This window comes from Delphinapterus leucas, chromosome 12 (assembly GCF_059928025.1).
Source record: "Delphinapterus leucas isolate spDelLeu-1000000601 "Yukka" chromosome 12, BTC_Dleu_Yukka2, whole genome shotgun sequence".
Taxonomy (NCBI): domain Eukaryota; kingdom Metazoa; phylum Chordata; class Mammalia; order Artiodactyla; family Monodontidae; genus Delphinapterus; species Delphinapterus leucas.
Window position 1 is genome coordinate 61,236,806 of NC_143140.1, and position 144,179 is coordinate 61,380,984.

Below are 144,179 nucleotides of genomic sequence, written 5' to 3' on the forward strand. Positions count from 1 at the left end.
GTATAGAGGGAACATATCTCAACATAATAAGGGCTATTTATGACAAACCTACAGCCAACATCACAATCAATGGTGAAAATCTGAAAACCTTTCCTCTAAGATCAGGAACAAGACAAGGATTCCCACTCTCACCACTTTTATTTAACATAGTATTGGAAGTCATAGCCACAGTGATCAAATAAGAAAAAGAAATAAAAGGCATCCAAATTGGAAAGGAAGAAGTAAAACTGTCACTGTTTGCAGATATGTCACACATGTACTTGTACATAACTATACAAAGCAGCCATGATATAGAATCATAAATATTCATACACCAACTGATGAATTGATTAGTAAAATGCAGTATATCATACCATTGGAAAATACCTGTCTTACAGTGGAATATTTTCAGCAAAGTATATTTTGCTCGAAAAGGCATAACTATGGAAACAGTAAAAGGATCAGTGGTTGTCAGGGGTTTGGAAGAGAGAGGGAGGGAGGTGTGAATGAGTGTAACACAGAATTTTTAGGGCAATGAAACCATTCTATATGGGACTGTAACGGTGCATATACATCATACATTTGTCAAAACCTGTAGAGTGTGTGAGACAAAGAGTAAACCCTAATGTAAATTATAAACTTTTGTTAAAAATGTATCAATATTGACTCATCAATTTTAACAAAAGTACCTCACTAATGCAAGATATTAATAATAGAGAAAACTGTGTATGAGGAATGAGAGAGGCAGTATATGGGAACTCTGTGCACTTTCCACTTAATTTTTCAATAAAACTAAAATTGCTTTAACAATACAAAGTCTATTGTAAGAAAAGGAATGAAGTACTGATACATGCCATAGCATGAATGGAGCCTTGAAAATTTTATGCTTAATGAAAAGAGCCAGTCATACAGGTCACTACACATTGTGTGAATTTCATTTGTATGAAATGTCTAGAATACGCATCATTCTATAGAGGGACAGACACTAGATTGGTGGTTGCCAAGGCTGGGAATAGGGGAGGGTTGTTGGAAGGAAATAGGAAATGACTGCCAATGTGCATGAGGTTTCTTTCTGGGGTGATGAAAATCTTCTAAAACTGATTATGGTGATAATTTAAGTGGGTGAATTTTATGATATATCAATTATATCTCAATAAATCCATTCCAAAACAGTAGCAGCAATTAAGTAGCTAACTGCCTGCGGTAATTCTTTTGTCCATATTGCATATAGCAAAGCTAATGACTTCTGCCAGGCACTAGTCCTTTCCATTGTCTGTGAAAATCCAGAATAAATTCCAGCAAAGCCTAAGTATGCATCACCCTTTCCCCCTCTTTACTTTCTTTTTAAACCAATCCAGTTAATTACCAGAGTGAAAAATCCCACTAAGTGACTTGAAAGTATTTAGAATATAAAGATTATCAAATGATGTGCCAGGAAGTTTCTGAACCATAAGAGAGTGAATATGATGGTTTAAGTCACTAGTTGACCATTCTTTAAAAGAAATGGGCCACCTTCACAGTAAAAATAGACTGGGAGACTTGAAGAGGAACATCTTTTGGGATTATCTACATGAATCAGCTGCAAGTTTATCCTGCTGAATTCTTGAGACTGGAATCCTGAAAGGAAAACAACCATCTGTGCACTAGTGCTGTTGTTTTTGTTTGTTGATTTGTTTGTTTGTTTTGGGTAACAGCTTTATTGTTTAATTTTTAGTATTAATTTAATAAAAGGAGAAAGGGAGAGAGAGAAAGAGAAACTGAATATGAGTGAGGGAGAGAGAGAAAGGGAAACCAGCCAGAATTCATAAGTTCAAAATGGATAGAATGAGGGGAAAATTTCTAGTATGAAGCCAAAGTGATGAATATTGGAGAGATCATGAGAGTAAAATGTTATGAGAGAGGGTGGATGGCAGGTGGAGTTTGAAGTACCTAATCTGAGTCAACAAGAGTCAAGAAGGTTGCTACATGGAATTTTTGTAGGATGCTTATGGCCCTGGGCTTAAGGGGAGTAATTATATTGGAGTTCTGAATTGGAATAGATTCTGAGCAAATCTGGTACAAAAAGCTTCTCTTTGTGTTTTATTTAATATTCTTATTCAGATAAACTATGAAAGGAGAAATAACTGATCTAGCCGTAGAAGAATTTAACAAATTTAAATAATAAACTGAAATTATACATCTGAGAGAATTAGTATTCACAGTCATTGATTGAAACTTGTGTTCTGCAATCCTCTTTTAAAAAAAATACAACTATAACATGGGTGGTTTATATCTCCCAAATATGTCTCTTCTTATTGATTCTCATGGTTAAGCCCAAAGTCTACCAAAAGTATTGACTAAACTTAGGCTTTTGGAGACAAAATAAAGTTTCTAATATTTAAGTTTAATGTTTCCAGATAGCCTTTTTAATGTTCTCTTTTGAATTTCTCATTGACAATCTAATTAAGGTTACAGTTTTTTTTTTGTTTTTGTTGCTGCTGTTGTTTGTTTCTCTCTCAATACTCCTTACTTGACCAGTATATAAACATTGGATTATAAACATTGGATATAGACAAGACTGAGATCAATCACTGACAATAAGATTTAGATTAGAAGTAAGTGTAATCTATGAGAACAGAACTCACGAGAATCTTCTAGTCAACAAAAGATAACTTTTAAACTGAAAGCCCTTCGCTCCCTCTCAGTCTTCTCAACTCTGTATCCCACCAGCCCAACTCTGGATATATATAGGCCCAGGGGAAATTATATCAGTGGTTAAGGAAACTTGGAATTGTTGTTTTTGATATGGGCTACTGAATCCATCTCATGAACGTTCATAAATGGTGTCTACTAGACTAAAAATAGAAGCAAAATTGTCCTTATATTTACATGCTAAAACCTACAAATGTTGAAATGTATTTTAAAATTAGTATTTCCAGGAATTTTTCACATATCCCTAGAAAAATAACCAATGATGAAATAATTTTTCAATTCCAAATAAACTCCAGTAAGTTAATGGCAGCTCCACCACCATTTATAGCTCTAAAAATATGATGTCAGCTCTCCAGTTAATACACTACCCGGAGATCTAAAGACTCAAATTAAAACCTAACAACATGTGCCTTGGAAAAGGATTGTAAATATAAAGGCAGATATGTCCTTTTTATAAGGGAGCTGAATCAGAATGAGAAGGAACATATTGTTAGTATAGCAAACGCTAAGCATGACAATCCTCTGATACTGAGATTAAAATGGCCAATGCACTTTTATCTCTGCCAAACATTTCCTTTTCCTTTTCCAGTTAGAAAGCATAAAGTTTTGAAGTCTACGGAAAGAATAAAATTCTTTGGCAGACAAAATGCAATTTTGTGTTATTCACTCAATTCAATTTTATTGAGTGCTTACTGTGTTATAGGCACAGCTGTAAGAACAGGAATGAGTATAAAAAACAAGGCTCTTGCCCTTATAGAGTTTACATTCTAGTAAGGGGAGACACATGATATATAAATGAATAAAATAAGAAAAATGTCCGATAGAGTATTAGTTTCCTATTGCCACTATAACAACTTATCGCAAACCTAGTGACTTAAAACAACTCAAATTTATTGTCTTGTAGTTATGGAGGTCACAGTCTTATATGGATTTCACTGAGCCAAAATCAAGGTGTCAGCTGAGCTATGCATTCTCTGGGAAATCTGAACAAAGCCTCATAAGGATACACAAAATGCACACATGTGGACACTTCAGACATCTAACAACTAACTCAGTTTACTCTGTGTATTATGAGCCACATCCATCTAAACCTACATTAAAACTCACAGTCCAATTCCAGATAAACTTTATTCCAGTAGCTCATAATAACTCACAACGTTTAGCCTTTCAGATATCCACTTGCACAAGAAAACTTCAAGTCTTTTTTCAAAGTAAAGTACTGTATTTATTGTAATACTATATACTTTTTAGCCATTTAACAAATGCTACCATTTAAAAATTAGGTTTCTATATTCTTTTTAAAGACCTTATTTTTTAGAGCAATTTTATGTAGAATAAAACTGAGAGGATGGTCCAGAGATTTCCCATATACCCCCTGTTCCCACACATGAAGAACCTCCTGCATTATCGACATCACTCACCAGAATAGGACATTTTTTTCCAAGGATGAACCTACATTGACGCATCATCATCACCCAAAGTCCATCATTTACCTAAGGGTTCACTCTTGGTGTTGTACATTCAGTGAGTTTGGACAAATGTATAATGATGTATATCTTTTATTATAATACGGTACTATTTTCAATGTCCTAAAAACCCTCTATGTTCTGCCTGTTCATCTCTCCCTCCTGTCTTGCCCTGCCCCCACAAACACTGATCTTTTTATCGTATCCATAGTTTTGCCTTTTCCAGAATGTCGTATAGGTGGAATCATACAAGATGTAGCCTTCTCAGATTGGCTTCTTTCACTTAGTAACATGCATTTAAGTTTCCTCCATGTCTTTTCATGGCTAGATAGCTCTTATCTTTTTAGTGCTGAGTAATATTTTATTGTCTGATGTACCACAGTTTATTTATTCTCTCATCTCCTGAAGGGCATTTTGGTTGCTTCCAAGTTTTGGCAATTATGAATAAAGCTGCTCTAAACATCCATGTTCAGGTTTTTGTGTGGACATAATTTTTCAAAATTTTGTGTAAATATCAAGAAGTGCAATTACTGGATTGTATGACAAGTATGTTTAATTTTGCAAAAATCACCAAACTGTCTTCCAACGTGGCTGTACCATTTTGCATTCCCACTAGCAATGAATGAGAGTTCCATTTGCTTCATATCCTCAACAACATTTGGTGTTGTTAGTATTCTGGATTTTGGTTATGCTAATAAGTTTTTATTTTTTAAATTTGAATTTCCCTAATGACATATGATGTGGAACATCTTTTCATATATTTATTTGTCATTTATATATCTTCCTTGGTGAAGTGTCTGTTAAAGTCTTTGGCCCATTTTTTAATTGGGTTGTTTATTTTCTTATTGTTGAGTTTTAAGAGTTCTTTGAATATTTTGGATGATGGCCCTTTGTTAGACATGTCTTTTGTCAATATGTTCCCCCAGTGTGTGGCTTGTCTTTTCATTCTCTTGTTATTGTCTTTCACATAATAGAAATTTTTAATTATTAGGAAGTACAGCTTATCAATTAGTTCTTCCATGGATTGTCTTCGATTTTGTATCTAAAAAGGCATCAATATATCCAAGGCCATCTAGGTTTTCTCCTATAGTATCTTCTAGGAATTTTATAGTTTTGCATTTTACATTTAAATCTATGATTCATTTGATTTAGTTTTGTGAAGGGTTTGAAGTTCTGTCTAGATTCATTTTTTTGCTTGTGGGATGTCCAATTGTTCTCACACCGTTTGTTAAGGTCTTGGCTCCACTGCATTGCCTTTGCTTCTTTGTCAAAAATCAGTTGACCATATTTATGCGGGTCTATTTCTGGGCTCTCTATTCTGTCCCATTGATCTATTTGTATATTCTTTCACCAATGCCACACTATCTTGATTACTGTAGCTTTATAGTAAGTTTTGAAGCTGGGTAGCATCAGCCCTTTAACTTTGTTCTTCTTCACTGTTGTGTTGGCTCTTATGCCTCTACATATAAATTTGAGAATCAGGTTTTTGACTTTTTTCCCACAAAAAGTTTACTGGGATTTTGACTGGGATTGCATAAAGTCCATATGAATGGTTTCTATCTCTTTAAAATGTGTAACTAGGAAAGTTTTTTGTTGTTTTATTTTGTTTTTGCCTTTTCAGTTCTAACTTTATTTTTTTATGAAGTATAATTGATTCACATTGTGTTAGATTCTGATGTACAGCAAAGTGATTCAGTTATACATATATATATATTCTTTTTCATTATAGGTTACTACAAGATATTGAATATAATTCCCTGTGCTATACAGTAGGACCTTGTTGTTTATCTATTTTATATATAGTAGTTTGTATCTGCTAATCCCAAACTCCTAATTTACCCCTCCCCTCCTTTCCCCTTTGGTAACCATAAGTTTGTCTTCTATGCTAACAAAGTTTTTTGAGTAATGTGCCACCCATTTTCCTCATAAGTCCTGTGTTTTTGTTGAACAATTTTGCCTAATGAAGATTTTTAGGAATACATATGTATGTTGTAGCAGAACTCACTGTACACTAATGGATGGAGTTTGTTGAAATCTACAAGATTGTTTTTATGAAACTATCTTTACTTTTTCACTATTGAGTGTCAAAAATAAAACTGTGCTTTTTAATTTATATTCTCCTATGATTTTATGGGGAGGAAGAGCATAGATCTTTTAAAACCAAACCATACTGGTATTATCTTACCTTTGTCCTATCAAAGTTACCAAATGCTCTGAACTAGCAAAATAAGTGTCTCACCCCAAGAGAAAAACTTACTTTTTGGCAACATTAAGATTTTTTAGGAAAATCATATTTTTCCTAAGCTATAAAACTTGGCATTATTTCTATGTTATTTGCCACAATGCCCTGATTATCAGAGTTACACTCACTTTCCCACATACCTGCATAATGACACATATGTTGTTTTGACCTTTATTTCTTTATTTTTAATAAATTTATTTATTTTATTTATTTATTTTTGGCTGCGTTGGGTCTTTGTTGCTGCAAGTGGGCTTTCTCTAGTTGCGGCGAGCATGGGGCTACTCTTCATGTGGTGTGTGAGCTTCTCACTGCAGTGGCTTCTCTTGTTGTGGAGCATGGGCTCTAGGCACACAGGCATCAGTAGTTGTGGCTCATAGGCTCTAGAGTGCAGGCTCAGTAGTTGTGACACATGGGCTTAGTTGCTCTGAGGCATGTGGGATCTTCCCGGACCGGGACATGAACACGTGTTCCCTGCATTGGCAGGAGGATTCTTAACCACTGTGCCACCAGGGAAGTCCTGACCTTTATTTCTTAGTCACGTGCTAAACCCACTGCAAGAGATCATACTTCCTCTGTAATCAATAAACTACAGGGCTTGTTAAATGTTGAGGAAAAATGCAGAGAGTTTGACTATATTTAAAAGTACATTAAAAGAATAATGTTATAGAATTGAACATTTCCCCCTACTTGGTTGAACATCTGTTTTATGCCATGGTATAGACGAGCAACTTCAAAGAATTAATGTGTTTCCTTAGGTCCTTAACAAAATGATCAACTGGAGGGCAATTTTGGAGAAAATAGAACTCCCCGGAAGTTGCCTATTCATTTCTGGGGGTGGGGCAGATTCTGGGGGTGGCCACACAATCACATGGGAGCACTCAGCCTTGCTACACGGAGTGACTAGGAAAATGAGAGAGGTCAATAACTTCACACTATAAGTGAGTTTTACTCATGCAGAGAGTCTAAAGGCCTCTTCCTCTTCCAAATGTTTCCTTTCACTGGTAGAAGGAAGACTGTGCTCACGACAATTAAGTGCCCTGCTCTTGTCCTAATATAAGAATCAATAACTGTGCCTCTGTTTTTTGTAAAGTTGGATACATAATATTTCTTGCTATAAAATCACTGTATACTCATTTTATAAATTTTAGAAAATATGGATGAGCAGAAAAAGAAAACCAAAACTATCGTTATATCTACCACTGATATAATTTATGCCACTATTTTTGTGTGTATTCTCAGCTCTCTGTCTCTATATACACATAGACATGATTTTATTCAGTTAACATAAAGGGTAAACATAAATCCATCTCATTAACTATCCTCTAGAATGTTTAATGACTGCACAATATTTTATTATAGGTTTGTACACTAATTTTTTAACCTGTTTCTTATTGTTGGACATTTAGTTTTTTTCCAAGTTTTTTTTTTTTAACTATATAATGTCCCCATGATTCTCTTTGTTATTATATCTTCTTGAAGGTTATTGATTATTTCCTTAGGACATAGCCAAAGAAATATACAAAAATGTCCATTTTCTACCCACTCTTGCCAAATCAGAGTATTATTATCTTTTATTTTCTAATTCAGTAAGTGAAAAATAAATATTTTAATTTGTGTTTCTTTGCTATCCAGTTAGGTTGAATTTTTAAAATATATTTATTAGTGATTTGTATTTCTTCCTTTGCAGGTTAAATATGTGTCAAACAATTCCTACAGGGATCTAAGCATTCCCCAGAGTAAACAGAGAAAAAACAATCCTGAAAATGCCCCTCTACTCATCCCCCAAATTTGTTTCCTCTCTTGCCAAAGAGAAAAAGAAGTATTTAAATTTTGGTACATTTTCTTCATGCCTCCATACCTTTGACCATGCTTGTTCTGCCTGCAATATCCTTCCTCACTTAGGGAAGACTTGTACTCAAATTCCAAGAACAGCTCATGTATCTGTTCTCCTACAGTATTCTGTGGCCCCTGTTATCTCACTTATCATGGAATGCTGGCTTTAGTGTTAGTGGCCTGTGTCTGTATCTGGAATAGATTGTGAGCTGTTTCATGCAGGGACCACATCTTATTTCTCTCCTGCTCCCTCCCACCCTTGATTTATTAGCACAGTGTCTTGAACATATCAGATGTGCAGTAAATATTAAATTTTAACTTACAAATAAGTCATTAAGGGAAATATAAGTAAAACTCAATTTGGCATTTTATAACTCTCTTAAGTCAGATGAGCCAGTGCTCAATATAGAAAAAAATTATTTTCCTAGAATATATTTAAACTTTAATTCAGTATTATAAGATTGCTTATATATGAATATATATATATATATATATATATACATATATATTCAAATAAAACGTAAAAGACATGTCAATGTAATTTACATATTTACACTATTCATTTCCGGTATCTTTGCTAGGCATTGAACACATGACTTGCACTGACTAAGATTTCCTTACTGTGGGTCTTGGTGAGGACCAAATCTTCCCACTGATTTGGAAAAGATTTGAACTCTCTTCAGAGCAATGGGTGCTGGAAGAGGCCAAATGTTGACATCTGTATAGTTGATGTCTTCAGTTCTTCTAGTGAATGTTTTGCAAAATAAGACCACATTTTCACTTTATCTTCCTCTCCACTATTCTACACACATGCACACAGACCTGGTCAACCAGCTGAAATCATTGCCTCTGGGAAAAGAGAGTTTTTCCTCCTATTTTATCCTAAGTATCTTAAGGGCAGCCAAGGAGGTTGTTAAAAGTATAATATTTGGATTTTATGAGATAAACACCTGTTGATTTAAAATACATAATCTTCTAACCCATTGGATGATTAGAAGGAGGACCTTCCTCTGGGGCCTGAGTTTGGCATATTAAACACTGACTTTCTCTTTTACCTCCCAAGTGTTCTGACCCCAGTGTTTTTTTCTGAATCTGCTAATGTTGGATCATATTTTTAAAAAATGTGCAGTTGAGCCAGTGAAATAAAACAGAACAATGGCTGAGATTCCCTCGTCCTTCAAGGATTTTTCCTGGCTAAACAAAATGTATGAGATTTGGGGATTGTTTCTCCAAACACACACTGGGCCTGATTATACTGGTGAAAAGAATACAAATGCCTCTCCTTGGTTAAGAATGTTAACGCTTTCACGTAAATTGTCTTTTGAACAGCCCAGTTATCTGAAAGGTATTGTAGATACCATGGTATAAGCACACTTTTTCTTTTCTTTTTTTTTTTAACCTACCTGAACTTTCTCCTACTTCTACTCACCAGTTTCCCAATCCTCACTTTTCCCCTGATATTTGAAAACTTGTTTAATGATTGTTTCTTAACTATGTTAACTATGTAAGAAAATCGTCAGCCCATACATTGTTAAGTTAAACTTTACTCTCCCAGGGAAAATGTACAGAGAAAGATCTGAGGACAAAAGATGGAACTTTGGAGTATATGGTCACTTAAGGCTGAAGAAAGAGAAATTGAGAAGTCCAAGATGGAAGGGCCAGAAAGTTAAGATAAAAATCAGGTTTATAGAAACCAAGGAAAGAATTTTAATAAGGAAGTAGTGGTTAATGCTAAGAACATTTGATATTTTAGTCAATTTTCTGATTTAACCCCCTGTTTCAAAATGAAGCTAGTGAGTTTATCAAGTAATAAATTTTTATGAGCTTCTAACAAACTGCTTGCTCTAGTTGGAAATGGCAAAGAATCAGATTTTTCCTGAGTTCTTGTAACCTAAACTACTTCTAAGCCCTAGCTGATATGTATGATAAATATACAGCCCATGTTGTTCCAGGCCAGAGCAACCTGGAGGAGGTGTATGGAGATGGATTATTAGAAATGAACAGTATTTCCTTGGCTCTCATTTTCATCTGCTGTTTTGAGACTTGACTGTATTCAAAGTTTTTCTTGCTGAGAATTATGCTGGCTAACATACATATGCTCTTTAACAAGTTCTCAGCCTACACAGGTACTCATGGTCTACACTCTCCATCCCCAATATCATTGCTTTTGGGAACTGCCACTGCAGGCATGTTAGCTGTGTGCTGCATCCCGTTCCCCACAGAGCTAGGGTATAGCTGATATCCTGTACCTCACAATGCTGCAAGGCCATTGAGGAGTATATCTTTCTGTGTCTTAGTACTATTTTTTTCACAATGGGTATATACTCGAGGATTGGCTTGAATGTCAACATCTTACAAAGTTGTTTTTCTTTTTTTAACAGCTCATTTTTTCCAGTTTGTAGTCTCTATCTCCCTAAAACTCATGTATCACGATGAGTCAGAAGGCAAATCTGATTAGTAGTGGACTCTTTATTGTACTCACTATGACAGTTAGTATCAGCTTCATTGACCAACTCAGTTGTTTTTATTGTCCAAGTCTATGAACTTGGCTCTCTCATCCATTAAAATGGACTCTGTCCAAGGAGGTCCTTTGCCTCTCACTCAAATAAACATTTTTCTGGCTTACCCAAAGGCTGCCAGACTTGGACACATCTATCTGAATCTGAGCTGTGCACACGTCCTAGGCTCTACCTGGGACCTTTTGCATGTTGACAGTCTCTCTCTCCATCCATTACATAGCCATTGCCATAAACGTGGTTCAAATCGATCTAAAATAACAGTTTGCTCTATTACTTCAGATCATGGGGCATTTTACCAGGTGGTCATTTTGTGAGTAAAACACATTAAAAAAAAAAAAAAACACAAAACTTTGGGGGTAGAAGTGGTAAGAGAAAACAGTGACTTTGTACCTACTCTACTGGATTCATGTAAATTTGCCTAGCTTGCTCATCAGAGGCCTGTCAGTCCTGATTCTTTCCTTTGAGGCTCATCTCTATCAATGTCAATTCTATGTACTGGTCTGTTATCTTCAAAAATTCACTTATGTTTTTTAGATTATGCATGACAAATTTCATTTAGGAAAATATATGCTTCTATTTTTAAATAATTTTTATTCTGAGGAGAGGTATCATATCTACTATATTTAGCAGTTCCTCAGATTCTAGAAAAGTTATTTCCATATTTAACTCCCTCTGTCTTTCCCTGTTTTTACTATGTATTAGGTGCTGTACCAGGATTTGTCTTAATTAAAGAAGCCAAGGATTACCTGAGAGGCTCCGAGTGTAAAATACTCAGCATCCATCAGAGACTCATTGTTACCTGTGGAAAGCAGATTAAGCATTTCTCAAGTTAACTTGACTTTCTCAGACTATTGGTTTGACACATTAAAATGTTCCTGGGTTGTCCCCTTGACTTTGTGGTGCTTGAAATCTAAAGAGTAGAGAACATGTTCAGGTAAGAAACAAGAGAATTTCTTTAGAAATAAGAGGTGGCAGGTGGTGGGAAATGAATAAGTAAAAAGTTTTTTAAATGTTTGGACACAAATGTTTTAGTCAGGTAGTTTAAGAAAATGCAACGTAAAACAGCCTTTAGCAAAAACCTCTAATTGGACAAAAGGAGAAAATAGCAAATTTGAGTCTTAAATACTTTCTCTTTGGCTGAGTTTAAGGAAATTTGCATAGAGGTGATTGTGATGTGATGATTATGATCAATGTCACTCCACTCTTTTGCTATATCAGAAGTATGCCTTCGTATATACGTAATAAACATTTTATATTCATCCAGCTTTATATGAGAGTCAGGATATAAAACTCTGAAGCTGACTAGCTAGCGAAGTGGCCATTTTAGTTGCAGTATTTTCTCTCTGAATCCATTGGAAAAGATTTTAATAGATTTTCTTCCAAGATAGGCAAGCACTTGTAGAGGCAAAGCAAAGTGCTGGTATGCAGTTTCAGAAATCTGTTGACTACATGTTCCCATATGTGTTCCAGGAAATTCACATTTGGATTTCAGTACAACTCAGAGTTACGGTAGTGCTATCCAACACTTTTTTGGAAGAGAGTTTGCTTGATACCAACATAAGGCTTGCCAAAACTCAGCAGGCCAAATTCTAGTTCTGGAATCTGTGGGAACCAGGAGATCAGCAGTTAGATGATGAGGGCTGTATCACTTTCAGCTCTCCAAGGAAACAAATTTTACCTAATGGTCTAGAAGGCCATTTTGAACATAACCAATAATATTTTAAAAATGAAATGTCTCTTTTGTGGCATTTTATAGAGTATGTAACATTTAATAATGGACACGTACTATTACACTTCTTTCTCTGAATACTGGCTAAAATGTTTCAGCTTTTCAAACTTCATTATATCTGGCCAGACATGTGCAGTTATGCTTACCTTTAGAAATGAAAACCCACTAGTATTTATTGTGTGTATTAAACTAAGTTAGAAATTCAATCATTTTATACCTAATCTGTGTCAAAACTGCCCTGCTTAAAGTGATCAGTTGGCATTAAGCTCATTATTGAGTACAGAGCTTCTCATCTTCCTCTAAAATATTGCTATTAACTTGGCAGAAAATGGTGTGTTAGAAGTACAATAAGTGTAATAAAATAAGAAATTGTAAATCACAGTCAATCTAAGAATGTCCGTTTCTTTTCCTAAGAATAAGCTATAAATTGCAAGTACCGGAAGTGATGATTTCAAATGTCAATGGCCAAGTACCCAAGTTTTAACAAAGGTAAGGCCAAACCATTCAAGATGAATTGTTACCTTTTGTTTTCTTAAAGATCCTGGTTACATGCCTTGTCTTAGTCTGTTTCAATGCTTATCCACGTAATGAAACTTTATACTATTATCCCAATTGTGGCCTATTGTGCTAAATTTTACAAGTATTTCTGCCAGTGTTTTAAAATACTTGTATCTTACAGTGTAGACGGATCAGTTATATGCTCTTCAGAATGACCTTTTACATTAAGAGAGTAGGTTAAAGCATACTCTTCTTCATCTTAAACCATCCCACCTTTAACTATGTGTAATAAGGATTGCTTTCTGTCTTTTCAATAGTTTTCTCTTGGCCTTTGGAAATTTTGTTTTCAATACCTCTTTCAGAAGGGGGAAACCTAAAATTTGATAAAGCTTTTTAAATGAAAGTGTAAAAAAAATGACAAGTACACTATCTTTCTTATCTTTATGAAAGTCTATATAGTTATTTTCATATTAAGCTTGCTTTTTATACCAATAGAGTGTTTAACCTCTCAGCATTATGATTACAATATTTTTGTTTCTCTGACTCTCTGATGTTCTGTTAGACTCCATTTATCTTACATCTGTTTATTTGGAGGGAGAAATTCTAGATGCTTTGGTAAAATTTTGTGACTTCTCAGAATACCATATCTATTGTGGAAATTAGGCAGTTAATTGAAGACCATATCCTGCTATTGAGTAAAAAGGTGGATTTAACATCTTTATGAATTCTGTAGTTTGTATTACTTATGTAATTAATTTTCTCAGATAACCGTTATTATTCCGTTTTCACTGTTTAAAAATAGTAAGTGAGAGGCCAAGTCACTTGCCTAAAGTGTTATGACTTATTAGTCAGAGTCATCTGGAAATCTTTGGATCACTGCTCTTCCCACAAGGCCACGTTGCTAATTATTTCACTTTATTTATGTAGATTAATATCTATACTCTAACTGTTTCATTTTTCTGTTCTTAAAAAAATATACTAACAAATTCTGTGGAAATTTTGGGGAAATAAATAATACTTTTTTTCCTGACATAAAAATAATGTTTCAATGCTTTTGTGTTAGCATTAAAAACTTGGCCTATAAATGACTCAGTACAATCAATTGAAACGATTCATCCTAGGACGAACCCTATTGTGCAGAGTTTAGTGTTCTGGAGTTAGTGTGGATAAGAAGGCTCATAATGATGCATGCAAAGTATTTCCTAACAATGAAATTTTGGGGGCTAGAAATGATCATAACTCATTCGATGTATTTTCTCTATTTTTTTTCCCCACAAACTACATTCAATAGATAATCTACGTGTAATCCTGCCTGGAATCAGGTAGGCATACTAATCACCTTAGAAAGACTTTTTTTTTTGCTCTATGGTTCTATAAAACTGAGCAATCAAGGAAATGGTAATTTTTAATACGATGCTTTCAATCCGCCAAAATTATTATTTACTTTTAGATTGTTAGTGCTCCATAAAGATAGTGAACAATCGTGATCCTGTGAGTTGAAACATAATTTCTATGACGTCTATATTAATAATTAGTGTCTTTTAAGGGCTCCATCATTAGGGAGGACTGTGAACCCAAGCTTTCCTTACTAGCCTCCACCAGATATGCTATTTCTTCCTAAACTTTAGACATAGAATTGGCATCGTAAGGAAATCTAATACTGCAAATACGTCCATATTCTTGGGATGCAGGTTGAGGTTCAAGCTCCTGAAATGTGAAGCATAATACCAAGGATGGCCATTTTTGGAAATATTTTAAAAGATCTGTAACCTCATAAAGATTTTACTTTACTTTAAAATATTTAAAACCCTGCTCATATTTTGTAGTATCTAATCATAACTCCCCCCCTTTTTTTCACCATATGCCATTAGGCTACATGAAAAAAAAAAACACCAAAAAAACAACTTAGATATTCCCACTAATTTTTTATTCCTGTTAAATATATCAGTTTACTAATAGGAAAATAGAACTTTTAGATATACCATCTCATTTCTTTTAGGCACATGGCCTGCTATCTCTCTAGTCCCCGATCAATGGATTAATTCACGTGATTGTTATTTGTTAAGCTATAAGAAGTGGTAGTTTACAGTTGGAAATTTAGTGTTCTAATGTTAACCTGATGCAAAAGTCTATAATGGATGTTAAACCTTTTTCGTTCATAGTGTTTGGCTCGTTAATTAGTAAAACACATGCAGTTAACCTGTATATGAGTAAGTCTGCAGATAATGACTTGATTTTAATGCCAAAAGTTTTCCCTGAGTGACTGAATGGCTCATTTCCTTTAAGCAAAGTTTCATGAACAAATATGTTGAAAATTGCCTGGCATGGCAAAATCAAGTTAAATTTGTTAGAAAATTCAAAAATAATGTGAATCCAGTTTACCTTTAAATATCTCTCAAAATAAAATCTTTCCATGCCATAAATTCTTACATAAAACAATCAGAAGTATCAGTATTATGCTCAAATTTTGAGTCTGACCCAGTTGAAATTGGTTTCCCACCAACTCTGCTGAAGGCCAACACAATGGCTCCCATTACTTGAGCCAAATCAGACAATGAACAGCCTTTTTGGCTCCTTGGTTGGTGGGAAGATTTGCAATGTTATAACTTCAGTTTGAGCAGACATACAGTGTGAAATTATGGTGTCTCCTGGATTTCTTCACCCAGTTTTGTCTACAAATGGAAAGAAATTTATGTATCTACTGAGTAGCTGAGACATACTTTAATAAAGTATTTTTCAATGTTTCCAAGAATCAAAAAAAATTGTAGCAGTTATCATAACAATTTTAAGCTCATTGACTTTTTACAATTGTCAGTTTACAATAGGAGGTTAGCCTTAGAAAACATTGTGGTAACTGCCTCTATTTAAACAGCTATATTGCTCTGAAGTATAGACTCAATAAATAAATTTTGAGTTAAACTATAAAAACATTTTTATAAACTGATCATGTATTGATCCATTGGCAAGCCTTGTGAGATTGACTATTTTTTTGTTTTGTTTTGTTTTTTTCTTCCAGCAGAGAGACTTAAAAAGTCTCTATAATTAATTTAGGGTTTGTTTTGCTCTTCTATTATTAATAACCACTGTGGAAGAAAACGTGATGTTAACATCTAGCAAAACATAGTCTTTATTTTTTTTCTCTCCAGACATTCACATTGTGCTTAGTTTCAACATTTTATTTTATAAATTGCAAATAAAATATCTTTCTTAAAAGGTTCTTTTCCTATGGAAACCTAGATTAGATTGTTCTGAACAAAATAAGAAATATAAATGAAGTTATTTCATTTGGACATAAGATTTATATAGAGTGTAGGTGAATGATAAGTGACTGATAGAAAACTAAATAAAGTAAGGGCTCCAAATGACCAAGGTAAAGTATAGGAAGAGTCTTATCTGATCTCAACATGACACAGAAAGAAATCTATTTGCTGATAGAAAAAATGATCACACATTAACATCTGGACTTCATGTGGATATTTCCTCAGTAATTAGCAGCAGCCCTTGTTCAGCTACATTCCTACATCTGGGAACAAAACATCATAGGGACTAAAAATAAAGACAAGGAGAAAAGTAAAAAAGAATGCCTGCTGTAAAATACCATGGTTGCTCTACATTGTAAATTAAAGGGATCTTCTCACCCTCTTTGGGTGCCCAAATATACTTTCTTCAGTATACTACATAGGCATACCTTGTAAACTGTCATTTTTTTATATTTAGAGGAAAATATTATGATTTAAAACCATGCTTGTGATTTAGGACTTAAAGAATAATTGAAAATATTATTAAAGGCATTTGCATACTGATAGGCTTTTAAATAAGCAGAATATTTCAACATTTGTTGATAGAATCACTATCTCATAGGTTTCTTCAGAGCAAAATAGACAAAAACTGTTTAAACTGTATTTCATGCTATGAAGAAGGTGGCTTACATAGGTACAAAAGGGTGTACATTGTGTATTATATTATGGCTAGCAAAAGAATATATTTCTCTAGTCTTCAAAGGAGAAAAAAATGCAGTATCCAACTATACTGGATGGTCTGCAGTTTTTCTCCTGTTAAGAATGGCGAAATAAATATATCTACTTGTGCCTAAGAACAGTCTGATGCTGGCAGGTTTCGTGCAACTATACCTTAGATTTTTATTCTCTGTTAAATTGTAGATTCTATGGAAGATGTATTGCATAATTTCTCTAAATTATTGTGGAATATGTACCATATGTTTTCTGAGGCTGCTTATCTTTTCATTAACTGAAGACTAAACCCATATGGTAAACACAAACAGAGCCTGTAGTTCATCATAAGGATGGAAATATTCTCCAAAGATTTGAACTTTGCTTTCCAGACCCCTCTGGGACAATTTGAAAGAGATTGGTCATTGTCTCTGACATTGGCCCAATAATCTTAGAGCATGAAGGAAGCCTGAAAACTGCCAATCTTTTTCTGGCCTATTGAACATGGTTACCTTCTATGAGGGTGGCTTTGGGAGTTCTTAGGGGCAAAGACCACACTTTATAATTCTGCAGTTTTCTTCCCTCACTTGATTTTAATGTTTCTTTCTTTATTATGTTGGTCAGTTTCAGTCCATCAACTAATTGCCACTATTCTGAACAGCTGTCTACTAACATTTGTACATGAATATTTGTACAAAATTGGTTATTTGGCCACTTAAAAATAGCCTATAGTTATCAAAACTGGAAAACTTTGAAACATACCTGTTTTAGGGCAACGGAGCCAAATATTTTCTAACCACTTCTTATACTCCAGGACACTTCAGAATTTTATAACCAAGATCATGTTGTTCTCCTGGCATCATTAAACCATTTGCTCTTGATTATCTTCTGTATCCTATTCAAACCATTCATCCTTGCCTTCAAGCAGTTCCTTCACTTCTACCATCATCTCTTTCCACATTTTTCTATCCTTCAATTCATGGTCCTCAATAGATTTTATTTATCTATTTGTTTCCTTTTCCGTTTTGATTGCAAACAGAAATATGAAATGTCCAAGTCAGGTCACATCTGGTAGGCAAACTTAGATGAGTTGATGCATTTATTAACTCACTTTTCCTAGAAGACAAAAGTTCTTCACTCTTCATTGAGATGACTTATATTTAAATGATTTTATTTGTATATAAGGCTGTTGGAAAAAAGGAAGGAAGCCTTCAATAAAGGGATTCTGTCCACAGATGAGAACATGAATAAGTATGTTTTGTATAATTTCTTAAGCTCCAAAAGTAGCCATAAACAATGAACACTGGGCTGAGAAGAGAAGGGACAGTGGACCTTTCATTTAATTAATTAATTAATTTTTGGCTGCGTTGGGTCTTCGCTACTGTGTGCAGGCCTTCTCTAGTTGCGGCGAGTGGGGGCTACTCTTGGTTGTGATGAGTGGGCTTCTCATTGCGGTGGCTTCTCTTGTTGTGGAGCAAGAGCTCCAGGTGCATGGGCTTCAGTAGTTGTGGCTCACGGGCTCTAGAGCGCAGACTCAGTAGTTGTGGCACACAGGCTTAGCTGCTCCGTGGCATGTGGGACCTTCCCGGACCAGGGCTCGAACCTGTGTCCCCTGCGTTGGCAGGCAGATTCTTAACCACTGTGCCACCAGGGAAGTCCCAGACCTTTCATTTTAAAGAATATGAATTTTGGAACTTGGCCCTGTTTTATAGCAAAATTGTCATTTGGGGGTTGTTACTTTTGAAAAAGTAATTTGGTGATACATATGCTGTTTTATACTTTTTAAAAGTAGCATTTAACATACCCTAAATACTTTTAAAAAGATAATTATCTATCTTAATGACCTTAAAAATAATCTAAAACCAAACTATATATCTAATTAAAGAAATATATGCTACTATATATGCACTATGTTATAGATGGCTACATAAGAAAAATACCAAACAAGTCAAACATGTGTTTGCAAAGTCAATTTATTTTCAGAATTGTCAGAATACAGTGGGATATTTTAGCAGACGTATGCCTTCTTAAAAAGTCATCCTTCTTCTCTATTTGGCATTAGTTAGACACATTAGAATATAGGGACAAGCTTAATAACATTTAAAGAGAGGATTTAGAAAGACTGAAGAAGCCTAGTAAAGATACAGATATTCAGAAAGAATGGTCCCTTTAAGGAAGTTTAGAGGAGTCAGCAGAGCTTGAATTAAAGAAGCAACACACAGACTGAATTTAAGTATTTTAGAAAACAATGGAAGACACTTATTTTAGTTCACCTACTAAGCTTTTTTTTTTTTTTTTTTTTTTTTTTGCGGTACGCGGGCCTCTCACCGTTGTGGCCTCTCCCGTTGCGTAGCACAGGCTCCAGACGCGCAGGCTCAGTAGCCATGGCTCACGGGCCCAGCCGCTCCGCGGCATGTGGAATCTTCCCGGACCGGGGCACGAACCTGTGTCCCTTGTATCGGCAGGCGGACTCTCAACCACTGCACCACCAGGGAAGCCCTAGTTCACCTAGTAAGCTTTTGACTCCCTTTTAGCGTAACTTTTGTACAGCAGAATCTAGAAGGCTAAAGCTGTATTTCTCAAAATCTTTTGCAGCAAGTGTTCTACTTGTGACCTAGGTAGATACACTCAACTGAGACAGAAGTGAGCAGTAATGCTTTTGTTGAAGAGATCAGATCAGTTGCCAATCCTGATAATGGAGGCATTTGGCTCTTAAGACACACTGAAGTCTAAGTTTCTGGAGTTTCTTGCAACAGGTCCATGGTGTCTTAGGTGTTAAGCAACAAGGTGATATCTGGCTAGCTGTCATGGGTACACTAGAATAGCTCATGGAGGTTTGGACCTTTTTCTTTGATGCTCTCTGTTCCTGGCTCTGCAGTATTGAAACTCAGTTTTTGATTCTCCCAGAGATTCTGTAAACTGCCTAACTTAACCCCCTTCTTCTAAAACTAGTATAGTGAATTACTTTTTCTGTGAGTTAGGATCCTGCAGGATACAGCTATTAATACAATTTTTATGGTTTTTTTTTTTTTTTTTTGGCCGTGCTGCACAGCTTGCGGGATCTTAGTTCCCAGACCAGGGATTGAATCCAGCCCTAGCAGTGAAAGAGCCAAGTCCTAACCACTGGACCGCCAGGGAATTCCCCACATGCCAGCATTTTAAATACTATCTGATTTAAACTATACATCTACTCCTTGAAGCCCTTTCTCAAATCCAGCTAGTGGTCACTGACAAAAAGTAGTCAATTCCAGGTCTGTCTTGATATGACCATTTTTAAGAAAGCCAAATAAAGGAAGTGGATTCAAATGTAAGCCAAAGAGGGCTCATTTTAGACACACACAACAAATAGTTTAATAGAAGACTAATTATTTCTATGGAATAGATTAATTAGTGAAGTTAAAAGCTTCATCATTGAACATCCTTAAAGTGACATGTTTGGGGCTAGGCAATCATTTATTAGATCAGATCTCATCTGACAAACTTTACATTTCAGTTTTTTATTTTAACCACAGGACTTCTAAGTTTCGATTTGATCAGTGTAATATGTTAATGGCTCCATGGTGCTGTACTGTAATTTTATGTTAGCATGTTGGTAGGTTAAATAATATGACTATGTGATAGATAAGGAAGAAATTTTTATAGTCAGTTGTTTATTATTTTCTAAGAAACAGAACTGCAACATATTTAAAATTCCCCATTAATTTTTAAATATCATTATGTATCCAAAGAGTGTTCATATTTCCTCAGTTGCTTTGTAATTTTTCTTTAAGATTGTTCAAATCAGGATTCAACAGAGTTTCTACATAGCAATTGTTTGACATGTATCTTAAGTCCCTTTTGATCTATAAACCCACTTTAATTTGTCTTGGAGAATTTTCCACAGTCTGGGTTTTTCTCAGTGTACCCTTGTGGGGTTATTTAACATGTTTTTTTTTTCTTCTTCTTCTTTATTTTCTATCAACTAATGGGATTTAAGACTTTCAAATTCAGGTTTGATTTTTTCTTTTTTTTTTGGATAACCAAAATATGTCATTGATTGTCATGTGTACTTTTATCAGGAGGCGCATGTTGTCTGGCTGTTCTTCTCTTTATGGTTTTAACTGCCATTAATATTTACTGTCTACATGCATTATTTCATGAAGGTTTAATGATATTCTAACTCTGTGATACCTTCATTTATAGCAGCTATTTAAGGTAATTAGCAAGTTTATTTTATTTTCAATATTCTTTCTTCCTTCTCCCTGCATTTAATAATTGTGCTGTGTGTACATCATGAGAACATATAGCCATTATGTACTACAATGATTTCCTTGTATCCATCATTTAATTTCAGTTTTACAGGTAAATATGTATTGAATTCTCACCAACCAGTCCTTATGCCATGGACTCTCTAGTCATTTTAGTTGTCTGAAGTTTGTTCTCCAGTAGATTACTCAGGAAGGGCTCCATGCAGCAGTATTTCCTAAATTCCTGTATGTTCATAGAAAGTTCAGCATTTTTATTTGAAGGTCACTTTGCATATAAAAGACTTAACTCACATTCTTTCCTTGAGTATCTCAAATATGTTAAGATGTTTCATTGTCTTCTGTCATAAAGTGTTCCTGTGAAAAAGCATGACAACAATCAGGTTTTCTTTTCCTTATAAGTGACTTTGTCTTTTTGTTTAGTTAGGCAAAGGGCTTTTTTTTTTTTTTTTTTTTGCGGTACGAGGGCCTCTCACTGTTGTGGCCTCTCCCATTGCGGAGCACAGGCTCCGGACGTGCAGGCTCAGCAGCCATGGCTCACGGGCCCAGCTGCTCCGCGGCATGTGGGATCTTCCCGGACCGGGGCACGAACCCGTGTCCCCTGCATCAGCAGGAGGACTCTCAACCACTGCGCCACCAGGGAAGCCCAAAGGGCTTTTTTTAAAGTTAGTTTTACTAAAATAATATGTGGTCTCTTTCGGTTAAACTTTTCTAGGTATGTGCTTGGCCTTTTTCAATATGTTTATAGATTAAAGATTTTGTTTTATTTCAGAAAAGTTTTCCTGAATTATACATTTCAGTATTGAGTCTATTCTCTTGCTTTATATGTCTTCTTTGGGGACTTCTACTACATAAAGGGTGGATTTTATTTGCCTTTTTCCCTCTATCACTTTCTTTTAATTTGTTTTGTTTTGTTTTCACTTTTATATCTTCTTTTACTCTCCTCTTTTCCTATATTCTGTTTTTCAAATGTATCCAAAGGCATTACCCATTATCCAAATCCATTTATTTGTTCCTATGTTCCTTCTAGTTTAGTCATCATTTCTGAAATGATTTTTACTTTTAGTCTTTCTTGAGTTCTTTCCTCTTTCTTTTCAAATATTCTTTTTCTCTCCATCAGCTAATTTCTGAGTGTTTCTAATTCTTCTGGCATTCTTTCACAGTTTCTATTATTTTCTGAAATTCTTTTAGCTTGTTTTGAAATATTAGGGAATACTTCATCAATTTTGTGGGATGTTTTCTGGCATGCCTTTATTGTCAACACAAATATTATTCTGCTCATTATTCCTTTTCCTTACAAAAACTTTACATGGGTTCTGTCCACAGTTCATTCCTCTTGCTGGTTTTAAGTGATAAGTGTTTCATGTACTCAAAGAACAGAATGGTCCACAAAGCTTTCCTAGCTTCATGCCTCAAGCCTTCTCCCCCATACTTTTTTCTGGAGCTTCCTTTTCGTTTGCCTTAGTGTTTCTACCCAGCTCTGTTTAGTTTCTCCTCTCAGGTGTTCTCCTTAGGTTGGGCATTTTTTTTGAAAGGGGCCTTAGGTTGGTCAATTTGGAAAGTTCTTGGTATAGAGACTCCTCTGTACAATCAGTACATTCTGTGGTCCCTTGAACTCACCCATGAATCATAGCCTCTGAAGGCCCTTCCCAGGCATGTCTGCTGTTTTTGAATTGGCTCACTGAGCTTTTTACACAAAAATGAGGACATCTCATTTTGGGGGTATATACCTATTAGGAATTTGTTTTCTAAATTTCACACTCATCAGAAGTACTTCTTTCTTCCTTCCACTTTCTCCCATACAGTTGCTGATACCACGTGTGCCTGATGGCAGATCCAAGTGTAGGGGGTGCAGGAATACCCTTTCTTCAAATTTTCCTGTAGGTGTTGGTCATAAAATTTTATTTTGTTATTCTAACTTCTCTATTTTTATTGGAGCTTTGGAAAGATTAAAAAACTAAGTTTATTCTTAATCTTTTCTCATGACTGCAAAAGGATTTGAACTCTTTTCTTGAAGAGTTTTAAAAGCAGGTTAATTAGCAATCATTTTGTATATTTGGGACACTGACCTGCTATGAGTCTATGAATTCAACCATATGCTCTTTTGAGATCCTTGCCTTTGTTATATCCTACATAATACAATTTAGTCACTTTACAAAAGTAGTAGGTAAATAAATTCTTAACTAATAGAAACTTTATTGATATATTTATAACTTTATAAATATATGTGTGTTTTGTATACATATATACATTTACTATATGTACTATGTATTTATGTAGTATATAGTAAAAAGCATATCAGAAATTACTAGGTTTACAAATTTTTTTAAAGAAATGTGTTTTTTTTAAGTAGAAAAAGAATTTTTTTTTGCTTATAAAAGACTAAAGCGATGCATTCCCACTCTAATAATTTTGCTTTTACCCTACATGCTTTCTTCTCACCTAATAAAGAAGAGAAAGAATGTTTTGCCTAACTCAAGACCCATTTCAATCTGTGGTTTCTAAATGTCAAGCCCAAATCGGACACTCTGGAGTTTAACCTTGGTTGCTTTTGGCCAAAGTGACTTCCTGTTTCTAAGAAAGGAAAAAAAAAATTGTTCTAAATGTCTATTAAAAAGATCACAAGGCTTTTCCAAAATCCAGTGGCCCACACAACAAAACGCTTTGATGAATTAAGTACAAATGAATCCTAAAGTGTAAATTAAATTTACCTGTAATATATAGTTGGCTTTATAAATTCAGAAAGAAAGTAGTAGACTGAGACAAAATGTCCTTGGGAAAAAGGCTGCTAGAGTTTGGCCAAACCCAAGTGTTTGAAAAACACTGTTGCTGGAGATGCATGATGAACCCAAAAATTTTTGCAGTTTCTGTGTTTTTCCTTTTTATAATTTTGTTGTACTTATCCCCACAGTCAACTTCAAGTGACCCTCCACCTCAGCCCCATCCCCTACCAGGGGAAAAAACAGGGCCGCTGAAAATTTTGCTTAAACTTCTTAATACTTTTAATCCTTACTTGTTATAATTTGATTACTGAGACAGATTTTCTCTGTGGGCCTCCTATTAAATCACTTTCAAGTTGAAACAAACCAGAAATCCTTTTAAATAACAGAACTAGTATTCATTTTAAGCTGCTCAGAATTTATACAGAAACTGTAGAATGTCTCTTCTAAAATGCTGTAAACGTGCCCAGAGGCTACTGTGATGGGCTTATCCTTCCAACCTAACCAAAAATAAATAAATAAATGACTGAACATGATGTTCTGGGTTACAAAGTAGAGGACGATGTTACTCAGCTTTATATCTGCTTTTATTTATTTTTTTGTGTTCTTAGATATCAGTGTTGATAGTTACTGCAAATTAACATTGGAGGTAGTTTTTCCCTTTAAGTATCCAATAATATAATTCTATTTGGTCTGATACTATGAAGATCTGGTCTGAAACAATATTTACATTGTATATTTTAACACAGAAAAAATTGTTCATTGCGTTTAAGTGTTTTTTAATGTTTTCTCCCCCTATTTTTGAGCAGTTTTAGGATATCCAGGAATGATATAGATCTTGTGTCTTTAAGAATCTATTTTTGTGGGCTTCCCTGGTGGCGCAGTGGTTGAGAGTCCGCCTGCAGATGCGGGGACACGGGTTCGTGCCCCGGGCCGGGAAGATCCCACATGCCGCGGAGCGGCTGGGCCCGTGAGCCATGGCCGCTGAGCCTGCGCGTCCGGAGCCTGTGCTCCGCAACGGGAGAGGCCACAACACAACAGTGCAGAGGCCCGCGTACCGCAAAAAAAAGAATCTATTTTTGAATCATTCACCTGAAAGGAATAACTGAGGTTACTAAATTTCTAACAGCTGAGGCCCACCCAGAGGAGAGAAAGAGTGGAAAGAGCAATAATAACTAACTCCCAACCTTCTGTGTGCATAAAAATTTCAAGTGAAACCCCTTAAAAATGCATGTTCAGGACTTGAGGACACAGGGAGGGAAGGGCAAGCTGGGACGAAGTGAGAGAGTAGCACTGACATATATACACTACCACATGTAAAATAGAGAGCTAGTGGGAAGCAGCCACATAGCACAGGGAGATCAGCTTGATGCTTTGTGACAACCTAGAGGGGTGGGATAGGGAGGGTGGGAGGGAGGCTCAAGAGGGAGGGGATATGCATATATACGTACACATATAGCTCATGCACTTTGTTGTATAGCAGAAACTAACACAACATTGTAATTATACTCAAAGATGTGAAAAAAAAAAAAGCATGTTCAAGGGGATCTGCCCCAGGAGATTCAATGTTGATAGGTGATACCCAAGAATCTGCATTTTAAACATGTTATGCCGTAGGTTGTCTTAGACTCTAGTTTGGGAAATAATTAGAATTTTAGCCACGTAAAATATCTAAGAACAAGTTGGAAACTTTAGTGTCCAGGGTAGAATTATTTTTTGAAAAATATTATTAGCAATTGTGCTCTAAACATCAGCAGAAAGAAAGTTGGGACAAATAGGAACAAAAATGATGAAAATGACAGGTAGCTTGATGGGTGAAGAAGGAAGAATGATTAAATAGAGAAAGGAAGTATGTTTTGTAAACTATAAGGATTTTCAAGTTAAAACAGAAAGAAGGGTGTGCAGGCATTAGTGTCTAAAGAAATAGATACAGTGCTTTGAAAGTCCACATCAACTTGTCTCAGCTCTTCCAAATAAGGTGTCAGGCCAGCCAGTATAACTTACAATTGGGTGTCAGTCCCGAGCAGCTGGCTCCAAACTACTTTATACTTTTATGTTCCAGATTCCCTAGCTTGTCACCCTATGACTCATTTCTCTGCTAAGTCCTCAGATCTGGCTTTGTCCTTTGGCTTCCCATCCCACTACCTAGCTACTGAGCCTTGAAGTGCTAGGACTTTGGAAGTGGAGTCAAGGTCAGCCTGTCTCCTTTGTGTTCACAGTCACCTGTTATCTTCACTCATTGTTCCACTTCTTTTATTGTGCCTTTTGACATTGTCTGAAGTAACACCTGGCTTTTGGGGGTATGTATATTTGCTGCCTAATCCAGGGTCAGCCCCTTTAGCCAAGTCAGTCTCTGTTGGCTTTATGGTTCTCAAATTTTTATGTTCACTCTAAGTACCAGGGGAGTATGTTAAAAACAAGAATACTCAGACCCCGATAGTTCTGGAGAGCAATCAAGATCAGTGTTATTCAAAGTGTGAGCCTCAGACAAGTAGCATCAGCAACTGACTGGGAGCTTGTTAGGAATGTAAATTCTTGGGTTGCATCCCATATCTACTGAACCAGGCTCTCTGTCGTGGAGCCCAGCAATCTGTGTTTTAACAAGTAAGGCCCCACTCTGACTTACTGATTTTGAGTGATACTAGTGCTGGCTTTTTGTGCTTAAAGTATTGTCTGATCCAGACCTACTGAAACAGAATCTGTATATTAAAAAAAATACTCAGGTTTTAGAAGTTCTGGTCTGATAACTGTGCTTTTAACAAATCACCTCAATGATTTTTAGGCAAAACAAATGTGGAGAACATTGGCACTAACACATGCCCTGCTGACAGGAGAGAGGCAGTCCTGTTCAGTCTCAGCTTGATGGTTCCCCAAGGACTTTCTGTTTAAATATATTTCTCCTAGTGCCCCTCTGGTTCATAACATCAACCCTGTGTAATATCCATGCTTCAGAGCTGATTTTAGGCTTGACTACTTAATGCCTATAAAACCTGTTGAGATCCTCTGGTTAAATCCCAGGGTCAAAGAAGCATCCATATATTGTAGGCTTTGCTGTCACTGGTACTGTAAAAGATTTTAACATGACAGTCATATAACTCCCTACAAATGATGGCTCCACTCTCAAAACAGGTGCTAAGACAAAAAGAAATAAGCCAAATAATAGAAATAAAACGACACGAAGTCTACACGCATCCCTTTCCCCCAAAAGTAGGATAATTAGAGGAACAGAGTATCAATATGTATTCTTTTATTGTTGATTCAAATTGAATATTCACACTGAATATTCAATCAAAACTATCTTGCTGGTAACCAAAAGCTCTGCTGAGAAAGTCTGTGACGTCTAATTTGTCATTACTATAAATTCCCAAGCATGAACTACAATTTCTGAATAATGAGTCAAACTAATGCAATGTTATCTCTAGAGATTTAAATTGCAAATATTTACCTCATAATCTGTGTAAGAAACAAACCCGCTTTGATCTCTTTTAAAGATATCACAACTTTTTATTGGGTTTTATTAAAAAGAAAAGTAAGAACAAATATACTCTAACTCCACTGGATGCTGCTTGAATGAGTAGACATATTTATTTCATTAGAAATGCTACTAAAATTATAACACTTATCACACAATCTACCTTGTAATGTATTACTTGTACATGTGTCTGTTTTCCCACTAAATTGTTAGCCTCTAGAGAACAAAGACTGGATCTTATTTATATTTGAAATCCTCACAGTGCCTAGTGGTGCCGTGCAAAACCTCAATAAATATTTATAGAACGAAAAAATAGATGATCTCCTTGCTCCTTCCAAATACTGTGACCTTGTTCATCCTGTCTCCCTTTAGACTATTGCTAAGCAAACTTCTGGCTAACCAGTAAGATAACTCAGAGTTCAAACCCTTAAGAAAATACTTGACTGATATAGTAGGGCCCAATTAAACCCAGCAGATTTATTCATTTTTTCTGCTCTGTCAGAAGAGACTGTGGATTAGGTGAAACTAGCAAACAACTTCACAAAGAAAATAACTAAAATTGATCTTAACCCCACTACAAACATACCGTTCTCAACTCTTAAAAGTAATGACCTTAAAACCTCAGAATAATTTCCTATCCATCAAGTCTTCTTATAAATAGTCTTGCTCACTAATCGGAAAAAGGACAGAAATACTGAAAGAAATTATGCCTACAAAATTATGGGAAGTGGCAAACTTAAAGGAAAATGATCCAAGTCGAATAATTGGAAATTGTTATTTTTGTAGATGAAAAATGATTGAATATAAACAAATCCCTATGGTTCAACCTAGTAACTGTTTGCAGTTCCCAAGCATATTATGTTTGAAATCCTCGCAATGCCTAGTGGTGCCTTTCAAGTAAAAGTCTTTAAAACACATGACAATTTCTATCAACTCCAAAAATTGAGTCAGGAGATTCATTAGTTTTGTGACCAAGTTCCAAGGACACTGAAACTATGTGTAATTAAAAAAAAAAATTTTAGCCTTGCTTTTGTTTGTTTTCTAAGAAAAAGTCTCAAGATAAAACCAGAAGGAAATTGGAATATTTGACTACATTTTTGAAATAGTAGTTGCTAACGAACATGCATTAGATCACTCTGGGTGTTTGTTAAAATGCAATTTTGTAGGCCTGACTTATTGAATCAAATTCTTAGGGTAAAGCCCCTGAAGTTAGCATTTTTACTAAGTATTCAAGATGAATCTTGTCATTCCAAATCTGAAACCCTTTTTCTATGGACAAGATGGCTGAAGTCTAAAGACAATTATGTAATGTGACCTGATATCATACATCTAGTAAGCAGCAGAGTTGGTTCTCTAATCCAAGAAGGTGGGATAAACTCCCTTTCCACTGACCACACCCCCGCATCATTTTTTGCCCCCTTTCTGTCCTCTTACCACTTCGCTCTAGATGTCAGTGCAATCACAGAAGTGTGTGGAAGGGTGGAGTAACTAAAATTCCAGCTTTCTAGTGAGAAGTGTGAATGGGGAAGCCCAAGAGAATTGGCAAGTAGTGACAAAACCATGGAAAGGGAGGTGCTTTGGAAAATGATTCCATAAGTTGATTATTAACTCCTGGGCTCAACCTGGAGCTGTGCATGTTTGGATCTGAGCCTAATCACTATACTAAAGACTTTGAGAAGTGAACTTACCAACAGACCACCATCCAGATCACTGAGTGGCCACTAGCTGGTGCATATGTGTGAAAGATACAAACAAAACATCAAAGGCTTTGAAAACTGAGCTGAAATTGGAACTATAGGGCACAGAGGGTGAGTTAGAACTTATAGTCTGAACTTAGCCAGCTCAATTGCCTACTAAAACAAGAATATCAACACTCTCAATAAGATTTAAACTGGACCTGCTGTCTCATAATATAATATTCAATGCATCCAGGACTCAATCCAAAATTACTTGACATATGAAGAACTAAGGACATTTCAATTTGCATCAATAAGACAAGCAACAAAGGTTAAAACCGAGATAACAAAGGTGTTGGAATCATCTGATGAAAACTTTAAATATCTTATTATAAAAGTGCTGCAGCAAACGATTGTAAACAGTTTTGCAATGAAAGGCAAAGTAGAAAGTTTCAGCAAGGAAATGGAAGGTATGTAGAAAAACCAACTGGAAATCTTAGAAATGAAAAATAGAATAACCAGTAATGAGAAAAGCTCTTATTATCAACAGAGGGAAGAGTCAGTGAAATTGAAGCTAGATCAATAGAAATTATGTAATCAGAAGAACAGAGAGAAAAAAGATTTTTTTAAAATGAAAGGAGGCTCAGGGACCTATAAAACAGTGATAAAATGTTGAACATTCATGCCACGAGAGTCCCCAAAAGAGAAAGAGTACAGTGTTGAAAAAAGTTTGCAGAAAAATGAAAAATTCTCAAGTTTGGCAAATGACATAAATCTATAGATTCAAGAACTGTAGTGAACCTCAAGCATGATAAGTCCAAAGAAATCCATGCCCAGAAACATAATCAAGCTGATGAAAGACAAAGACAAAGAAAAAATTATTGAAAGCAACCAGAGAAAATAATGATGCATTACCTATAGAGTAATAATCATTTGAATATCTGTGAATTTCTTATCAGAAGGTTAGCAGGTCAAAAGGAAGTGGGACAACATTGGAAAAGTGCTAAAAGAAAATAACTCTCAACCCAGAATTCTACACTCAGCAAAAAATTCCTTCAGAAACGAAGGTAAAATAAAGACGTTCTCAGATGAAGGAAAACTAAGACAAGAGCCACCAGCAGACCTGCTTTAAAAGAACTGTGAAAATAAATTCTCCAGACAGAGGGGAAATGATACAGAATGGAACTTGGAATAGCAGGAATGAAGAAGGAACAACAGACATAAAAGTCACCGTCTTTTATAACCTAATCTCACGACATTCCATCTCTTTTGCCATATTCTATTTTTTAGGAGAAAATACTATGTCTCACCCACACACAAATGGAGGAAATTACACAAGGGAATAAATATCATGTGGTAGGATCATTGAGAGCCACTTTAGAAGCTGACTTCCACACCAATAGTAATATGAGAAAGCTGGAGTGTTTTTATTGATATCAGAAAAGCAGACTTCAGAGAAAAGAAAATTACCAGGAATAAAAAGGGATATTACATAATGATAGAAATTTTAATATACCAAGAAGGCATAATGATTCTAAATGTGTATATAGCCCAAAACAGCGCAAAAATGGACAGAACTGAAAGGAAAAATAGACAAATCCATAATTACAGTTAGAGACTTCAATGTTCCTCCCAATAATTGATAGAAACAGAAAATCAACAAGGATATAGAAGAATTAAACAATACCAGCAACCAGTTGGATCTAATCAATATTTTAGGATAGTCCATCCAAAAACAGCAACAATACACATTTTTTTTTCAAGTACACATGGGACATTCACCAACATACCCCATACCTTAACAAATTAAAAAAAATTAAAGGACACAAAGTATGTTCTCAGATTATAGTGGAATTAAAGTAGCAATCAACGGCAGAAAGATTATAGGAAAGTCTCCAAAAACTTATAAGCAACACACTTTGAAATAATCACAGGACAAAGAAGAAATCTAAAGGTGTATTACAGGGACTTCCCTGGCAGTCCAGAGGTTAAAATGCTGTGCTCCCAGTGCAGGGGGCATGGGTTACAATATTTTGAATAGAATTGAATATGAAAATGCAACATGTAAAATTTGGGAGCACAGCTAAGTAATGCTTAGCAGAAAATTTATAGCACTGAATGCTTTCATTAGAAAAGAAGTAAGGTCTCAAATCAATAATTCAAGCTTTCATATTAAGAAACTAGAATAAGAAGAGCAAAATAAGCCTAAAACAAACATAGATAAGAAAAAAAAAGAGCAGAAATCAAAGAAATAAAAAACAATGGAGCAAAGCAGTGAAACCAACATGTATAATTTGAAAGGATCAATAAAATCGATAAACTTCTAGCTAGGTTGACAAAGAATAAAAGAGGGAAGACGTATTACTAAGGAACATATAAAGATATGTTTAGCATGATTTGTAGTCTAGAAACCATGAATTAAAAGGAGATACCATTTTGCTTTCTCATCAGATTATAATTTTTGAAAAATATGTGACATTTAGTACTGGGTAGGCTGTTAAGAGCAGAGTCTACATGGTTAGGACTGTAAATTACTGCAGTTTTTTTGGCAAATAACTTGGTAATGTTAAATTTTTGAATATGCAGTTTTGACCTGCTATCCCATTTGTGGGATAAAAAATAAGAGTATGAATATACATGTATAAAAATGTTTACTGTATTAGTGTTTCCAAATATATAAAAAAAACAAGAGTCAGTTTGAGTGCCCGGGGAAGGACTGAATATATATATACTCGGAAAGATGTTCGTGTTATTTTGTTAAGTAATAAAGCTAATGTATAGATTTTAAAACAAGGTCCTCAAATTCTTTGATGCTCTTCCCATTAAGAGGTGGGATCTATGTTCCCTTCCCTTGATTCTGCACTCTGTGACTACTTGACCAATAGAATGTGAAGCAAGGGACAGTGTGCCATTTTTTGTGATTAGCTTTTCCGAATCTGACAGCTTCCATTTCCTGTCCCTTGAGATGTTCAACCTTGGAGCTCAACCACTATACCATCCTTGACAGAGGGTTGGGCAGTTAACCACCTGTTAGGAGGTTACATTGGATCCTTTCCTTACAGGGTAGGCAGATATTTGTCCTCACTGGAATAAAGACATATTCTGGATGTGGATCTACCTTCCCTTTCTGTAATGTTTCTGCCAGTAATACCATTTGTGCAGTCAGAGAAGGCCTTATCACCTGTCATGACATGCTCCATACCATTGTGAAATGAACTCATTTCACAGCAAAGGAAGTACATTGATGGGCTAATGCCCATGAAATTAACTGGTCTTCTCACCTATACCATCATCTGGTAGTGGCTCTCCTAACTGAAAGGTGAAATGGCTTATTAAAGATTCAGTTATGGCTCCTGTTGGGATAAAACACTCTAGACGGATGGGGTTCTTTCTTACAAGATGAAGTATATACTTTGCCTTGCAGACCATTCTATGGTGCAGTTTTGCTCTTGGGAGGAATATGTGTATCCCAGAAACAAGGCACAGAAGTCATCACCCAATAATCTCAATTTCATGCATAGGACTTTCTGTTTATCACATTCGCCTTTCCAGCTTTCTTAATCTGGAAACTTTTTTTTTTTATTTAACGTTTTTATTGGAGTATAATTGCTTTAAAATGGTGTGTTTGGGCTTCCCTGGTGGCGCAGTGGTTGAGAGTCTGGCTGCTGATGCAGGGGACACGGGTTTGTGCCCCGGTCCGGGAAGATCCCGCATGCCGAGGAGCAGCTGGGCCCGTGAGCCATGGCCGCAGAGCCTGCGCGTCCGGAGCCTGTGCTCCACAACGGGAGAGGCCACAGCAGTGAGAGGCCCGTGTACCGCAAAAAAAAAAAAAAAAAAATGGTGTGTTAGTTTCTGCTTTATAACAAAGTGAATGTTTTACATACACATATATCCCCATATCTCTTCCCTCTTGCGTCTCCCTCCCTCCAACCCTCCCTATCCCACCCTTCTAAGTGGTCACAAATCACCGAGCTGATCTCCCTGTGCTATGCGACTGCTTCCCGCTAGCTATCTATTTTACATTTAGTAGTGTTTATATGTCCATATATACACTACCACTCTCTCACTTTGTCCCAGCTTACTCTTCCCCCTCCCCTTGTCCTCAAGTCCATTCTCTAGTAGGTCTGCGTCTTTATTCCCATCTTGCCCCTAGGTTCTTCATGAAAATATTTTTTCTTTTTCTTAGATTCCATATATATGTATTAGCACACAGTATTTGTTTTCCTCTTTCTGACTTACTTCACTCTGTATGACAGACTCTAGGTCCATCCACCTCACTACAAATAAGTCAATTTCATTTCTTTTTATGGCTGAGGAATATTCCATTGTATATATGTGCCACATCTTCTTTATCCATTCACCTGTTGACGGACACTTAGGTTGCTTCCATGTCATGGCTATTGTAAATAGAGCTGCAATGAACATTGTGGTGCATGACTCTTTTTGAATTATGGTTTTCTCAGGGTATATACCCAGTAGTGGCATTACCGTGTCGTATGGTAGTTCTATTTTTAGTTTTTTAAGGAACCTTCATACGGTTCTCCATAGTGGCTGTATCAATTTACATTCCCACCAACAGTGTATGAGGGTTCCCTTTTCTTGACAACCTCTCCAGCACTTATTGTTTGTAGATTTTTTGGTGATTGCCATTCTGACCAGTGTGAGATGATATCGCATTGTAGTTTTGATTTGCATTTCTCTAATGATTAATGATGTTGAGCATTCTTTCATGTGTTTGTTGGCAATATGTATATCTTCTTTGGAGAAATGTCCATTTAGGTCTTCTGCCCACTTTTGGATTGGGTTGTTTGTTTTTTTGATATTGAGCTGCATGAGCTGCTTGCAAATTTTGCAGATTAATCCTTTGTCAGTTGCTTCATTTGCAAATACTTTCAACCATTCTGAGGGTTGTCTTTTCATCTTGTTTATGGATTCCTTTGCTGTGCAAAAGCTTTTAAGTTTCATTAGGTCCCATTTGTTTATTTTTGTTTTTACTTCCATTTCTCTAGGAGGTGGGTCAAAAAGGATCTTGCTGTGATTTATGACATAGAGTGTTCTGCCTATGTTTTCCTCAAAGAGTTTGATAGTGTCTGGTCTTACACTTAGGTCTTTAATCCATTTTGAGTTTATTTTTGTGTATGGTGTTAGGGAGTGTTCTAATTTCATTCTTTTAAGTCCCGTTTTCCCAGCACCACTTATTGAAGAGGCTGTGTTTTCTCCATTGTATATTCTTGCCTCCTTTATCAAAGATAAGGTGACCATATGTGCATGGGTTTATCTCTGGGCTTTCTATACTGTTCCATTGATCTATATTTCTGTTTTTGTGCCAGTACTATACTCTCTTGATTACTGTAGCTTTGTAGTATAGCCTGAAGTCCGGGAGCCTGATTCCTCCAGCTCCATTTTTCTTTCTCAAGATTGCTTTGGCTATTCGGTGTCTTTTGTGTTTCCATACAAATTGTGAAATTTTTTGTTCTAGTTCTGTGAAAAATGCCAGTGGTAGTTTGATAGGGATTGCATTGAATCAATAGATTGCTTTGGGTAGTACAGTCATTTTCACAATGCTGATTCTTCCAATCCAAGAACATGGTATATCTCTCCATCTATTTGTATCATCTTTAATTTCTTTCATCAGTGTCTTATAATTTTCTGCATACAGGTCTTTTGTCTCCTTAGGTAGGTTTATTCCTAGGTATTTTCTTCTTTTTGTTGCAGTGGTAAATGGGAGTGTTTTCTTAATTTCACTTTCAGATTGTTACTGTCGATTTCCCCTTTTATGGCTGTTAGTATTTGCCTTATGTATTGAGGTGCTCCTATGTTGGGTGCATAAATACTTACACTTGTTATATCTTATTCTTGGATTGATCCCTTGATCATTATGTAGTGTCCTTCTTTGTCTCTTGTAATAGTCTTTGTTTTAAAGTCTATTTTGTCTGACATGAGAATTGCTACTCCAGCTTTCTTTTGATTTCCATTTGCATGGAGTATCTTTTTCCATCCCCTCACTTTCAGTTTGTATGTGTCCCTAGGTCTGAAGTGGGTCTCTTGTAGACAGCATATATACGGGTCTTGTTTTTGTATCCATTCAGCCAGTCTATGTCTTTTGGTTGGAGCATTTAATCCATTTACATTTAAGGTAATTATCGATATGTATGTTCTTATTACCATTTTCTTAATGTTTTGGGTTTGTTATTGTAGGTCTTTTCCTTCTGTTGTGTTTCCTGCCTAGAGAAGTTCCTTTACCATTTGTTGTAAAGCTGGTTTAGTGGTGTTGAGTTCTCTTAGCTTTTGCTTGTTTGTAAAGGCTTTAATTTCTCTGTCAAATCTGAATGAGATCCTTGCTGGATAGAGTAATCTTGGTTTTAGGTTTTTCCCTTTCATCACTTTAAATATGTACTGCCACTCCCTTCTGGCTTGCAGAGTTTCTGCTGAAAGATCAGCTGTTAACCTTATGGGGATTCCCTTGTATGTTATTTGTTGTTTTTCCCTTGCTGCTTTCAATATTTTTTCTTTGTATTTAATGTTTGATAATTTGATTACTATGTGTCTTGGAGTGTTTCTCCTTGCATTTATCCTGTATGGGACTCTCTGTGCTTCCTGGACTGATTAACTATTTCCTTACCCATATTAGGAAAGTTTTCAACTATAATCACTTCAAATATTTTCTCAGTCCCTTTCTTTTTCTCTTCTTCTTCTGGGACCCCTATAATTCGAATGTTGGTGCGTTTAATATTGTCCCAGTGGTCTCTGAGACTGTCCTTAATTCTTTTCATTCTTCTTTCTTTATTCTGCTCTGCAGTAGTTATTTCCACTATTTTATCTTACAGGTCACTTATCTTTTCTTCTGCCTTAGTTATTCTGCTATTGATCCCTTCTAAAGGATTTTAAATTTCATTTATTGTTGTGTTCATGATTGTTTCTTTGCTGTTTAGTTCTTCTAGATCCTTGTTAAACGTTTCTTGTGTTTTCTCCATTCTATTTCCAAGATTTTGGATCGTCTTTACTATCATTATTCTGAATTCTTTTTCAGGTAGACTGCCTATTTCCTCTTCATTTGTTATGCCTGGCAGGTTTTTACCTTGCTCCTTCATCTGCTGTGTGTTTCTTTGTCTTCTCATTTTGCTTAACTTACTGTGCTTGTGGTCTCCTTTTTGCAGGCTACAGTTTTGTAGTTCCCGTTGTTTTTGGTGTCTGCCTCCAGTGGTTAAGGTTGGTTCAGTGGGTTGTGTAGGCTTCCAGGTGGAGGGAAGTAGTGCCTGTGTTCTGGTGGATGAGGCTGGATCTTGTGTTTCTGGTCAGCAGGTCCACGTCTGGTGGTGTGTTTTGGGGTGTCTGTGACCTTACGATTTTAGGCAGCCTCTCTGCTAATGGGTGGGGTTGTGTTCCTATCTTGCTAGTTGTTTGGCATAGGGTGTCCAGCACTGTAACTTGCTGGTCGTTGAGTGGAGCTGTGTCTTGGGGTTGAGATGGAGATCTCAGGGAGATTTTCACCGTTTGATATTACGTGGAGCTGGGAGATGTCTGGTGGACAAATGTCCTAAACTTGGCTCTCCCACCTTAGATGCACAGCCCTGACGCCTAGCTGAAGAAAGAAAGAAAGAAAAAGAGAAAATAAATAAAATAAAATAAAATAGTTATTAAAATAAAAAACAATTATTAAAAAAATTTAAGTAATTAAAAGAAAGAAAGAAATAAGAGAACAACCAAACCAAAAAATAATCCACCAATGATAATAAGCACTGAAGACTATACTAAAAAAAAAACCCAAAAAAACAACAACAAAAAAACGGACAGACAGAACCCTAGGACAAATGGTAAAAGCAAAGCTATACAGACAAAATCACATACAGAGGCATTTGCATACACAGTCAGCAAAAGAGAAAAAGGAAAAAATAGATATATATCGTTGCTCCCAAAGTCCACCTCCTCAATTTGGGATGATTCGTTGTCTATTTAGGTATTCCACAGATACAGGGTACATCATGTTGACTGTTGAGATTTGATCCACTGCTCCTGAGGCTGCTGGGAGAGATTTCCCTTTCTCTTCTTTTTTCGCACAGCTTCCGGGGTTCAGCTTTGGATTTGGCCCCACCTCTGCATATAGCTTGCCTGAGGGCATCTTTTCTTCACTCAGACAGGACGGGGTTAAAGAGCAGCTGATTCGGGGGCTCTGGCTCACTCAGGCTGGGGGGAGGGAGGGGTACGGATTCAGGGCGAGCCTGCAGCAGCAGAGGCTGGTGTGATGTTACACCAGCCTGAGGTGCGCCGTGCATTCTCCCAGGGAAGTTGTCCCTGGATCACAGGGCTCTGGCAGTGACAGGCTGCACGGGCTCCCGGGAGAGGAGGTGTGGATAGTGACCTGTGCTTGCACACAGGCTTCTTGGTGGCGGCAGCAGCAGCCTTAGTGTCTCATGCCCGTCTCTGGGGTCCGTGCTGATAGCCATGGCCCCCGTCTGTTTCTGGAGCTCCTTTTAGCAGCGCAAGAAATGCTTGCCTCCTTTAGCAGGCAAGAAAAAGTCTCTTGCCTCTAAGGCAGTTCCAGCCCTTTTCCTGGGCTCCCTTCCGGCTAGCTGTGGCACTTCAGGCTGTGTTCATGCAGCCCACCCCAGTCCTCTCCCTGGGATCCGACCTCCAAAGCCTGAGCCTTAGCTCCCAGCCCCCGCCCGTCCTGGTGGGTGAGCGGATGAGCCTCTTGGGCTGGTGACTGCTGGTCGGCACTGATCCTCTGTGTGGAAATCTCTCTGCTTTGCCCTCTGCACCCCTGTTGCTGTGCTCTCCTCCGTGCCTCCGAAACTTCCCCTCTTCGCCACCCGCAGTCTCCACCCACGAAGGGCCTTCCTAGTGTGTGGAAACCTTTCCTCCTTCACAGCTCCCTCCCACTGGTGCAGGTCCCATCCCTATCCTTTTGTCTCTGTTTTTTCTTTTTCCCTACCCAGGTATGTGGGGAGTTTCTTGCCTTTTGAGGGGTCTGAGGTCTTCTGCCAGCATTCAGTAGGTGTTCTGTAGGAGCTTTTCCACATGTAGATGTATTTCTGATGTATTTCTGGGGAGGAAGGTGATCTCCACGTCTTACTCTTCCACCATCTTGAAACTCCTCTCCCTTATGCTTAATCTGGAATCTTTATCTCAACTTTCCTTAACCCCACTGAGAATACCAGTATATACCCACAGCTCACTTACCTTTTCTTCCCTTTACAGAGCTTACTTTTTCTGGTCAGTGTTAATCATTTCCTTGCCCATTGACTTTATTGCCCTTTTGTTACATTCTTCTGGCAAAATTACACTCCTGTTTAAACCTAACTCTCCACACATTTCCCACTTGCATCTGTGCAGCTGAATGTGGCTTGACACCGATTGGTATCACTTTAAATTCATGGCCATGATCCTCAAGGGGGTGCTTAATACTTTTGTGCAATCATACTGTATGTCCCTAGTCCAATTTCTCTCTCTTCTCCAAAAATGTTTCATATCTTCTGTCTCTGCAAACTACCACAGCTGTTTCTCCTGTCTTCCCTCAATTTCCGAGTTTGATGAGACCCCTTTTTTGATGTAGGCAGGAAGTGATGAATGATATAGTCTCCTTATTTGTGTGAATACCTACCTGGGATTCCTTCACTGACCAGTGAAACTACATTCTCTAAGATGTGTTCTCTAATTATTCTGTTACACGGTGATCTCCATTATGTCCAAATTTCTATAACATTTATTTTCTGTACCATGATTTTTGTCATTTATTTCTAAATAATTTTTATTGCTGTTTAATTACCTTATATCTCACACTCAAACTCTTTCTGTTCTGATTTTCACTGTCTCATCCAGTATCAATGGATTCCTTAGCTTCTCTGTGCTGGCTGTTTTACACCCAGATTTCTAATCCTTATATGAAGAAACTTTACTATAATGTCTACATTTTAGGTGACTAGTAGCAATGTAAAGCAAAATGATATAGAATCAATAAACTCCAAGATGGTGAGAGTGAAGGTTAAAAGGCTGGTAATAATTTGTGAATGCAGGTATGATTTACTTTAAAAGCTGAACTAAAAAATAAGAATTAGAAAATACCCATCATCTTTAATGTAATAGAAGCAGGGCTGAGCAATTATTTAACTTATAAAAGGATTTTTAAATATGGAATTCACATAGCAATTTGTGAATTGACTTATCAAGAAGAAAATTAACAAAAATTAAAATTATTTTTGAGGAACACACGAGTTGGGTCAAATATGGTATGGTGTATTCAAAATATCTTGTCTATTTCCAGCTAATTTGCAACATTCTTTTTCTGAGGAATTAAATTTATCTTAATAATTTCAAGAACAAGTCAGTGAGTTAGCCCTGTTGTAAGCAAATTCAAATCATATAACAACCAAAGTATGAAATGAGATTACTCAACAGGTCATTAAGCAGTTTCTGTTTCTCCCTAACTTTATGCTTCTCACTAATTCCCTTAAAATATTGGAACTTTAGGATGATTATCTCTTCAGACCAAAACAATAATTGTAAGCGTTAACAACTATCAGGTGCCTGAAAATAATGTCCTGTCAATGTCAATATGTCTTTTTTCCAATCATTTTTTTAAAGGAAAGCTTTATTCTTTAGTGGTTGAACTTTAATTATTTGTTTTTGAATAAATAAATCTTATTTTTATGGGTAATTGTTGTGTTTTCAACAAAGATGCAAGATTGCTGTTCACATTCAAACTGGAGGAAAAACATACAAGTGATGACAATTCTGAGTTTAAAAACTTAAACCAAATTTTCTGCAACTTAATTTGTTATTTATATCTCTCATGAGAGTCTCTAAACTTGCAACCACATGTGCTAATGTGGAAACAACTTGGTTCAGGAGGTGAGGACTTGTTTTAAATTTGCTTAAGTAAGGGATCCTGAATTACACTTGAGACCCTTAATATAAGATTTTAAAGTCTTTCTTGTTGAGTACCAATGTACCCAATATTGTTTTCTAAGTCTTTTTAGTACTCAAATTGATGTTTCAAAGAATTCGGTCTGAAAATAGTGGGAATTTGAATTTATTATCTATGTTTGCGCAGTTACTTTCCTGTGTAATGAAAGCACGTTAAGGAAGGGAAGTCTTCTCCATCTTTCCAGCCTGGGCTGTAAATGTTCTCCCTAACATCTCACCCCCTTATGTGTGCTTGAAAGTGTCATTGCAGTGTGCTTAAAAGTGTCATTCTTCCCACTCAGCACTTAAATTATTATATCATTATAGCTTATTTCTATGTTTACCTCCTTACTTGTGTTAGAGAAATCCAGAGTTGGATAATATTTTTTTTAACATCTTTATTGGGGTATAATTGCTTTACAATGGTGTGTTAGTTTCTGCTTTATAACAAAGTGAATCAGTCATACATATACATATGTTCCCATATCTCTTCCCTCTTGCATCTTCCTCCCTCCCACCCTCCCTACCCCACCCCTCCAGGCGGTCACAAAGCACCGAGCTGATATCCCTGTGCTATGTGGCTGCTTCCCACTATTGGATAATATTTAAAGCAGGAAAAATAGATTTTTATTCAGAAACTATTGCAACAGGAGAAAAGTGACCTCAGTATAGAACCAGTCTCGATTCCTAATTGAGCACGGTCAAGTGGAGATTTATAGTCAAGGTGTAGGATGGGAGTCAGTGGATAGAAAATTACTAAGAGGAAACATCAGGAGTAAATGGGAATTCTAGTCAAACTAACTGAACAAAATTCATGCTGAAGGCAGGCCAAGATGATCAGATATCATGGGTGGGGGATGAGCAATTTGATTGGATATGGAGAGTGATCAGATATTAAGGGTGGGGGATTCTCTCTGAACTGACTTAGCAAAGATCTTGCTACAACTAGGCAATACAAGCCTGACAAGGACAAGGATGGACACCAAGGTCAAGGCTTAGAGGGCTTACAAGAAACTGACTAAAGTTTTGTCAAAGAGAGAGTCTTTGTCACTAGAAAGAGGATTCCCTAAAGGCTCAGAGTATATCTATTGTCTGTTTTCTCATTTCTTAACCACCATCTTAGTGGATGGCACATAGTGGATATTCAGTGATTGTTTTTGAAGTAATACATTAGGGATAGGGTATTGGCATTTACTGGGTACTAAGTATGTTAGAATACTAATTTCTTTCAAAAAAATAATCCTGGCTTTGAGGCTGGACAGACTTGGGTTTGAATCTTGAATCTAACACTAATTGTGTGACCATGTAACATTTATGTAGTTTTTGAGGATTAGTTTTCCATCTTTAAAATGGGATAATAATACTTAGCTAAAATTTTCTATGTGAGAATTAAATGTAAACAATATCTTCAAGTAGCTGTATTGTAGCCACTTTGTTACATTTTTACCTTTTAGAACATTATCCACTGGGTCAGGCTGCTTCCCACATAAAGAATGATGGCTGTCATACAGCTTTAACCTGTATTTTAAATAACAGCTATAGAGAGTTGTAATGTAATGAAAAATTTCCACTAACTATGTGACTTTAAGACAGTCTCAGTTATAAAATTAGAAGGCCCAACTCAATGATCTCTAAGATTTCTAGTGGTGCCATTCTTGAGTTATACTCCCTACAAATCATAACCCAGAAACAGATTCGTTTCAAAAACTTTGTAAGGTAGCTAAATTGACCAGTAGATTCTTTCTTACTAAAATATTAGGAACTTAGCATGCTATCCCTCCTAGGAGAGTTTTTCATTAAAAAAGAAAAAAAAGAAGAGAGATGGGATGTTGAAAACCTTAATAAAGAGAGGACTGTTAATATACATTCAGATATCAGTAAAGGAAATGATTTTGAGCAGCAGGGACATCTTTCTAGTGTCCCTGTCATAAAATTTTACTTATGTAACTTATTATAACTAAGTTTAACTTGATAAAAAATATAACCCAAAGGTTTTTAGCTTCTCTGAAGAAGCATTTTATTGATTTGGTTTAGATTCTTTAGAACATTTCAGAATATCATTCAACATTTTTTTAGTTCATGTTGAAGGTGGAGGAAATAAGAAAACTGTCTTATTTCCTCACTCTTTCCGTCCACCCCTTTCTCTCTCTCTCAATTTCTCTCTCCCTCTCCCTCTATAATCTCTAACTCTATCCATCTCTATCTTCATTCCTTTAAATTAAATAGCTAGTAGGTTTCTTTAAACATTATGAGACATAAAATAAAACTGATATATAAAATATTCTCCATCAAAATTGTTTTTAAAAAAAGAACAGTAATGAGACTTCCCTGGCAGTCAGTGGTTAAGACTTTTCCTTCCAATGCAGGGGGTGCGGGTTCGATCCCTGGTTGTGGAGCTAAGATCCCACATGCCTTGCGGCCAAAAAACCAAAACAAAAAACAGAAGCAATATTGCAACAAATTCAATAAAGACATTAAAAAATAAAAAGCAGTGGTGTGTGTTAAAAAAAAAAAAAAGAACAGTGACAACCCTTCCATTGTAATATATAAAAGTTTGGATTGCTTTGCCTGTAACTGATGTAATGAGATCAGCTATGTGACAGACTTGAAAGGACAAATACTTATAAAATCAACTGCTGGATTAGTTGGTTGACATGTGTTTAAGTGAAGGCCATACACACTGAAGGTATGAAGTTTAATTTTAAAAAAGATAATTTCAATTTGTGTTATTTTACAAATTAGAATATTGTTTTATCTAAAATGTTTCATTTTGAGAGGGCAGACAGTAGAAGCAAAAAGAAATACAATCCTGCAGGCTGTGGAACAAAAACCGCATTCACAGAAAAAAAGAAAATGAAAACGCATAAGACTATGTACCAGATGAAGGAACAAGATAAAACCCCAGAAAAACAACTAAATGAACTGGAGATAGGCAAACTTCCAGAAAAAGAATTCAGAATAATGAGAGTGAAGTTGATCCAGGACCTCAAAAAAAGAATGGAGGAAAAGCTTGAGAAGATGCAAGACATGTTTAACAAAGGTCTAGAAGAATTAAAGAACAAACAAACAGAGATGAACAATACAATAACCGAAATGAAAAATACACCAGAAGGAATCAATAGCAGAATAACTAAGACAGAAGAACGGATAAGTGACCGGGAAGACAGAATGGTAGAATTCACTGCTGCAGAACAGAATAAAGAAAAAAGAATGAAAAGAAATTAAGACAGCCTAAGAGACCTCTGGGACAACATTAAACACACCAACATTCACACTGTAGGGGTCCCAGAAGGAGAAGAGAGAGAGAAAGGACTTGAGAAAATATTTGAAGAGATTATAGTTGAAAACTTCCCTAACATGGGGAAGGAAATAGCCAACCAAATCCAGGAAGCACAGAGAGTACCAGGCAGGATAAACCCAAGGGGAAACATGCTGAGACACATAGTAATCAAATTGACAAAAGTTAAAGACAAAGAAAAATTATTAAAAGCAACAAGGGAAAAATGACAAATAACATACAAGGGAACTCCTATAAGGTTAGCTGCTGATTCCTCAGCAGAAACTCTACAAGCCAGAAGGAAGTGGCACGATATATTTAAGTGATGAAACAGAAAAACCTACCACCAATATTACTCTACCTGGCAAGGATCTCATTCAGATTCAACAGAGAAATCAAAAGCTTTACAGACAAAGAAAAGCTAAGAGAATTCAGCACCACCAAACCAGCTCTACAACAAATGCTAAAGGAAATTCTCTAAGTGGGAAACACAAGAGAAGAAAAGGACCTACAAAAACAAACCCAAAACAATTAAGAAAATGGTAATAGGAACATACATATTGATAATTACCTTAAATGTGAATAGATTAAATGCTCCAACCAAAAGACACAGGCTCACTGAATGGATAAAAAACAAGACCCATATATATGCTGTCTACAAGAAAGCCATGTCAGACCTAGAGACACAAACAGACTGAAAGTGAGGGGATGGAAATATGTATTACATGCAAATGTAAATCAAAAGAAAGCTGGAGTAGTCATACTCATATCAGATAAAATAGACTGTAAAATAAAGAATGTTACAAGAGGCAAGGAAGGACACTACATAATGATCAAGGGATCAATCCAAGAAGAAGATATAGCAATTCTAAATATATATACACCCAACACAGGAGCCCCACAATACATAAGGCAAATGCTAACAGCTATAAAAGAGGAAATTGACAGTAACACACTAATAGTGGGGAACTTTAACACCTCACTTACACCAATGGACAGAACATCCAGACAGAAAATTAATAAGGAAACACAAGCTTTAAATGACACAATAGACCAGACAGATTTAATTGATACTTATAATACATTCCATCCCAAAAACAGCAGATTACACTCAAGTACACATGGAACATTCTCCAGGATAGATCATATCTTGGGTCACAAATCAAGCCTCAGTAAATTAAAGAAAATTGAAATCATATCAAGCATCTTTTCCAACCACAATGCTATAAGATTAGAAATCAATAACAGGGAAAAAAACATAAAAAACACAAAGACATGGGGGCTAAACAATACGTTACTAAATAACCAAGAGATCACTGAAGAAATCAAAAAGGAAATAAAAAAATATCTAGACACAAATGACAACGAAAACACTACAATCCAAAACCTAGGGGATGAAGCAAAAGCAGTTTTAAGAGGGAAGTTTATAGCAATACAATCCTACCTCAAGAAACAAAAAAATTCTCAAACAATCTAACCTTATACCTAAAGCAACTAGAGAAAGAAGAACAAACAAAACCCAAAGTTAGTAGAAGGAAAGAAATCATAAATATCAGAACAGAAATAAATGAAATAGAAACAAAGAAAACAATAGCAAAGATCAATAAAACTAAAAGCTGGTTCTTTGAGAAGATAAACAAAATTGATACACCTTTAGCCAGACTCATCAAGAAAAAGAGGGAGAGGACTCAAATCAATAAAATTAGAAATGAAAAAGGAGAAGTTACAACGGACACCATGGAAATACAAAGCATCCTAAGAGACGACTGAAAGCAATTCTATGCCAATAAAATGGACAAGCTGGAAAAAATGGACAAATTCTTAGAAAGGTGTAACCTTCCAAGACTAAACCAGGACCTCATAGAAAATATGAACAGACCAATCACAAGTAGTGAAATTGAAACTGTGTTTAAAAATCTTCCAACAACAACAAACAAAAGTCCAGGACCTGATGGCTTCACAGGTGAATTCTATCAAACATTTAGAGAGGAGCTAACACCTATCCTTCTCAAACTCTTCCAAAACATTGCAGAGGAAGGAACACTCCCAGAGTCATTCTATGAGGCCACCATCACCCTGATACCAAAACCAGACAAAGATACTACAAAAAAAGAAAATTACAGACCAATATCACTGATGAATATAGATGCAAAAATCCTCTACAAAATCTTAGCAAACTAAATCCAACAACACATTAAAAGGATCATACACCATAATCAAGTGGGATTTATCCCAGGGATGCAAGGATTCTTCAGTATTCACAAATCAATCAACGTGATACACCATGTTAACAAATTGAAGAATAAAAACCATATGGTCATCTCAATAGATGCAGAAAAAGCTTTTGAAAAAATTCAACACCAATTTATGATAAAAACTCTCTGGAAAGTAGGCATAGAGGGACCTTACCTCAGCATAATAAAGGCCATATATGACAAACCCACAGCAAACATCGTTCTCAATGGTGAAAAACTGAAAGCATTTCCTCTAAGATCAGGAACAAGACAAGGATGTCCACTCCCACCAGTATTATTCAACATAGTTTTGGAAGTCCTGGCCATGGCAATCAGAGAAGAAAAAGAAATAAAAGGAATACAAATTGGAAAAGAAGAAGTAGCACTGTCACTGTTTGCAGATGACATAATACTATACATAGAAAATCCTAAAGCTGTCACCAGAAAACTACTAGCACTAATCAATGAATTTGGTAAAGTTGTAGGATACAAAATTAATGCACAGAAACTCTTGAATTCCTATACACTAACAACGAAAGATCAGAAAGAGAAATTAAGGAAACAATCCCATTCACCATTGCAAGAGAGAGAATAAAATACCTAGGAATAAACCTACCTAAGGAGGTAAAAGACCTGTACTCAGAAAACTATAGGACACTGATGAAAGAAATCAAAGATGACACAAACAGATGGAGAGATATACCATGTTCTTGGATTGGAAGAATCAATATTGTGAAAATGAATATACTAATCAAAGCAATCTACACATTCAATGCAATCCCTATCAAATTACCAATGGCATTTTTTACAGAAATAGAACAAAATATCTTAAAATTTTTATGGAGCCAAAAAAGACCCCAAATAGCCTAAACAATCTTGAGGGGAAAAAACGGAACTGGAGGAATCAGGTTCCCTGGCATCAGACTATACTACAAAGCTACAGTAATGCAGACAATATGGTACTGGCACAAAAACAGAAATATAGATCAATGGAACAGGATAGAAAGCCAAGAGATAAACCCATGCACCTATGGTCAACTAATCTATGACAAAGGAGGCAAGGATATACAATGGAGAAAAGGCAGTCTCTTCAATAAGTGGTGCTGAGATAACTGGGCAGGTACATGTAAAAGAATGAAATTAGAACACTCCCTAACACCATACACAGAAATAAACTCAAAATGGATTAATGACCTAAATGTAAGACTGGACACTATAGGACTCTTAGAGAAAAACATAGTAAGAACACTTGACATACCTCACAGCAAGACCTTTTTTGACCCACCTCCTAGAGTAATGGAAATAAAAACAAACAAACGGGATCTAACGTAACTTAAAAGCTTTTGCATAGCAAAGGAAACTATAAACAAGATGAAAAGACAACCCTCAGAATGGGGGAAAATATTTGGAAACAAATCAACAGACATAAGATTAGTCCCCGAAATATATAAACAACTCATGCAGCTCAGTATTAAAAAAAACAAGCAACCCAATCCAGAAATGGTCAGAAGACCTAAATAGACATTTCTGCAAAGAAGACATACAGATGGCCAAGAGGCACATGAAAAGCTGCTTAACGTCACTAATTATTAGAGAAATGGAAATCAAAACTACAATGAGGTATCACCTCACACCGGTCAGAATGGCCGTCATCAAAATATCTACAAACAATAAATGCTGGAGAGGGTGTGGAGAAAAGGGAACCCTCTTGCAGTGTTGGTGGGAATGTAAATTGATACAGCCACTATGGAGAACAGTATGGAGGTTCCTTAAAAAACTGAAAATAGAATTACCATATGACCCAGCAATCCCACTACTGAGCATATACCCAGAGAAAACCATAATTCAAAAAGACACATGCACCGCAATGTTCATTGCAGCAGTATTTACAATAGCCAGGTCATGGAATCAACCCAAATGCCCATAGACAGACAAACGGATTAGAAGATGTGGTTTATATATACAATGGAATATTACTCAGCCATTATAAGGAATGAAATTGGGTCATTTGTAGAGACGTGGTTGGACCTAGAGACTGTCGTGCAAAGTGAAGTAAGTCAGAAAGAGAAAAACAAGTATTGTATATTAACACATATATGTGGAGTCTAGAAATATGGTTCAGATGAACCAGTTTGCAAGGCAGAAATAGAGACACAGATGTAGAGAATAAATGTATGGACACCAAGGGGAGAAAGCTTGAAGGCGGGTGGTGGTGGGATGAAATGGGAGATTGGGATTGACATATATACAGTAATATGTATAAGATAGATAACTAATAAAAGAAAGAAAGAAAGAAAGAAAGAAAAGAAAATCCCCAGGTCTCTGTGATTTAATCAAGTTATCAGTAATCAAAACTCTTCCTTGGGATCCTAAACATGAGCTGGCATTTTGTGATTTAAAATTAGCTTTTCAGATGCAAACTATTATATACAGAATTGATAAACAAGGCCCTACTGTATAACACAGGGAACTATATAAAAAATAAATAAAATAAAAAAATAAAATGTTTCATTTTGTAGTAGGATATTAAATTTAGGTAACACTATGACAGTTTAATGTAACAAGGTTAGAAAATAACATATTATAGTGGAAAGAAGTATAAAGTCTGGAGTCATTATTTTTAGGTGTGGCTCTGTTCGCAGTTTACTGTGTGACATGCATACAGACACATTCTTCTCTTGTTAAATCACATAATCTTTATGCTCCCTTCTACACTGTCATTATTCTACTTGGGTTGAACTCACAAGACCAAAACCCTAGTTGTTAGTAGAATACTTTAGTTCTAAAAATCTGGGCTGTACGTGGTGGCAAGTAGGCTATCTATGAGTGTGACTTACATATAAGTATCTTCTCATTGACGCACGTATAAAATCTGACTTTTAGATATGGTTTAGGAAATAACAAAGACAAGCATTGTCTTCTTTAAAAGACGACTGCAAGTCTACAGATTAATAAAATAATAGGTAAACAACTTCAAACCAATAAATTAGGCAACTTAGATAAAATGGATAACTTCTGTGAAAAACACAAATTATCAAAGGTCACCCAAGGAAAAAAAGATCATCTGAATAGCCCTGTATCTATTATAGAAGTTGAAATTGTAATTAATTTTTTTTCCATGTAGAAACTTCAGGTACAGATGGCTTCACTGGTGAATTCTACTGAACATTTGAGGAAGAAATAAACCAATTCTTCAGAAATACTTCCAAAAATCTAAGAGGAGGGAATACTTTTGAACTTTTTCTATGAGGCCAGAATTACCATGATACCAAAACCCTGGATGTCTTTTGACGGTGAATAAGAGATCTTGCCAATTTCTGTTAAACATTTGACACTATTCAGAAGAACATTTGCTCTGAAAAAAACGAAGAATCAAGCAATGTAACTTAGCAAAACAGAAATGCAGTAGTGCAATCTGTAATGTTCCATCTGTTATAGGATGTTTTATTAGGAACTGGCTCTTGAGCAAGCCACTACATGCTACTAGAGATGGAAGCAATTGATAGATGCTTTACTGCATGGCTTTTATTTCCTTTTAGTCAATCCATTATAAACATTCTTGAGGGAAGAGAACTTGGTCCTTAGCTACCAAACCTCTTGAATTTTTTTTCCTATCAGTATTCATAGTGTAAATTCATATTTTCTTGTGTAAGTATGTAAGTTATTTAAGTTGTGTAAGTATTTCCAAAACAATGTGAAATAATTACGGTGATCATGAACATGTTTGACTTGTTCCTGATTCTAACAGAAATGTTTCTAGGATTATTATCGATAAACATGATGTTGGCTCTTGGTTTGAAATTATATATATATAAAAATATAATATTTATCTTTTGTAAGTCGAAGATCTATTCTTGACACCTATTCCTTTAATTGTTTATTCACTTATTCATTCATTCATTGTGGTAAGAACATTTAACATACATGAGATCTACCCTTTTAACAAAATTTTAAGTGTACAATACAGTAATGATAACTTTAGGCACGATGTACAGAAGATCTCTAGAACTTATTCATCTTGCTTAAATGAAAATTCATATAACTGGTTAAATAGCAATTCCATATTTCCCCACTCCCAGCCCCTGGCAATTCCAGTATTCTGCTCTTTGCTTCTGTGAGTTTGATTCTTTAGATAACTCATATGAGTGGAATAATACAGTATTCGTCCTTATGTGACTGACTTATTTCACCTAGCATAATGTACTCCTGATTTATACATGTTGTTACATATTGCAGGATTTCCTTCTTTTTTAAGGCTGTATAATATTACATTATATGTATGTTCCACATTTTATTTATGTATCCAGGACCAGATGACTGTACTTGTGAGTTCTACTAAATATTTTAAAAAGCATTAATGCCAATCCTTCCCAAATTCTTCCCAAAAATACTGAAGTGGAGGGAATACTTCCAAACTCATTTTATGAGGCCAGCATTGCTCTGATACCAAAGCCAGATAAAGGCACTACAAAAAACTATGTGCCAATATCCCCAGTGACCATAGGTGCAAAAACTCTCAATAAAATACTAGCAAACTCAATTCAATAACACATTAAAAGGCTCACACATCATGATTTATCCTTGGGATATGAGGATGGGTCCACATATGCAAATCAATTAATGTGATACACCATATTAACAGAATGAAGGATAAGAACCACATGATCATCTCAATAGATGCAGAAAAGCATTTGACAAAATTCAACACACTTATGTGACAAAAACCCTCAACAAACTAGGAATGGAAAGATATTACCTCAGCATAGTAAAGGCCTCGTATGAAAAGCCCACAGTTAACATCTTAACACTAAAAAACTAAAAGATTTTCCTCTAAGATAAGGAACAAGGCAAGGGTGTCCTCTCTGACCACTTTTATTCAACACAGTGCTGGGAGTCCTACCAGAGCAATTAGGCTCTTAAATGTTTTTACAGTCCTGTTAAGGATCCAGAATACTGTAATTTTCCATGAGAAAATCTTGTGGGTTTAAAAGCTCAGAAATTCTGGAGAGGGTTTGAACCAATTACTGAGAGACCACACTGTGACTCAGCTTTCATATTTCTTTCTCACTAAGGGCATAGGGTCTTCTTGTATGTGGCCCAGAGTGAAAAAGGTTTAGAATATTTTCATAACAGGTGGTTCCTAAAAGAGTTTTTAGGGCCAGTGGAAAGAGTTCTCATCTTTTATCTCCTATGTCAATCATCTCTCCAAGGTTCTAGTCTCTAAGATAGTAAATTACTATCATTCTTACACTGGCCAGAATATCGTATAATCCTCTGAAGCAAGTACTTTATAATTTAAATCATATGCAAAAAGTTTCACTACCTTTCAACACGACAGGCATCTATTTCCTCTGATTCACTTGTTTTGTTGTTTATTCACCTGTGATCTCTAACTAGGGAGGCATGTAAAGATTTCTAAAAGTAAATGTGGAATCTATTGAATATTTTATTAGTTCTAGCTAGTAAAAATAAAGCAGTTTGAAATAAAATGGCTACATTATCCGGTTCCATAAATTTTATTTTCCTACATACAAAAGCAAATTTTAGGTGCATGCTATTAAGGGAAAGGTTGTATTACACCAGCCTGCATATCTTACAAGGCTCATAGTCACATTATAGGTGGCATGTGGAAGGTGAATACTTTGCAGCAGCAACCAGTCCTTTTGAACATCTGTTTCTGAAAAAAAAAATAACAAAAAGTTCTGAAATTAAATATTTCTAGAATTACTTATTTTTATTTTTAACCTGATTTTATTTTAACAATAATATTTGCTTTTAAAATTCAAAACTTGAGAATGTCTTCTCAGTAATACAAGTGATGAGTGACACCCAGCTCTATATTGTTGTAATTACCAGGAAATATTATATTAAGAAATGAAAGGTTTTATGAATCTATGAGTTGCAGTCCAATTTCATTTTCTCAGTGTAAGAATACAGAGAGTATTTCTCAGGCTAGAATACAAAGAGTCATTTTAAATCAGGCCTTGTCAACTATCTCCTTAAGCTGGGCAAAATATTTGATATGTTGGGAAGAACAATGGCTCTATATCTAGCACTTTAAAGTTTGAAGCCTTGGTTTGTTGCTTATCAGCAATTTCTGGTAAATCACTTAACCTCTCTCAAGCTTAAATTCTCTCATTTGTATGTGGATTACTACCCTGCAAGATAGTTTAAAAAATTATAATAGTATATAAAAATCCTTTAACATAGGGCCTTTTATGGCCTTGAAAAATGCTATTATTATTTATGTGGCTATAGTATCTGAGGTTGCTTATTCATTCTTCGGTTTATACCACTATTGATAGTTTTGGCACCTTCCTACATGAAATGCCAGAGCCAAAAATGACCTTGGAGATTATCTAGTTGCCACTAACTCCCTAATGTTTTTTTAACATATTTATTTGAGTATAATTGCTTTACAATGGTGTGTTAGTTTCTGCTTTATAACAAAGTGAACCAACTCTACATATACATATATCCCCATATCTCCTCCCTCTTGTGTCTCTCTCCCACCCTCCCTATCCCACCCCTCTAGGTGTTCACAAAGCACCAAGCTGATCTCCCTGTGCTATGCGGCTGCTTCCTACTAGCTATCGGTTTTACATTCGGTAGTATATATAAGTCAATGTCACTCTCTCAGTGCGTCCCAGCTTCCCCTTCCCCCTCCCCGTGTCCTCAAGTCCATTATCTATGTCTGCATCTCTATCCCTGTCCTGCCTCTACCTTTATTTATTTATTTATTTTAGATTCCATATATATGTGTTAACATACGGCATTTGTTTTCCTCTTTCTGACTTCACTCTGTATGACAGACTCTAGGTCCATCTACCTCACTACAAATAACTCAATTTCGTTTCTTTTTGTGGCTGAGTAATATTTCATTGTATATATATGTCGCATCTTCTTTATCCATTCATCTGTTGATGGACACTTAGGTTGCTTCCATGTCCTGGCTATTGTAAATAGAGCTGCACTGAACATTGTGGTACATGACTCTTCTTGAATTATGGTTTTCTCAGGGTATATGCCCAGTAGTTGGATTGCTGGGTCACATGGTAGTTCTATTTTTAGTTTTTTAAGGAACCTCCATATTGTTCTCCATAGTGGCTGTAACAATTTACATTCCCACCAACAGTGCAAGAGGGTTCCCTTTTCTCCACACCCTCTCCAGCATTTATTGTTTGTAGATTTTTTGATGATGGCTGTTCTGACTGGTGTGAGGTGATACCTCGTGTAGTTTTGATTTGCATTTCTCTAATGATTAGTGATGTTGAGCATTCTTTCATGTGTTTGTTGGCAATCTATATCTTCTTTGGAGAAATGTCTATTTAGGTCTTATTGAGCTGCATGAGCTGCTTGTAAATTATGGAGATTAATCCTTTGTCAATTGCTTCATTTGAAAATATTTTCTCCCATTCTAAGGGTTGTCTTTTCATCTTGTTTATGGTTTCCTTTGCTGTGCAAAAGCTTTTAGGTTTCATTAGGTCCCATTTGTTTATTTTTGTCTTTATGTCCATTTCTCTAGGAGGTGGGTCAAAAAGGATCTTGCTGTGATTTATGTCATAGAGTGTTCTGCCTATGCTTTCCTCTAAGAGTTTTATAGCATCTGGCCTCACACTTAGGTCTTTAATCCATTTTGAGTTTATTTTTGTGTATAGTGTTAGGGAGTGTTCGAATTTCATTCTTTTACATGTAGCTGTCCAGTTTTCCCAGCACCACTTATTGAAGAGGCTGTCTTTTCCTCATTGTATATTCTTGCCTCCTTTATCAAAAATAAGGTAACCATATGTGTGTGGGTTTATCTCTCGGCATTCTATCCTGTTCCACTGATCTATATTTCTGTTTTTGTGCCAGTACCATACTGTTTTGATTACTGTAGCTTTGTAGTATAGCCTGGAGTCCTCCAGCTCCATTTTTCTTTCTCAAGATTGCTTTGTCTGTTCAGTGTCTTTTGTGTTCCCATACAAACTGTGAAGTCTTTTGTTCTAGTTCTGTGAAAAATGCCACTGGTAATTTGATAGGGATTGCATTGAATCTGTAGATTGCTTTGGGTACTATAGTCATTTTCACAATGCTGATTCTTCCAATCCAAGAACATGGTATATCTCTCCATCTGTTTGTATCATCTTTGATTTCTTTAATCAGTGTCTTATAGTTTTCTGCATACAGGTCTTTTGTCTCCTTAGGCAGGTTTATTCCTAAGTGTTTTATTCTTTTTATTGCAATGGTAAATGAGAGTGGTTCCTTAATTTCAGATTTTTCATCATTAGTGTATAGGAATGCAAGACATTTTTGTGCATTCATTTTGTATCCTGCTACTTTACCAAATTCATTGATTAGCTAGTAGTTTTCTGGTAGCATCTTTATGATTCTCTATGTATAGTATCATGTCATCTGCAGTGACAGCTTTACTTCTTCTTTTCCAGTTTGGATTCCATTTATTTCTTTTTCTTCTCCGATTGCTGTGGTGAAAACTTCCAAAACTATGTGAACAATAGTGGTAAGAGTGGACAATCTTGTCTTGCTCCTGATCTAGTGGAAATGGTTTCAGTTTTTCACCATTGAGAATGATGCTGGCTGTGGGTTTGCCACATATGGCCTTTATTATGTTGAGGTAACTTCCCTCTATGCCTAATTTCTGGAGGGTTTTTATCATAAATGGGTGTTGAATTTTATCGAAAGCTTTTTCTGCATCTATTGAGATGATCATATGGTTTTTCTCCTTCAGTTTGTTAATATGATGTATCGCATTGATTGATTTGCGTATGTTGAAGAATCCTTGCATTCCTGGGATAAACCCCATTTGATCGTGGTGTATGATCCTTTTAATGTGCTGTTTGATTCTGTTTGCTAGTTTTTTGTTGAGGATTTTTGCATCTATATTCATCAGAGATTTTGGCCTGTAGTTTTCTTTCTTTGTGACATCTTTGTCTGGTTTTGGTATCAGGGTGATGGTGGCCTTGTAGAATGAGTTTGGGATTGTTCCTCCCTCTGCTATATTTTGGAAGAGTTTGAGAACGATAGGTGTTAGCTCTAAATGTTTGATAGAATTCGCCTGTGAAGCCATCTGGTCCTGGGCTTTTGTTTGTTGGAAGATTTTTAATCCCAGTCTCAATTTCAGTGCTTGCGATTGGTCTGTTTTATTTTCTATTTCTTCCTGGTTCAGTCTCGGAAGGTTGTGCTTTTCTAAGAATTTGTCCATTTCTTCTGGGTTGTCCATTTTATTGGCATATGGTTGCCTGTAGTAATCTCTCATGATCCTTTGTATTTCTGCCATGTCAGTTGTTACTTCTCCTTTTTCATTTCTAATTCTGCTGGTTTGAGTCTTCTCCCCTTTTTTCTTAATGAGTCTGACTAATGGTTTATCAATTTTGTTTATCTTCTCAAAGAACCAGCTTTTAGTTTTATTGATCTTTGCTATTGTTTCCTTCATTTCTTTTACATTTATTTGTGATGTGACCTTTATGATTTCTTTCCTTCTGCTAACTTTCGGGTTTTTTTTCTTCTTTCTCTAATTGCTTTCTTTAGGTATAAGGTTAGGTTGTTTATTTGAGATGTTTCTTGTTTCTTGAGGTAGGATTGTATTGCTATAAACTTCCCTCTTAGAACTGCTTTTGTTGCATCCCATAGGTTTTGAGTTGTGTTTTCATTGTCATTTGTTTCTAGGTATTTTGTGATTTCCTCTTTGATATCTCAGTGATCTCTTGGTTATTTAGTAATGTATTGTTTAGCCTCCATGTGTTTGTATTTTTCACAGATTTTTTCCTGTAATTGATATCTAGTCTTATAGCCTTGTGGTCAGAATAGATACGTGATACGATTTCAATTTTCTTAAATTTATCAAAGGTTGACTTGTGACCCAAGATATGATCTATCCTGGAGAATGTTCCATGTGCCCTTGAGGAGAAAGTGTATTCTGTTGTTTTTGGATGGAATGTCCTATAAATATCAATAAGTCCATCTTGTTTAATGTATCATTTAAAGCTTGTGTTTCCTTATTTTCTGTCTGGATGATCTGTCCATTGGTGAAAATGCGGTGTTAAAGTCACTTACTATTATTGTTTTACTGTTGATTTCTCCTTTTATGGCTGTTAGCGTTTGCCTTAAGTATTGAAGTTTTCCTATGCTGGGTGCATAAATATTTACAATTGTTATATCTTCTTCTTGGATTGATCATTGTTTTGTATCCTTCTTTTTCACTTGTAATAGTCTTTATTTTAAAGTCTATTTTGTCTGATATAAGAATTGCTACTCCAGCTTTCTTTTGATTTCCATTTGCATGGAATGTCTTTTTCCATCCCCTCACTTTCAGTCTATATGTGTCCCTAGGTCTGAAGTGGGTCTCTTGTAGACAGCATATATACAGGTCTTGTTTCTGTATCCATTCAGCCAGTCTATGTCTTTTGGTTGGAGCATTTAATCCACTTACATTTAAGGTAGTTATCGATATGTATATTCCTGTTACCATTTTCTTATTTTGGGTTTGTTATTGTAGGTCTTTTCCTTCTGTTGTGTTTCCTGCCTAGAGAAGTTCCTCTAGCATTTGTTGTAAAGCTGATTTGGTGGTGCTGAACTCTTTCAGCTTTTGCTAGTCTGTAAAGGTTTTAATTTCTCTGTTGAATCTGAATGAGATCCTTGCTGGCTAGACTAATCTTGGTGTAGGTTTTTCCCTTTCATCACTTTAAATATGTCCTGACACTCCCTTCTGGCTTGCAGAATTTCTGCTGAAAGATCAGCTATTAACCTTATGGGGATTCCCTTGTATGTTATTTGTTGTTTTTCCCTTGCTGCTTTTAATATTTTTTCTTTGTATTTAATTTTTGATAGTTTGATTAATATGTGTGTTGGCATGTTTGTCCTTGGATTTATCCTGTATGGGACTCTGCACTTCCTGGACTTGATTAACTGTTTCCTTTCCCGTATTACAGATGTTTTCAACTATAATCTCTTCAAATATTTTCTCATTCCCTTTCTTTTTCTCTTCTTCTTCTGGGACCCCTGTAATTTGAATGTTGGTGTGTTAAATGTTGTCCCAGAGGTCTCTGAGACTGTCCTCAGTTCTTTTGATTCTTTTTTCTTTATTCTGCTCTGCAGTAGTTATTTCCACTCTTTTATCTTCCAGGTTACTTATCTGTTCTTCTGCATCAGTTATTCTGCTATTGATCCCTTCTAGAGAATTTTTAATTTCATTTCTTGTGTTGTTCATCATTGTTTGCTCTTTAGTTCTTGTAGGTCCTTGTTAAACATTTCTTATATTTTCTCCATTCTATTTCCAAGATTTTGGATCATCTTTACTATCATTACTCTGAATTCTTTTTCATGTAGACTGCTTATTTTCTCTTCATTTGTTTGGTCTGGTTGGTTTTTACCTTGCTCCTTAATCTGCTGTGTGTTTCTCTGTCATCTCATTTTGCTTAACTTACTGTGTTTGGGCTCTCCTTTACGCAGGCTGCTGGTTTGTAGTTCCTGTTGTTTTTGGTGTCTGCCCCCAGTGGCTAAGGTTGATTCAGTGGGTTTTGTAGGCTTCCTGGTGGAGGGAACTAGTGCCTGTGTTCTGGTGGGTGAGGCTGGATCTTGTCTTTCTGGTGGGCAGGTCTGCGTTGGTGGTGGGTTTTGTGGTGTCTGTGACCTTAGTATGATTTTAGGCAGCCTCTCTGCTAATGGGTGGGATATGTTCCTGTCTTTCTAGTTGTTTGGCATAGGGTATCCAGCACTGTAGCTTGCTGGTCGTTTAGTGGAGCTGGTTCTTAACATTGAGATGGAGATCTCTGGGAGAGCTTTCGCTCTTTGATATTATGGAGAGCTGGGAGGTCTCTGGTGGACCAATATCCTGAACTCTGCTCTCCCACCTCAGAGGCACAGCACTGATACCCGGCCGGAGCACCAAGACAGTGTCAGCCACATGGCTCAGAAGAAAAGGGAGAAAAAAAGAAAGAAAGAATAAAATAAAGTTATTAAATAAAAAATATTTATTAAAAGTAAAAAAATTAAAAGGTAATAAAAAAGGAAAGAAAGAAAAGAAAGAAAGAAGGAATGCAAGAAAGGAAGAAAGAAAGAAGAGGGCAACTAAACCAAAACACACATCCACCAATGATAACAAGCGCTAAAAACTATGCAACAAAACAAAAACAAAACAAAACAATACAAACAAAAAAATGGACAGATAGAACTCTAGGACGGATAGTAAAAGCAAAGCTATACAGACAATATCACACAAAGAAACATATACTTACACACTCACAAAAAGAGAATAAGGGGAAAAAATATATATATCATTGCTCCCAAAGTCCACTGCCTCAATTTTGAGATGATTCATTGTCTATTCTGGTATTCTACAGATGCAGGGTACATCAAGTTGATTGTGGAGATTTAATCCACTGCTCCTGAGTCTGCTGGGAGAGATTTCCCTTTCTCTTCTTTGTCACACAGCACCTGGTGTTCAGCTTTGGATTTGACCCCGCCTCTGCATGTAAGTCACCTGAGGGTGTATGTTCTTTGCTCAGACAGGACACGGTTAAATTAACAGCTGATAAGGGGGCTCTGGCTCACTGAGGCTGGGGGGAGGGCAGGGTACAAGTTGCGGTGCGAGCCGGCGGAGGCAGAGGTTGGCATGATGTTGCAACAGCCTGAGGCATGCCATGTGATCTCCTGGGGAAGTTGTCCCTGGATCACGTGACCCTGGCAGTGGGGGGCTGCACAGGCTCCCGGGAGAGGAGGTGTGGATAGTGACCTGTGTTTGCACACAGGCTTCTTGGTGGCTGCAGCAGCAGCCTTAGTGTTTCATGCCCATCTCTGGTGTGTGCGCTGATAGCCGCGGCTTGCGCCCATCTCTGGAGCTTGTCTAGGCGGTGCTGTGAATCCCCTCTCCTTGCACACCCTGAAACAATTATTTCTTGCCTCTTAGCCCATTCCAGACTTTTTCCCGGACTCCCTTCTGGCTAGCTGTGGTGCACTAGTCCCCTTCAGGCTGTGTTCATGCAGCCCACCCCAGTCCTCTCCCTGGGATCTGACCTCCGAAGCCCTAGCCTCAGCTCCCAGCCCTCACCCACCCCAGCGGTTGAGCAGACAAGCCTCTTGGGCTGGTGAGTGCTGGTTGGCACTGATCCTCTGTGCGGAAATCTCTCTTCTTTGCCCTCTGCCCCCCTGTTGCTGCACTCTCCTCCTTGGCTCCAAAGCTTCCCCTCTGCCACCCCTCAGTCTCCGCCAGTGAAGGGGCTTCCTAGTGTGTGGAAACTTTTCCTCCTTCACAGCTCCCTCCCAGAGGTGCAGGTCCTGTCCCTATTCTTTTGTCTCTGTTTTATCGTTTTTCTTTTGTCCTACCCAGGTACATAGGGAGTTTCTTGCCTTTTGGGAAGTCTGAGGTCTTCTGCCAGCGTTCAGTAGGTGTTCTGTAGGAGTTGTTCCACATGTAGGTGTATTTCTGATGTATTTGTAGGGAGGAAGGTGATCTCCATGACTTACTCTTCCAACATCTTGAAGGCTTCCTAATTCCCTAATTTTATAGATAAAAGGAAATTGTCATCATGATGTTAAGAGCTATCCAAGGTCACATAGTGAATTAGCAGTACAGCTAGTACCATAACTCAAATCCCTGGCTCTAATTTCTGTTTTTTCTACATTACTGCCAGAAAAATGTTCTACTTTGCCTATAGAAGTAAAAAACAAACAAACAAAGAAAAAGACACACACACACACAAACAAAACAACAAAACATGTGATTAACTTTTTCCCGTCAGAACTTATACTTTTCCTATCTGGTAAAATCATGTTCAGGTCGCCCAGTAGGGACAGTTGGCTCTTAACTGGAGGATAGTTTGACATTTGTTTATTCGTTTGTCTTGTGCATTGTAGTCAATTGCAGCTTTGTGATGATTTCCCAGTGTTATTTTTTCTTAAAATATTAAGTTGGAAGAATTTAAATTGCCATGCAATATGAAGGTCAGCATGTCCTTTAGCTTTCTACTGAAAGGTTCTAAAAGTTTTTCTATTAACGTTAGTGATGATCTATTTTTTATAACTGCATTTTGACTCACAATTATGAGAAAATCAGTGCTTTTGTCCAAAATATTTAGCATGGCTCATCTGGAGGCATTATTTCTATCACTGTGTATTTGATTTCATGAAATTCATTCTGCATTGACAATACAGTTTGAATGTCTTTTTACTAGAGAAATCACATTATATGTTACTTTCAGGATTGAAAAATGGCTTTCATTAGAACCCTATTTCTGATTTCCAAAGACCTTGCAATTCTGATTTGGGATTGTGTGTAAGATTTCCCATCTGCGTTTTCTTATACTGCAGCACTGACAGTATCTCAGTTTGAGAAAAGATCAGTGCACTTGAACCTCTTCTGAAGGAGACATTTCATAAGTTAGATAATCTTTTCTCACTCTTAAAGACAGCTGTGTTGAGAGATCGATTGTAGCTGTTCTTATATATGTATCTGTTTGATCAGTAGAACCAGAGTTCTGGAAGTATCTAAAGCCATATGGGTAAAAGAGGATAAGCGAAACCTTACCAGTTTAAATGGGTGGCTCTTCTAAATCAGTTCTCTATATATGGGAAGCAAGAAAAGGAACTATACTGAATTAAAAACCAAAGAAGTTTACTAGAGAAATAAAAGCTAAAAATATAGTATTACCAGATTCCAAACATGAGGACAACTGGGACTTAAAGAACATTCAAGCCTATCTTCAATAGTCTGGGTCACATTTTGCCCACTAACCTTGATTTTGCCAACATTCTGTGTCTCCAATGCATTATTGAACAAACACTAGTTGTCCCTTAAGTTGTGCACAGTGTCAGTATAAAATTTGCTTACTTCCCTAAAAGAATCACTGATAGAATTAAAAACTATCTTTCTTGGTAACTATTAAGAGCTTTAATAAATGGCAAAATTGTATATTATCACAACCAAAATAGGTTTCCATGGGAACAAATAGAAAAGGAGCTTGATAAAATGAAAAAAATTATTAATGGTTTTCCTTTAATGCTCAACTTTTAGTCCCTGAGCTGATGACATATTACGTTTATATGAGCAAATTTATGATAGATTATTGAACCATTTTTAAGAATTCTCTGCTGGCAAATAATACATTAATCTCATTTAATTCTCATACACTACTCAGTGTTAAGTACTATTATTCCATTTTACAAATAAAGAAACAGACTCGAAGAGGTTAAATGACTTGCTCAATTTTGCATTTACAATTTGAGCAAAGTCTAATGGAATCTACAGCCTGAAGTGTAAAGGTTTGAATTGTATGTGTGAAGAAAATAATTGTGATTGTAGCACGGTTGACCCTTGAAAAACATGAAGATTAGGAGCACCAACCCCCTCAACTCCCACATTCAAAAATCCATCTATTACTTTTGATTCTCTGGAAAGTTAACATTAATAGCTTACTATTGACCAGAAGCCTTACAGATAACATAAACAGTCAATTAACACATATTTTGTATGTCATATGTATTATATACTGTATTCTCACATTGAAGTAAGCTAGAGAAAAGGAAATGTTATTAAGAAAATCATAAGGAAGAGAAAATATTTTATAGTGCTGTGCTGTACTTATCAATACTGTAGGTTTACATTATCTGTTTACAAGATGAATTGTCTGTCAGTACCTACATCAACATTGTTTTATGTGATACAAAACACTTAGATGTTATACGTATTACTGACACTAGACATCAAAAATGAAAAAATAAGATGAAAATTTATAATGACATGCATTGATAATGCAGAAGCAGCAATACGATTGCTTCATGGTAGTCTAGCCTGTATACTAATAAATGAATTGTTATAAAATTTTTATGGCATACATTATTACAGTCATGTTCCTAATACAGTATTGGAAACATTGTTACATTAAAAAAACCCAACCTACCTGTGATGATAGGCTGATATGCAGTTTCTCCAAATATGAGAGAGAGAGGCGTAGGGTTTGGTAATGTAATTTTTTGAAAGCAAAGTTACAGAGGAGTGAGAAAACCAACACATTATTGAATTTATATTAAACACCACTCAACTTATACCTATGTAAGGATAGGTTATCCACTTCAATACATCTTGCACACATGTTCTACATGTGAATACTTAAGTGAGGCAGAGGAGGATGGTACAAACACATCTCAGCCAGTTCTTGCCATACAGTTATTAGACTTTCACATAAAGATGCTCACACACATACACAACAGATAAGTTTATTAACTATGGCATGATGATTACTTACTGTTCATTAAGTGGAAGTGGATCATCATAAAGGTCTTCATCCTCGTTGTCTTCATGTTAAGTAAGCTGAGGAGGAGGAGGAAGAGGAGTGGCTGGTCTTGCTGTGCCAGGGATGGCAGAGGTGTAAGAGAAGGACGAAGGGGAGGCAGGAGGGACAGGCACACTCTGTGTGACTTTATGGAGATACAGCTGATGTTTTTGCTTTTTCAGTTCTCTAAAAATGTTTTCATGCAGTTCCAATTCTTCTTCCACTTTTTGCTTTAGTTTCAGCACCCATATTGTAGAAAGGCCCATGTTGTAAAAGAAGGCTCTGAAGAATTAGAACCTTTTTGCCAGATTGTCTAATGTCAGTTTGTTTTCTGGCACTGCTTCTTCGTCATCTTCCTCACTCATTGTCTGGCACTTGTTGGGAAGCACTCATCTCTATCAACCTGTCATTTTGTGTTTTTTGTTATTATTTTTGTTTTTGATTTTGGCCATGCCGTGCTGCTTGCAAGATCTTAGTTCCCTGACTAGGGACTGAACCCAGGCCATGGCAGTGAAAGCACCGAGTCCTAACCACTGGACAACCAAGGAAGTCCCTCAAACTGTCTTCTGTTACATCTTCTGGTGTGGTGTCTATTAGCTCTTGAATCTCTCCAAAATCCATATCTTGAAACCCTTCAACCCCATCTTTTTTTTGCCATATCCACAATCTCTTTCATGATTTATTTGATTGGCTCTGTCGTAAATCCTGTGAAGTCATGCGTAACATCTGGACACAGTTTTCTCCAGCAGGAATTTATTGTTTTGAGAGTGATAGCTTTCACAGCTTTTTCTGTAACAACGATGGCAGCTTCAATAGTGTAATCCTTCCAGGTTCGCATGATGGTCTCTCCATTAGGGTTCTCTTCCACAGCATTGACAATCCTTTCTATAGAGTACTGGGTGTAATGAGCCTTAAAGGTCCTTATGACCCCCAGACTAGAGGCTGAATTAGAGACATTGTGTGATGCCTAACTTTGATGCCTTCAGTATTTAACTCAATTGCACTCATGGGATTCTGGATGGCGAGGGGCATTGTCCAATATCAAAAGTACTTTAAAAAGCAGTTTCCTACTGGCAAAGTACTTCCTGGCTTCAGTGGCAAAGCATTGATTGAACCAATCCAGAAAAAGGGTTCTCATTGTCCAGGTCTTCTTGTACAACCAAAAGACTGGCAGCTGGTATTTATTCTTTCCCTTCAAGGCTCAGTGTTAGCAGCTTTATAGATAAGGGCCGTCCTGATGATAAACCTGACTGTATTTGCTCAAAACTGTAGAGTCAGCCTAGAATCACCCTTCCTGCTTTAAATCCTGGTGCTCACTTCTCTTTCTTACTAATAAATGTCCTTTGTAGCATTTTTTTCCCCCCAGAATAGGGCATTTTTGTCTGCATTAAAAAGCTGTTCAGGCAGATATCCTTTCTACTTAATGATTTTCTTAATGACATCTGGGAACTCATCTGCTGCCTCTTGGTCAGTAGCACCTACTTTTATTGTTATCTTGACATTTTTTAAGCCAAACTTCTTTCTAAAATTATCAAATCATTTTTGCTGGCATTAAATTCTCCAGTTTTAGATCCTTCACCTTCCTTTTGCTTTAAGTTTTCATACAATATCTTTGCTTTTTCTCAAATCATATTAGACACTATAGGTATGCCTTTCCTATAGCAATCCTGCTCCCACATAAAAGCTGCATTTTCAATACAAGGTAAAAAAGTATTTTGCAAAAAGTACAAGGTTTTTGCACTTGCTGGCATAGCTACAGAGACAGCTTCACAAACTTCCTTTTCTTTTTTTACAATGGTCCCTATGCTGGGTTCATTTATCTTGAAATGGCAGGCAACCAAAGTTGTAGACCTCGATCTATGGTACATATCAAGCAATTCAGCTTATGTCATGACTGCTTCTTGGTAGCACTTCCAGCATCACTAGTGGCACTTCATTTGGGTCCCATGGTGTTATTTAAGGCTTACATTATTTCACTAAACACAATGAAAATTATGCAAGAACTGCAAGAGATCAGTTTTTACTGTGATACATAATTTACTGGAGAGATGAACTGCTCATGCTGAGATGAGTATCATCACACAGCATTTTAAGTGAATACTAGCAACACTTAGCTCACTGCAATAGCAACAGGAGTTGGCTACAAAATTACTGTAGTAGTACCGTGTGTAACTTAACTTTATGCAGTTTTGATTTAATATTATATCTTTACACTTTTTTTACATTTCTCTTAACTGTAAATGGCACCATGTATGGTCTGTAAGTGTTTGTGTAAGTTTTGATAAATCTTAACGTTTCATAATAGATTTGTGTATATTTTATGGTAATAAATGATAAAATAGACTAGGTTCTACATATATTTTTATGCACTCACAACATACCTATTTTTTTCTTATTTTTTTCAATATGTCTAGGCTATGCAGTTCATCTGTGAGTTTTTTCAAATCGTCACAAATCTCCAAAATTTTTTTTCATATTTATTGAAAAAATTCAGTGTATAAGTGGGCCCATATAGTTCAAACCCATGTTGTTCGAGGGTCAACTGTAGTTTTAGGAAACTTTTAAATGATAACATTTAAAAGATGTTTCAAAATTAATTCCCCCAAATCGTCTTTTGATTCTGCATGTCCCTTTTGCTTTCTTTCATAGCTAAGTTTCTAGATTCTAGAAGGAGTCCTTTCTGGTAGTGTTTATACTTCCTCACCTCCTGTTTACTCCTCAGATCACTGCCATCTGGCTTTTCCTTTCACCATTGCTTGAAGCTACTTAGTCTACAGATGAACAATGACCATTAATTGCTTAATTCTATAGGTCCTTTTCAATTCTTGCCTTACTTGACCCAGCCAGAACTTAACCCTCTTAATACAAGCTTCCCCTGGCTTCACCAGCCTGTGGATGCCAATTGGTCATGTTTCCAGGAATAACCTATATTTCATTTTTCTACATCCAGCTCTTCCATTGCGGGGACAGCTTCTCCCTAACTCCCTTGACTTGGGGAGGGGAGTTTACTCAATCAAACTGTCGGACAAGTATTTAGTAGAAATGGCCAATCTGAGTGAATTGGTGATTTCCCTGGGATTACTAAATAATAAAGTAGGAAGACAAATACCCATATTTTGTCTAGGTCATTAAACTGGAAGAAGAACCTAGGTCTGCCAGAAGCCATCTGTCTCCACCCCCTTCCAAATAGAATGCACACACACAAACACACAAATCCATGCACATAATTGTAGTACACGGAGGAAACCATTTGAAGATAAAGAAATGAAGCCCTACAGAGACAGCTGAAACTACGGTTGGAGAAAAAGAAATGTGCTCTGAAAGCAGTGCATGAGTCCCCAAATCTTTTCCTAGTTTGTGAGCCACAGAGGCCATGTTGCTTAAGCTTGCTGCAGTTGGGTTTCTGTCATTTACATTTTTAAGAGACTTGACTTCCCTACCTACTGCTCACTGCTACTGGTGTCCTCCTTGGACCCTTGATATCTGTGTGAAGATGATATCATCAGATGTCCCACAGCCGTGCTATAATTTGTGAAGTCGGAGCATCTTCTTGGCTCTTTCTCACTTTGTTATCTGGGCATGAAAAGCAGCCCAGCTGGTCTTCCATGTTTCAGAGTTCCTAATGAAAACTCCTTTGGCTTCTGCAGCTGCCTCTCTATTGACAGGGTGCATATGTGAAGAAAGGCCTCTCTTCTTTAGCCAAAATCTCTTGGATAAACCTTCTCATGTCCCTTTCTACCAGCTCCTCAGACAATCCTGCATACATTTGAGTCCTGGCCCTGCTGTAGGCAGTGTACTCTTTCCTCCTTGGAACAAGTATCCCTTGGTTTATGTGTCACACTTATTTAGTTTTATCTCTTTGCTCTCTGGTTCTCCTTGCCACTCCTCACTGTAGGCTGTTCTTCCTCTACTTTCCATTTAAAGGTGGTTGTCCTAGGGCTCTGAGTCTTTAATCCATTTCTATTCCTACTTGACCTCCTATCTAGGCAACCCCATTCTACCCTATGTCATCAGATAGTAACTCTAAACAAATAACTTTACAATTTTTATCTACAACACCAATCTCTGTCCTGGGCTCCAGACCCTCACATGTACCAACTTGCTACATACATATCATACCTGGGTAGTCCATGAGTATCTTGATTCTACCTCATTAAAAGCGACCTCATCATCTTCATCTCCTTTCCCCTGAAATTCTCTCTCCCACTAGTAGTCATTATCATTCACCTGTTTGCCCTGCCCCAGAAACATTAGGGGACACATCTGTGTTTCCTTTTCCCCTCTAGGTGGTACTCTATCAGTCTCTAAAATGTGTCCTTTTATTTCCCAAATATTCTTCAGCATATTAAGAAAGGCAAGCGGTATGGGAGAAAGGGAACACAGACCTCTTTCCCTTACATTTTCAAATCCCATTTTCTGGATTGGTTTTCTTTTTAGCAAGCAAGGGTTTATATTTGGATCTTAATTCCTCTCAGGTTTTTGCTATAATACATAATCTTCCACTTGTTACATGAGAACACTATAATTTTAAGAAGTGTCTTCCAGATTCCATCATTTTATTTTATTTTTACCCTTTTTTTTCTTAACATCCTGAGAAAACTTTCCTAATACTTTTCCTAACTGCTTACACAACCACTTAATATATAGCTTTCAATGTCTTAAAAATAAGTACTCTTCTGACCAAACTGACCTCCCACCATGCACTGATGACATGGGTGTGAACCAGAGGCCCATCCCGAGCGTACATGTACGGGTTAGTGGTGGTTATAGTTCTCTTCTTATTCTCCTACCTAACCCCACCCCCCCTCTTTACCACCGTTTTTATAAGATAAAAAGATAGTGCAAAGAAAACCCAGTTTATTATTTAACTTTATTATTTAAAAAAAAGTTTTTTTATCTACACAGACATACAGAGAAAAGGAATTCCAGGGTAGCAAGGAAAAGGTTAGAGGAAATAAAAATATTCTTTTCATTTATGATACTTAATTTCACCATTTTGGTTTATGAGGTACGGTCTTGTGGTCTTATGAACAGCGGGCAGGGAATCGTAAAGCTTTCTTATACTAGTCAGGACAACTATGTGGGTGGCCATGGACAAATTGCTTGATATCCCCATTTCACTTACCTCATGACTTCCAGTAGACATAGGGATCGTTAATTTGAGTGACAGTTCAGCTAAATAAATAATGCACTAAAGTTTAGTTGGGAATCTAAGAAATGCTGATTTCTTTAGAATCATAATATATTTAATTTGTTATTGATAGGTCACCTCAAATACCACAAAATGAATGGGAAGATGAACACTATGCAAAGTACTCATTAAAAACATCCCAAAAGTTGGGGGCAAACTCCCTAGCATTAAATGCCTTTTCAGTTGTAGAAAACTTTTATTTCAGAGAATGTACGTTGACTTGCATGTTTCTTAAATTTACTGGATGGCATAGTTTTCTTGGGCTATTTGACCAAGCTTGATTTTCTCAGTCCAGCATTTCTGAGGGCAAAATATGATCTGCTCAATAAAATAAGCATATCTTCTAAAGCCAGATGAGTGCCTTCTAGCAAGTACATTAACATTCAATGTGTTATATTTTACCAGAGGTGAAACATTTATACTCTAAATTTCTTTACCCCAGGGAACAAGAGAATACCAAAAATTTCAACCACCATACATAGCTTGGTAATAAGATCATTGGGTCAAATAGAGCCAGCCTCAGTTTGCACTACTGTTGCATAAACGTATTACAAGTATGTCTAATGGACTTCTCCCTTGTGATTATGACTACGTTTTTTATTTCATTACTTCAGTATTGTATTTGTCCTCCCTCTACCGTGCCCTATATTTTTCTCATATTTATTGGGATATACTTCATTGAAGTCTCTGGTTTCAGATTATTTGAACTCAAATATGGAATTCTGGATTTTTGAATATTTTGAATTGTGTAGTTGATATAAGTAAGCACTATTTTTATTTGGTGAATATATAGAAATGGAATTACTGGGTCTTATGTTAGGCACATTTTGCTGTAAAGCTGCCAAACAGTTTTCCAAGTGGATGAACCAATTTGAAATTTCCATCAGAAGCATTTGAGAGTTCAAATTACTCCACATCGTCACTACAATTGGTATAGTCATTTTAATTTTAGTACTATGATGAATATGTAACGGTACTAAATTTTGGTATTAACCTGCGTTTCCTAGGTGACTAACAATATTGAACATATTTTCATATCCTTGTTGGTTATTTGGATATACTACTTTGTGAAGTTCCTATTGAAGTCTCCTTGCCACTTTTCTATTGTATTGTCTGTTTTTACTTATATATTTACATTCATTCTATATGTATATGTGTATATATATATATGATTATTTTGTCAGATATGTATTGCAAATATTTTCTCCCAGTATATGGCTTGTGGTTTTACTATGTCGTTGGTGACTTTTAATAAATAGAAGATTTTATTGATATAAGTTTACTATCTCAATCTTTTCTTTTATGGTGAGTGCAATTTATATCCTGTTTAAGAAGTGGTTGCACACCTTAATGTCATAACAATAGTCTTACATGTTTTCTCATAGAAGCCTTATTGTTTTACCTTTCACGTTCAGATTTTGATGGTTCTTGATTAAATTTTTATATATGATATTACATAGGGATTAAGGTTAATTTCTTTTCCTATGGACCCAGAATCACTTATTGAAAAGATAATCCTTTACACTGAATTGCAGTAGGGTTTTATCCAAACCAGGTTGGTATTTTTGAGTGGGTCTGTTTCTGGACTCTCTAATTTGTTCCATTGGTTTACTTAGCTGTCATTGTGCTAATTCATTACTGTCATTATTTTTAGCTTACAATAACTTTTGATATTTAGTAGTATAATTTTTGCAGTTTAGTTTTTCTTCTTCAATATTGCCTTGGCTATATTAAGTTTTTCCATTTCCATTTCCATTTTAGAATAAAGGGTCAATTCGCACAAAATAACCTGCTGGGATTTTGAAAGGGATTACTTAATTTGGGAGAGAATTGGCATTTTATCAATATTGAGCCTTCCAATCAATGTATATAGTATTTCCCTCCAGTTATTTTTGTCTTTATTTTCTCTCACCAGTATTTTGTAGTTCTCAGGTAGAAGGTCTTGCAATGTTTTTATATATGTGTTCCTAAGTAGTGGATGTTTTAGATATTATTGTAAATGGTATTGTTTTTCTATTAAATTATATCTTCCAGCTATTTCTAGTATAGAGAAATATAGTCAATTGTCATATTTTGGCCTTGTTTCTAGTGACCTTGCTTTTAATAGTTTGTAGATTCTTCTGGGTTTTCTACAGACATAATCAAATAATCTCTGAGTAATGACTTCCATTTCTCTATCTTCCTTCCTGCCTTATTGATCTGGTTAGGGCTTCCAGTAAAATGTTGAATAGAAGCACTGATAATTGATATTGTTTCCTTACCCCTGTTCAGTTGCCTTCAAATTTTAATATTTACTGTATTTTTTCTGGATCCCTCATCAGATCAGTAAAGTACACTTCTATTTCTAATTACTGAAGTTTTTTAAAAAATCACAGATAGGTATAGAATTTTATCAAGTGCTTTTTACTGAATCTATTGAGATCATCATATGGTTCTTTCATTAACAGTATAGAATTTAATGAATTATTTTTCCACATCTATTAAGATTGTCATAAGTTTTTTCTGTTTTACTCTTTAATATGGTGAATAACTGATTTTTTAAATTAAGACTTTATTTTCTTAGAGCAGTTTTAGGTTTACAACAAAATTTAGAGGAAGGTACAGAGATTTCCCTTATATCCCGTGGTACCCCACATACATAGCCTTCCGCATTGTCAACATTACCCACCAAAATGGTACATATTTTACCAAGGATGAACCTACATTGACAGATCATAATCACCCAAATTCCATAGTTTCCCTTAGGGTTCACTTTTGGTGTTGCATATTTTATGGGATTGGACAAATATATGATGACATATATCTATCATTATAATACCATATAGAGTATTTTCATAGTCCTAAAAATGCTCTGTCCTCTGTTGTTCATCTCTCCCACCCCACCTCCCCTTGACCCCTGGCAACCATTGATCTTTTTATTGTCTCCATAGTTTTGCCTTTTCCAAAATGTCATATAGTTGGAATTATACAGTATATAGCCCTTGCAGATTGGCTTCTTTCACTTATTAATATGCATTTATGGATGCTTCATGTTTTTTCATGACTTGATAACACATCTCTTTTTGTCCCTTTAGTTGTAACATTTTTTATTGAGTTACAATTTACATACCATAAAATTCACCCATTACAAGTGTACAGTTTGATAATTTTTAGTAAACTTATGCAGTTGTTCAACCATTCCCACAGTCCAGTTTCAGAGCACATTTGTTCCTTGAAAAAAATTCCCTTGATCCCATGTGCTGAGTATTACTATTTTATTTTATGTTTTTCTTCCAGTTTTGAGATATAATTGATATACAGCACTGTATGAGTTTAAGGAGTACAGCACAAAGATTTGACTTACATATATTGTGAAATGATTACCATAATAAATGATAAGTTTAGTGAACATCATCTCATATAGATACAAAAGAAAAGAAAAGAAAAAAATATTTTTTCACTGTGAAGAGAACTCTTAGGGTTTACTCTTTCAACAGCTTTCATATACAATGTACAACAGTGTTAATTATATTTATCATCTTGTATTTACATTTTTAGTATTCATTTTTCTTATAACTAGAACTTTGTACCTTTTTGACCACTTTCATCCAATTTCCCCCACCTGTACCCCCTGCCTCTGGTAATCACAAATCTAATCTCTTTTTCTATGATTTCATTTGTTTGTTTAAAGTATAATTGACCTACCACACTATGTTAGTTCCTGGTGCACAACATAGTGATTCTATATATCTGTCAAAAATCATCATATTGGGAATGTTGAAGCCTTACCAAGAGTTCTAGGCAAAAGCAAGAGTAGGATGCCTGCTATCATTGCTCTCTTAAATATTTCAGTGTAGGTCCCTAGGCCAAATAATAAGAAAAGAAAAACAAAAACAAGAAAATAGGAAAGTTTATTGGAAAATAAGAGAAAAAAGTTATTATTTGGTGATGATGATATAAAGAACTTACAAACAAATGTTGAGAACTAATAAGAGAATTCAATGAGATTGCTGTGCATATACAGAAGACCAACATTTAATAAAATCATCAGAATTCCTAAACACTAGTAATGACTAATTCGAAAATATTATATAGTACTCACATAGCAACAAAACCTCTAAGTACTTTCTAGAAAAAGTATAATTATTGAGTACATTAAAGAAAATCTGAGCAATTGGAGAGCCATATTGTGTTCACAAGTTGGAAGACTCAATCTTCTAAAGCTGTGAGTTCCTTCCATATTAATTATAAATTAAATGTAATTTCACTCAGATCACAAAATATTTTTGTGGGGCAAGGGGAGGATTTGATAAGTTCCTCTTAAAAATTTATAAAATAGAGCTAAAGATGAAGAATAACTAAGGCAATTTTTAAAACGAAGAAATAGATCAGGATAATTTGTGAGAAACATCAAGGGTTTTTGTAAGGTTTTCATGATTAAGAAAGTGAGCTATTGGTACAGGAGTAAACATTAAAACCAATGGAAAAGGAAAGAGAAACAAACAAACACTTCATGGTAAGTTAATTTATGACTGAAGAGAAACTACAAATAAGTGGTAAGAGGATGAACTATTCAATCAATGATGCTGGGGAAACTAATTTTTCAAAAGTAAAAAAAAATAAAATTACACGTCTATCTTAACAATACACAAAATATCAATTCCACATTATTTAAAAGTAAATTTGAAAATCAAAGTATTAAAATTTAAGACAAACTCAAGGATAATACCTTTATAGTACTGGGTTTGGACCTATAGGCCCATAATTAAACATCTATTTTCCTGTAATTGAATACTATACATCAGTTAAAAAACACAAAAAGCATGAAGAGGGTCAGGCTCGTGGGCTAGGAGATGCAAGTAGCTCTATATGACTGCTATATCTCTCCATTTATTAAGAACCACTTCTATGCCATTTCAAAGATTTTAAAAATTTTCTCCATGAGGATTTTTGCTGTATTAATTTGTAGATGGTTTATTGTTTTGTTGCATTTGATAGTGGCATCTTAGTTTTTATTATATTTTCTAGGTGGTTACTGAGACTGGAGGGGAATATTTATATTTGTGGGTTGATTAATATTTGTGAGTTTTCTTTTACCCAGAAAACTGGTTAAGTGATCTGCACTGAGTCTCTGTTTATTCCTTTGGATTTCACAAAACGAATTTTGGCTTATAGTTGTGTCGTAATATTTATTATTATTTTAATTGCTGTGTTTGTGGATATTTTCAGTTTTTCATTTTGTATTTTGTTAATTTGAATTCTCTCTTTTATTCTCTTTATTCCTGAAGTGCATTCTTTAGCAGTTTTTGGTGATCATAATTAATAACAAGCATAGTCTTTACTGAAAACATCTTAATTTTATCTTCAGTAGTAACTGACAATTATTATATGGTTGTAGAATTCAAGGTTGACAGGTATTTTCCACCAGTGTTATAAAGCTATTTTTCTGTTGTCTTTGGCTCTCTACTTTGCTGTAAAAAATTGGTTATGAATTTAAATATTATTTTATGTATAATCTTTATTTTATCTCAGTATTGTTTTAACACCTTTTTTGGTTTTCAGCAGTTTCATTACAATGTGTCTAGAAAGGAACTCAGTTTTATTTATGCAGTATAGGACTTGTGCTCCTTCTTGAAACTGTGCTATTATCTCATTACATATTTTCTCTCCTATCATTTATCTCTTTTCTCCTTCTGTAAATTCTATTAGAAGTAAGCTGATCCTTTCATCTTATATTCCATACCTCTTAAATTCTTCTGTGTTTACTGTCTCTTAATCTTTCTGTACTTGTTCTGTGTAATTTCCTCAGAACTGTTTTTTCCAGTTTATTAATCCTCTTTCCAACTATGTCTACTCTGTTATTTATTTTTAAATTTCAGTGGCCGTATCTTTCTTTTGTAGGGCTTTCTTTGTCCTTTTCACACCTCTTTGTTCCTATTTCTGAGTTCTGTGCATGTGTGTACATGTGCTTTCTTTTACAATTCCTTTATTTATGTCTTTGTTCAAAACAATTTTTAAATAGGTGAGGCAGATTAATAGATAAAAATTTTCAGTCACAGGGGGCTTCCCTGGTGGCTCAGTGGTTGAGAGTCTGCCTGCCAATGCAGGGGACACAGGTTCGTGCCCCAGTCCGGGAAGATCCCACATGCCGCGGAGCAGCTGGGCCCGTGAGCCATGGCTGCTGGACCTGCGCGTCCGGAGCCTGTGCTCCGCAATGGGAGAGGCCACAACAGTGAGAGGCCCGCATGCCGCAAAAAAAAAAAAAAAATTCAGTCACAAATGGGTCATATGTATGAAATGTACAGTGTGGGGAATATGGTCAATAATTATGTAATATCTTTGTATGGCGACAGATGATGACTAGACCTATTGTGGTGACCATTTTGAAATGTACAGAAATATCAAATCACTATGTTGTGTACCAACTAACAGTGTTGTAGGTCAATTATACTTCAAAAACAAGCAAACAAACAAACAAACAAATAAACTCATAGAAAAAGAGATCAGATTTGTGGTTAACAGAGGCCAGGTGGGGGGAAGGGGAATTAGATAAAGGCAGTCAAAAGGTACAAACTTCCAGTTATAAGATAAAGAAGTACTAAGGATATAATGTGCAACATAATAAATATAATTAACACTGCTGTACATTGTAAATGAAAGCTGTTAAGAGTAAGTCTTAAGAATTCTTATCATGAGGGAAAATTTTTTTCTGTTTCTTTAACGTACATATATATGAGATGATGGATGTTTATGAAGCCTATTGTGATCATCATTCCATGATATACGTAAGTCAAATCATTATGTTGTAGACCATAACCTTATCAGGGCTGTATGCCAATTGTATCTCAATAAAACTGGAAAAACAAAACACATTTTATAATATCTAACTGATTATTTGCCATCTCAAGTTCTTGAATTTTTAATCCCCTTGGTTGTTTTATTTTTTTTTCTGTTACTCTAGCTCATTATCATGTGTTTGTTTTCTTATGCATTTTTTGATTTTTAATTGTGGACTTATGTTCACTGTGACTTTATCAGTGGGAATTGTGTGTGACCTGAATTAATGGTTTATCACTCTGAAGTGGCTTCACATTCTGCCACATGCCTCAGTGTTATTATGAGCCCAAAATAAATTTAAAAATTCATTTCTTGACTTAAGGTTTTCCAGATCATAAAGAGATTATAATTTAAACTTCAAGTCAACATGGGGCACATGTACAGAATTCTCAGAGAAGCTTTTATTTTTATTACTTTTTAATTTTATTTTGGCCATCCAAAGTCATGACAGAAACACCTACCTCAGTATCTCCCAGTGGTGGTGGACACAATTTCTCTGGTCCATCCTTATACCAAGGACGTGTCCCTTTGAGGGTCCTGCCTTTATTCATGTGTTCCAACTCCTCCCTCGGCGGGGTACAATGTCTCGTCTCCTCTTCACGTGTAAACTTTACAACCAAAAGCTTTGGGTGAGAAATACTGACTACCACCCCCATGTTAACCCTCTCACCTACATTTCACCACCTTGTATTATAGAAATCACAGATGTAGCTGACTGCTACTGTGTTCAGTTCCTCCTTTTCTGTTTTTCCTTTTAGCCTAGGTATTCCCCTTTATTTCTTGAAAACTCAGCAAAATAATTATAATACTTTTATATTATTATTTTTTGCACTTCTATATATTTTTAGCAGGAGAACCTTAGGCATACCTCTGTCTTGCCATAACTGGAGGTTAGGGATTTCTGTCATACTTTTTCTCTAATATTGTTTAACCTCAGTTGCTTTTATATCTGTCATAGTGTCACATTTCTTCACTCTCAAACTTTTTGGCTTTGATTATTCTTTCTGCTACTTCTGAATTTTTTCTCTTTGGCCTCTGTCCTGGTTTATTTTTTCCTTTGTGTTTTAGAATGATTTGTTCCCTCAAAGACAAAGATTAGGGAGCTATTTTCCAAATTCTTGTACCATCTTCAAAAATACAGAATTTTTTTAACTTAACACATGGTTGTCTGGAATCTTGTACAGGAATTAAAACAGTATGTATCTGCAGTGCATAGGACCAATACTTTGATTTCAATACTTTCATGACTCTATAAGGGATTATAGATCTTTGTGATTCTTTCTGGAAACACCCCCTGACAATCTGTGGTGGCTGAATGGTTAACTTATTTGGCTTCTGCAGCTGGGCATTAGTTTGTCAAGGATTCCTAGTGATACTAGCTTTAAGTTAACTGGTCTGTTTCCTTCTTGATTCTTGAAATTATCTGTGAATATTTTTTAGGTATATAAGTATTTAAGGCATTTACCTTGTTTCCTTTTTGAGGAATCATCTTCAAAATTAGACCATCATAATCACAAAATTTTATTTTTTATTGTGGACCATTTTTTTTAAAGTCTTTACTGAATTTGTTACAATATTGCTTCTGTTTTATGTTTTTGGTTTTTTGGCCTGAGGCATGTGGGACTTTAGCTCCCCGAGCAGGGATCGAACATGCACCCCCTGCACTGGAAGGCAAAGTCTTAACCACTGTACCACCAGGGAAGTTCCCCAAAATGTAATTTTTTAAAAGATGTGAACAGGAATGCCAACAAACAAACAAACCCCCCCAAAACTGTCTCCTGTTTACCTTTAACGCCTCTCATAGGCTATCCAGCTCTGTGGTCTGGTTGGACTATTCATAATAATTCAGTACTTTAGAATGACGCAACATAACTGAGCTTTAATAGTTCTTTAAAATGGCTGTACAAAAGTGCCTCACTAAGAGGCAAAGACTTTTGATTTTGTGGACTTACGGTTAAGTTCAATATCACATGCTTCTGAGTTGCCTATAAAGGCAATTCAATAGTAGGTAACCAAATGATATAAAATTGAGTGCAAATATGATTTTCATATGAAGTACTCACTTTCATAATGGCACAAGGTAAAGCTGCTTATACTGATGAAAGGGCAGTATAAGAATAAAAAACATTTATTTCAAAGGTGGAAAAAATGATTTTATCTTGAATTTCTACACTTGACATAAAAAAAACCATGCAATGAGAATGTTAAGAGGCAACACAATATGTGTTCTGGAGCTTGTGTTAAAAAGTGCTATAACTAGTCTCATGTCCCTGGTAAAACCCTCCCTGATGATTGCTATAAAATCTCCCCAAAGTTGTTCTGATTGAAAGTGTTACTTTATCTCATGTTTTCTTTTTATAGACAAAACAATATGAGCTTAATACAGTGTATGGTGAACATTAATTATAGAGTAGTACATTATTTTAAGTTTCTGTAACATCCTAAATTTGTTTTTGTTTCCATTATTGTTGCTGTTTTAAAGTGTGTGAGTGATCATGATTATGATGCTGCCTCAATCAACCTCGGGCCTTTGGTGAAGGATATAAAACTGGCTTATTGTTTTATTGGGAAAATTAGATTCAATATATACAGTTTGTATTTAGAAAGACTTTACAAGGGACATTACTGATTATATATGAATGCTCTCTTGTTCTTACTCAAGTTAATTTCAAAATATTTAATTATTCAGATGGAGGTTTTAGAAAAACGTTGATCAAAACTGGTTTTTAAAGAAGTTTGGCTTTAACAGGGGTAAGCTTCAATGATATAGAAAACTCATCTAGATGTTAAATACTTATTTCTCTGGAATACTTAGATGAGTGAAGAAGTACTCTAATTCTACAGGGAATAAAACCAAAAAACAAGAAACTATTTCTTAAAACGAATTCCTATATATAAGGATGAGGGGAAAATGGGTCATAGAAAGTGCAGCCTTCAGTGGTCCCATTCTTAGTTATTATGTTGCTTTTGAGGCTGTGCAGTGAGAAACTATATCAAACAAACACATTTAATTTTTCTTCACATGAACAAACAGAATGCTAAATAATTAAACCTCTGTGGTGAGCCTAGCATACTGATCAAATTCCACATCAACTTTTCAGGTTAGAGCCTTTCCCAAACAATTTCTATTGAGCGGAATAGTCAAGGTAAGGAAAATTTCCTCGCCAGCTTGCCTGAAGCATATTGAAGCAGCAGTAACAGACAGGATCGTACCAGCCCTTTCACTGTGTAAATCCAAGCTGGAGTGCAGAGAACATCAAAGGGGTCAAAGGGATAGTCGAGGTTTTGTGTCCCAACTTGTCTCTGTTCTCTCAGTGGTAGCTGATCCCATCTGTCTCCAAGAGCTGAGTATAGCTTGTTCTATTGTAAGTATTGTTCACAAATCACCTAAGTAAAGATTAATCTTGTGGCTCTTTTCCCACATGTTCAGTCTGGTGTTAAAATGGAAAAACAGACATGTACTTGTACCAGCAAAGAGTCATAAATAATGTTACTCTGTAATTCAGAATAACAAATTCTTTAAAGGTATCAATATTTGAAACATTTTATTATATTTTCTCACCTACCTTTTGAAGATTTTAGAGATTTAGATACCTGAATTGGGTTAATAATAGCTACTCTGAGGGGTGGTTGTGATGCTAGAGATTTCATAAACCTACAGAAAATATTTAGTTCAGTGACTGATGAGGGATAAGCAATAGTTGTGAATCATCATCATTATCTTCCAGCCACAATGAAATTCATTATCTGAAGAAAGGTGCTCTCAATGGAAGAGGATGTATTCTCACCGCTTTACCTATTTTCTAATTCTTTTTTGAGCATAAAGATGACCGCTTCCGTATTCTGAGCCAAGTGCCACATATCAAGATTTGTTGTAATCATTTACATTGATGATGTTGTGTCAGGTGTCTTATGATATAATTTCTCAAACCTGAGGAGGTAGAGATTTAACAAGAAAACAGTAATATTTAAAATTAAGCAACAACTGGTTCTTAATTCTTAGGCTTAGTTTTAGGGGAAGCCAGAGTTAAGGCACTTTAATGTCTTCCTGAGGTATATGCTATTCTAAGCGAGCTCTAGATGATGGACTTAAAGCACACAAGCGGTGTCTAGTGTGAATTAAACTATGTCTATATACATCATTTTTCCTTCTGACTTATTTATAATTATTGAGTATACTTTACTGTTTTGACCACAACCCAAGAGTTGATTGACATGGGCATTTAAAATACTTTTCAAAATTAAAACGGTTGAGTTAAGTGCCTTTTATGCTCTGTGAGCACTTCAGCTTTGTTCATTATAGTAAATGGGGGAAGTACAAGTCATTTGATTGCTCTTTAACCTTTCATTATATTGACAATCTGTTATTGCCTAGCATCAATTCCATTCTTCTCAGAAGGTGGCTTGGCATTTTTGTGGTATTTTCAATCTAGGGAGATAAATCTGCATCTCCATCTGGGATGACCAGATGAGGCTCCCTTCAGAGCCAATTAACACTTTACCAATGGGGTCACCTCAGCACGGTATGAGGTGCTTTGCACCTTCAGGGCTACCATAAACTGTCTCCACAATGCCTCCAGATGCTCCAGGACTGGAAACCAATCAACCTTTTACATAAGTGGTTAGCACACCTACCCCAGGGTCCTAGGAAGACACACAGCAATGACACTGAAAGATGTATATGGCTCTACAAGCCAGAGCCTTTTGAATTTTCTTTTGTTAGCCTCTTCCTGTACTTACATAGACTGAAAAGGATGTTCATGACCCACGGAAAGCAAACTAGGCCTGGTAGGCAAGGCACAAGCCCCACTCCTGTTCAATTTTATAGTCACACATATTGTTATAACTTCTTTACAAGCTTGACTAGAAAATTCTCAGTTGTGACCATTGAAAAGCCATAAATCAGTGTGAAAAGACTTCCAGTGTTCAGGTCGGGATAAGAGTTACAGGTCACACTTGTTAAGATGCTTATGACGTGGCCGTGCTAGCTCTGATACCACTTGAGGAAGCTGAGGGCATCTCTTTGTGGTATCCTGGCTGTATCTGAGATATGTGGTTATTTCCGTAGGAATCCAGACTTAATGCAAAGATTGCTGAGGCTTTTCTGCACAGGCGTCTCATTTATTGAAGCAATTCCCTTTAACTCTGCGTTAGCTGGGAAAGAATGCAAATTAAATATTCTTTAGTAGGGAGGCTGGGAGGGGTGACAAGTGAAGGGGGAAAAAAAGGCATGGGTGAGCGCAGTGGAGGTACAGAGTTCCCTCAGGTGGCTGGCTAACTAGCTCGGCCTTTGTATAGCTACTGCCTGCCTGTGGGATGGAGCAAAGAGACAGAAGAATGACAGTCTGGAGGAAGAAAGAAAGACAGTAATTACAAGATGCGTGCGATTAGCGCGGTAGCCAGAGAAATTAAGCCACAGGTCCTAGGAATCTTCCCTTCTGTATGGTACCTGCAGAGGGGGAGAAAAGCCCTGGCTACAGAGTTCAGTGGGAATCCACTCCCTGCCAGCTCAGCTTGATTGCTTTCTGGGTTACCTACTGTGGAAGTTCAGCAGCTCGACCTTCCTTTCAGCAAAGCTATATTGTCCTGCCCCGAAAAAAAAGCAGATTAAGAATTTACAGGGATCCCTCCATCACTGGCCTCTGACAGGAACATTCAGGGAGCTGATTTTTCATGGTTCAATTTGCCTGGGGCCAAGATTCTTATCGAAATGTATTCTGGTAATGTAAAGTGCCATTTCAAGATTTCAGAAATATCTAACTTCCCATTAAACTTTCTCATTTCTTTCCCCATCATCCTTTTGTTTTAGTAGGTGGCATTCTTCCTGAACTACTTTATTATTATTGTATCTCTTTGAAGAATATGTACATTTGAGTTCAGGTTTCTGGTGAGCAGTAAATCATGTCAGTTAAGAAGTTTATAATTATTTTGTAGAGAGGTAAATTGTATTCTAACTGCCTTGAGTCTGAGATGGTCCCAGCTATTATTCAGATCATACTTCAGTTGTTTAATTTGATTTAAATGCTTGAATTAAAAGCTATAGGTTGGCAGAATAATTGAACAACACTTTTTTGTTAAAACAAAAGCTATTTAATTCTATCAAACAAGGAAGAAATAAAAGCTACTCAATGTCTTCTTAGTTTAAAGCATTTTTGAGGGCTGTTTCAGATGGGAGATGGGAGGTGTTAGATTTTGTGCCAGGGATTATGTTAGGCCTCTGTATGTATATTATCTCATATAGTTCTGGTTAGGTCACAGTACTGCTATCCTTTCTTATTTGCATCTTTTGATTATCAGTGACTTGATATCAACCACTTTAGCATCTCTAATTTTATCAATATTTATGCTGAAATTTTGAGGTTATGCTGGTAAATGACATGATTGTGCTATAGCTGTTCTTAGAAGACAGAAGAGATTCTTAAATGCTGTAAGATTTGCTAACAGGGCAAGTAAGAATCTGGAAATCATGTTTACTAGAGACGAGAAAGCTTAGCAGATGGGCTGTAATGATTTTCCAGGAGGAGGAAATGAAACATCTTTGTCTCCTATTCATATTGGTGCCACCTGGCATAGTTAGATCCAGAGCAGAGGCCCTCATTAGCTGGCTCAGCAACAATGCCGCTGACTATGATTTTTGATATAATAATTTTGATATGTTGTATTTTGTTATGTGTTTTGCATCCTCAAAACAAGTAGTTTGAGATTTACTCATTGGAGCCCATTCTTTAAAAACGTTCAATATAAAACACATATATGATCTTGTTCTACATAAGCTTACCTCATTCCAGAGAGATTTACAGCATGGTCTGACCTATAACAAGATCTTTAAATGTAGACCTTGATCCTTTTAATAAGGAGATTCTGGTGATGTTGACTCTAGGAAGTGTACTTCAGAAAAGCAGAGTTATGGTTCCATTGACCATCTCTCATAGCACCTTATTATTTCACTTTCACTTTCCTTCTCATGTAGAAGTATGTACAGGGGAGGAAGATTGATGTACTGTCCAGTATCTCTGAATGAATTTATTTTAGATTTATTTATTAATGGTTTAGGGTGATTTCAAATGAAATATATGCATTCTTCATTTGAATTATTTTGCAATATTCATTGATAATATATCTGAAGAATCCAATGGGTAGTCTCAATAAGCGACTCTCATGATTTTTTTGTAACAAAAAGATCTGTCGATAGCTCAGGCTACCCTTCCTCACATTACACTCTAGCAGGTAAAGGTTCCATGACATTACTCTTGAGACTTAAAATTTTTTAGTTTTCCTTTCTTGATATTATTAAGAGAAAATTTTAGTTTAAAGCACCGAAACAACCAGCTGTAGCATTCTTCTAGTAAATAATGCTTAAATGTGTGGGTGCATTGGGGAGTCTAGAAAATAAAAGGACAGAAGGAGATTTGAAAATGAAAGTCAGTTAGGTGGTGATACATCTCATTAAGAAGACAAAATAAATAGGGTGATGAAAAAGGCTAAAGGGACTTGTTCATTTTTATATCTGATGCTAACGAATCATGTTGAGAAAATTGTACCAAAAAATCATGCTAGAAAAAGTTATAAAACATGATCATTTAGCCAGAACAACAACGAAGAAAAGGTTATTGAAATGCTGCCAAGGCCGAAGGATGGATGAATATCAGCTATGTTGAGCTGCAGAATAATGTCGAAGTAAGTGCTGAGTGTGTTGTGATGTTACCAGTGTACAGCAGGGTGTGCTAGCATTATTAGAACAAAACTACCCAGTAAGCTCAAGTCTGTTTTAATGTAATAGTCAAGAGAAGAAAAAGAGCCAAGGGAGAAAAGGACAAATAAGGAAACTGGCTGTTGATAGCTTGCACGCACTTGTAAGCCATAAAGGACTTTTTGAAGTTCTAACAGAAACAGTCCCTGTGGAACAATGATAACAGGAGAAACAGACATTGATGTGTAAATGACATCATCACCCGAAGCCACTTTCACTCAAACCAGAGTCTCGGATCATACTGGGGTTCAAAGGAACTCTAATCTTACCCTGTTCATTTTTTTCCCTCCTAAGTTCTTGCCAGAAATGAAGGAAACACGGAGAGGCTTGTTCATGTCAGCTTTTCTGACTTGACCTGGAAACTGAGAGCCATGTAACTGGGCAAGGGCTGCCTAGAGTTCACAGATTGTAGGATCAAGTTTGTGAAGACATTGGTTTAGATTTAGATAAGAACAATAGTTGAAATTAGTGTTATATAAGCTTGAACAACTATCTTAAGAGATGTCTGATACTTTGAGAGAAATATGAAGTTGTATCAACAATTTATAAATAAATGTGAATTTATCATAATGTTGCTAGAATTTTCTGTGAAAGGAAAAAAGCTGCTTCTCCTGCCCTGGAAAATCTATCCTTTCTCTTTCTGAATAATTTAGTGCTATACCATTTGATAATTTATAGTGTATACTAATCAACATTTTCCCACTTGTAACTGGAAGATAAACTTGATTAGCAACAAGAGGAGGGTACCTCTACTTTCTGAGTCATTGATTGGAATTCCTAGGGATCATCATCTTTTGAAGAACTGGATATTAATGATCGTTTCATCTAACTTTGCATGTAGTATAAATAACCTGGTTACTCACTGAGAGTGGTGCATAAATCAAGAGTTAAGAAGCCCGGCACAAGAGAATTAACATTGAAAGGACGAATCAAACAATGGTGTTTGTCAAAAGTTATCTCCTTTAATAAGAGCCATAGATTTGAAATGTCCCTAAATTCAAATGACAAAGCCCTTTCTCAGTATAAAGTGTTTATATAGCACAAGCTAATTAGTATTAGAAATATCTGCTTTATTTCCTTTTCTCTGCAGCTTAGACATCTATCTGGGAGGGGGCTGAGTACATCAAGTGTTCCTTTCAATGTAAGCAATAAGTAGTTCACTTCCTGTACTCTCCATGAACTTTGTAAGGGTTAAACGGAGCTATATTCAACATGAACTTGTGAATACCTCTCTTTCAATTTTCTTTGGCTATGACTAAAACAATATAAAATATAAAGTACAAACGATTTAACTTTCTGTCCTAACACCATAACAGGTTCTTAAGTAGAATGGTACTATCAATCAGATGTGATAATTCATTATCATAAGTTAAATGAGAATTTTGTCACTGTAGAATGTTGCATTAGGTTTGTGTTATTACGTATTCCTCAGCTGTTAAAATATTATATGATAGTTGTGGAAGTCTTTAGTAAAACTTTTTACAGTAATTATTCAAATATCAGGCTGGCTTTAGTTTATCCAGTGAGAGTCTCTGGGGGGCTGTCTTCGGTTATATTTTGAAGAAGAGGTTGCCCTGTAAGTGAATGTGTTTGTATATGCTAATTTGAAATGGGTATATGTTTGGCCAGGATTCAAGCTGGCAATTAGACAATAAGTCAAATGCAAGGCTCAAGGTTTGTATGTAACAACTGGAGAAAAAGGGAAGTTAGACGTTAGTATGTAGTTACTGGAGTTAGCTAGCTTTGATAAGTCACAAAGAAGTGACGCCTGTAAACATGCTCTCTCCGTTCTACCACTGAAGGCTTCACCCTCTACTCTGTGCTCTCTTAGCTGTTGCATAATTTTTTGCATTCTTTGTCTTAATAAACCTGTCCAAGATAACTCTACTTCTGTCTTCCCACTGGGCCTCCTTTGCTCACCCTTCTTCATCCACATTCTGCCAAATTTAACCTGTAAAATATTCCTTGAATCCCCATTCAATCTGCATTTCTTCTTTCATTGCCTTAATTCAGGTCTCAATCACGTGTTCCTCCTCGGTTTAGGCAAAGTAAATTGAGCCTGGTCTCCCTGCCTTCAGTTTGTTTACTATACAACTGAGGAAATGTTCTGTCTCAGTTGTTCATATCACTTTCCTTCCTAAGGTGATTCTGCATTGCCTAGAAGATAAAATCTAGCCACTATTATGATGTTTCTAGACCATTTTTCAGGGCCTAGACAGTTAACTTCAATAAGTGAAGTGGACTGAGTATAAGAAGTAGGGATGCTAGGACCTATGGCAATCCTAAGTATACAAGTCCCCCGTGAAGCATTTGAATATATTTGTGTTAGAGCAGTACGTCTTCAGGGCAAGGTTGGCTCAGGATTACCAATTTGTGACCTGTGCTAGTAACACCAAATTGCTTGTGATTGCCTGCTTCCACCATGGTGTATTTTCCTACCATGATGCATTTGCTTACGCTATCTCCCTTGTGGATAATGCTCCCCCTTGCTCACTGCACCTTCTCAGGTTAACCATTTGTCATTATTTAAGAGTTAGATCAAGTAGTCATCTACTTCAAAAATCCGTACATGGTCCCTGTTTATTTCCTACAAGTTTCCATATAATTTTCTATTGCACTTACTGTATTTATTTTAATTAAGTGCCTGCCTCTCTCACTGTACCATAATTTCAGTATTCTTCGTGAATACCAGGTATATAGTAAGTACTGAGCAAAAGCTTCATGATTGTGCTGAGTTGAATAGAGCTATGGTTCAATGCCTTGGCTTAGCCTTTGAGTCTATGGCTATGGAAGTCCATGGAAATCTCAGGGAGTCATTTGACACCAGTCAGGGAGAGAAAATGGCAAATCCTGTCTTATTAATCTTCCTATCCCTGGAATCTAGAATCACATCCATCATGCTGCAGAAGGAAGAAGGATGAAAGGGAGAAAGAAAAAAAAGAAGGAAGAAAAAGATTTATTTTCTTAATCAAGAAATGCTGTGGTGGAAGAGGAAGAAAGGAGGGAGGCAGGGAGATAACTTGAACTGAAGTAAAGAATAGAAACAAAGCCTGTTTTAGAAGAATGAGGACTTTTGAGATAGCCACCCAAGAAGAGGGCTGGTCTGAGAACAGGTTGAGGACTGAGAATTCCGAAAGTATTGAGCTACTCTGAATGACATTTTATTTCCCGTCAAGACATAAATGGATGGTTTCTGACTAACTTCTTTAACACAATCTCTCCTAGAGTAGAATGCGTACTCAGATATATTTTCTTCATGGGATAACTCATTTTGATTTTCTCCCACCTTTACTTTAAAGGATGATATGTGAGAGAAGAAAGGGGATATTGTCAAAACACACAAAGTTTATGAAGGGGTTCACAGCATTTGGTAAAGGAGTGACAGTGAAGAGAGGTCACCTAAATGTGGCATTTCACCCCAGGAGCACTGCTTGTTTGCCTGGTCATCCCCTGCCATCAACCAGGATCACACTTAAAATGTCCCTGAGAGATATGCTGTACTGTCACCCTTGATAAATGCAAAGTTCTTAGCAACATACCACTGTTTAAGAATGTAACTTAAAAATTTGAAGGCCCTATGTCTGTTTACTCAATGCAAGAGCAGGAGGAGACTTAATATGTGATATGATGTTTCTGGCTTGAGCAGAGTGATCAAACCAGTCTGTCTGCAAAACCACAACAAACAGTGTGTGTTCACTGTTATGGCAAACGCCATGAGAATGAACAAGACAGAAAGCACCTAAAAGGCCTTGGAAGACAAGTAAATACGAAAGATGAGCATCTTCCAGTTTTCTTATAACCCATTTTCACAGGGCTGCCAAATGACTCTACTGTTTGCCTCACACCAGGGGCGTGTCAATGATGTATTTTCACAAGTGCTTAAGTACTGAGATAAAAAGTGTAGTGTGAGTGTCAAAGGTGGACTAAAACACAAAGTTCCACTACTTGCCAGTTTTCACAGACGATAAATAGTTTTTCTTTGTAACGACAAAGGATCTCCTTGTCTCCAAGTCAGCTACCTTACAAATCAGGAAGCTGTTCTAAAGGAGGCCCCAGATTAGAGCTGACATGGCCCGGTGGTGGGTGAGGGATGTTATTCTGGTACAGATGATAACATATTGTATAATCCTGAGGTTTTCAATCAGCCCCTGCAGCATGGCTACCTTTGCCAGTCTAAAGCTGGAACACATTCTTAAGTGAACTCTCTTCAGCGTATAAACGTGATTTTCCTTTCCACCTACAACTACACCCAAGGCCTTAGATTTGAATAACTAAGAGAACCCTAAGCTAGCCAAATTCACTTTGATAGCTAGAATAGACAAGCCTGGCAGTTCTATTTTTACTTTAGCAAACAATAAGCCAGTTAAATATAGTCAGAAAGTACAATAAACAGAAAACATTACTGTTATGAGTTAAAACTCACAGTAAAATGTGTCCACTATTTAAATGCTCAGAATTTCTGTAGAATTATAAGATACAGATACATTAAAAATTGTAACTTGAGGTCAATAAGGGGATAAAAAACATAAGGAAAACTCTCAGAATTCAGAAGCATACAAGAACAACTAATCCACTGACTGTGAATGTTATCTAAAGGGGTTAAAAGAAATCAGACTTCCCTGTGGGTTGTGCATGGGGTATACATTATGTGCTGTCATTAAAGTATTTTTTTCTCTGGTAAGCAAGCATTCCCTGCTGGGACATCTCTTTGGTTTGGTGGGAGTCTGGAGTTATACATGAAGTGTGTGTTATCAGCTAGAAATTAGTCCACATAAAAATTTAATGGTATTGTCCTAGCTATTTTTCAATTAGTGCATGTGTTTTATTCACATGACTTGGATTATTGACGACATGAATTATAACTCTGTGGTAAAACATGATCAGAGGTTTTTTTTTTTCTCTGTGCTATAATCTTATGACTGATGAGAAACTCTGAACAACAACAGAAAATGAATATAATTAAAATAAGTTAAGCCTTACTTTTGGCAATAACCATGAGATTCTGAATTATCTCATGTTGGCTGGTTTAAGGCTTTTACTTGGATTACCTTGGAAACTGTGTATAGTGTTCAGTCACTACACCTTCCTTTTTTTTTGCCACCAGTCCCCTGTGTTTAAATCCATCAGTGTCATGGAGCAGTGGGGTTTTAAAAAGTATTTGGAAGGGCACCAAACCTGAATGTTTTGAGAGCACCAACCAAGATACACACACAGGGCTGAACGTATTTTCACAGAAGTTGAAACAGATTTTTTTTTCCTGAGAACATTATTAAAGAAAACCTGGGATACTTACAGAGGATGGTGGAACCAGTCAATGTGCAGAACTGTTTTTGCTTAATTATATCCATATCTTTCTTCAAGGCTTCTGAAATACAGTAATCACTGAAAGGCCCTAGCGATCTCTTCTGTGGTGTGAGATATTTATTTTCTCTTTTTGTAAAACAAACTATGATCGTTTCTTTTGTTGGATATGTATTTTTAAAGAGAACTAAACATGTGAATTTTGAAAATGTAATTGGGTAATCTGTCTATCTATGGTTATGCTAGAATCAGACTCAAAACTTAGTTATATTTGTGTCACTCTGTTCTATTCTAATTCATACTTTTTTTCAGCGTTTTTATATCAGATATCTCTACATGCAATAAAAATTTTATAACAGATCTTTTATTTGTTTTACATTTCTCTGAGTGCTTTAAGGCTACTGAATGTTCTCCGACAACTTCAGTTTTATCTAAAAATAACTTTAGGCAAATTCATGTTTCTTAGTTTTCCACAAATCAAATGAATGATGTCTGGATATATGGATTTTTTTTTCTTTCAGGATTCCTTCTGTGAAGAGTCTGATTAATTAAAAGGGAATCCTCCAGAGGTGTATAATTCCAATAGCTCTCTCAGCACCACATATATTGATCTGTTTAACATCTTCCTTCTGTATAACCCAGAACAAAGATTTTTAATTTCTCTGGTAGAATAGCATCAATCAATGCCACAGTTAGAACCTTACCAAATGAATTCATAGACAGATGCAGATCTGGTATGGTTTATGGTGATGTATTTTTAAATTGATCAAATCAAACCTATCATCTCTGAATCTTTGAGTAGTCATATGCTCTTTTTCGTCTTGAATTATTTTCAATGACGAGAAAGTGTGTGTGCATATATTTTGTGTTAGACATATTTAGATATTGGGAGGGCAATGTATTACTCTTCCTTTTTTTTTCTTTCTGTTTCCTTTGAGAAATTAATTTCATAAAAGTGCAAAAAATAATATAAGAAACACGCTACACTTACTGCCCCAAGTTATCAATTATGTGTTGTTTTTTTGGTTCAGGTGAAAAGTTTCAATTTCCTAAAATATGGATTTTATAAGCATTAATTAACAATAAATTGATTTTTACTTTTTCATCTTTCATTTCCTTAATTTTCGATATTGGAATTTACTGAGAGATCTAGTTGAGTCTACAATGGAAATCCTGCTAGTTTTCTGCAAAGAAAATTCAATAAAGTTGATAATGTTGGTAGATCTGGGAGCACTCAGTTGGAAAGTACCCCAGAGGGCCTTTAATTTGGGAAGTTTAGCACATTGGCATAGAAGGAAATGTAAATCAGTTTGCATGCTGCCACATTTCCTTGCCATAGTTTTATTTCTCTTTCACATATTTTGTTATTCTTCTTGGAAGTAAAATTTCCTTAGATTGCTTCATTTTACTTTTTCTAAGGAGTCCATGTCTATCTCTTTAAAATATTGTAAAAAGTGCTGGAATAAAAATGCTACATTTTAATCCTTAGTAAAATGAATAATTCTCAGAATAAGGTGGTGGGAAACTAGTTTGAATTAGTCACAAAGTAAGAATGTATGAGACTACTGGTCCAAGTCAAATTTCATTGTTCTCTATTTGGAAGAGGAGTGAAGTTATTTTGCCAACTTTCAAATACAGTTCACTCAAAAATTGTCTGCTCTAAGTTTGGAGCACATCTCAGAATTAGTTTGGCTCAACTTAGCTATGGGACTTTGGTTTGCTTTTATTTTCAGTTCTCTTGATAGTTCTGAAGGCACGAATAAATTTCACAGAGGAATCTTGTTTGCACATTGTAAACCACCTTTTCTACCAAAAAAAAAAATGTAATTGTGTGATTTATGTTTTCCTGGAAAAGGAGTAAACTAAAGGTAACTGAAATTCAAAAAAAGTTATAGAAATACATTTTCTCTTTAATGTGAAAGCTTTCATAAAGAAGTGTTTATTTCCTTTTTGCAATATAACAGTGGTTTTTATCTTATATAAAATGACAAAGATGACTCAAACTCTATTTCATCTTCACTAATTTAAGCATTTAGATGCATATTATCACTTATATTCACAAATGGCTGTACTGCTCTTCTGCTATTGCTGCAGCTGGCATCTACGTTGAAGTGAGTTGAAATGGATAGGAGAACATTCTTTCCAGTTTGGATACACAGGAATGAAAGTGCCCTTTGGTTCCTGCTTTTTAATTTTGTAGTCTGTCACAGGGCTTCTTTGCATGATTAGATCTCCCCCATCCTTTTTTCAAGGCAGGTGGTTTCCTATTATTCAACAAAACTGAAGGAAAACCTAATCTTGTTGTCAGCTGGTAGATCATTAAAAATGATTTTTGTTGATAGATCACCATGTGAATTTTAGCATGAAGCACTGATAGAGTTCAAAGAAGTTTGTGACATTTCTGTGAAAACAACTTTTCCATTCCCATCTCCTTATTTTATGAACTTTTCCTATGCTACCTTTCTAAAGGTGAAAAATAGGATAGAATTGATGTGTGCCTGGTTTCATTCTAGTAAAAATGATATTTACTTTTTAATAATGAACCAATTGAAGAAAACCTGTGTCATTGAGGGAGTAATTTCAAAAAGAAATTGCTTTTATGTTTAATAATTATCAACATTTGTAATCTAGGTATGCTGTTTTGACAAATAGATTACTACTACTAGTATTAATAACTCAATATAGAACACTAAATTTAACCCTAGAGGCTTCAAATACAGGGGAAATAGATTCCATTGCTTTCTATTCGTATTCGTGTTTTTTTGTCAGAGAAGGGTTATGGTGCTGGAATAACAATGCTACTTTCAAGCATATAGCTGTATTAGGTAAAGTTATGTTGTAGAGGGGGAATTGACATAAGTTCGAGACAAAATATGAACAATGTAAAATTTAAAGAAGAGATCGTCCATGTTTATTTAAATGGATGATAGTTGTATATGTCTAAGTGTCACTCAGGTTTTATTGGATATGTTTAAAAGAGTGATGTGACATTATTTTAAAAGCCAACATATATAATTACCTGGAAATTTTATCCTCTTCAACTATTTTGATTTGTAATGACTACTTTAGATGTTAACTTAAAAAATATGTGAGGGGGTATCTAATTTTCAAAATTCTTTTGTAGTTTGTGAACAAAAAAGTTTAAACAACACTATCCTATGCTAAATCCCAACCTATTTACCTGGGGGTTTGCCATTTATGTCACTCTTGTCTGACAATTTTATTTTATTACCATAGATCAGGAAGCAAGCCTGAGTCGGTGTAGATTAACCACCCTTCTTTGGGCACTTAAATTGGCAATTTCTCACCTCTTTTCTCTGGTTCACACCTATCTCTCAGCTATTATGAAGTCCTCTGTTAAAAGTCTAGCCCTCCTTTAAGGCTGGACCAAAAGTCTGCCTCTCCTTTGTTATTGCCCATAGTTACCCAGCCAGAGAAATTGCTCTGTCCTCTGCACCTTTATAAGAACTAGCTCATACCACTTTATAGCACTTATCTGACACTACCTTTTAGATAGATTCTGAGCATTTTCCTTGCCGACATAATTATACTTGTGCTGATGTAGAGAAACCATGTCTTCCATGAGTTTATATGCCTTACAGTGCCAAATACAGAAAGCTCATTTATTAACTAGATGCACGATGAATTATATATATTAAAAGGGAAATGTTTTCAATTATATCAAAGCTCCTTTGATGTGGCTTTCTTGTAACTTCTGTTTTGAGAATCACAGGGGATATTGAAATCAGCTGAGCGTATATAGGCCAGTGAGGGAGATAGAGTGAGTCAATGCTGAAGAAGCCATACTGGGAAAAATATTTGATATAGCTAAATATTTTAGATAGCTTAATATAATGAGACTGCGAAGAAATGACATCAGGAAGAGTTGAGACTAGAAAAAAACAAACCCAGAAGCATTTTCAATTTGGTATGCTACAAAATCAGGTAGCTGAGGAGCTGAGGAGCTGAGCCAATAGGTAAACAGCATCAAAAGGGTTGGAAGGAAGCAAGGGGCCTGGTCAACAGAATTTTTATTTTTTCGGATCCAGCTTGTAGGAATCCCATCTAAGAAGTGTATGGCTAGAACAGCTGTACCTTTAATTGTTTTATTACTTTTTTTTCACAGCATGAGTTCCAAAGTAATCAAATTACTTAGACAAATAGAAAGGGTTTTTTTCCATTCCATTTTCTCATAGATTTTTGTTTTGTTTAGTTCTTACTGGGGGATAAAATATTTCCCAACTTTTCTAAATTTTAAAATAGTGTTCCAAAGGACAGCTATCTATAATCTAGAACCTATGAGTTGTTTCATTCCTCAAATAGTGATTTTAATGGTCTCATAACACTTGAGCCAATGTGGCTCCCAGAAGCGGAAGTCCAGTGTCTTTTCAGCATTGTCTTCTGGGGAATCTATTAATGTCAGAGTTTGTGTTTTAACATGCCGAACCCAGGTTTCTGACATGGAGAGTATATTTTGGGAGCTAATCTGCCATGTGTTCTTCATTTTTCTGTTTTGGGAAGGGGGCAGTGATTATCTTACAGCTAATTTTGTTTGCTTGCTGATATTGCATTCTTGAAATGCGCTATATTTGGCAATTGATAGCAAAAATCCAAGAATTTCAACAGAAAATTTAATTACAGGAATAACTAAATTAGGCAAAATCTGGTGAGGAGTTTCCAGTAATTATATGACACAAAGAAGCAATAACAATTAAGTACCAAATTCTGAGAGAAAAAATTACTTTCAAAAATATATGTTAATGACGAAACTGAGTTATTCGTAGTGAGATGGATGGACCTAGAGACTGTCATACAGAGTGAAGTCAGTCAGAAAGAGAAAAACAAATACCGTATGCTAACACATATATATGGAATCTAAAAAAAAAGGTCAGAAGAACCTAGGGGCAAGACGGGAATAAAGATGCAGACCTACTAGAGAATGGACTTGAGGATATGGGGAGGGGGAAGGGTAAGCTGGGATGAAGTGAGAAAGTGGCATGGACATATATACACTACCAAACGTAGAGTAGATAGCTAGTGGGAAGCAGCTGCATAGCACAGGGAGATCAGCTCGGTGCTTTGTGACCACCTAGAGGGGTGGGATAGGGAGTGTGGGAGGGAGGGAGACGCAAGAGGGAAGAGATATGGGGACATATGTATATGTATAACTGATTCACTTTGTTATAAAGCAGGAACTAACACACCATTGTAAAGCAATTGTACTCTAATAAAGATGTTAAAATATAGATATAGATATAGATATATATGTTAATGAAAATCTGCCTTTCCTGGGCTATATAGAATTTATACTGAGATTTCGAGGTTTCTGAGATATGTACTTAACACAGAAGCACATGTTCTCCTCTTTCCCACTATGCCACTGCAGAAATAGAAGCCCAAGGAGAAAGATAAAGATATTTAATGTCTATTTATCTATCTATCTACCAATCTGTCCACCTACCTACTTAATCTATAGATGTAGAAATGCATGTATACATGCACAGTTCTGTGTGTGTTCATGACCTTTTAGTTTAGATGATGGAACTAATAATATAAATCAAGATGTCCCATGCATTTGGATGTGACTAAGAAGTCACTTTTATAAAGGTCACACATCAAGATAGTCTTATTCTAATAATAACATACATTGGCTTAGCATGATTATGAGAAACCTTCTTTATATAAGGATTGATTCAGAAAGAATAAAATATTTATAGAAAACATTTTTATTAATTTAAAATAAAAATATTGGGGCTTTCCTGGTGGTGCAGTTGTTAGGAATCTGCCTGGCAATGCAGGGGACACGGGTTCGAGCCCTGGTCCGGGAAGATGCCACATGCTGTGGAGAAACTAAGCCCATGCGCTACAACTACTGAGCCTGTGCTCTAGGGCCCTTGAGCCACAACTACTGAGCCCATCTGCTACAACTACTGAAGCCCATGCGCCTAGTGCCCATGCTCTGCAACAAGAGAAGCCACTGCAATGAGAAGCCCGTGCACTGCAATGAAGAGTAGCCCCCGCTCACCACAACTAGAGAAAGCCCGCACGCAGCAACGATGACCTAATGCAGCAAAAAATAATTTTTAAAAAATTATATAAAAATTTTAAGAAGTAATAAAATAAAAATATCTCTACTGAATCCAGGGGTGGGGGGGTGCGCAGGGGGTAGTGTGCAAGGGGGGATCATTCTCTTATAATTTAGAATATGTGCTTTATTAAACAGAACAGTGTGAATAGGAATTGATATTCTCAAAGACCAATTATTTATTTAAAAGTTACTTATTGAGGGGCTTCCCTGGTGGCGCAGTGGTTGAGAGTCCGTCTGCCGATGCAAGGGACACGGGTTCGTGCCCCGGTCCTGGAAGATCCCACATGCCGTGGAGCGACTGGGCTCATGAGCCATGGCCACTGAGCCTGTGTGTCCGGAGCCTGTGCTCCGCAACGGGAGAGACCACAACAGTGAGAGGCCTGCATACCGCAAAAAAAAAAAAAAAAAAAAAGTTACTTATTGAACATGTACTATGTGTTGGGTTCTATTCTAGTGACTGAACAAAACTGACAAAATCTCTTTTTTGTAGCTTATATTCTTGGTGGAAGTTAGAAATAGGCAACAAAAAAATAAATACAACACATGTGCCATGGGGATAAATTCTATATGTAATATAAACCAGGATAAGGAGATAGTGAACGGTAGTTCCAAACAAATGTTCTTTTCTATGGGTCTGGTCAGGGAAGGCCTCCTTTTGTTTCTGGGCAGAGTGAGAGAGAAAGCCCTACAAATATCTGGGAGCCAAGATTTCAAAAGGAAGCAGGAGTGAGGCCACACCTGAGCCAGTGTTCTAGAAAAAAGCCGAGAGGCCAAATTGGAGTAGAGTGAGCAAAGGGGGAGGACCAAAGGAGATAAGGCCAGAGAGGGAGCCAGGGGGAAGATCACAGGTGTCTTGATGGATGTGGGTAGGACTTCGGAGTTTATTTGGCATGATCTGGAATCGCTGAAGGATTCTGAGCAGAAGAGTCTAATTCCTTGTTATGCAGAGAATAGACTATAGAGCAAAATGAAAGCAAGACGCCTAAACAGGGGCCATTGTGACAATTCATGGGAATGATGAGAAGGCTGAGGGCCTTCTCAGGGTGAGCTCAGGGCTCATCTCAGGATGAAAGCAGTAAAGGTGGTAAAAAATGTTAGGATTCTGGATAGATTTTGTGAAAGGATAAAGAGAATATATTATTTATCCACCACTTCTGAGGAAAATAAGTCTCTTTTGAGGAATACTCATGATGAACTCTGACAAACAATGAATGAAATCAGTATGGCTACCCTGAGGACAGTGGCCATAAGAGAGATTTGAAGCAGAGAGGTTAGTTATGAGGTCACTGAAACTAACCTGTGAAAAATAATGGGTATTTAAATGAGGATTTTTGTGATAAAAGTGGTAAGAAGTATCCAGATACTAGTATATTTTGACGTGGGTGCTGACAAAAATTCTAATGGAATGACTGTGAGATAAGAAAGAGTGAAATAAAAATCATGCCAAGAATTTTGGTTAGAGAAAGATCTTAAAATCTGCACAGATTTATAATCTCTTACTCTGAATTAGATATCTCTCCATTTCTCAAAGCTGGATGGCCTACAGGTTATTCATCACTGGTTCTTAACACATCTGAACGTTCAGTGATTTTCTACATATAATATCACTTTTGACCCTTGAAGCAAATGTGTAAAGTAAGAAGGAGAGATATTACTTTTTCAGTTTTAGAGATCGGGGAGGCTGCATGTCTTGCCCAAGGATACAGTTCTGTTAATAGGCAGAGTATGGATAAGAATGGGCAGACTGGGGCTGACCCCAATCTTAAAGACATACTGCCTCGAAAATTAACACTGTATTTACAGGATTCATGCTATCTGTAAAATATTAAACATCCTGCTAGGTATAAGCTTCACAAGGGCAGGGACCTTTGATTTGTTCCCTGATGAATCTCAATAGCCTGACCTCTTTTTAAAAGGGAAATTGTTTTCCTAGGGAAATTAAAAATCTTTTGTTTCTGGCTACAGGTTAGAAAGACTCAATACGTTGAACTGTGCTCTAAAATCCTATATCCTGCTCTTTTATTATGATCAGTTATTCTATAATAATAACATTAGTGCTATTATTTATGAAACCAAAAGCTAGCTAATCAACAAAAATTCATGCTCTCCCTTTGGTAGATAGTCTGGTAGATCGCTGCCCATCCAGGGACTATAATTCACATTTACTATTGCATCCAGGTATAGCTATATGGTTCATTCTTATCACTGGAATATGAGAAGCAATGGTCTGTGTCACACTCAGGCCTTGGCTCTAAGAAGCTGACAGGGCATCTCCATATAGTTTTTCCCATCTGCTAGCAGAACCACTTGATTGATAAGACTGGGACACAGATTTATCATTTAATAAGAATTGGAATGTTTCTGGGAAATGAACATCTACTGTTAACAAAATTGTTTTTAGTTATAGCCGCTAGTATTACCTAACAAAATTGGTACTGGAAATGGGGTTGTTGCTTTCAAAAAGCATAAATATGTAGGATTCACGTCAAGATTGGGTGGTGATAAAAGAGATATTAGAGGCTGAGGAAATGGAGATGCATGTTTTGCAGTGGCAGAACTTGTGATAAAATGTTGCCTGTGATGACTTTGAAGGTAGACCATATGCCTTCCAAGCCTGTGGCTCTAGGGCCAGAAGTTGGAAAACAGAATAGTATAGTTTGTATTTGCTGTTACTTGCTGCATTTTATAAGATAAGATAAGAAAGGGATGAATTCAGGCAAAACTTGACTGGGTTTTGAGAGCATAAATAAAAGGGAATAGATAAAATCCTGAAATCTCAGACCTCACAAGGGTTGGAAAAGCTTAAGGCTCTGGACACCAATTGGATGAGATAAGATTGAGAAAGTCTCATTAAGACTTCAACTAAACAGTTGGGCTCAGCTCTTAGTGAAGATAAAAGAACTTTGGCTGCCATTATTGACACATGGAATTCACTAGAAGAAAACAGATCAGAAGCCTACTAACTTTGAAAGAATTGTATTGACAAGGGAATTTTGATCCAGAGACTAATCAGAGAACTTCTATCATTGCCAGGGTAGAGGTCTTCACAATGCCTGCCTGGCAGGATTTCATGATTGCCGTGGACCAGGGATACCATGTGTTTCTATCATTCCCTTTTGCCAGTGGGAGTTTTTATGGTGATTGTCCTGCTCTTGCTGCACCATTGTATATTGGATATCAGGGGTGTGGAAGGAAGACAACTTGCTTTTTGATTCATAGGTTACCAGACCATGAGTTGCCACATATGGATCTGATGGAGATGGCTGTGTATTTCTCAGAACTCCTAGATTTTGAGCTGGATGCTGTGACTGGATGGAACTTGAAATTACATATCCTGGGGCAGGGGTGACTGTGCTCTGGTGGGAAAGAAAAGTGCACAACGATATTTAATAGCCAAAGGTGTTGACTGTGACAGAGGTGGCTAGTGGTCCACATGGAATTTGTGTTTCCTCTTCTATACTGTTGAGTGACCACTAGAAGCAAGCTATTCCACCTTGAACTACACTGTGCAATCCTGTTTGCATCCAGGTGGATCATATGATTAGTTTTAGCTGATGGAATATCTATGGAGGTAATATTTATCTGGGTTTTTAAAATAGTGACTGATACTTTTCCAGCCTATTTCCCTTATTGCTTAATTGGAACAAAGGATTCCAATCCTAGGGAATGAGTGGCCCACAGAATGGAAACAGCCTGGGTTCCTAAGTTACCATGGTGAAAAAACTCCTCCAATGAGGGACACCTGAATTGGATAATATGCAATAAGCTTCTATTATGTTAACCCACGGAATCTGGGGACTTATTTGTTACTACAGCTAGTATTAGCATAATTAATCATTGATAATACGAGAACTACTTTTTGTTAGGTGCCTACTATGTGCCGGATATACTAACAATAGTGTCATATATGCTAATTCTCGAACAACTCTTCAATTTAGGAATTATTCTTTTAATTTTCAACTGAACCTGAAACTCAAGAAGGATTTAGTTACTTGCCCAAGGTCCTAAGTTGGTAGGTGGCAGAAGGGGGATTCACACCTATGTATGGCAGCTTCCACTCTTGGTTTTAACTATAGTAACAGTATATTGCCATTTTTAGAAAGAAATGATTGACACAAATTACTGTGATTGAGGAATAATTTAAGGAGAGGGTGGTTATTGTATTTTCTGAGAAAATTTGAATGAAAAGTACCTGCTAAATCTTATATATTTACATGATTTGTTAATACAGAATAAGGACTACTTAGGAACATACATGCTAGGACTTCCCTCGTGGCGCAGTGGTTAAGAATCAGCCTGCCAATTCAGGGGACATGGGTTCGAGCCCTGGTCCGGGAAGATCCCACATGCTGCCGAGCAACTAAGCCCGTGTGCCACAACTACTGAGCCTGCGCTCTACAGCCTACGAGCCACAAGTACTGAGCCCATGTGTCACAACTATTGAAGCCCACGAGCTTAGAGCCCATGCTCTGCAACAAGAGAAGCCAGCGCTATGAGAAGCCCGCACACTGCAACAAAGAGAAGCCCCTGCTCGCCACAACTAGAGAAAGCCCACGCACAGCAACGAAGGCCCAATGCAGCCAAAAATAAATAAATAAATTTTAAAAAAAAGAATGTACATGCTATTACTACTCTGTCTAGAATATTTAGTGATGTTAAGGTATTCTTCTTTACTCGTGAATTCCCCTGCTTAATTTTTGTATGAATCTTATTCCAGGAGTCCTTAAATGGCTTCTCCTGAGATTTAATCTCCCCAGCAGTAAATGGGTCTGATTTTTAGGAATAAATCCTTACTGAAGAATAGACGTCCATGCAGAAAGACTTTTTTTTTCCTGCAGTGCTGTCATAATAGGTGCCTATTTTCATTCTTACTTTTCAAGGCTGGCCAAATTTCCTAATTTTTTTTTTTCTCCTGTAGGTCTTGAAAAGTTGACTCATTCCTATAGGCTTGATCTGGGCAACTGACCATCCTACTTCAGGTTTTAAGGGTGGAGGCCAACCTGAGAGTCTCTGGAGCTCCCTGAAATGGGCTTCAGGCCTGAGTAACAGCATGCCTCTTCCTCCCAGAACTGCAGATCTACACAAATCATGCCAAGGGTGCTTCCGGGGTTTGTACAGATAAATTCTATTCACACTCTTCTCTTCTCAGTCATCCCTGGCTGTACTCTGTGACTCACACTGCAGATAGACTCACCAGTGTAAATAAATTGGCTCTTAAACCTATAGGCTTCTTGGTTCCTTACTCTGATCGTTCCAGTGTTTCCAAAACGTATTGACAAGCAAGTAAAATCTCCTGCTGTTTTCTCTCTCTGTGAGTACTCTACTTGATATTTGATAGGCTAGCATTAGTAACGGAAAGTACAGAAATAGCATTCATTTTTTTAATGATTGTACTTGATCGTTTAAAAAAATTAGTAAAGAAGCTTGTCTTGGGACTTTTCTCACTTGGAAAATTCAAGTACATTTTTGGATTGAGTATAACATAGTTATGTTGCCTGAATTACAATACTCCTATTTCTTCTTCAAAGAGCTCTTTTTTGGCTTTCTGTCTAGTGTAAAGCTTTAAGTTTACCATCCATGTCTGAAGCTCTAGGTAGATTTGGAAAATCTGAATGTCTACCCTAGACAAAGCAATGTCTAGTTGCTTTGGAAATCAACAACAACAAAAAAGAGCATACCTGTCATTGAGGAACTCATTCTGAGGGGGACTACAAGCTGAACAATCATATAATTAAGCCTTGAAAGAAAAAGAACAGAACACATAGATGACCTACAGTAAACTCTGGTTAAATGACCGAGCTATGATACTTGCACAGAGGAGGAGATGTCGGTTAAACTGGGAATGTGTTGGAGGTGATAGGACAATGACCAGGAAGATCTCTTAGAGCAGGATTTCACCAAGTAAAGAGTGAGGAAAGTAGAAGATCCCAGGCAGAGGGAGCTGTTAAAAACTTGACTGTAGGGGCTTCCCTGGTGGCTCAGTGGTTGAAACTTGACCATAGACTTGCAGATGTTAAAATTCAGAAGCTATTTGTGAAGGAGGTAGGCTAGAGCACAGGGTGTATGTATCTGTTGAAGAGTAGCAGGAAATGAGATTAGAAAAGTAGATTAAAGCCATATCATAAGTTGTATGAAAAATAAAGCAGAGTATAGAAGACAGCATAATGAAATGGAGAGCACAGAGTTCTGGATAGAACAGGTTTTCTTTTTATTCTACTATTCCATTAATATGTTAATAACAGATAATAACTTGATGTTATAATAATCACAGTAATAACTGCACCACTATTATATTTATTTACCACTTTTTGGGGGATCTAATAGTCATATGCGGACTTTAATGAAATAGTTATGTTCCTCAACTGTTCATCCTCGGCTCTACAGAAATGAATATAGCCTATCCTTGCAACAAACCAACGGGAACACTTCAGAGAACAGGTGAAATATCATCTCACTGTCTTGTGTTTACTCACATGAGCTTCCCTCCTGCCTGTTTCTTCTTGATGGTCCTTGATATTCCTACAGCTGACTTTCTGATCTCATATGGAGCTTTAGAACCCCATCATAAACCCTACTTGCTCAAGTTTCTTTGACTCTGACTCTTTGGGACTTATCTGGTCAGAATTTAGAATCACTTTTGAGTTTTTTGTACTATAGGTATGGGTGGACGATGTTTGCAGCCCCCTCTCCCATCATGATGGGCTTGTATTTGTATGTACAAAAATCATCCAAGGCACCTATATTAGTTTCCTGTGGCTTCCATAACATTACCATCAATCTGGTGGCTTAAAACAAGAAAAAATTATTTTCTCATAATTCTGGAGCCCAGAAGCCTGGAATCAAGTTTTTGGCAGGGTCACGCTTACTCTGAAGGCTCTAGGGGAGATTCTGTTCCTTGCTCTTCCAGCTTCTGGTGGCTTCAGACATTGTTTGGCTTTTGACCGCATCACTCTAATCTCTGCTGCCATCTTCACACTGCTCCCTCCTCTTTGTTTATCTTCTTCTCTGTGTGGAATTCCCTCTGACTCTGTCTTATAAGCAAACTTGTGATGGTATTTAAGGTCTACCTGGATAAAGATAATCAGGTTAATCTTTTAATTTTATGATTCTTAATTACATATAAAAAGATTATTTTTTCAAATGAGGTAACATTTACATGCTCCAGGGATTACAACTTGATATCTTTGGGTGGTTATTTTTCAACCTAAACCAGTAAGTTTGATTATTTTCATTGTACAGATGAGTAAACTGAGATTCAGAGGGATAAAAGTAATTTGCCAGTGGTTCAATAACTAATAAATTTCTTTCTTCTATAATATGTTTTTTTCCTTCATAAGTAACATGTATTAAGCTCTTACTATGGACCTGCTGTGTTCTTTCATCTCAACCCTTACAACATCCTATAAAATATTTTTAACCCCATTTTATTTTTAAAAGCTCAGAATGATTAATTAAATTGCAAATGTAATAATTTACCCAGAGTCATAGTCCTGCAGAGCTGAGATTTGCACAGAGGCCTATCCATTATGACTCTTAATGTTTCTCAATGTTTTTACTCGACTCTAAAATGAGAACCTGAAGTCACCTATTTCTAAAGTTCTATCTAGCTTAAAAAAATTATATTTATTTTGTGGGTTTAAAACATATTTTCCCCTTATGTACATTCTACATAAAATATATCTATAAGTATTTTCATATAAATTGGATGAAGGCAACTGCTTTCCTTTTTGCTTTTTTTTTTCCTAAGTGGAATAGCATATTATGATCCAGATTAATGTTTAAATAAAATCACCAAATCGTAAGGTCTCTTCTGTTATAAAATAGATATTATAAAAGCCCAGATATATCTTTTGGAAGTCATCTATTTTTCATTGGATTATGACATTTTTTTCCATTTTGCTACAGATGTTTGGGTGATAGACACATTTCTCCCCCCCATGTAGATCTTTTATACTTACATTCTGAGCTCAATAACTATTGAATCTGTATTAGACCACAAACCTTGGGGATACAAGACAAATAAAGGCATAGTTGTATACTTTAAGAAGTTCATAATCTAGCTGAGCAACCAGGTACATCATTAAGTAAATTATTAGATAATCTGGTAAATGCAGTGATACAGATGTGTACAGCATGCTGCAGGGCTCAGAGGGATGGTTTAACCAAGCCAGGGGAAAGATCACCACAAATATTTTGTTTGTTTATGGCTGAAAGTGACTTCAAAATACTTTCTTAATTCCTTTGTTGTGAATGCTTGTAAATACTTATAAATTAGATCATCTTAATTTATGTGAAATAATACTGAACATCAAGCCAGATATGATTTGACCTATAAATTTTGATCAAATGTGAAAGAATAGCGACGCATAGTAACATTCAATGGTTTCATGATGTTTACTACTAGGACATTTTTTCTTGTATCTAACCCAAATCTCTCATGTCAATTTCCTTTTCTTCAGGCCTTTGTGGATAGAGCTCACTAGGATGAAAAACTCATCATGTCTTCTTCCTTTCTAAGCATGCTCCCTGAGACTCCACTGTGACTCAGTATTTTTAAAAATATTCTTTTTATTTGTGCAAGATAGTTTAGTAAACCATTTCATACTTGTTCCTCCACTAAATCTTGAATTCATTGTAGCTTCAAATTAAGGCTGATACTTTCTGTGATTAAGTAATATAGTTTAGCATATAAATCAAATATTTGAAATGTATCATGAGAAATATTTGATTGGTAAAATATACATGGTTTTATGGATGCTTTATTTAATTGATTTAGAATGAGCCATGAATTTTTAGGCAACAGAGGAAGGATTTATATTAGAAGGGCATCTTACTAGAATTATGACGCTGTTATTCAAAACCTAACTGATTTTTTTCGCAGACTAAATTGTCTCATATGACAGGTGCAAAAGATGTACTCAGATAAAACACAAAGTGACATGGAATAAGGTAATAATACGTGATAAGCCTTGTATGTACTGTTTAAAACCTCAGTTTCTGAAATAAAAGAAACTATTAATAAAATTATTATTCTGTTCTTCTACAATTCTTTGGAAATTGTTGCCCCTCCAGAATTCCATTGAATTTTCCCTGAAACTTACATTTAAAGTTAATGAAGGACCCTAGAGTTAGATATAGATTTTAATACCAGCAGTGAACTTGAGACTGTGTATGATTTTTCTTGCTATATTGTTTTCACTCTCAAAATCACTTGTGAAGCCCTCATGTTGTTTTATACATGTGGGGACTCTGGGAATTAAATTATTTCATTAGACCTAGGAGTTTAGAAACTCAGATCAACATGTTAAAAATAAGTTACACATTGACACAGTTACCACAGACACTGTACGTGGTTATTATTTTCTTTGTTGGGAGAACAATTGAGGATCTCTTTGTTTTATGTGCTATCTAAAATTAAAAGATCCTTGATTTTTCTTTTAAAACTAAGAAAAAGATTCAGCTTAAATATATGTCATTTTAAATAGTATATTAAGGGGAATAACACTATCATTTATTAAATTCCTATTATATAAATTCTTGACATATATAGCTATGTATTTTATTCATACAGTACCAGTTAATACTTAAAACAACAATGCCTTACAGAAAATGGTACTTTTAAAAATCCTTTGCTTTTTTCTGCTGTGTAGAAAGATCCTTTCAGCTTTCCCAGGACTTGCCTACTATGTCAAAGTTCTCCATTCTTGTGTGGTGTTTGTGAGAAGAGAATTATTACTATGGAAGTCTCAGCAACTGAGCATGGCTCAACTGTGTACTTTTCCTGAGAGTCTGTGTTTACTTTTTACCATTTGAGAATTATTATTTTTATTTTTATTTGAAGTAGCCATCACAATGGAACCTTTAGCAGGATGGTCACACAGGGCTTCCCCTGCTTTTCTCAGCTCTTATTAGTAAGTGTCGTGTTTCACAGGATCAACACAACATATGTATTCTGAGAATGTTATATTGCTGATTAAAAAACTCCTGGTTCTCCTAGGAAATGTACTGTCTTTGTCTTTGGAAATTTTCCTGATGTCCTGTTAAATATGGTTTTAAAAAATGAGGCTGGTCTGGGCTGAGTTTGGTTTAAGACCATGGATACAATGACATAATATGTGTGTGGGGGGAATTCCTTTCTTTGTCATTGTTATATATTATACCACTGGAGTTATCCTGTTTTTTAGCAAACTTGTATTTTGTTAGATGCATGTTGAGAGAACAGCAGGAGAAAAATGTTTCCAAAATGAATGGGTTTTGGCAAGCACATGACATGAATATTGTTACTTGAGAAGGAAAAACTGACTCTGATATTATTCTGCTTTTATGAGAGTCTCATTCTTCCTAGTCATCCTTTGTACGTGTTGAAGTAGCCTTGTCTGAGACATTGAGTGGAAACTTTGGGTCATAAAAAAACAAAAATTCCTTCCTCCACTTGTTAGATATGTTTATGAAGTAAAATTATTTGGTGGGCTGCTAGCTTTCATTACGTATAGCATAACTTAATTAAATGGAGATATGAATTTAAGTAACACTTGGGTGATTGCCCAGGTGTGAGGAATCCTTTGGGATTAAGGGTAGATGATACTGAATTCAGAATAAACTTTGTCAACTAAAAGGAGCTTTTAATTCTTCGGGATGCATTCCTAAATCGGGTTAGTAACTAGTTTGTCCTGTTAATAAACAAATGTCAATAGCTTCAGAGGTTAGCCTTGGAAAACAGCTCCCAAAATTTAGCACTCTTTAACACTGATCGAATCTTTTAAAGATTTTTCTGAAGCAGTAATTTCTGCTTCTTCCTCATTCCACGAAGTATTAAAGTTCCTTACAATGGAGGCATAATTATAGTTTTCTTGTCAATTCTGTCCTTGCCAAAGAATCAGTGAGATTTAAATGACAGTGGGGACAGAATCCATCTATGAGGCATGACCTTACTGAGTTTCTCCACATATGTGATTCTCTTTAATTTATGTCATTATATGCCCTCCGTATCTTGTTTCTTATAGGCAGGAAAAAAAATCTGTGCTGTTTTTAAAGCAGCTAATTTGTTTTCCTCTCATTTCTTTTGGCTATTTTTTTTCTTGGAACAAAAAATAATAGCATACTAAAGAATTGTGTTTTGTTGAACCCAATATTTCTTGGTTTCTGCAATATCTATAGGAGGACCAGTCTGCTGGGTCCATAGCTCCTTTTTGATAAAAGATCTGTACTAAAAAAGTTTTTTTAGTGGTGGTAGTCAGGTGGTCTCTGTATGTGTCTAGGTTTAGGGCCAATTCGGATTTCAGTGTGAAGAGAAGAAATGCTGCTCTCTGGCATCAGTAAGCAACTTTTAGTAGATGTTTCAGTAGCTGCCACAGGGCAGCAGTACAGACTCAGCTGACAACGTAGCAGTGAAATAGATGCAGTTGAGGCCAATGTCAAAAAAAGATAGAACATAGTAGGGTTTGAACAGACAGTGATAGGGATATTTGAAGATACTATAACAATGGTGGTAGCTAAAAATCTTCAGATAATGACTTAAAGGAAAGCAATGCTTCTTGTGAAGCCTCCTATGCTTCTAATACTTCTTTTAAATAAATCTATCAATGACTTGGGTCATTGTTAAAGTGTATTGCTGGAAGCCAATCATAGAAATAATCTTAAGAAACTCAGAGTAATAATTCCCACTTGTCCTCAAGGAAATTCCTAGTTTATTGTGCAGAGGTAAATCTTCCTTTTTGGGGAGACCTGAGGAATGCCTGGTCCATACAAAACATTCCTTCTGTCTTTAGTAGGCCAACTTTCTTTAAAACCAGATGAGACTACATGGGCTGAGTTGAACAAGTGAAGCCTTGAGCTGCTGTAACAGGATTAGGCAGGAGGGTCTGATATACAGCTCTCTTCTCTGGGAACTAACCCTGGCGATTCAGGCCAAGCCCCGTGCTTTTGAGTGGGTGTCTGAGGACTGCTCTTTCTTGCTCCCTTCTGCTTCCATTTGTGTCTCCAGGGTTTTGTTTTGTTTTGTTTCCAACATTTGCACATCAGATCATTCCTTAGCTTATTCTGGTTATTTCTGGTTACTCACTGCTGATATTTCTTACCAAATCATTGTTTAGTCAATGAAGGTAGACTGAAACATCTTTCATTTTATAGAAATTTAAAAAAGGTTGCTGACTTTCTTATTGTACCAATGATTATAATTAAAGGTTTCAAATTGTTTCTAAAGAAAAATACAGCAAATGAGTTTTGAATCTAGATATCTTTTGAATATTTTATTTTGATCATAGCACAGTTAATATAGCTATGTAGATATCATCATTATTTGAATATCAAAGTAATTTGAGGATATTGTTAACGTGATGGTTAAAGACTCATGGAGTCTCAGAAATAGAAGCTAGTCATGAGGTTTTAAGATAGACCACTGCATTTTTGAAAAAGCTCTATCTTTAAAAGGTCCTTATTTCCTTTGAATCCAAACCTCTCTTTAAAACTTGGTACATTTATTCTAATTCAGTCTTCTGGAATACACAGAATTTATTAATCACATGATTATTTTTCAGATCTCTGAAATTTTCCCGTTCCCCCAGCATCACATTTTTTTTAAGCTAAACTACCTTATTTATTTCAACCATTCATCTTATGACATGTTTTTCAGAAACTTCATCTGTAGTCACTCCTAGAATCATTCTAATCTGTTATTTTCTCGAGATGTGTGTTATTCTTTGTGTGTCACAGAACTGAATGCCATACTTTAGTCAGTGTAATATCATGTCACTTGTTCTGGATATTCCACTTCTATTAATGCATCCTAACATTGCATTCATTTTGTTTGTTTGCTTTGGTTTTGGTTTTCAGGAGTGATACTAATATCGGCTCATGTTGAACTGAATTTTGTCTTTTACACAGAACATTTTTTGTTCAGTTGGATTTTCTTCATCTTGAAGAGATGTTATTCTGTTTTTTAAATATAAGTTCAGAACTGGGTTTCTAATAATTTATTTACTTATTCATTTATTTATTCATTCAACAGCGCAGGACATAAAAATCTAAACCAGAAAGACAGTGCATTCTTTAACTCATGAAGTATTTATATTAGGTAAGTTTCATTTTGTTAGATTCATTTCATTATTCTAGCCCAGCAGTACTCTGTTCAGGGTGGCTTCTTTCCCAGGGGACATTTGGCGATGTCTGTAGACATTTCTGGTTGTCAAAACTGGGATGCAGGGGAGAAGTTGCTATTAGGATCTAGTCTGTAGAGGATAGGAATCCTACTAAACGTCTGCAAATTGCCACCAATGATTCCGAGTGCTTCGTGATACTCACACCCGTGTGTTGCCTCTTCCCACATGATACATGGCTGTCTTACGTAACTAAAAGGATACTGAAGAAATGAGGGATTTGTGATTTTTGAGGCCGGTCATGAAAGACACCTTGGCTTATGTTTTGCTCCTTTTGGATCATTTGCTTTGAGAAAAGTCAAATGCCATGTCATGAGGACACTTAAGAAACCCTATAAAGAGGTTTATGTCCTGAAGCCTCTTGCCAACAACCAGCACTAACTTTCCAGGCATGTGAGTGACCGCTTGGAAGTGGATTTCTTTCCTCAATCAAACCTTCAGATGACTGTAGTCCCTGCAGATTCCTGAATGCAAGCTCATGAGAATAAGAGACTCTGAGCCAGAGGAACACCCAGGTAATCTGCTCCCGGATATCTGACGCACAGAAACTGAGCCAATAAGTGTTTCTTATTTTTAAGCTGCTAAGTTTTAGGTTATGCGGCAATAAATAACTAATACAACTGGCCTAACTATTCAGGTTAGAATCTGGCACAGAAGTATTCACTTTCTATTAAAATGGTTTAGTCATATTAAATTAAATTTGGTCACTGCCTCCACGTTTTCATTTTACGTAGAAAATGTTTCAGGTCAACCAACACTCTACTAACTGCTTCAATGTGTTTCTCAATAACAATAATCATGCCATTTACTAAGGTGTTATTATTGCTTAAAATTTCATTATGTTTTATGTGATGATGGATTTAAAGCAAAAATCCTACTCTTATGTTTAGAAAAATGTGGTTGCACTTTCCATGTTATTCTAACCATTATATCATGGTTATTTCAATACAAGTCTTATAAACAGACACTGAATGCCTTCTTCACTCTTATGAGTCCTTCTTGACTTATAAATTATTTCACCTTTCTTTTTCTTGGGATAGACCCAGGCCACAGTATGTACTATATATTAGAAATATGGGATGCTTTTCTTTGTACTATAGCCAGTGGAATATATGTAATGCTTCTGAAATGGCTCATTACTTTAGAATTGTTCTAAGAACAAAATAAAACACATACCAAAAAAACCCCCAAAAACCCTAAACCCCATATATATCACCACAGCATAGATTTTTAGTCTTAGAAATAATCATCCCTTGACTCTATATTGTTATTTCTAAGAAGGTGTATGATAACTCCAGAAAACGCCAAGAAACTAACTGAAACTATCAATGATAAATAACATGGGTAGCATTCTGACATTTCTTTCAAGGAGCTAGTCTTAATAATTAAGACATTAGTTTGAGTGAAAGGAAATATTTAGTATGTTCTAAAATAAAAATTTTCAATTTCTTTGCAGTCTTTGATTGCCATTTTGGCTGAGAATGGTGTGGGAGGGATGGATTGGGCTAAGCCAGGTATTTCATCCAGCCATCATGATTACTGGTACCGAAGCATTCACAATGTGCAGTATGGGAAAAGCTGAAGAGCTGAAAAGCTGCAAATGTTTACTTCTCCCACCCCAGAAAATGTGTCCCAGCCTTGATTCCTGGAGCATTCTACTTACGATGCTGCAGCGGCTTTGTCCTAGTCTGCATGATTGGAAGTAGATCCATAATGCAGCATCAGCACTCATTCTTTAGTTACTACTAGTAATACAACACCAAGAAAATAGAAAGAACAATAAATGGCAGGACAGCTGTCTAATGAGGTGAAGGTTAAGGAGTGTTAAACTGTGCTAGACATTTCTATTTGCTGGCATTAAATTATGCTGTCTGTTCTAAGAGCTCTCCCCATGAAATGCTGATGTGCTGTGTTGTTCTTGGGCAATTTATGAAATCTAAGAATGGCCTGCATGCCTATCTTTCTGGGAAGTGAGCTGCTTGTGCCCTGTCAATAGCCTCTGCATAGTAAATCACGATTAACAGCAGTCCAAACAATCCACCTTCCCCACTTGCCCCTTTCACAGACCCCACAGTCTTCTTCTTTCCACTCAGCCATGACTTGTAGTATTGGTGGTTCACATATCCCTAAGACAACATAGAGTCTTGTACAGGTGTAGAAACAGATTTCTCCTACCATGTTCTTGCTTCTTCACCATGGACCTGAGTAAAGGGGAGAATAGCTTGGCATGTCTTTATTTTCTACTGTATCATGAGCAGGAGACGAGAGAAACACTCATCATTCCAATGAGCAACTTAATGCCAAGTGAGTGGAGGTTATTCTGTCACTCAGTGTATATGTGTTGAACCTCCATACTATGTCAGGTACTGTGGATATAGTGGTTAAAAAGATATGCATGGCCACTTCTTTTTTAAAAGTTTCAAGATGGTGGAAGAAACATATTACAAGTCTAATAGGTATCAATACTATGAATGGAAAAATTTAGGATGCTATGGGAGTAGTTGTCAAGGGGCCAAACACAGGCCAGGGGATTCTAGCTTACAGATATTATGAAATCAAGTGCTACCTCTTTTTTTGTTATTGTTTGTGTTCTTTTGGTTTTACATGTACATGGGAATCACAGTGACATAGTGACACGATGAACAGGAATATGCTAATTGACATGGTTTACATGAGACTTTGTAATGACAAAGAATACTGTCATCTGTTTGGAAATGTTTACCTGAAGCAAGAGGCAGTGCAACGTGCTTCCAGTATCAGTTTTAGTAGTGATTCTCAATCTTGGCCACACATTAGAATTACCTGGGGAGCTTTTAAAAATCCTAATGCCTAGGCCACCCCCAAAGACAATTAAATAAGAATCTCTGGGGGTGAGACCCAGACACTGCTGCTCTTTAAAACTCCCCAGGTGATTCCAAAGTGCAGCCAATTTAAGAACCACTGAGTTACATGCTTCCTAGGCTTTCCAAAATTCCCCACAAGGACCCACAGCTGCCAATTTTACCACTTTTGGAGAAAAAAAATAACCAGGTGCAAGAAGCTCTTTGCTATTCTAGAGTTTTAACTTCATGTAAAAAAATTAAGTATAACTATACAGTAAATGCACAGATCTTAAGCGCAGAGTTCTGTGAATTTTCACAAAGTATATACTCATGTAACCCACACACCAATTGAATATAGAGCATTGCCATCAACTAGAATGTTCCTAGTGCCCCTTTTCGTTCTTTGCCCTTCCCAGCTACAGACAAGAAGTGTTTTAATTTCCATTCCATAGATTAGTTTTGGCCGTTCTTGGACTTCATAAAAATGGAATCACACAGTATGTACCCTTTTGTTCTGGCTTGTTTCCCTCAGCATAATGTTTCTGAGATTCATCTGTGCATCAGTAGTTTCTCCTCTTTATTGCTAAGTGGTATTCCATTGTATGGGTATACAGTATAACCCACACTTGTGTATCCATTCTCCTGTTGGCTTGGCTTTTCTCCAATTTTTGCTAATATGAATAAACCTCCAATTACATTCTAGTACAGGTGTCCATGGACATGTTTTTTTATTTTATTTTCACTCTTCATAGCTAAGAGTGAAGCTGTTGGGTCATGGAGTAGTTGTATACTTAACTTGAAGAAAGTACCAATTTTCCATAGTGGTTGTACCATTTTATACTCCTGCCAACAGTGAATGAGAGATCCAGCTGCTCTGTATCTTCTCCAGTATTTGGTGTTGTGAATTTTTTTAAATTATTGTTTTAATTTTAGCCATTCTCTTGAGCATGTAGTGGTAACTAGCTATGGCTTTATTTGTAGTTCCCTGATGACTAACAATGTTGGACATCTTTATGTGTGTTTATTGGCTGTTTGTCTATACTTTGTGTGTGTGTGTGTGTGTGTGTGTGTGTGTGTGTGTGAAGTGTCTGTCCAAAACTTTTTCCCATCTTGGTATTTGATGGCTTGTCTTTTTAGTATTTTTTATGAGTTCTTTATATAATCATGATATGAGTCATTTTTCAGAACACATGTCACAAATATTTTCTTCCAGCCTCATACTTGCTTTTTCACTTTCTTCATGGTGTCTTTTATTGAACAGCATTTTTTATTTTGATGAAGTCTAGTTTATAATTTTTTTCATTTCTGGTTATTGATGTTCTTGTGTGTCTAAGAAATCTTTGCTTATCTCCAGGATATAAAAATATTTTCCCATGTTTTCATTTAGAAGCTTGATATTTTTAGCTTTACAGTTAGGTCTGTAAGCCATCCCAAATTTGGGCTATGGTATTAAGTATGAATCAAGTTTCTATTTTTTCTTTGTCTAGTTTTCAGTGGTCCAGTGCCACTCATTTAAAAAATTCTTTTTTTCTATTGAATTACATAGGAAGTTTTGTAAAAAAATTATTTGACTATATATGTATGCTTCTATTTCATCTCTATTTTGTTCTACTGCTATATTTACCTGTCTATCCTTATGACACATTGTATTGATTGCTATAACTTTATAACATCTTGAAATCAGGTAGTACAAGTTTTTCAACTTTGTTCTTCATTTTCAAGATTGTTTTCACTACTTGAGATCATTAGATTTTCATATAAATTTTAGAATAATCTTGTCAGCATCTGCAAATAAGCCTGTTGAGATTTTGATCGGAGTTGCACAGTGAATAGTTTAGGAAGAATTGACATCTTTATAATATTGAATTTTCAAACAATATTAAATCTTCTAAACAATTCTTTTGTATCTTTTGCTAAAATAAAGTAAATTTTATTTATTTATTTTTAATGTTATTCTAGATGGAATTAATTTTTTAATTATGTTCTATTTGTTTGTTGCTTGTATATAGAAATACTCAGATCTTTGTATTTGACTATATATTCTGAGACCTTGATGAATTCACTTACTGCATTTAGTAGGAATTTTGTTTGTCATGAAGATTCCTTTGGATTTTGTATACAAGAGGGAAGCTGGGGTGAATTGAGAGTAGCATAGACCTATATGCGCTAGTTAGCTAATGGGAAGCAGCAGCATAGCACAGGGAGATCAGCTCAGTGCTTTGCAATGACTTAGAGGCGTGGGATAGGGAGGGTGGGAGAGAGGCTCAAGAGGGAGGGGATACGGAGATATATGTACACTTTGTTGTACAACATACAATTATATCATCTATAAATATAATTTTACTTATTTTTTCTGATATTTATGTCTTTTGTTTCTTTTTCTTGCCTTATTTCTTTGAGTAGACCCTCACATGCAACACTGAATAGAAATGATGTGAGTGCTTTTCTTTCATTGTTCCCAATTTAGAATAAATATTTTACCATTTCACCACTAAGTATCATGGTAGCTGCAGGGTTTGCAGATTCAGTTCCTTTTATTCCTAGTTTGCTGAGAGTATTTTAAAACTCATGAATATATGTGAGATATATACTTGTTTGTATCTATTGAGATAGTCATATGATTTTTCCTCTTTAATCTTATAAAGGTTTGTTTTATTAGTTTTATTTTTTCACAAGTTTAAGCTCCCTACTTTATAGCTCTGGGTTTTGCTTGTTTTCTCACAAAAGGAATTAAGTAGTTAAAAATAAAAACAAAACCTGTGTGACTGCATGAGTTGAACTTCAACTTCCCAGATAGTAAGCTTCCCAGCAGGACCAGTCTAAGGTCCTTCCCATGCATATTAGACTTCCCATACAGTCTAATAAGAATGTATGAAACTTTTATTGTTTCTAGACTTTTTGATAATGGCCACTCTGACCAGTGTGAAGTGATACCTCATTGTAGTTTTGATTTGCATCTCTCTAATAATTGGTGATGTTGAGCATCTTTTCATATGCCTCTTGGCCATCTGTATGTCTTCTTTGGTGAAATGTCTATTTAGGTCTTCCGCCCATTTTTAAATTGGATTTTTTTTTTTTTGATATTGAGCTCAAATGATGGAAAGGGTGTGGTGAAAAGGGAACCCTCCTGCACTGTTGGTAGGAATGTAAATTGATACAATTACTATGGAGAACAGTATGGAGGTTCCTTAAAAAACTAAAAATAGAACTACCATATGACCCAGCAATCCCACTACTGGGCATATACCCTGAGAAAACCATAATTCAAAAAGAGTCATGTACCACAATGTTCATTGCAGCACTATTTACAATAGCCAGGACATGGAAGCAACCTAAGTGTCCATCAACAGGTGAATGGATAAAGAACATGTGGCACATATATACAATGGAATATTACTCAGCCATAAAAAGAAATGAAATTGAGTTATTTGTAGTGAGGTGGATGGACCTAGAGTCTGTCATACAGAGTGAAGTGAGTCAGAAAGAGAAAAACAAATACCGTATGCTAACACATATGTATGGAATCTAAAAAAAAAAAAAAAAAGGTACTGATGAACCTAGTGGCAGGGCAGGAATAAAGACGACGTAGACATAGAGCATGGACTTGAGCACACGAAGGGGAGAGGGAAGCTGGGGTGAGGTGAGAGTAGCATAGACCTATATGCACTAGTTAGCTAGTGGGAAGCAGCAGCATAGCACAGGGAGATCAGCTCAGTGCTTTGCGATGACTTAGAGGCGTGGGATAGGGAGGGTGGGAGAGAGGCTCAAGAGGGAGGGGATATGGGGATATATGTATGCATATGGCTGATTCACTTTGTTGTACAACAGAAACTAACAGAGTATTGTGAAGCAATTATAGTCCAATAAAGATCTATTTAAAAAAAATAAAAGAATGTATGAGACTTATGAATGGGCTATCCATTTTATGGAGAATCTATTTGGACAAACTATGACTTGTGCTAGAAAATATACCATACCTGAGAAGAAAGTTATATTCAAAGCAAAGATTCATAAATAAAATATCAAAGATATTTAAATGAACCATTTGTCTCCTTTCTATTTTCAGCTCTCCTTAATCCACAGTCTGTGTATCATGGTCTTCGGGAATCTAGAAATGCTACTGAAATGTTCAGTAGTTAATTTTTAGGACATTTGCATTTAAGACATATAGATTTCATCAGATTATCAAAGATATCTATGACCCCAAACAGGCATAGAGCACTTTCCTAGAAGATTCAAATCTAGTCTAGGAGACATTGATCTTTTTTTTTTTTTTTTTAATAAATTTATTTATTTTTGGCTGTGTTGGGTCTTTGTTGCTGCACGCGGGCTTTCTCACAGCGAGTGGGGACTACTCTTTGTTGCGGTGCATGGATTTATTGCCGTGGCTTCTCTTGTTGCGGAGCACAGGCTCTAGGTGCGCGGGCTTCAGTAGTCGTAGCACGTGGGCTCGGTAGTTGTAGCTGGCGGGCTCTAGAGCGCAGACTCAGTAGTTGTGGTGCACGGGCTTACTTGCTCTGCGGCATGTGGGATCTTCTCGGACGGGGGCTCAAACCCGTGTCCCCTGCATTGGCAGGTGGATTCTTAATCACTGTGCCACCAAGGAAGGCTGTGGAGACAGTGATCTTGATTAATGCAAATCAAGTGTCTTCAGGTGTCCTAGCTTATCACTCCACTCTTTGGAATTATTTTAGGTAATAGTAACATAATAGGGGGAAAGGTAGGCTTGATTTAGACTTAAAATTGTCTTAGTTCTCTGTTATGCATTCTTACTATAGACAGAGAGGAGCATCTGTCACTGAATATAAAGTCCCCAAGAGGGTCCCCTTGGCCAGAGGGTAGCAGAAGTAGAAACCTTCATACTGATTCTTGTGGAGGAGTTATGAAATTAAGCTCAGTGCTCATCTGCTGCCTTCTTGATCTGATGCTCTACCCTTCATCGTTTAGCCTTATCAGAGCCTCATCATTATTGGTTCCTATTTGCAGCGTTTGCTATGAAGTTTTAAAAGCCATTTCCTGGGAGCATTTAAAAATTTCTAAGTAAATCACTGATAAAATGTTTTGAAAGTATACAATATTTATTTTCTTCTTTTGACTAGTATGATAATTTTATATTTTAGATATAAGTTTATTTAAATCTTAGAAATACTGTAAAGATATCATCCAAAGAACTTTACCAAATTCTTAGGAAGATTGATTTACCAATTTGAGCCTCCCTGCCCCCACCCCCTGCCTTTTTTTTTGTTTTTATCTAGTTTTAGAATCTAAAGCTTACTCCATCTCCAAAGGTCTCTTATAATGTCTTTTGTTTTATATCAAGAGAGAGAAAGACATTAGATGATTCTTCTGTTTTTTAATCTGATCCTGAATCTGAAGGATAGAGAATAGAATATGAAAGAGTTTAAAAATAAGATCTATTAAGGAAAAATAAAAGAGGTAATGAATGGCTTTTAGGGAAATAATACAGATGAAATGTCAATAAATAGCATTTTCAAATAGGTGAAAGCAGCTAAGATGACAAGTCAAAAAACAGGACCTAATAAACTATTTTATATTGCAACTTCTTCTAAGTAATAATTTTAAACATTAGCAATTGGCATTACAGTACCTTTTTCTGCATCAGAAATCAAAGGTTCCTATTAAAATAACAACAACCAGAGACAAGTAGATAACAAGGTGAGACCACTGACTGCCTAGGATATTAGGCATTTGTTTTATCTTTTTCTGCTATTCTAATTATCGTTTTATTTACTATTGGTCTATGACAGTGATTCTCCTTTGAAGAAACAAAAGCAGATAGATATCAATGTTCATAATGTGAGAATAGATCATAGTAACTGACCTCCTTTTAACCTTTGGCTCCTGCCTTTAATGTGTAAATAAAACTGGAGAGAAACAGGATCTTTGGTATTTTGGTAACAGAGGATAGGTTCAGACAATAGGAGATTCCTTTTTCCAACTGATTTGCCTAATGTTTCACTAATGGGTGGGTGAAATGCCATTAGTGTGAGAGGAAACAATAACAAGCTTTCTTAGCTTTTGTAAATCTACAGTAAAAGTCTAGGATAAATAAGGTAATGGATGAAAAACTGATGTGGGGACAGGTAAACACAAATGTAAGGTATTATTATTTCAAGCCTTAAAATTATGGATTATAATTGTAGAGACAACCTGTAGTAAAAGATGTATACTTTCAAAGTAAATACTTTAGTTTCTATGTGGCCTATTTTGTCACATTTTAAAGAAGACATTGTTAACCTGGCCACAAAAATAAGAAAAATAAGGCTTCCCCCAAATTTAACAGAACCAGGAGTAAATGAATTATATGCTGGTATCAATGCAGGTATTCATAATCAGTTGGCATTAATTTGTATTCAAGAATTAGAAGCCATCATCAAATGTAGAGCAAAAACTTACATATTGCTAAAGACATTCAGGACAGTCTTTCTTTACTTGCATAACTTGCTGAAATTATAAAAGAAATTCAATTCTATGAACTTTAATCAAGTCACATGTAGAGTCCATACAATATCCATCTCCACCAACTACTTTTGCTGTCTGTTTCTGCCAAATAATAAATTCTACGTCATCTACTGAAGTGTGAGAGAATTTATGTTCTCATGACCACCAAGAGAGAATCTTGATAGTGTCAGAGGTCAAATACTTATGTCAGAAAGACTTTATTCAGTAGCAATAAAAAACTGACTAGGCATCAATAAAGCCCTATGGGGCCATATAAGAAATGTGGGTTTTTGAGTTGACATATATGTAGATTAAGCATTTATGTTTCACAGAGGCATTGAGATATTATAGTCAGCAGTTTTCTTTCCCAGCATGTTTCTCATGCCTTCTTCTCCAAGAAAAAACTTCCATTTGATAACTTACATATAATCCGGAAAGTATCAAAACACAGGTTTTTTTTTTTCTTTCTTTAAGGAGAAAAAAATTCTGAGCAAGCAAGTTAGAAATGTATATACATCATCAAGTTGAGTGGGCTGGGAAATATCATTACATGGTTATCCAGGGACACTGTACTCGTTAAAAGACTATAGTAAGTCAGCTGGAGTGGTATGTCTCAATTATATAAGATTTTTATGTTAGGTGTAGTATTTTTACTTAATTAAAACCAACAAATATTAATTGGCAGCTACTATATTGATAGTTTAAGTCAGAAAAATCTTCACATGAAATCATCTGGGAGCTTGTTAGAAATGAAAAAAAATAAATGAGACATTATCCCAGATCTATTGAATCAGAATCCACACATTAACTGGATCCCTAGTTGATTTGTATGCACTAAAGTTTGAAAATCAAGGCTTTCAACTTTATTTACATTGGAGGAGATAGTCAAACTTCCTACTCAACTCTCAAACCTTCCTTATCAAGTTAGTTTGTGGCAAAATTTGGAGAATTGGTACAACTTATTTACTTTTTTTTCAGCTTGCCCTATTTCAAAAGGGAAATGAGACCTTAGGGAGTAATGAGCTTTTATTTTGTAGAAAAACAAGGGTTCACCAGCAGAGCAGAAGAAGGTAGAGACCCAAAGGTCAGAGAAAATTTGTGCTTACTTCCTAGACCAGTTCTTAGCCGCACGATTCATCATTTGGATTAAGAGCATATTTCTGCACACTCTGGTAGCTCAGGCAATCCACAGTTTAAGAACTGATTGTGGGCTAAACTATCATTTGTAAATTGGTGATTTGAAACTTTGAATGCATTTTCCCATAGAAACAGTGTTACACTCAGTGGGTAGGTTTCCAGGCAGTCTGCAGAAAACTGTTTAATTTGTACCAAGAAATAAAATACTGGGAGGCACTGGGGAAAAACAAACATATTAGAATGGTACATACCCAGGTTCAAATTTGACTTAACTCTCCAACTCTTCAATTTGAGCAAGTTATTTAACGTATATGTCATCTGTAAAATAAATGTAATAATAATTTCCTCACAGCATTTTTTTTTTTTTTTTTGCGTTATGCGGGCCTCTCACTGCTGTGGCCTCTCCCGTTGCAGAGCACAGGCTCCGGACGCACAGGCTCAGCAGCCATGGCTCACGGGCCCAGCCGCTACGCGGCATATGGAATCTTCCCGGACCGGGGCACGAACCCGCGTCCCCCGCATCAGCAGGCAGACTCTCAACCACTGCGCCACCAGGGAAGCCCCTCACAACATATTTGTAAGAGCTGAAATGTGTATTAAGCTACTTGCTGCTGAATTAAATAACCTGAATGACTGGCCACATAATAAAAGTTGAAAAGACATTTGCTGTACAATTCTGGTGAATACAGATTAGGACACTTGTTCCATGGAGAAAGAGGGTGAGGATCTCAGGGAAGACAAAATGATGCCTTGAAAACTGAGGGAGTCTGTATGTGGAGTTAGAAATTGGGGAGGATGTGCTATGTGGCATGTGTGTGAAATAAGTTGGGGGTACAGAGGAAAGACGAGGGAGTTCAATGGATTTGGGCTAGAGACTAAGAAAAGAAAAATACTGCTTGCATTTGCCTTTCTTTTCCTTCCTCCCTTGTCTCCATCTACTTTGCTATTGCCAGCCTACACCAAGCATAACAAAAGTTCAATAAGGAGCAAGAGCTAGAGTTGGCTGGGAAGCATCACAGTCTCCATTATGGTCCGCAGGAGCCAGGAAGAAAGTGGGGAGAGGGAAAGTAACTGTAAGGGTAGAGCAGGGAGGGGAGGCCAATGTTTGTGGCCTCTCCACTACCAGCAATGAATATCCTTATGTTGAACACTATAGTACTTTAGATGACAAAGGCTTAAGGTTGACAGAGGTAATATATGTGCTACTTTCTTAATATCAGATATCACTTTGTAGTGAAGAGTCAATCTAACATTCTACTTCAGTATGAACTGTAGGTGAACGTGGACCAGGCATTATATTGGGTTTCATCTTGATTTTTAATAGTCACATTTTATTTTCTGTTAGCATTTTGGGGGCTATTTTTTGTTGATGTTGTCATTTTAGCAAACCCAAATTGAGTCTTTACTCACAAAACCAAGTGGAAAATTGAGGCAATTATCTTAATATTGACAGTCTTGCAGTCAGGATTTTGGTCAAAATAGAATGTATTTGTCTGATTGTTACTTGATATTTTCCTTTATTTTCTCTTAGGTGTTGTCAACTCATATTTCTTACCTCAGGTTGTTCTTCAATAAATGATGGTATTTTTGTTGTCCTCTCATAGAAACACTGAAAGTGTGATACATTATTTTGTGACACCATAACATATTCATGATAATCATTAGAGATTGCACTCAGATAGTGTATTAACATTGATGAAGCACTTCAACATACATTTCTATTATTTGGTGTGTATTATTACTCTGTGAGGTAGGCTGGACAGGTATCATTTTCTTCTTTTTTGTCGACAAGGAGAACTCAGAAAGGTTTAGTGACTCACCTAAGGTTACACTGCTATTCAGTGGTGGGTTGAAAACCCAGATTTTCTGTTTCTGGGTCCAGTACTCTTTCCACATTCCTTTTCAGTGTTTCCACCCTGTTTTCTGTGGACCCCTGCAGCGTGATCCACAGATACCTCACTACCTGCAATCATCATGTTGTATGTTACATTCCTAGTACTTATTTACCATATAACTGGAAGTTTGTATTTTTTGACCATCTTCCTCCAATCTCCCCTCCCCACCATCCTCTGCTTCTGGTAACCACAAGTCTGATCACTTTTTCTATGAGTTTGTTTGTTTTGTTCTTTTTTAGATTTCCTATATAAATGAGATCATACAATATTTGTCTTTCTCTGTCTGAGTTATTTCATTTAGCATAATGCCTTCGAAGTCTCTCCATGTTGTTGCAAATGGTAGGATTTCCACGTTGTTGTGGTTTGCTTGGTTTTTTTAATGGATGACTAATATTCATTGTGTATTTGTGTCACAACTTCTGTATCCATTGATGGACACTTAAATTGTTTCCATGTCCTGGCTATTGTAAATAATACTGCTATGAACATGAGGGCGCAGCTATCTTTTCGAGTTAGTGTTTTTGTTTCTTTTGAATATATTCCCAGAAATGAAATTGCTGGATCATATGGTAGTTCTATTTTTAATTTTTTGAGGATCCTCCATACTGTTTTCCACAGTGACTGTACCAATTTACAGTCCCACCAACAGTGCACAAGGATTTCCTTTTCTCCACATCCTTGCCAGCATTTGTTATCTGTCTTTTTTATGGTGATCACTCTAACAGGTGTAAGGTGGTATCTCACTGTAGTTTTAATCTGCATTTCCCTAATGACTGGTGATATTAAGCATCTTTTCAGGTACCTGTTGGCCTTTTGTATATCTTCTTTGAAGAAATGTCTGTTAAGGTCCTTTGCCCATTTTTTAATTAACATGATTTTTTTGTTTTGTTTTGCTATTGAGTTGTATGAGTTCTTATATATATTTTGGATACTTACCCCTTATCAAATATATGGTTTGCAGATATTTTCTCTCATTCTGTAGGTTGCCTTTGACGCTGTTAATTATTTCCTCTGCTGTGCAGAAGCATTTTAGTTTGATGTAGTCTCATTTGTCTAATTTTGCTTTTATTGTCTGTGCTTTTGGTATCATATCCAAGAAATCATTGCTAAGGCCAAGACCATGTCATTGTCACAAAGTTTTCCCTTATATTTTCCTTAAGGAGTTTTACAGTTTCATGTCTTATGTTTAAGTCTTTAATCCATTGAGCTAATTTTTGTGTATGGTATAAGATAAAGGTTGAATTTCATTCTTCTCTATGTGGTTATCCAGTTTTGCCAACACAATTTGTTGAAGATACTGTTCTTTCCCTATTGTGTATTATTGGCACCCATGTCATAGATCAGTTAATTACATATTCATGAGTTGATTTTGGGTTTTTAAATTCTGTTCCATTAGTCTATACATCTATCTTTAGGCCAGTACCATACTGTTTTGATTACTATAGCTTTGTAGTATATTTTGAAATTGGGACTTAAGATGTCTCCAGCTTTTTTTTCCTTTCTCAAATTTGCTTTGGCTATTCAGTCATTTGTAGTTCTTGAACTTTGGGATTGTTTTTCTATTTCTGTAAAAAATGCCTTCAGATTTTGATAGAGATTACATTGAATTTGTAGATCACTTTGTGTAGTATGAACATTTTAAGAATATTTATCCTTCCAATCCATGAACACAGGATGCATTTTCACTTATTTGTCTCTTCTTTAATTTCTTTCATCAATGTTTTGTGGTTTTCAGCATACAAATCTTTCACCTTCTTAGTTACATTTATTCCTAAATATGTTATTATCTTTGATGCTATTGAAAATGGCATTGTTTTCCTAATTTCCACTTTAGGCAATTCACTTTTAGTGTATAGAAGTGTAACTGATTTTTGTATGTTGATTTTTTTATTCAGCAACTTTAGTGAATTTGTTTATTTGTTCTAAAAGTTTTTTGAGGCAATATTTTGGGTTTTCTACACATAAGATCATGTCATCTGAAAACATGGCTCTTCCTTTCCTTTTCCTGATCTTAAAGGAAAAGCTTTCAGTTTCACCATTGAGTATAATGCTAACTGTGGGTGTTTCATACATGGCTTTATTATGTTGATGTGATTTCCTTCTATGTATAGTTTGTTGAGAGTTTTTATGAAAGGGTGTTGAATTTTGTCAATGCTTTTTTTCATATTTTGAGATGATCATTTGATTTTTATCCTTCATTCTGTTAATGTGGTGTATCACATTTACTGATTTGCATATGTTGGACTATCCTTGCATCCCAACAATATATCTCACTTAGTCATGATGTATGAACCTTCTAATGTATTGCTGAATTTGTTTTGCTAGTATTTTGTAGTGGATTTTTGCATCTATATTCATCAGGGATAATGGCATGTAGCTTTTTTTTTTTCTTGTGGAGTCTTTGGCTTTAGTATCATGGTAATGTTGGCATCATAAAATGAACTAGAAAGTGTTCCTTCCTCTTTAATTTTTTGGAAGAGTTTGAGACAGACCTACATGAATTCTTCTTTAAATATTTGGTAGAATTCACCAGCGAAACCATCTGGTCCTGCAGTTTTCTTTCTGGGGAGGTTTTGATTACTGATTAGGTCTCCTTATCTGCTATTGGTCATTTAAATTTTTCTATTTCTTCTCGATTCAGTTTTAGTTGGTTGTATGTTTCTAGAAATTTATCCATTTATTCTAGCTTATTAAATTTGTTGATGTATAATTGTTCATAGTAGTTTCTTATGAACTTTTTTTTATTTCTGTGGCATTAGTTGGAATGCCTCTTTTAATTTCTGATTTTTTTTTTCTTAGTCTAGCTGAAGGTTTGTCAATTTTGTTGATCTTTTCAAAAAGCCAATAATTAGTTTTTTTTATTTTGTTCTATTGTTGTTCTATTCCCTATTTTATTTATTTCTGCTCCAATATTTATTATATCTTTTCTTCTAAACTTAGGCTTAGTTTGTTCTTTTTCTGTTTCCTCAGGGTGTGAAATTAGGTTGTTTATTTGAGATCTTTCTTCTTTTCTTTTAAAATTTATTTTATTTATTTATTTATTTTTAGCTGCGTTGGGTCTTTGTTGCTATGCGCGGGTTTTCTCTAGTTGCTGCGAGTGGTGGCTACTCTTCATTGTGGTGCACCGGCTTCTCATTGCAGTGGCTTCTCTTGTTGCGGAGCATGGGCTCTAGGCACGTGGGCTCAGTAGTTGTGGCTTGCAGGCTCTAAAGCTCAGGCTCAGTATTTGTGGCTCACGGGCTTAGTTGCTCTGTGGCATGTGGGATCCTCCTGGAGCAGGACTCGAACCCACGTCCCCTGCATTGGCAGGCAGATTCTTAACCACTGTGCCACCAGGCAAGTCCAGAGATCTTTCTTCTTTTTTAATGTAGGAATTTCATTACTATCAACTTCCCTCTTAGTATTGCTTTTGCTACATCCCATATGTTTTGGTGTGCGTATTTTCACTTTCATTTGTCTCAAGATATTTTCTGACTTCCCTTTCAATTTCTTCTTTGACCCATTAGTTCAGGACTGTGCTGTTTAATTTAAACATATTTGTGAATTTTCCAGGATTTTTTCTGCTATTGATTTTAATTTCATTCTGTTTTCATCGGAAAAGGTACTTGGTATGATTTTAATCTTCTTAAATTTATTAAGACTTGTTTTATGATCTAATATGTTATCTGTCTTGGAGAATGTTTCATATGTGCTTAAGAACAATGTTTATTCTCTTGCTGTTGGGTGAAATGTTCTGCATATGTCTTTTAGTCTTGCTCTATAATGTTCAGGTCCACTGTTTACTTACTGATTTTCTGTTTGGATGTTCTATCCAATATTTAAAGTGAAATGTTGAAGTCTCCTATTGTTATTGTATTGCTGTCTTTTTACCCCTTCAGTTATGTCAATGTTTGTTTATATATTTAGATGTTCTGAAGTTGGGTGGGTATATAATTTATAATTGGTATATCTTCCTGATGAATTGATACTTTTATCAATATTTAATGTCCTCTTTGTCTCTTGTGACTTTTTTTGACTTAAAGTCTATTTTGTTTGATATTAGTAGAGCCACCCCTGCTCTCTTTTGGTTACCATTTGCATGGAATATCTTTTTCCCTCTCTTCACTTTCATCCTGTGTGTATCCTTAAATATGAGGTGATTGTCTTGTAGGCAGCATGTAGTTGGATTTTGATTTTTAATCCATTTAGCCACTGTATGTCTTTTGATTGGAAAGTTTAATCCATTTACACTTAAAGTAATTATCCATTTCATTGAATGTTTTCTGCCTCTCTAGGAGGTCTTTTCTCCCATTTTTTTCTCTCTTGCTGTCTTCCGTTTTGTTTTCTTGTCACCTAGGGTGACTAATTGAGACTCTCAACTAGTTTCTAGATTTCTCACAAAGAGAATTTGTCTATGTATTGTCATTGAATTGGTGTATCCATGGGGGAAAGGAGAGTCCAGGGCTTCCTATTCTGTCGTCACGCTCTGTAAATTCCTCTCTGTGCTTTATATGTTGAAATTTTATCATTTGGTAAAATTGTAAATATTATTTATTAGTGCAAAGACAAACTGGTACAGATAGTTACTGATGATTATTAAAGCTATTAAATGTATCTATAAAAGCATTTATTAATAACTGATAAAAAGTTAAATAAATGTGAAAATCAGTTGATAGGACAAAGGATAAGACAGGGAGTATTAGCCATATAGTTTAAGGAAGAACATAATATCGTATTTATGCCAAAAATATTAAAACTTAAATAATAATATGAGACAGAATAATAGATATTGGATTATGGTATAATTCTATTCTTATAAAAGTTGTTTGTATAGTCCTATGTATAACATTAAAGTAATCATTAAGAAGTGGTTTTAATTTTTAATTGTTTAATTCCTTTTTTTGTCTATGAGTCAACCTAGAAAATTTTATTTGAGATTGCTTTGTATCATGTGTGGATGAATTAAAAGCTGAATGTTAACATTTCTACCTCTAAATTTCATTAAAAAGAATAACTCAAAATCAAATACAATAATATCCATAATAAATTGTCTTCTTCCCAGGTAAAGAATAGAGTATAAGGAATATGACAAGAAGAAAAAGAAAAAAAAGAGATACTCAAAATACTTTTTGTTCCCACTAATCAAAACTCAAGACAAAACTCAAGATACTTGAGGAATTCTTTAACATAATTAATAGTTTTAAATCTATAGTGGATAAATTTTTAAACAAAGACCTAGTTAAAATGATTGGTATAGAATGGCAACCAGGGGCTTCCCTGGTGGCGCAGTGGTTGAGAGTCCGCCTGCCGATTCAGGGGACACAGGTTCGTGCCCCGGTCCGGGAGGATCCCACATGCCGCGGAGCGGCTGGGCCCGTGAGCCATGGCCGCTGAGCCTGCGCGTCCGGAGCCTGTGCTCCGCAACGGGAGAGGCCACAATGGTGAGAGGCCTGCGAATCGCAAAAAAAAAAAAAAGTATGGCAACCAGGAACCTGTTAAGCAGGAACTAATAATGGAATGAGATCCCTTACCTTAAGGATATTCAGTCTACTAAAAACATAGGTAAGGAAGCAATCACATAAAAATGCTAAGTACTGTAATAAGGGGAGAAAGAGAATTTTATGCTTCATGGAGGAGATGCTAAGTTACCTGAGCCTACAAAATGTTTTTATAAACTATAAAATTAATTTGATTCACAGTACAAAATTTGGACAAAGAATTATAAAGAAGAAAAGTGTTAATTATTTTCACTTCCATGATTCCTGCACTGATTCTTAAAGACAGAAAACCAATTGGGAGAGAGAGGTTTTTTTCTTTTTTTCTTTTGCGGTACATGGGCCTCTTACTGTTGAGGCTTCTCCCGTTGCGGAACACAGGGTCCGGACGCGCAGGCTCAGCGGCCATGGCTCATGGGCCCAGCCACTCCGCGGCATGGGGGGTCCTCGCGGACCGGGGCATGAACCCGTGTCCCCTGAATCGGCAGGCGGACTCTCAACCACTGCGCCACCAGGGAAGCCCCGAGGGAGAGAGAGTTTTAAGAAGGGGACATAGTACATGCAGAGGTAAGCAGGAAGGAAAGAGTGTGATAATGTTAGGAAACTGTGTTGTGAAGACCAGAGCAATGGATACCTGTTATATAAATTGGCAGACAGGGTTAGAAAGGTAGACATAGATCAGATTTTAAAAGAAACTATAGGTGATGCCAAGAAATTTGAACCTAAACCTTTAGTTAATTAGGAGTCATTGAATGATTTTAGTTAAAGGAGGAGCAAACTATGCTTTGTGGTTTAGAATTATTCTTATTTCTAAAACATGACGTCTAGAGTCCAGGTCTTATAAATTTTAGTGCAATGCTTTGCTAAAGCATGTGTTCATGAGAAAGATTTAGATAGAGAATATAAATTTGGAATTTAAATACTATGTATATTTAAAGCTGTGAGACTGGATGAGATGACCAATGGAGAGAAAAGTAATGAAGCCTGAAGAATAAGTCCTGGGCACTCCAATACAGTATCTTAAAGGAGAAAAAGAAGCAGCAAAGGAGATTAAGAGTCTAGGAAATTCTGGCTATTTTCCTTCTGTATGTGCATGATGGGATATTAAATATGATTATAGATGTAATTTTATATTATAATAAGATTTAACATGAGATCTACACATTTAACAAATTTTTAAGTGTATAATATAGTGTTGTTAACTATAGGCATGGTGCTATACAACAGATCTCTAGAACTTATCTTGTATGATGGAAGTTTTGCTTTTCAATATATGTAATGATTTTATCCAGCTATTGCTCAGGGTCTTCTTGAGCAAAGTTAGTGCTCATTTGCACCTCCTCAATAATAATGTCCACATTTTACACTAGCATCTACATACATAGTCTATTTCAAAGACTGAGGGCTGCTGCTTTCTCCTAACTCCCTAGCTGTGGCTGGGATAGTGATGTCATCCTTGCTGCAGTCAAGTATACAGTGGGTAGCCTCAGGACCAACCATGCTTTTGTCACAATACTTGGTGATCTCAGATTGTTCTGAATTACCCTGATTATCATGTTTACTTTTCCTCATTTTGAACTTATGCTTCGGGCTTTCTGTTTTTAACCACAAATCCATGTTCCTTGGTTGCAAATGTTATATAAATTACATATAAATATATATATATACACATATATACATGTATATATACACAATATACATATACATGTATATATAAAACTGGAGAGTGTCTGTAAATTATGAAAAAAATTGAATTTTTGTTATTTGGTGTTATTCTGGAACTTACTGTGTTGGGAAACAAAATTGAGTGCATTATCATACCTGTAAATATAACATGGAGTGCAGGAAGTTGTAGTAATCTGTGGGAGCCAATTTTTTTTCCTCTAATGAAAAATTAAATAAATAGCATCCACTTGTTCCTTAAAGTATTTTTCTCTTCCTTCCTTCCCTCCTCCCCCACTGCTTCTCTTTAACTGTGTAGGAATCATAACAGAGAAACCACAATGTATATTCTTCTGGTTTAAGGATGTTAATAGTAATCCTGCAGTGTAGTGAGGTATTAGTCTAATCTGATTTTTCTCAAGGAGTAAGTGCTATTCCTATTCATTGGGCTCTTCTACTAAGAACACTGGGTTGATTTATAACTCAATGTACCAAGTACTCCAATTATATTCTGCATAGGAAGTTCTCTGGTCTTTCACATGGAAACACAAAATTAAACAACATAGAAAATAGGAAACCATCATCTTTGCCTGAATCAAATAGCTTTGGGTGCTTTTGGTTTAAATACTGAATGTGCCATTTTAACTGCGGATCCTTCAAAAGTTACTTATTGTGTCTATTTTTCAGTGAATTTATTTGTAAAATATGGAGTATATAACAAATTTCATAAAGTTGTTGTGTTGATTAATTACAATTTTGTTGCCCAGTACATTTTGTTTTGCCTAGTACATTTAATAGATATGGCACATACTTAACATTTAACATTTACTTGACATAGTAACACATACTTAATTAACATTTAATAGATATTGCACATAATAAATGGTACTTCAGATTTCTTGAGTCTAAACTGTCCTTTTGACTTGAATTGCTTTTTTTCCCTTCTTTTTTTTTTTGTGCACTGGCTCTTTCAGTCCAAGGCTACAGTTCTATTATTTTATTTCCTTTTGATTCATGGTTTTTAGTCAGAGATGCTTGAAAATTTTACTTTTCTTTTTCGAATGCATGTATTGGGTTTTCCCCCCTAGCTTTTATAATGAAACCTAAACATTTTAACTCACTGGAAATTGCCTCCATCATTCAGGCTGTTGGTAACAACGATAGATAAAATCACATAAAACAGGCACATGCTATGTTTGGATTCAACTGGAAAAAAAAGTTAGCAGGTAAAGTGCTTTTTTATTTACCTTAGAATAATATCCAAAGAGAAATACTATATTGTTTCCTCATAATTTTCTGTTTTAAATTCATTACTTTTAAATATAGGGTTTTGGGATTTAAATTAATTCATTATAAGTTTTAGTACTTTCCCAAGTGTGTGGTTAAGGACATCTGACTGTTTTAGGATTCCTCCTTCCTCATCGTTGGCTCTTTCACATTGTTCTTTGCTGATTCCTCTTTCTGACCTCTTCATTTTGCAGTGTCCTTGTCTCAGTCCTTTTGACTTCTCTGTCTCCTTTCATTATCTTTGTAAACTCATCTAGTCCCTTGGTTTTAAACACCATCTATATGCTGACAAATCCCAGTAGTTTATCTCCAGCATGGTCTCTGTCCCAAACTCTGGATTTCATATCCAACTGCCCATTTATAATCTCCAGTGGATTTTAACAGACATTTCAAACCTAGCACTGAACTTCTGATCTTCCCCTAAATCTGCTCCACTCAGTCTTTCCTTTCTTATTAAGTGGTGACTCAGTCCTTCCAGGTGCAGGCCAAATGCCTTGGGATTCATTCTTGCTTCCTCAGTCTCAGACTTCACATTAGCAAACACCTTTAGCTCTACATTCTGAATATAATCTAGTGATTTCTCATCACATTCACCATGTCCATCCTGGTCCAAATCACCTCTTACCTGGATCACTGCCATAACCTCTAAGCAGGTCTCCCTGCTTTTGCTCTTGTCCTTCTACTATCTGTCATCAACACAGGAGTTTTAAACAAGTGAATCTTTTAAAATTGAAGTCATATAATGTCATTCCTCTGCTCAAAATTGTGAAATGGCTCCCCCTTTCAATAAAGTCTTTCCAATGGCCTATGAAGCCCTTAGCTGTATCAATTCATCTCTTAACCATCCTCCTGTTAACTCTGCTTCAATTCCACTGGGCTTCTACCTTCAACGAGTTAGTCCTTCTCCTGCATCAGGACTTTTGCCCTAGCTGTTCCTTCAGCCTAGAATCCTCTTTCCACCAGATATCTTCTTCACTGACTCCCTTACCTTCTTTGAATTATACCTGCTTAGTAAGGCCTACCTTCACCACACTATTGAATAGTGCTACCTGCCTTCTCCCACTTGCCACACTCCTGACTCCCATGCCTGGCTTCAGCATCATCTAACATACTATATCATTTACTTATTTTGTAGCTAAATTACTTATTGTCAGACTCCTTTTATTAGAATGTAAGTCTTTTGAGGGCAGGGATCTTTGTCTATTTTTCCCCTCTGATATATCAAGCCCTCAAATATCAACTTGTATCTAGTAGGCACTTAATGAATATTTGTTGGCTGATTGAATGAATGTTGTAAATGTTCTTTTTTTAAAATGGAAAAATCCTGATATTCTATATGTCAAAAATACCAATGAAAAATTAGGATCAATATCTTTGCAATAAAACTCTTTTATTATGTCGTATTTACATAATCTTTTTTCTATGTTCTGAGATACTGTTTCCCATACATATGCTCATACTATGACTTCAATTAAAATGACCATTTGTTTCACAAACACTTGATTTTTACAAATTTTATCAATGAATTAGTCAATAAACACAGCATATCTAGAAGCAAAAACTATCTTCAAAATTGGACGTTACTAAAAAAATATTGGACATGTTCCATTGATCATTAGTGGCAGTCACCTATACCTATCTATATCTGTATCCATATCTATATCTATAGCTTCTATATCTGTATCTGTGTTTGTAGTTCTATCTCTATCTATCTCTTTACCTATCTACCTTGTCTATATACCTCTCTATCTGAGGGTAGATCCAGTCCAGGGAATTTAGAAAACTAAAGAAACAATAATTCTCTTTCTCATTACCGAAAAATGTCAATCAGAACCAAGCTTCTCTGAGCAGAACTTGTGTCCAGAATTGTTTCTGGGGCATTCTTATCTCACTTCCTTTGAACTGATCAATACAATTTTGGTATCATATGGTTTTGCTCTGCTACATTATCTTAGGACACTTTTCTGGATAAAGGATTGTTAATAGCAAGCTACAAAATTATGTAACAGCAGACTAGTTTCAGGCAATAGATCGAACTTTATATAGTTTTATAAAACCTTCCCAATCTGTTAAAATTTAGTTGAAAATCACGAGATGTCCCTTTATCTAATTTCAATTAATTTTTAAAGTAAAAATGGAAATTGTGAAGTTTTTAATAATTACTCATTAATAAAATACTTATATTACACAATGTATTGAACTTTAGTTAAGCCTTTTCTTCTTCCTAAACTACAATTTCTTTTATGAACCCTCAAAAATACACTCAATTTAAAAATAATTTTTAATTTGAATTACATAAGTGTATTATACTTGTCCCTCTTTTATGTAAGCACATTTTGATAAAATGACTCAAAATAAAAACATTAATAAGAACAATAAACAAATTCCATGGAATTTTTTAAAAGCATTAATGCAAATATATGTGACCTATCATCGAAAAACCAGTATGAGAAAGTCAATGACCAAGGGACCAATTTCATGTGGAGTAATATGAAATACAAATGGAATCAGGACATGGATTTTTATTTCACTGGTTTTTGTTATTAGGGCTTCTCTTATTAAATGTTTTAAGAGAAGCAAAAAAGCCTTAGTCAGCAATCTAATATATAAACTTGAATTTAGAAGAGCAAATTTTTTGGAGTAGAATTAAATTTCACTACTCAACTAAAGTAACCATTTTATTGAACAGTCTAAACTTGTGGGTGCAAACATGAAGCAGAATTCTTTTCCCTCCAATTTTTACCTTTGACCATAGGAGGACAAATCCCCTTTTCCCATCTCTCAATGATATCTTGAGTGGATCCCATAGCTTTCTGGTCATTTTAAAGTATAAAAAAAAATCTAGTCCAGTCTAATTAATCCAGTTTAGAACTTCAAATTCATATCCTTTTCTCCCTAAATTAATACTAGACCCTGGGCCAAGGACCAGTGGTGGTACCAGTAAGGGCTGTTTTTTTACTTCATCCTTCTCTCCCTCTTTTGGGTCCATTTTTATCCAGACATAGAGAGGAATAGTTTAGGGAGAAAAGCACACTCCCCTCTTTGTTGATTGTCCTGCTCCTCCTTTGAAGCCCTCTTTGTGGCAGGCATTTAAATGATGGTCTCTTAAGTGTCTCATGAGTTGGTTCTTTGGAGGTACCTTTGGGAAATTCTTCATTTCATCATTCAGAGATGAGGAAGATTATTTTCTGGCTTGATCTCTTCTGTACAATTTCTTAGATCATCTCACTTCTGGCTACTTATCCCTAAACTCTCGTGAGGATCTCTTGGTGGAACACCAAAGTAAATTTCATTTACCTTCCATATTGTTCATCTGATCATTGAAGCACATATTTACTGCCACCCAAAGAAAGGAGAGTGCAGGATGCTTCATTGCATTTCTTTCTATATACTGCCTTGTCTCTCTACTCTGCCATATACTCAAATTCTCTACCCTTCCTGAATTTCTCCCCAACTTCAAATGGACAGATGCAGACTAGCAACTTTGTTGCAAAAGTAGATTTTCAGCTGAAAAATTAGATGATTTTTTTTATTGTAGCTCAATTATGTATGTGTGTACATACATAAGGAATCTCCTCAAATACCTCTAGTCTTTTGTTTATGTGAAGTGGTGGGGAGTAGAGCGTAGTAGGGATTTCTGTCTCTGTTTAGTAGATCTTTACAAATGTTATCTGATGGCTTTTCTTAATCTGACCCAAATCCATCGTACTTTTTGGTGGTTACAAAATTTGGGAATGAATTTATTTTTTATAATATCCCATTCCTGAGCACATACCTTTCTGTTACTAAAAGAGTGTGGCCAAATTGTCGTCATATTTGTCTCTTGCCTGAAGGAGAGAAATGTCCAAAAGTTTATTTAACTTTGAACTTTTTCACCTGATTGATGAGGTAAGAATTTCATTCAATTTTTCAATAAATTTTTACTTTTTTATTAGGAGCAGGATAGATTCTGAAGGATGTTTTGGTTTGTTTATTGTTTTTTTTTGCCCTAATGCACAGGCAACACCTCTCTTTCAAGATTGGCTGCTTTTCCTATTTAACACCTCTTACTCTGTCTAAACAACTTGTTTCCACGGTACTCTCAAAACAAACTTGGAACATTCCTTGTTTTTCCTCCTCAGATGACAGCCTGTGATGGATGGAAGATGTTACTTATGATCAATACTTCAAAAAACAAAGAGAGTTTGAAGGGAGATCTAGCAAATTAACAGAGAAGAAAACATTTCTATTGCTTCTAAAATCATTTCAAATCTTTTGAAAAAGTTAGTACTTAAAAATTGTCTCAAAAAAGAAAAAAATTTGTGAAGATTTTTGATTTTTTTCTTCTTAAAATGATATGCCCTTTATTTAACTAAGTATTTATGTCATTTATATCATATTGGGTACAAACTTTTAGTTAAGCATCTGATTAAGAAAGTAGAAATGATTCCCTAATTACTCATATATTTTGTATAAGAGTTAGTGAAAAATCTTATATTTTGTACAAGGCTGGGAAGCCGGGAAGCTTTCAGAGATTGAAATTGCAATATCTGTTTGGATTCAAAGTTTGAGGAGTAAATAATTTAGACATGATGGTTCAAAATGTATTGAGCTCAGAGTATTAGTCTCTGTTACACTTTTGAATGATAAGTGCAACTACTTATCTGAAGATTATTTTTTTAAAAACCCGGGAAATCTGAATAGGGGCATTTTGGGCAAAAAAAAAATATGAGTCTATTTTTGGGGAGCAAGATGGAGTTGAACTCCAGTTTCTGTTACTAAACATGAATTTATTCTTTGTAAGACATACGTAGGGATTTCTTGTTAACAAATTTGACATAATTATTTTATGAATAAAGAAACAGCTTACATTTTAGTAGAGTATTTATAAAATGGATTTTGAAATCTGTCATGGTCTAAAGATGCAAAGGAAAAACCGTAAGAAAAATCAGGCAAGTACTGGTTGCTTTCTATATGCTATCCCATTTAACCCATTAATCATCTATCTGACTCCAAAGAGAAAATTTAGGCAACTTCTCCAAAATCCTAAACCTATTAAATGGCAAGACCAGGATTAAAATCAGAATCTGTGTGTCTTTCAAGACAGTGCTCTTCCCAATAGGCCACATGGCCTCCCAGGAGGTAAGAGGATATTGGTTACAGAGTGGGACAGAAGGGAATTCTGAAAGAGAACCTGCTCTGGGTGACATGCAGACAGTGCCTCAGAACCTCACAGAACAGATCCTTAGGAGGCAGAGGCCGGCGAATGATCACTGGAAAAACAGTTCAGGATTGATGTGTTTGATGCCTGTTGTCAAGCTATTTCCTTATAATTCTTTGATGGAGTCTATAAAATGATTGGAAATGAGCCATTTTAAGAGAATCTAGAATAAAATATTCAGGAAGATAAACCAGAAACAGCAGCAAAAGTTCAACATAGTGTTGGCCTCACTTGTACTACAGAGTCAATTGAGTGATACATTATTTCCTGTAAATTTTCATCTAATATACATAAAGAGTTTCTGATCTCAGATTTTATAGATTTGAAGGAAAAAATACTTGTGTGTGTGTGTCTAAACTTCATTTATACGTAAATATTGATGTCGTAAAAAAGTATTTCTTTTAAAGTATTTTACTGTGTTGAGCATCTTTCTCCATTCTCCTTACTATTCATGTGACCTAAGAGGGTGATGCATCTCCTTTAGTAATTTACCACTTCTCAAATAGAATATATTAAAAATAATGCATAATATGACTTGTATCTCTTTCTAAATAGAAATTGCTTTCTCAGGGGTAATCTTGCCATTGGAAAATTTATGAGTTGATATTTTAAAATTTCATGCTAGTTTGTAAGATGTCTTCCCATACACCCATTTGACAAAATAAAAATTACATATATTGGCTCTGATGGCTGTGTTGAAACTGTGTACCTCAGATTGGAACTCAAACCCACATGGCCAGGACTCGAACCCAGCCAAAACTCAGATTGGGACTTGAACCCACGGTCTTTTAATTAGAATCACTCACCTGGTGTCTGGACTTGCTGAAGCTCAGGTTCTTTGTGTCTCAGCACAGAAGGAATTCAGCAAGAGGCAAAGTGATAGGCAAGAAGTAGATTTATTAATATAGGACACTCGTGAGAGATGCAAGTGGGCAGGTGAGGAGGCTCTGCCCCAAGGATTAAGTGGGCTACAATTTTATAATCAAAGGAAAGTGGGGAAGGGGGAAAAGACCACCTTGTTTGATTGGACGTCAGGCTTACACCACTAGCTCCTTCTTATCGGGCGGATGAGTGTCTGACCCTATGAGGTCAAACTAGGACTGTCATAGCACTTATTAAAATCAGTAGAAGAGTGGTATCATTTTTCTTTCACTTAATGACCTGAGGCATATCTCATGCTTTTGTTTATGGCTTTATAGTTAAGCAAGACTGCTTCATTCCACGACGTTGTGATAGCTTTCTTGAGTGATCATTATCTTACAGTGGTCTCCCAAAGTTTCCTAGGTTTCCCTCTCTATCTATAATCCCCTACTGAGACTTCTACAACTACCTGTATCCTATTCTATCCCTATCAGTGTTAGTATAGTCTTATAGTATTAGGGGAAACAGCTCAAACATCTATATTTAAAAGTAGGAAGGGTGGGAAAATGAACCCTATTGTAATAGTAAATTGAATTATAACTCAATGAGGATAAATTACACTTTAAGGAAATGCAAGTAATAAATGTAGAAGGATTCAGTGCAAGAGATGAAAAGTGGAGACTTTACAATCTCTAACTTTATCTTTTTAGTCTTAAGATATTTCCATTGTTTCACAAATGAGTCTCCTGTAATTTTGGAAAATAAGTTACTGTTTGTTATATTTCAAATTCAAATTTATGGAACTAAATTCATTCTCCCCCAAATCTGCTGTCTTTTCAATTTTCATCTAATCACCTATCATTTAGAGTCCCAGGGATTTTTTCTTTTCCAAATACAGCCTTTATTTTTCTTCTCTGACTCTGTCATTATGTGTATGTCAACATGCTTCCAAAACAGCCACTTCATTCAGTCAATTCAGTGAAAAAAGAAATCAGTCAAGTCAGTTGCTAGGTTCCCTGTAGACAAAACATCCAGTTGATTGACTAGATATTTCTCTTATCAACTATTTGTTTTGGCATTATTTAGACATAGCCTTTGTCTCCTTTTTTTTCTCCTTTTATTGAATCTGCTCTAATTGCTTTTGTATTCTCTTTTTTGGCGTTCTTCTAGCTTCTTCCTTCCAATTTTCATTGTTTAAATAGTTTTATTTATAAATGCATTCTTCAATTGATCTGTAATGATCTGTGTTCTAAATGGTTTAGCACAAAGTATATAGGCTATTTATCTTGATATTCAAAGTCTGTGCTCAAATAACTTGAGGCAAAGTTTGAATTGGAATAAGATTTAAGGCCATGCGTACTAACTTCCTTATTTTTTAACATCTGAGCCAGCTTTCTAGTATTTTTAGAAAATACATGTGTGACAGCAGAGAGAAAATAAAGTCAATTACCAAATATTCAGGTACGGATACTTTGCTTCTTTATGATCTCACCTTTATCCTCCTACTCTTAGATTCCATAGTCATCATACCCATCTGACAAAACCTGGGGCTGATGAAACACAATTTCTGTTTACTTTCTAAGTACACTTGAACAGCAAAACTTGGCTAAAGAAGAGCACAGAAGTGCTCAACCTGGACTTAATCTAAATCTTGAAGGGATGCTACAACACTTACAGAATACCACTATACTCTCCTTGTAAATTCACCTTCCAGGTTTTTTTCTCTTCAAATCTTTAATAAGCTCTTCCTTGGGCTTCCCTGGTGGCTCAGTGGTTGAGAGTCCGCCTGCCGATGCAGGGGATGCGGGTTCGAGCCCCGGTCTGGGAGGATCCCACGTGCCGCGGAGCGGCTGGTCCCGTGAGCCATGGCCGCTGAGCCTGCGCGTCCGGAGCCTGTGAGAGGCCCGCGTACCGAAAAAAAAAAAAAAAAGCTCTTCCTTTTTAACATTCATATGATGACTTCTCAGAACATTAACAGAGAAAACAAATGTAAGCTGATGGAAACAATATCTCATGTTTCCACCACCAGTTCTGAAAATGTGCCTTCACCTGCACTTACTTACTCAGCTCTCTATCCTGTTATGAAAGAGAAAGTGTCTCTACTCCTCAGGTCATCTCCCCCCCCCGCCTTAGACCCTGGACCTCATCCCCTTTCTCCTCAAGGGCTTTGCTCCTGCAATTATATCACCCACCCCCCCTTTCACCTACATCACCAATTTCTCTCCCGATACAGGATTAGCTCACACACACCTTGATATCACTCATCTTTAAAAAACAGAAACAAAAACCAAGCTCATCTCTGAACCCCACATTCTCCCCCAGCTACTGCTCTGGGAATCTCTTCTTAACAGTAAAACTCCTCAAAAAGTGAACTTATTCTTGCTCTCTCCACTGTCTTCCTTTCCATTCTCTCTTCAACCCATTCCAATAAAATCTATTTTTTTCCTGCTTGTTTGTTTTTCCAAAGATGTATTGAAGCAGAAACAAGTTGGTTGAATACTTGATGGGAAAAAAAAGAAGTTTCAATGGTATTCAAAGTATTTTTTAAGAGATAATGTAGCACCAGATTTCTTTGTAAACTAGATTATGTTGTAAACGTTTTTTCTAAATTCTTTGAGAGTGTTGGTTCTTAAGAACTAGGACTTATTTTTCTTCCTAATCTATCTTGTGCTACTGAAAAATGGCATAAGGGCATTAGAAAGCTGTTTCTGTAAGATATGGATTTCTTTTTTTATTCTTGCTGGAAATATATTGCTGCCTTGAGTATGTGTGATTTTCATCAATATCACCATGATGCTGTGAAGTTTCGTTGAAAACCTATCTCTAGTTTTAACCTTTTTAATCAGAATTGTCCATTTTGAATGGCTGTCAACCAGAAGAAGTGAATCCAGAATGGTTTCTCTCAGGTTCAGAGAAGAAAAGTTTGGGAGAGGTAGAGAAACTCTGTTCTCCTTGCCTTCCAGCAGTTTCCTTTTTGGTGATGATCTGAAAATCAAAGTCGTGTTAACATCTTGCAGGTCCTGATATTCTCAGAGGTGGCAAGGAATATCTTCTTTCCTGTTCTGAAGAACAGGAAAATCTCATTCTGTAGGAGGCCAAGAGTGTCTCGGTAGTTAACACCTTCCACAGCAAAATTCTCTTCCATTTCATGCATGTGGAGCTCCAGAGGCCTATTAGTTCTTTTAAATCACGCACTTAAAAAAAAAATTGAAGTATAGTTGATTTACAATATTGTGTTAATTTCTGCTATATAGCAAAATGATTCAGTTATACATATATATACATTTTAAAAATATTCTTTTCCATTATGGTTTATCATAGGATATTAAATGTAGTTAGTTCCCCCTGTACTATACAGTAGGACCTTGTTGTTTATCCATTCTCTATATAATAGTTTACATCTGCTAATCCCAACCTCCCACTCCATCCCTCCCCCAACCTCCTCTACCTTGGCATCCACAAGTCTGTCTCTATGTCCGTGAGTCTGTTTCTGTTTCGTAGATAGGTTCATTTGTGTCATATTTAGATTCCACATATAAGTGATATCATATGGTGTTTGTCTTTCTCTTTCTGAGTTATTTCACTTAGTATAATCTCTAGTTGCATCCATGTTGCTGCAAATGGCATTATTTCATTCTTTTTTATGGCTGAGTAGTATTCCATTGTATATATGTACCACATCTTCTTTATCCATTTATCTGTCTGTGGACATTTAGATTGTTTCCATGTCTTGGATATTGTAAATAGTGCTGCTATGAACATAGGGGTGCATGTATTTTTTTGAATTATAGTTTTGTGTAGATATATGCCCAGGAGTGGGATTGCTGGATCATATGGGTAATTCTACTTTTAGTTTCCTGAAGAAACTCCATACTGTTTTCCATAGTGGCCGCACCAACTTACATTCCCACCAAGAGTGTAGCAGGGTTCCCTTTTCTCCACACCATCTCCAGCATTTGTTATTTGTAGACTTTTTAATGATGGCCATTCTGACTAGTATGAAGTGTTACCTCATTGTAGTTTTGATTTGCATTTCTCTAGTAATTGGTGATGTTGAGCATCTTTTCATGTGCCTATTGGCCATCTGTATTTATTCTTTGGAGAAATGTCTATTTAGATTTTCTGCCCAATTTTCAATTGGGTTGCTTGTATTTTTGTTGTTGAGTTGTATGAGCTGTTTGTATATTTTGGAAATTAAGCTCTTGTCGGTCACATCATTTGCAAATATTTTCTCCCATTCTGTAGGTTGTCTTTTCATTTTTTTTTTATGGTTTCCTTTGCTGTTCAAAAGCTTGTAAGTTTGATTAGGTCCCATTTGTTTATTTTTGTTTTTATTTCTATTACCTTGGGAGACTGACCTAAGAAAACATTGGTAATATTTATGTCAGAGAATGTTTTGCCTATGATCTCTTTGAGGAGTTTTATGCTGTTATGTCTTATGTTTAAGTCTTTAAGCCATTTTGAGTTTATTTTTGTGTATGGTGTGAGGGTGTGTTCTAACTTCTTTGATTTATATGAGGCTGTCCAACTTTCCCAACACCACTTGCTGAAGAGACTTTTTTCCATTTTATATGCTTGCTTCCTTTGTCCAGTTAATTGACTATAGGTGGGTGGATTTATTTCTGGGCTCTGTATTCTGTTCCATTGTTCCATATGTCTGTTTTTGTGCCAGTACCATGCTGTTTTGATTACTGTAACTTTGTAGTATTGTCTGAAGTCTGGGAGGGTTATGCCTCCTGCGTTGTTCTTTTTCTTTAGGATTGCTTTGACAATTCTGGGTCTTTTATGGTTCCATATAAATGTTAGCGTTATTTGTTCTATTGTTAAATGTCATGGAATGACATGAACATAGAATGAACATTCTACCTGTTCATTTCAGTCCGGTTTTTAGTATACAAAGTGGACAAACCTAGATGAGAATTGGTCCTTAAGCAATATTTATTTTCCTCATTTGTGCACGTGCACACACACACAGAGACACTGGCTTATAGCAGAGTAGGTTGCCATTAAATTCAGCCTGGGTCATCTTACTTCGTAATAGAGATCCAATCAATATCATCAACTTTATCATTATTTTAGATTTTGGGACCATATCTAATGCTAAAGCCTTAAACTGGGAGCAGAAAGCAGCAAGAGTACAATTAATCACAAATTTCAGTTTAGATTGTCCAAAATTTCTGGACAATTTTTTTCTTTTAATAAGCCCTTTGGGTAACATACATATTAAGTGAAGTTCTTAAAACAGTCCAACCTCTGGGATAGAAGTGGCCCATGCACAGGGACTTTCGGGAACCCCATTCATGGCAGCACCACTCTGCACCCTCTCTTCCAGGCTGCTCCAAGCTAGCAGCTACCTCTTTGAAAGTGGTATATCTGTGAGCAACAGGGAGAATTCTTTGTAGTGGAGGAGAGGTCAGATGCAGTGCAGTACACACCATTAAAAATAAATAAACACAATTCCACCCTGAGATAAATTCTGCTACCATGTCCTAAACGTTAGAAAAATATCTTTCTTATAAACTTTGTGTCATGGTTGTTTTAAAGAAAGCAGCTTTCCTGCTGTACACAGTTTAGCTTTCAAGAAGGTGAAACTTCTACTTTCCTTCTCAAACAAATAAACAGTGAGGTGTTATGTGAGAGTTTGTGGCTAAGAATGTCTGTCAGTTCACAGTAAAATTTGCTTTAATAAAATGAGTCGTTTAATTTCAAAATGCTTTTGCTTGCTGCCTTCTGAGGGTCCTTGTGATCTACATCTGAGAAAGAAAAGGACAAAACAATTTCAAATTCCATTTCCCCTATATGGTAGCTTTGCAGGAGGGTACAAACCAATCTGTGGGGTGTTTGGTAATGGGATTTTTATTTTGTAGTATAAGGTTTTCTAAAGAAAGGATCAAAGGCTGTTTAAACAAAAGATCATTCTGGTTTTCCTCTTGAATGTAAAACTCTTGGATGTAGAATATTTGTCTTTTGATTTCAGAAGTCAGCACCAAAATGGCTCCTATCCAGTAAAGAGAAGAGCAGTGAAACCACATTTAAAACATTTCCAGAGTTGTATTAACTTTAAGTGTTATGCAGTTTACGATATTTGCAATATTAATGATTCTATAAATATCTTTGATCTCCATGCTGTTATGAAGTTATGTTGGGATTATTTTTCATGTTTAAATTGAATCTTTGCTTGGGTGTGTAAAGTAGAAAGTGAATGAGGGGTACTTCAAGTTTTAAATTACACTTACAGGTGCTTATATTTTTTGAACTAGCTATAATTAATGATGAGTTAGAAACAAGGAATATTGGCGTTTATTTTTACGGTCTTACCTTAGAGAAGTTTAGGCTAGCAAAGCTTTTGTAATTCTAAGATGTCCTAGCATATAAATGAACCAAATTTATGTACTATGTTTGACAGTCATAATCTTCCCATGAGGCTCCCCAGGTTACTTGTTTAGCAATAACCCTTTTAGCCTAATCCACTCCCTACCCACTGCCACTTCTTCTACCCACTGCTTGTCCTCACTCCCACACCATCACCCAAACACACACCAAAGGACTCCTAGAAACTGCTGCTGCAAAGTGTAGCTTGCTAGCATTGCTGGCTAGCACTGGTATTGGTCTTGGTAATCAAGTTTAATTTCTTGAGAAAGAACATAATGTAACATGTAGAATGAACATTAAATCTGAGAATACTAAAATTCTGCTAAAACGTTCATTTCTTACTAGTTGTATATTAAGAGTATATATATATATATATATATATATATATATATATATATATATAATTCATTGGCATTGGCAAGAAAACCAAACTGAATGGGGATATGAGAGGAGTGGAGGATGGTGTTCGCCATCCTAGAATCTGGAAGGTCGGTGCAGCAAGTCCTCCCTTATCTGCAGTTTTGCTTTCCAAGGTTTCAGTTATCCACATTCAACTGTGGTCTGAAAATATTAAATGGAAAATCTCAGAAATAAACCATTCATAAGTTTTAAATTGATCACAGTTCTGAATAGTGTGATGAAATCTAACCCATCCTGCTCTGTCCCACCTGGGACATGAATCATTCCTTTGTCCGGCATATCCTGCCTGTTAGTCACTACTTAGTAGCCACCTCAGTTATCAGATAGACTGTTGCAGTATCTCAGTGCTTTTTTTCAAGTCACCCTTATATTACTTAATAATGACACCAAAGCACAAGAGTAGTGATGCTGGCAATTTGGATAGGCCAAAGAGAAGCCGTGGAGTTCTTTCTTTAAGTGAAAAGGTGAAACTTCTCAATTCAATATGGAAAGAAAAAAAAAAGTATGCTGAGGTTGCTAAGATCTATAGTAAGAATGAATCTTCTATCCATGAAATTTGTGAGGAAGGAAAAAGAAATTTGTGCTAGTTTTCCTGTCACACCTCAAACTGGGAAAGTTAAGGCTACGGTGTGTGAAAAGTGCTTAGCTAAGATGGAAAAGGCATTAAATTTGTACAATAAGATATTCTGAGAGAGAAAAAGAAAGAGAGAGCACATTCACATAACTTTTATTATAGTATGTTGTTATAATCATTCTATTTTATTATTAGTTATTGCTGTAATCTCTTACTGTGCCTAAAGTTTAATTTATAAATTATACTTTATCATAGGTGTGTATGTATAAGAAAAAACATAGTATACATAGGGTTTGGTACTATCCACAGTTTCAGGTGTCCACTGGGGGTCTTGGAACATATCCCCCGAGGATAAGGGAGGACGGTTGTATTCTTGATTACAGGGCTATTCTCTGCTTCATGACCAACGTCCACTCCCAGGGACTAAGCCCTGTATTAACCATCTAACTTATTGACATACTTTCTGATTACAATGGTTCTTCTACCAAAACCACCACCCCAGTTCTGAGAGTCTCTGATATTTTTCCTTCTTCCTCTGCAAAGATTTCTCTGTGTGCCTTCATTTTAGGGAAGGGGATGGTGACAGGTTAGGAAGAGTGACTTGGGTTCTTTGAGGACTGTCAGGATCAATTTGTATTCCTCATTATGGAGTCCTCCCTACTGCCCCACCCTCATTCCCTACTGGGCTCCATTCCCAAAGCTACACCATTCCCACTTCACTTGAGTCTGCATATTGTGCATTAAGCTTCGTACACCTTTAGTGTCTTTTTGTTGACACTTTTATAGTCATTACACAAGTGAGGTTCCTCAGGTTACTTGTTTAGCAAATACCCATTTTTGCCTAATGCCTTTTATGGCATTATACAAATTTAGGTAGTTTTGAAGGTGGCTACCATGATTCATATATTCTGCAGCAGTGAGGATGATTTTCCATTGAATGCTCTAAATTGCGGCATTGTATTATATTAACCTTTATTTGTTTAGCTATTCCTACCCTAATGCAAGTAATAGAATTAAGAAAATAATATGGCATAATCTGGGGCAATGTACAAACAAATATTAGTGAAATGTATTTGTGATAGGTCAAACATTACATTTCACATATCATAATAACACGGCCACAATACAGTTACTTGAACTGGTTTGGTTTCCTTTTAAGGTCAGGTTTAAAAATTCTTTTGTTGAGTACATATTGTATGATCTCATTTCCATTAAATTCAAGAATCAGCATGTCTAATATATGGTAATGGAAATCAGAAGAGTTGTGTTTATGAGAATGGAGATTAAGTACAAGGGGCCAGGAGGAAACTTTCTGAGGTGATAGCAATGTTCCGTGTCTTGATTGGTTACACAGATGTATACATTTGTTCAAACTTATTGAATTGTACACCTAACATATATGCATTTCACTCTGGTAATTTTAGCCTATTAAAATGTGAAAAATTGCTTTGTATAACTATAATATTAATTTGTAAAAGTATCAGCTGAGTATCTTCACCATGCTAGGTCTTTTTAATTGCTTTAGCCGTTTTCAAAACTTTGGAACATTTTCTTGAATTTCTGCTCTTTATTTGCATTTGAAACAATTTTATTGGATGTGATATTTTCTCACTAATTCTTAATTTTATTTAAAATAACAAATTAATGTAATTGTATATATTACTTAATAGATGTTCCAAGTATAATTCTTTGCTTTTCAAATAGTACTTTTTTCTACCTCTTACTTTTTGGACAAGCAGATTCGTTTTTTACTCTTTTGGCAGTGCTTTAAATTCACTCCTATTCCTTCAGCCTTCCTCCCACACATAGCAAATGTGTTCTGTGAATTAGACAACCTAATACTCAGTCCCTAATACTCAGACAACTCACATTGCCATCCCAGGCAAACACTAGACCTCCTGGGTAAGTGACTTGATATTTTTTCTAGGCTATGGTACGTTTAACTAAGACCTTCCTACAATTCTTTTGGAGAGACATCTGGAAAAATTACATTTGGAGTCTATTCTTAGAAAACATAATTATATAAGAGGAACATAGAAGACACTAAGTATAGAGAATATTGTTTTAAAAACCATTTCGCAGCAAAGATAGAGCGGTGGCTATTTTATGATTTTGTGATGGCGATGATGATGATAGTGTCGGTGGTAATAATGCTAACTCTGGGCCATTCACTCTGCTGAATTCTTTTAAATATTGTTATTGCATTAATCTTCCTGACAGCTAAGGAAGATAGGTATTATTATTATTATTTCAAAGTATAGGAAACTGAATATTAGAGAAGTTAATCAGTGTGGCATGTTCTTGCATAGCTCTTCTAGTGAACGCCCTCTAAGGGATCCTCCTGAAAAATGGATCCATATTCATAGAAAATAAAATGCAGACATCAGAGAAGTCCTACCTACCCTATCCTGCTGACTACCTCTTACAGCCTTTCTATTTGATCAGATGAAAGCAAATAGCAAAGCAACTGCCAAGAAGAAGCTAGGAGTCAATTTTTGCAAAGAAAGGAGGGAGAGGCACTGAGACGCCAGAAAGAGACAAGAAAGTTACTTTTGAAAAAAATGGAAGTTTCCACATAGACTTTTCTTAGCAGAACCTGGATGTTTAGCAATGTTGTGGGAGAATCTAGTGGGAGAAACAATGAAGAACCTAACAGAGCCTTATTTACAGGAACTTATAATCAAGTTGAAGAGGGAAATCTAATATTAAAACAATAACTAATATCATAATAGAACTTAATTCTGGATTAGTATTATAAAAATCATAGTTTTTCAGGAATGCAGAGGAGAGAAAATCTTTTTTGGATGGGCAGTCTACAGAAGGCTGGATTTTAAAGGGCGAGGTAAGACAGATATGAGGACAAGATTATGGTTATAAAGTTGATTGAGAACGGGGAAGAGAACATGCAGGGAAGTGGAAAGGAAGATATGAGATTAAAATACCTGTTTTCTTAGAAACTTTATGAGTCACCACTGGGTAGCAGTACTAGAAAAACTTCCCTTTTCCTAAGATCTGGGAATGTGATTGTTGCTTTAATTCTGCACAGGGGAATTAGCATGCGTTTGTAAAGCTTATTAGAGGTGCATGTGTGTGGGGAAAACAAAATGAAACGCTGTGTTGACAAGAGCTGTCTGTAAATGTCTATCTTTGGACTGGCTCCATTGCTTTTGGCTTCAGATTTCTGGCATATACAACTCAGGTCAAAAAATGTTACTGAGAGGTTTAAAGTGATAGTTTTTAATTGGCTACAAATATATTTCATTAAGTAAAACACTAAAAATTTTACTGTAGAATATGTGGATAGCTTTCTTTCTTTCTTTTTTTTCTTTTTGTATTTTCTTTTTACTATTTGACAGTTCTTTTAGAGAGGACTTGTAGTATTTTCATATTAAAAATGTTTAGGTTTTCATTTGAAATGTAGTGTGAAACAGTAGAAAAACAGGAAAAAACAATCAGCCACAGCACCAGTTTTCAAACATGATTGTGTTAAGGTTTTCTTGAATTTCTTTCCACTTATTTGTCCCAAGAAGAGAAATTTGGAGTGGCAAGAGGAGAATACAATTATTTTTGGAATCTATATGTCTGTCTAATAGAGAAAACTGTGCACAAGGAAAGCATAGAAACTGTTTGAAATTTTTCATAATTCTCCTACACAGGAGCTATTAAGATACCTATGTCTTTGTGCATAGAAAATTGTTTGGAAATGGTCATACCAAACTATTAATGGTGATTCTCCAAAGAAAGAAAGAGTTTGGAATAGGGAGAAGGGAAATACGTACACACACACACACACACACACACCTCTTGTTGGAAGCAGCACATGCTGCTTCTGAAGTTAAAAAAAAATCTTTTTTAAGCCATCCCAGCACCTGAGACCCTGACTGTGAATTCTTTTTTTTTATCTAATAGTTTAATGTGAGAATAAAATTAATAACTAAATATTTTTATAGTCTCTAAATATATCTTAAAAATCATGTCTATCCGAATATCATAACTGAGAGCTAGTTAAGGTACAC